Source organism: Vicugna pacos, unplaced genomic scaffold (assembly GCF_048564905.1).
Source record: "Vicugna pacos unplaced genomic scaffold, VicPac4 scaffold_104, whole genome shotgun sequence".
Classification (NCBI taxonomy): Eukaryota; Metazoa; Chordata; class Mammalia; order Artiodactyla; family Camelidae; genus Vicugna; species Vicugna pacos.
In genome coordinates, this window is record NW_027328784.1 from 7,382,915 (window position 1) to 7,525,964 (window position 143,050).

General features: G+C 43.5%; 3 protein-coding genes and 2 long non-coding RNA genes across 5 annotated transcripts in view; 4 read left to right on the forward strand and 1 right to left on the reverse strand.

Annotated features, from left to right (window-relative positions):
• Window positions 1-2,677, reverse strand: part of LOC140694815 (uncharacterized) — a 4,468-nt gene extending 1,791 nt beyond the window's left edge. The window contains exons 1-3 of the long non-coding RNA XR_012070455.1: window positions 2,451-2,677; window positions 810-1,060; window positions 455-662 (exon numbers count right to left, since the gene is read on the reverse strand). This is a non-coding gene — a long non-coding RNA (uncharacterized lncRNA). The remainder of the gene's footprint in view (window positions 1-454; window positions 663-809; window positions 1,061-2,450) is intronic.
• A 1,728-nt stretch (window positions 2,678-4,405) lies between these two features.
• LOC140694810 (uncharacterized) lies at window positions 4,406-19,842 on the forward strand. The gene is made up of 13 exons (XM_072957869.1): window positions 4,406-4,674; window positions 4,979-5,099; window positions 5,365-5,563; window positions 7,675-7,849; window positions 7,968-8,049; window positions 11,284-11,370; window positions 11,705-11,775; window positions 12,959-13,046; window positions 15,249-15,381; window positions 15,769-15,822; window positions 16,097-16,293; window positions 18,062-18,171; window positions 19,568-19,842. The coding sequence occupies exons 7-11, from the start codon at window positions 11,737-11,739 to the stop codon at window positions 16,152-16,154; spliced, it is 372 nt and encodes a 123-aa protein (XP_072813970.1). The 5' UTR covers window positions 4,406-4,674; window positions 4,979-5,099; window positions 5,365-5,563; window positions 7,675-7,849; window positions 7,968-8,049; window positions 11,284-11,370; window positions 11,705-11,736; the 3' UTR covers window positions 16,155-16,293; window positions 18,062-18,171; window positions 19,568-19,842.
• Window positions 19,843-19,845: 3 nt separating this feature from the next.
• LOC140694811 (uncharacterized) lies at window positions 19,846-60,646 on the forward strand. The gene is made up of 12 exons (XM_072957870.1): window positions 19,846-20,120; window positions 27,388-27,547; window positions 29,830-30,150; window positions 30,625-30,905; window positions 31,432-31,510; window positions 52,461-52,487; window positions 54,292-54,350; window positions 54,583-54,700; window positions 55,237-55,360; window positions 59,932-59,991; window positions 60,150-60,247; window positions 60,526-60,646. Exons 3-8 carry the CDS (start codon window positions 29,958-29,960, stop codon window positions 54,586-54,588), a joined length of 645 nt encoding a protein of 214 aa, XP_072813971.1. The 5' UTR covers window positions 19,846-20,120; window positions 27,388-27,547; window positions 29,830-29,957; the 3' UTR covers window positions 54,589-54,700; window positions 55,237-55,360; window positions 59,932-59,991; window positions 60,150-60,247; window positions 60,526-60,646.
• Window positions 60,647-65,672: 5,026 nt separating this feature from the next.
• On the forward strand, window positions 65,673-121,402 carry LOC140694808 (uncharacterized). Its single transcript, XM_072957867.1, has 9 exons — window positions 65,673-65,857; window positions 91,514-91,685; window positions 91,794-91,924; window positions 92,139-92,278; window positions 96,715-96,933; window positions 119,384-119,427; window positions 119,708-119,797; window positions 120,161-120,282; window positions 121,313-121,402. The coding sequence occupies exons 1-7, from the start codon at window positions 65,802-65,804 to the stop codon at window positions 119,771-119,773; spliced, it is 828 nt and encodes a 275-aa protein (XP_072813968.1). The 5' UTR covers window positions 65,673-65,801; the 3' UTR covers window positions 119,774-119,797; window positions 120,161-120,282; window positions 121,313-121,402.
• Window positions 77,523-88,836, forward strand: LOC140694816 (uncharacterized). Its single transcript, XR_012070456.1, has 3 exons — window positions 77,523-77,769; window positions 79,385-79,532; window positions 88,657-88,836. It is a non-coding gene; the product is annotated as an uncharacterized lncRNA (long non-coding RNA).
• Window positions 121,403-143,050: the final 21,648 nt, after the last annotated feature.

Consider the following 143,050-nt stretch of genomic DNA (forward strand, 5'->3'; position numbering starts at 1 on the left):
AACATATGATACCACTTATATGTGGAATTTTTAAAAAAGATACAAATAAACTTATTTACAAAACAAAAACAGACTCACAGACTTAGGAAACAAACTTAGGAGTTTGGGATTAACAATTACAAACTACTATATGTAAAACAGACAAACAGCAAGGATTCACTGTAGAACACAGGGGAAAATGTTCAGTATCTTGCAACCTATAATGGAAAAGAACCTGAAAAAGAATAGACTATGTATATGTACAACTGAATCACTATGCTGTATACCTGAAACTAACAAAACAGCTGTATATCTGAAACTAACTAAACATTGTAAATCAACCACATTTCAATTAAAAAAAAAGATAAGCTCTAAATAGCTGTATTCAAAGAAAATCTTCAAATCTTACCTCCTACAAAAAGTAAAATGGGAAGCTTCAGCAGGACCAAATTATACTGAATGAGAGGTTACATACCTTCTCCAGCACGTGGCCCATGGTACACATACATCGTGTTTTCCTTCAGGTAAGAATGGCCCTTACTGCCCAGGGAGCGAGTCCTGCTGGGACAAGGCCTCTGTGGCAGTGGCCTCCTTGTCACCGCTCCATCTCACCAGAAGGCCAGGGTTTTCAGAGGGGAGGGAACACAGAGCTCATACACTTCAGATATATTTCCTGAGAAAAACTGTGGAAAGGCCAAATTCACCTGCAGTGCAGGAAACATGAGCACGGCCCCTAAGCAGACTGACAAACCCGAAGCAAGACGGCCCGATGTTCACATCGGAACCAGAACAAAAACCGTCTGGCCCCAGTTAAACGATCACCATCTCACCTGCAATGAACTGTTCGTACTCATTGTCAGGGATGTTTCTGTTGAGACTTGAGAGATCAAAAAAGTCAGACCAGGGAATCCGGACCTGGTGGATGTCCAGGCTCTGCTAATGGTAGAGGCGGCCCCAAGGGGGTATCACCAGCACCGACTCTTCCATTTTCAGCAGGGTCTTCAGGAGGAAGGCGATGTGGATACAGACGCCCCTACGGAGGCTGAAGCCCTCCGGAGGGTTGACATAACACAGAAGGTACCTGGCAGGGAGCAAAGGAGAGCGGGTCTTCAGAGCCAGGTCTCTGCACAGGAATCCCGGCTTAGATAGAACAGATACAATGGGAATCTCTGCACAGCACATGGCCTAGACTCAAGACACGTTCAGCAGCTTCTGGTTTGTATAGTGGAGGCACTGCCCACCGATCTCTGTGTGGCCAATTATTTCGAGTCCGGGAGCACATGCAGAAGACATCTTGGCATCTGTCTATCAACGCTAAGCACCTGACTAGTACCTGAGCACCCGTTCTCCAGGGAATCTCAAACTTCTTGGCCTAAAGACCCCTGTACACTCTTAAATACTGAGGACTTCAAAAGGCTGCTGTTTATGTGGGTTAAATCTATCAATAGTTCCTGTGTTAGAAGTTAAATAAGAACTTTAAAAAATGCTTATGAGTTCACTTAAAAATAATAACAACCTACTACATGATACCATTAATACTCTTAAGCAAAAAATAAGTATATTTTTCTAAACAAAAATCATTAATGAGAGGAATAGCAGTGATTTTAATTTCTGAGAATCTCTTTTGGACTGGTGAGAGCTTAATTCTATCTGCCTCTACATTACCTGTTTTGTGATATCACAGACTAGGTTTTCCCTGGAAAACCCCACAGGAAACTCGGGAGTGCAAGAGTGTGCAAAAGGCAGGTGACTTCCCGGCGTTCCTACGAAAATAGTCTTGCATCTCAGGGGCCTCGGACTCACTTTGATAACTGCTGCCCTACCCTAGGCGAGACTCTCCTACACAAGAGCCAGGCAAGTGTCCTGGCTTCTTTAATGAGTTACCGCAGCAACACCCCTCCCTTCTCTGTGTTAATGTTTCCCACAACCTCCATTACTGCAGATGAGGATGTAATCCTCAACTGAGGCCTCTAATCCCAGAAGACTACCAACCTTGAAAGGGAGGACCCATCTACCATCTCTACACCCCGCACAGTCTATTTTGAGTCAAGCCCTAGATAACTGCTAATTGACACTGACCCTTGTCTTATTCCTGAGTTTTAGCGAAGGAGCCAACATCTGGATGGAACTGAAATTTCCCTGCTGATATACAAGGCTGATAAACCACCCTATTCCAACATCTGATTCTGGGGCTCTTCAAAACGCGGGTAAGGCCCCGCTTCATAAAAGACGGGTCCTCCACCTGCCCTTCCCAGGGGTTCTGGGAGGCCGCGGCCACGCAGGGCTACCCGGAGTCGCGGTCCAAGCCCCAGAGCCCGAGGGGGAGGAAAGCCGGAGGCTGTGCCCCAGCCCTGTCCCCCCCGCCCCAACCCGCTCCCCGGCACCACAGCCCTCCCCGGCCGCCACACCAACCCGGATCCCACCCCGGTCCATGTCCACTGGCCCCGCCAACGGCGCTGCCGTACGTTTACCGTCTGTGAGACGCCGCCCCAGAAAGGATGTCGGCCGCCGACTGACGCGGCCAGAACTAGTGGCCCGGCCAAGCAAGCCGCCATCCCCAGCAGCAAACACCGCCATGGTCCCGGGCAGCTGCACACTTCCGGAGCCCGCTGCCTGCCCCAGAAGCGCACGCCAGCCCGCGAGGAGCGCGGCGTCTTTATCCATGGCAACGCCGCGGGGCCCTCCCCTAGCGCTTGCGTCTGCGTCCTCCCGAGGTTAGACGTGCGAGAGCAGAACTTTCGGAGCCAATGGGAGCAAGGGCGCGGCCAGGACGGGGGTGGGGGGAGGCTTATGGGGCAGCTGGGTGGGGCCGGGGCGGGCGGGGCCGCGCGGAGGTCCTCAGCTGCAGGTGGCACCGGCCGGAGGCTGGGGCAATGCTGCCAACAGTGGGCGCGGCGGCGGGGCAGCGGGGCGGGGGCACCCTCACCTGTCTGTGTGCGGGGCTCAGCCTGGGCTCCGCGGCCTCCGCTTGCACCGGAAGTGGACCCAGGCTACCGGTGGGCAAGATAGAGGACTGAGCCCAGGCAGGCACGGCTGGCCAGGTAGGGCACCTGAAGTGCAGATCCGCCAGGCCGGCTGCCGGCCTTGAATACGCGCTGCTAGGCAGTTTCCAAGAAGACGGGATCTGTCCCAAGAGGGGAGGTAGGGCAGGGTGCCAGATGCCTGGTTGGGTGCGGTCTTACAGGAGAGCCACGTTGAGAGGGTGCAGAGCAGCCCCTGTGTTGGCGGGGCTAGGAATTTGGGGTATAGGGTGGGGATGATGTGTGCCATTCCCTGTGGTCTCCCAAAGAACTCGCACCCCCAAGCAAAGGACCCTGCTCCCTCCACCCTTCACTGCATCCCCTGCCTTCCCCATCACCACCGCCCCTGCCCCCGGAGGGTCCCATGACCTCTCCCCACACCAGGCACCGTCCCTGTTACAGGTACTTATCTCCTGGTGGTTCCAGCCCAAGGGTGGGGGCTGTATCTAACCAGTTAGGATGCCTGGAGCCTTTGTATGAAACCTCAGACTATAATGCAGGCGTGCACAGAGGCCCCTCAAACAGGATTCCCTGCATTCCCTCCCCACCACGCACCCACAGCGCAGCTGCCACACCAGGCCAAGCCTGCTGGAGGACCGCTGTTCCCTCTCCACCTGTCCCTGATCAAGAGTGCACCGCCCACACTGCTGGGTATTTAGTGGGCCTTAGAAGAGCAGCTGGTATTTTCATGGACAAATATTTGCTCTTTTGGGAAGAGTTGAGTGCAAAGGGATGTAGGGTATGCCTTTTCTGTTGTCCTGGAACTGGTGACTAGGATGCAAACTTAAGTCAAAGCAGTTTTTAGAGAGAGCCGCAATATATCTTACCCAAAGATCACTGTTCCCCTACAAAGGCAACACCACCTGGCGGGTGGGGTCCTGGTCCCTCTTTCTGGAGGTTGGGCTTTGCACCCTCCAGCTGGGACAGAGCCCGAAACAGCTCTGAACACGCTCCAACAGGCTTTCCCAGCACAAACTGCCTTTATTTTGAATCTGGCTGAAGGAAGCAGCTGAGAAATCTGGGTAAATCTTCCTGGGTGTAACCATGCCTTTTGTGCTGAATGAAAGAGCGGCTCTCCACATGCTAACAGCTTAGAACTGAATGTGTGTCGAAGCCTTCATGCATGTAGCATGTTGGGAACAGCGTTTCATGGTGAGGGGAACTCTATAACTTACATGTGTATGGGGAAGCCCTCACTCCAACAGGGTTTTCCTGCACAAACTGCCTTTATTTCGAAATTGGCTCTTGCTGAGAAATCTTGGTAAGTGTTCTTAAGTGTAGCCATGCCCATTATGCAGGATGAAAGAGCGGCTCTACACTTTTTCACATCTCAGAAATGAATGTGTGTTGAAGCCGTCATTCATGTAGCGTGTTGGGAACACAGAATTTAGTGGTGAGAACTATGTAAATTACATGTCTATGATGAAGCACTCTCTCGAGCCGGGTATTCCAGTGCATACTGCCTTTATTTCGAAACTGGCTTCTCAGAAGCCTGTGGTCTCCACTGCAGGTCTGTCTCCAAACCCAGGGCCAGCATGGTAACTCTGCTCCCCCTGTCTATTCTGGAAGTTCTAGGTGTCCTCCATGGCCCTTCCACCATTATGTTTTTGGAAAACCCCGCAGATGGAATGGGCCTGAGAACAGGAGAGCTGGATGCCAGAAGCCACTGCCCAGTGTGAGGCTCCTGGGAGGGGCATCTCCTCTCCGTGGGCTCTGATCTAACCTCCCCTCTCCCCCACCCCCACCCCTCTCCTCCTGCATTTCCTGATTGATCCCTGGATAATGGTCCATACCAGGAATGACCTGGGAGAGGTTTTATGAGTCTTTAAGTGGAAAAAAAAAAGAAATCTTTAGACAAGTTACTGAAAGTAACTTCCAGCTTTACCGGGAAAGACCTCATTCCAATGTTTAAGGCTAGTTGACAGGGTGTCAAATTGCTTAACCACTCACATCTGAGCAAGTGCTACCTCTCTCTCCAGCTCCCCGCAGCATCCACCTGTGGCAACTTGGCCAAAAGAAGGCAAGAAAGCTCTTTCCCCTCGCCAGCACCAGCGTGGCTTTGGAGTCAGTGGAGGCTGAGAGAAAGAGCCCCGCCCTGAGGTTTGAGGGGCCTCCAGCCACAGCCAGAGGAGCGGGGGTTTTCAGAGTGGCCCAGCAGGGAAACCAGGCAAGGCCACCTGGCCCAAGTCTTCCCTGCCCAGAGAGCCCCATGAACTGCTTTGGGCCACACTCCCCGTTTGGGCCCCCTGCAAAAAGATACCACGGGAGCCACACCTGAGAAGGCAGAAGGACAGCCCTTTAGCCTGGGGTCCCAGCAGGTGTGTCCTGTGAGACCTGTGGCCACATAAGTTCCTTGTCTCTCCAGGTCACTGAAGGGACTGTGCTGGGCATCTTGGTGGTCAGGGACATGGGAACACCTCTAAACTCTGAAGAAGGACAGAGAGACTCTTCCTGGAAGCAAGGATTCCAGGGAGACACCTTGCCCAGAACTGGGGGACTGTGTCCTGAGCAGACCCCTGGGAGGCAATGTGGGGCTGTGGGGTCCTCTTCTGAGAAGGGAGCAGGTGAGTTTTCCGGGGGTGGGGTCCTGCTTTGTCCAGATATGTCCTTGTGTAAGACTCATTTACAAACACCTCCAAGTCCACCTAGGGGTGGCCCCAGAGGTGGGGGTAGAGGAGGAGAGTGAAGGGTGCAGACTTAGGGCCCCCTGAGCCACCCAGGGAGCCAAGGGTCAGTGGGAACATCTTGGGAGTCTAGTGCAGGGGTGGAGGACGAGCACTAAGAACATGCCAAGTCATGCAATAAAGTGACCCGTGACCACGAGACACAGGTGGCCGTACACCAAAAGAGGCAGATAGAAATTTAGACCCAGGATCTGAGAACCTTGAGAGGGGCTGGAGGGTCCCAGGAACCCTCAGGAACAGCTCTTCTAGGGGCACAGACATCCCAATACACACATTTCTCATGGAAGCTTTTTGGGGTGCAGAGTGAGTTACCAGGATCCTGAACTTAGTATGGAATCACGGTTCCTGGCAATAAATTGCTGTCATTTGTCCCTGGACATGCACAGGGGAGCTGACTGCTGTGGGGGTCACTGCAGGACTAGAATCTTCTGGTGTCTGCTCTGTGACCACAGAAACCCAGGGGGATTTCTCAACAGGAGAACCTGGAGACCATGCCTGCAAGGACCACCCTCATGGGATGGCCAAGGAGCTCGTGGTACCCAGGTCACCAAGTGACGAAGTTGTGAGGTTGCCTGGGGAATCGTGGGGGCATGTAGATTTCTGAGGTCAGCACGTGGGCCCAGCACTGCTGGATGGTCTGCACAAAGAGGGGCCTGCCCTCCTGATGATGGCTCTTAACACCTGCAGGGAAACTGCTCCCAGGGCTCCTGGAGGTCCATATTGAGAGTGTCCTGCCAGCCTTGTGGGGTCACCTTCCCCTGATGCAGAAGCAGACCTCTCTCCCTTGAGGCCCAGGGGACACCTGGCTCAGGTGCCACCTGTGTGCCCTGGACACGCAGAGCCCCAGAGCTCTGGCACAGCCTGGGGTGTGGTGGTGTCCGGGCAAGAAAGGCCCTGGGAAGGGGGTCATTCAAGGGCAGAGGCCACTCTGCAGGGATGCTGGACCTGGCAGCAATGCACTGCTTCAGTACTCCCTTGGGTTGGGTCTCCAACCTGTGGGATGGAAGGGCCACTCCTTCCTGTGTTGCAGTCGGGGGAACTAGATCCATCGTCAAGGTCAGCCCTGAAAATGGAGGCTGCGCTACCTCCATTCCTGGAAAGAAAATCAGTCCCCTCCAGTCCAGGTGATTCAGAAAGTCATTCAGCAATGTTCGGGGCCCCCACTTTAGGCTTTGAATTAGAGCTGAGCGGCTTAGGAGGCCAGATCCCTGACCGTGGCTCCAGGAGCAGGTTTTCTGCTGGGGGACAGGATCCTCACAAACACCTGTGTCTTTGTGGGACACTCCCCTCTGACAAGCTGGGAGGCAGGGTGCAGTTGTGGGAAATCGTGTTTACATGAGCAGAGGGCCACCATGTGGTGGGGGCACAGGAGACTGTGAGAATGAGTCCCACAGCCTTTCTGGAATCAAAAAACTGGCAAATGTGAAAAAGTGCATAATTTGTTTTATTGAACAGGCTGCTTATGTACATTTGGAGGACCAGGTTCAATGACTCAGCATCCCTCCAGGACAATAGCCTCAAGAGAAGAACAGACAGAGCAGGAGGAGATCTGGGGTTTCTCCCAGGAATGAGGTGGAACAGGGATTTCTGCAGATTTGCAAGGAGTCCCCGACCACTGAGCATGGGGTTACAGCCCCACGAGACCCCTGTCATGTTTGGCTTGGGCTCTGGTTCTGGCCTGCTCATGTATTCTTCCAGCAGAGTTCCAGAAACTCAGAGGGTGGACTTAGAGGGGCTGCGTTTGGAACCTAGTGAGGAGTTGGAGGGTCCTTTATATTGAGTCCCTTCATCCTAATCACCGTAGCTGAAGCCCAACACCCCCCAGGCCCCCATGGTTGCCGTGGAGGGAGAACAAGCCTGGCAGGCGACCTAGGGGTCCCACTACTGTGTCCTTCCCTTGTCTTCGTTCCCTTTCACCCCGGAAGGTGTGATTGTCTCGTGTCATGGTGGCCTCCACAATGTCCCTCCCGGTAATCTCTCTTCTCCATCAGGTGGGGTTCCCAACCCCGCTCAGCCTTCTCTGCATGGATGCTGAAGGACCAGGCCCACCTGAAGTTCTGAGCTCGAGCAGTAAGGTGGAAACAAAGAAACCAATGGAAAAAAGAAGCAAGTGATTGTGGCAAAGCTCCCCACCACAGAGAAGCTGCCCTGAGTGGAAGGGAGAGTGTGGGCATGCCCGTTTGTTTCCTATCTCCCAGTGCTCTTAGCTTTCTTATTGCCTACCTGCATGGTTACAACAAAATGATCTGCAAAACTGAAAATATTTACTCTCTCGCTTTTACAGAAAAGGCTGGCCAGCCTCTGGTCCGGTACCAGGCAAGAGATTGGAGTTCCTTTCCAGTTTGGAAACATCTTGGCAGGCCCAGGTTTGCAAAGGTCTTTAAGAGTAGTTACGGAGTTTTGCTTTTAAACTTTTTTACGGCTGTATATACTTGTGAGATGTGGTTGTGATGTATAATTCTGAGCCGGGATTTTCTCAAACTGTTTCTCACTTCTTATACCAGACATTCCTAAATTCCAAGTGGAACTGCATATTAAGGAAGCCATGGAATTTAGCAAAAGGATACAGATCTCATTTCCTTTTAAGCATCGGTGTACCTCCATCATGGCAGTATTTGTTATGTGTTATTGATAGGGGAACTAAGTAGTAAACAGATTAATAGAAAATAGGGGATTTTAGGTACACAGGTTCATCTTTTCAACATTGTTTGTAATATTTGCAGTTTAAGATGACCATTCCTGAGAAACAGGCAGCCTCTTAGAATGAAATAGCATTTCCTCTGAACCATAATTAATTTTTATTTTGTAGACAGCAGGAAGGGTAATAACACGTCACACATTTGGGGACGTCAAAGAGAAAATGTAACTTTCTGGGAGCTCACTCCCCCGCCTCCCCCTGCCCTTTTTACTGTCCCATTCTCCCTGGAAGGCTCTTTCTTATCTTCTGCTCATGGCTCCAGTAACTCTTTCTTCCTCCTTGTTCCTCAGCTGGTAAGGTTAGTTTTCTACTTTGAACAAGCAAACAAGCCAACAGAAGAGAAATTTCACAAGCAACTCCCAGCACATCCGCTCGCCTTCTGATGTCTGTGACCTCACTCTCGGTGCCCCACCGCTTATTAAAAGTGGCATCGAAAGCCAGTTCCTCCAAAAGTCCCCGAGGCCCCATCCCTCCCATCTTCTCTGGGTTGTCACTCCCAAAACCATCCTCTCTTTCACTGCCTCATCTATTTTGTTCTCCTGCTAGTTGGCACCATCAGTATATAAACGTCCATCCTCTTAAACCAACAGCACTCCTTGACCCTAATTCACCCCCACCAATTGCCACCCTGTGTCTTTGCAGCAAATCTTTAAGGAGTTGTTTAAACTCACTGTCTGCATCTTCTCTTGAGCCATCCCCTTTTACACCCATTCTGGCTTTTCGCCTGATCCCTCGCTCTATGGAAACTGCCCTGTCAAGGCCATCAGTGACCCCATGTTGCTAAATATAGTGGTCAATTTTGACTCCTCATCATGCTTGGCCCCTCGGCAGCATTTGACCCAGCTCTTCCATCCCTCCTACCCCGTGTTCCTGCTTCACTCAACCCCCAGCCCATCTCTCTGTCTGTTTCTGCTTTTGGCCTGCTGGCTGGTCCTTTGCCAATGTCTCCTGTTTTTTCCAAACATATACTGTGGGTGTTCCCCAGGGTGGGTTCCTGGGCCTCTCCTCTCTCTCTCTGCTATTCCTTTGGTGGAAGCAACCCAGCCTTGGAAATTGGCATGCCATCAATTTCTCGATTTCTCCAAAATTCCCTGATTTCCCCTTTCCATCTGAGCCTTTATCCCTGAGACTCACATCACATTCTTTTCCTTTCATTCATCTTGCTTTCACATTCATACATATGTTCTACTATGAAATTACTTTTCCAAATTTTGAATCAGTACATATATATCATGTAAAATGCTCAAATATGTATTATTTCCACTAAGATGCTAATTCTACCTTAGAACATTTCTGCACTTCTGTATTTATGTGAATAAAGCGAATAGTATTTCTACAAGCCTCATAGTTAAACACTGTTAGTTTGGGGCTATTATGTAACATGAAATAATGGTACATCAACATAGTCGTTTTTCATTTATTTTTATGTAACACCGAGATGAGGTTTTTGCCCTGAAGACTGGTTTTATTGAAATTTTACCTACGTTACGGACAGTCAGTTTATGTGAAAGCCCTCATTTCTCCCCTTTTTGATATATGCTCCATTTGGCTATATATAACATATAACTTGGCATGAAACAAAATTCCCAAATCATTCACATAATACAATTAATATGTTTAATTATATTTTTTAAATGTTAAAAAGAAAAAGAAAACAGATTCCTCTACCTATTAGGCACTTCTGTGGCAATATGTAACACACCCCTTAACCATGACATTGAAGAACTGAGCTGATACCAGCCCCTTTCCACCTGCTCAGCCCCACCTTTTCCCATCCCCTTTCCCATCCGGAGAGGACATCCCTCCCATTGTCCAGGCCCAGATGTTGGAACCATGTCCTTTCTCTCTCTTTCTTTTACACTCACAGACAGCAAATCCAGCTTGTTAGAAAATTCTGGATATTCTGTCTTAATTAAATACCTGCTCTCTGCTCCCCGCCCTCCTAAGAGCCACCTTCAGCCTTTCCTGGATACCAATAGCCTTCTGTTTCCATCTTTGCTTTCCTACAATCTCTCATCCACACAGAGTCAGAGGGAGCCTGTAAAAACATACATTGGGGGTGGTGGGTGTTGCTCAGTGGTAGGGCGCATGCTTAGCATGCTTGAGATCCTGGGTTCAATCACCAGCACATTCATTAAAATAAATAAATTACTTCCCCCCAAAAAACACAAACACAAAAGCATAAGTTGGACTACATCACCCCTCCCCTCAAAACTCACTAAACGGGTCACCATGTCATTAGGAGCCAAAGTCGTCACAAAGGCCTCAGGACCCGGCGTGCTCTGCCTCTCTGCCCACACTCTCCCCCTCACTCTGGGGGCCTCTGGCTCCGGCTCTTCCTTCTTCCTCCGGATCTATTCTGCTTCAAGTTCATTACTCCGTGAGATCTGCCAGGATTGCCTTATTCTCTCCTGCCTGCCTCCCACCCCACCGCCATCACCCGAGTTTGCTCATATCACTCTTTTTTAAAAATTTATCCAAACTCTTGCTACCCCAACATGCTGCCTGTTTCCTCTGCTAAAATTCTGAGCCCCCAGTGATGGGGAGTCATGTCTATTTTGTTGACTGATAAAGCCCGAGAGCCTTGGGAACGGTCTAGTTAGGAGATTCCCGTATGTAGTAGGAGCTTATACACATTTGCTGAATGAATGTAGATGCCCTGGTCCAATCCGATGGAGCACTTCTGTGACGTGCTCAAAGAATAACTCTCCTTTCCACCTGAGAGGGGGTGACAACTTCCCTGCTGATTAAAGGCAAGAACTTTTTGCTTTATGCTGTTAACCTTAGGCGGGGAGACTGGGGGATCTTCATATATATTTTTAAATTTGGTTCACTCTGCAGTTGGTCTTTGGTCTCTGTATAATTTTGAGAAACTCTTTATAAGTGATCATTCTTTGATCAGATTGAACAGGTTCCAGGGGGAAGGACCAAGCCTGTCCCATCAGCCATCCTATGTGTCTTGTCCTGGGACCCAGTGGATGCTCAGCATGTAAGTGAACCGACAGGAGTGAGTGAAGAGATGGGAGCATCTCATTATTGTGGCGGATCTCTGTCCAATGCCTTGAGATTTGGGGAAGGGTTTACGAGTGCAGAAGGGAGAGGTCAGGTCCTCTGTGCTTTTCCTGAGTGCCCTGGCCTTACCCATTCCCCCAGCCCCCTCTGGGCAGCCAAGCCAAGGAGCTGGGCCACCAGGGGTTGTGCTGATCAATAATCCACCTTCACCCCAATTCCGGGGGTAGGTACACATGGTTGTAGACACTGGAGTCAGGTCCTTGGAGGAATTCCTCACCGAACTATGTTTTGGACCTTTTATTTTTCTCTAGAACCTCCAGCTGAAGAAGATTGTCTTAGACACATGAAAGTTGAGGACACCTTCTGTCCCCTCGCAACCCAGGTGGGCCTGGGAGTCTGCTTTTTCTATAGCCGATGGGCTCGTGTTGATTTGGGCATCCCTGTGCCTGAATTCCTGCAGTACACTCGGTGGTAAGGATGGGGGTGCCTGGCAGGGAGGGAAGCGGGTTGGGAGACTGTACAGCTGGGCTGATGTTAACCTGGGGTGAGCGGGAGCTTGCTGATGCATGGCATCTCGGGGCAGGGAACTCTCCACACTCAAGAGGGGTTCCCACTCCCGCAGGGTCCCTTTGATCAGGGTGCTGGGCTGTCAGGGGACCACAGGGGTCCCAGTGAGGATTAGGGTGCCTTCAGGCAATGGGAAGTGTGGGGTCCAGTGGCAATTGAATTAACTGTGCACCCAAACCCAGCCCCCACCTCTTTCAGCCTGTTTCCTAATCTGCAAAACTGGAATGTTATTAAACATCTCGCGGGGTCATTGATGGGCTGGGACAGACTACACAGTCAGGAGCTGGAATTCTTCTGTCCCCTGATTGTTTGCCTTCTTTCTGACTATTTGCTCTCACAAGCTCAGTCTCTCTGTCTCTCGCTCTTTCACTTCTAAGTTTCTCTCATGCTCTGGTTTCATTTGATTTCCAACCACCGCCCCTCCCCTCCGCCAAACTCCAGATGAGTGAACTTGATTTCTATGTGTCAGTTCCAAATTCCCAGGAAAGATGCTCTGTCACCCTCTGGATCTTCTGTCCAACCCATGAGTTGTGGCCAGATGAGCGAGTCCCTCTGGGACCAGCAGAGGGTCTCTGCCCAGCCCCCAGCCACCACTGTGGGAGCACATAGCTCTCCGTGGAGGAAGTACTGGCTGTGACCTTGTGTCACTAAGTGTGAATTTATGTCTTCTCTTGAACCACCTTCATCCTCCTAAACAAAGATGAAAATTAAACACTCCCGGGATTTGTGTCATGGAACACTCAGGGTGGGGGCTAATGGGGCTGGAATTTCTGCTGTATTTAAGGGGCTACAGTGAATCCCCAACGAGAGCCTGCAAAGGGAACAGCACCGGCCCCACCCGGCACTTAGGGCGCTGAGTCTGCGTGACGTTGAGCCAGGCTTCTGACCACAGCTCAGGGGTCTGGTCTGACCAGTTAGCCTTTGAAACCAACCAGCTTTGGATTCCTCAATCCCACCCTGAGGTTTTACCTGAACCATCAGCTTCTGTATCTCTGAAGACAGATGCTGAGGACCCTTCACGTAAGCCGTTCGCACAGCCCTGTTCAGGCCTTTGTGCTGCACGGTCTGCCCGGCGAGCTGACCGAGGTTGGTATTTTACTGATGTTAGAAGTAGTCTGGTTTCCCGATGTACTGTTTCACTGAACAAGCAACAGAAGCCACTTCTCGCTGATAAAAGCAGAAAAGGGACATAATGAAAAGATACTGGGAGGGTGTGTGGAGTGGCCAGGACCGGAGCCAACCCAGGAGCTGTAGGAGGTGTTAGGGAGCCCCAGGCACCAGGCTGGGAGGGGTGCTACCGGGCCCCCTGCCACCCCAGAAGGGACCCCCCTCCACCCGACCCTCCACCTCACTCACTGCAGGTTCATGTCCCGGCAGGGCCAGGTCACACTGAAGCCACCAGCACACACCTCAGTTGGGGAGCTGGCCCCGTCTGAGCTGCGGGCGTGCCTGGTGTGGGGAGAGGCCCAGTTAGAGGAAGGCAGTTCCCCTACTGTTCCGAGTTAAGGTGCAAGTCAGTGCCCATCACTCAGGAGAGCCAGGCTGGACGGACCTCATTGTGGTGACTAGGCTGTCTGAGTTCACTTATTACTTTCTACGTTTGAAGGCCCTGGAGGGAGAAAAAGTGAAGGTTCTAGTACTTATTTTGTGTTTCCCACGTACCAGGTGTGGTAAACAAGCCACTTCAGACAAGGCCCGGAGCAACCACGTAAATAGGCCACGGAGCAAGTCGTGCAGTCAGGCCTCTGTGGTCCCGAAACCCGTGTCCCCATCGGCTCCATAGTTACCAGTGGAAACTAGGGGGATTTATGGGACTGTGTGCTCCTGTGAGGGCTGGGATATGTGTGTTTAAGTCCACATCTTCAGAAACTCGGCTAGAACCACAGCCACTGATTGCACGGTGGCAGAGGAAGGGAGGATTCCAGCCTCTGGTCCAGCTCGTGTGGAGCTCAGAAGTTCTTCCTCCTGTCCTGAAAATAACACCAAATCTGAGGGAGCTGCAAACCCACTGCTCTTCTTAGATCCCAGAAGACTGAGGGGGAAAGCTGCTTCCAACCCAGAGAGGTTGCAAAGGGAACAGCGGGCAGGCTTGGAGAGTCACAGCTCCCAAGGCAGAACCTGCTTTTGTAAGAACCCTGGGGGCAGGCAGATTTAACAGGTCCCTGAGGCCAGCAGGAGGCTCAGTGTGGGGAAATCAGAGTGTGACAACTCCAGGGGGCCAGTCAGAGGGGCCCCATGCTCTTTTTCATGTATTTTACATCCAGGACCGTGTCCTGTTCTCAGAATGAAGGTCAGAGGATAACTCCTCATGCTTCCTGCCTGGAGAGGAGAAAATAACTGTATTGAAATACACCCAGAACATTCTGTTTCATTGGGGGAAGTTGTTTTTTGTTTGTTTTTTTAATGAGAAATTATTTTACCAGAGCCTAACCAACCTGGGAGAAGGGAAATCCCTTCTGTGTCACCCAAATTGGGGTGGGGGGAAAGAGACACACTTGTGGAGGTCACAGCTCAGGGCACAGGCTCAATGAGAACTAATCACAGGACTGCAGATGCCCTGCTCTGTCCCGCTCCCCCAACACCTTACCTCCATGTCAGTAGGGCCCGTGTGTAATAACAGGAATAATACTAACAGAAGTAAATGTCTCAGGAGTGTCTAGGGAAAACCCAAAGACAGCGGGGAGATGAAAACAAGGACACACAGGCTGTTTTAGCCTCTCACACCAATAGCTGTAGCAAACTACACACAGCCCAGCCCCAGTAGATAAACAGACAACCTCACAGAAGAAATTATTTATTTTGGTTCTCTTACCCAGTGCATTCCATGGTGCATCCTCGCCTAGAATTGAGTGGAAGCAAGTCCATCTCAGAAGGGACATAACTGAAGAGGGATGGCTTCCCAGACTCTGAGGGGCAGAGAGAGCACCAGCCTGGGTTAGAGAAAGGTGAGGGGTGGGGTAGGGTGTGGGCTGCCTTCTTCCCCATATAAGGAACCTTCCTGAGGCCAGCACAGTAGGAGGGAGGGCCATGGGGTGGAAGCAGCCAGACTTCATCCTGAGAACTGTTGGGATGCCTCAAAGGGACCATTCAGGTGCCCAAACTGGGCCCTGATTGAGGGAGCCAGTCGGTCTGACTCAGAGCCCAGGACTGAGGTGGGCTCACAGCAGGCCGGTATTACTTGGCCGGATCCATTTCACTTCTCCGAAGCCCTGTGTAAAACATGAAGCGTGGACGGCCTGGTGAGCACAGCTCTGCCCTCAAGACCGGTTTCAACTCCTCTCTTCCCAGAGAACAGCATCTCTGAACCCGTCCTGGGTGACCTCACAGAGATCACCCTAGTGGCCCAGGCTAGTGACCGGGAACATGTACCTTCCTGCAGGCAAACCCTGACGTCCACTGATGCATCATATACTGGCAAAGAGTGAGTCACTGTGCATTGGTCTAACAGCAGAGACTCTGCCAAAGGCCCAAGAGGTGGTGTGTGGGACATGCAGGGGTGCAGGAGTGTAAGCAGTGCAAAAGTGTAACTGGTGACAGGGGTGCAGGGGCTGTGGAGGGCGCAGGCATTTCAGGGGATGTGGGGGTGGAGGGGTGCAGAATTGCAGAGAGTAGCAGGGGTGCAGAGGTGCAGGGAGTGTAGGGATGCAGGGAGGTGCTCAGGGACCTGGCCAGGATAAGAAGGCAAGTGCACATCCTTGCAGTCAGCCTGACCCCGGTAGGCTATTGCAATGCTTTTGGGCTGCGGCGGCGGCGGTGGCGGTTGGGAGGCTGCCCGGGCAAGCCGATCGATTTCTTCTCTTCCCTGCAGCCTGGCCTGGGGTGGGGCTTGGCCGCCGGAGATTCGCCAGATGTTGCACTCCAGGTAAGCTTGCTCCTGGTAGGTGGGGAGGTTAGGTCAGAAGGCAGTGGCAGCGGCAGAGGGGCGGAGCGGGTCTACCCCTGGTGAACGGGTGGAATAGCTGCCTTGTCCCGGCTGCTGGGCCTGGGAGCGGCCTCTTCTTCCCCAGGTCGCCGGACACTCCTGTCCCACTCAGCTTGCTGAGTGCGGAGTGGGGGCGGGGCCGTTAAGGTGCGGGACCCACGGGGGGAGGGAGGCTGCCGCGGGGGAGCCGATCAATTCGCTCCGCTCTCCCCAGAGGCGGAGCCAGGGGCGGCTTCTGCTGCCCTAGAGGCGGGACGCGGGTCTCCAGATGAACTTGCTCCTGGGAGGCGGCGGCGGAGGCGGCAGGGGCAGGGGATGTGTTCCAGGGAGTTGCTCCATTTCTTCTCTCCCCCACGGCCTGGCTTGGGGGCGACGTCTGCCGCCGGAGATTTGCCTGAGGTCCGACTCCAGGTGAGCTTGCTCCTGGGAGATGGGTGCGGTGCGGTCAGGGGGCTGGTAAGGTGGTGGCTGCAGGCATAGGGAGGCTGCCCCGGAGGAGACTGTGGATTAGCTCCATGTCTGCACCGCGTGGCCTGAAGGCGGCCTCTGCTGCCCCAGGTCCCGGGACACCCCTGTCCCACTTTGCCTGCTGGGGGCGGGAGGCAGGGTAGTCAGGGTGCAGGGGTGGCGGTGGTCGGGGGCCTGCAGCGGGGGAGCGGACCATTTGCTCCCATCTTCCCCGCGTCTTGTCCTGGGGGCGGTCGCTGTTGCCCTGTGTTATGAGACGCGTGTATCCTAGTCGGCCTGACCCCGGGAGTTGGACTTGGTACTTTGGGGGTGGTGGCAGCAGCGGCAGGTTTTCCCATGGAACTTGTCCATTTGCTCCCACTTCCCCCCATGGTTTGCCCTGGGGGCGGTCCCTGTTGTCCCAAGTTCGTCGGACGTCCATCTCCAGGTCAGCCTGCTCCCTAGAGGAGGCCACTGTGAGGTCATGGGCAAGAGTGGTGGCTGCTGCGGGGGTAGGGGCTGCCTTGGGGAGCTGGTGGATTGGCTCCCGTCTCCCCGATGGCCTGGTGTGGGAGTGGCCTCTCCTGCCCCAGGTCACCAGACGCACCTGTCCCACTCAGCCTGCTGGGGGAGGGGCGCCCTGGGCGGTGCCTTTAAGGTGCGGGGGTGGCGATGGCGGGGGTAGAAGACCTGCAGCGCGGAGCCTGTCAATTTGCTCTCCTCTTCCCCGTGACCAATCCTGGGGGCGTCCTCTGCTGCCCAAGAAGCCGGATGCCCGTCTCCAGGTCAGCTTGCTCCTGGGAGACGGGCCCGATGCGGTCAAGGGGCAGAGGCAGTTGCGACGGCCGGCTGCCCCGCCTAATGGGGCCACTTCTTCTCCTCTCCCCTGACCTGGCCTGGGGACGTCCTCTCTGGCGCAAGATTCGCCTGACACCCCACACCTGGTCTGATTGCTCCTGGAAGGTGGGCGCGGTGAGATCAGGAGGTGGAGAGGACAGGGGCTGCCCCTGGAGAGCTGGAGGATAAGCTCCAATCTCTCTGCAGGCCTGACGTGGGGGCGGCCTCTGCTGCCCCTCGTTCCCAGGTCACACTTCTTCGGGTCATATTTCCCCGGGGTTGCGGTAGGGTGCGGGGGCGTCGGGGTGTTGGCGGGGGTATGGAGCCTGTCACTCGGGAGCTGGGGGTTTAGCGCCCATCTTTTCCGCAGATTGGCCTGTGGGCAGCCTCTGTTGCTCCAGATCGCAAAGCAATTTCCCTGACAGCTTAGCCACCAGAGGTGGGCAGGATGGGCTGAGAGGGCTGAGGCAGCCGCCAAGGCAGCGACGGAGGGGGCTGTCCCTGGCCAGCTGGTCAATTTGTTCCCATCTCAACCTTTGCTGCCCCAGTTTCGCAGAACGCCCTTCTCCAGTTTATTCTTCTCCAGGGAGGTGGGCGCAGTGCATGCAGCCCGAGGTCTGGGCTCTCCCTTGGGAGGGGCAGAACTCTCTTGTTCTCCTTTGTCTTTATTCTTCAGCGAAGTGGTTACTGGACGCAATTCTTAATTCTGAGAAAGTGTAGCCTGTGTTATGGAAGAGCTGCTGGACAGTGAGGTTTCTGGGTGGATTTTCACATCAGCTGATGCCCCAGGCAGGCAGGAAAGCTATTACTCAGAGCTTCTTAGTCTGGGGTTGGGGATGGCCCCGCCATCCTTGCCATGCTTTTTAAAAATGTGTTACTCCCCTCTTTTTCCTAGGTGACATTTTAGGTTATTGGGTCTCAGATTGCTGGCACACTCATCCCTGTTCTCAGACATCTTTTAAACTTGGGTGAAGTGATAAGTAGGGGAAGATGATTTACTGAAAGGTAAGAATACTTAAATTCGCATTAAAGCTACATTCTGTCAATCTTTCTAAAATGATTTTCCTCTGATTCTAAATCCACGACCTAGTGAATGTTGTACTCCTGTGTAAAATCATTGATCTTCACATCACATTTGTTGAGTGGTCAACGAGATTTGTTAATTAGATTATTCCTGAAAGGAAAAGTTCAGGCTTTTCAGAATTCCTTGTCTGATGTCACCCAGGCAGTCACAGTAGAAGACAGAGCTGATATAAAAATCCCTCAGCTGCCTGAACTGCAAAGCTTCTGGGATTACTGATCCCTGAAATGCAGGTGACTCTTGATGATAATCTGGGGGATGGTTTAAATGATCAGATTCTTCCAGTCCTATAAATGGGTTCTGTGGCCCCAGCCCCGGGAGAACTGGACATAAGGGCCATATCGTGTGTGGTGGGATGGGAAGGCAAGGTGTAAGAGCTGGAATCACTGAGATTCCACACTCGCTAAACACAGACTCCAGAGCCTAATTGTTGTCAGGTTCTGTTCTGGATTTGAGAGTGTGTTCATACATGATTCTTGCCCTTCTGGAGTCACTGCCTGGGTGGAAGTAACCTTTACATAGATCTGTGGAGGATGACATTTAAGTAGATGGGCTGTTATGGTTCTCAATGTGCCCAGGCTTGCTCTTCCAGGCACTCGTGGGACTAACGCGAGTCATGTTATTCACTCATTCACTGATTTATTACCCTTGAATTGATCACTCGTCCCACAGTAAGTGAAACAAGGTAACAGGAAGCTGAGTTTTGTCCCCTCTCCTATCACTGATTGTTTTTCAGTCGGGCGCCCTGCGTATGCATTGTGAAACGGTGGTATTTCGTGCCCAATGGGGCAGCACTGTCAGTTCTGAGAATCAGGGGAGACACATGGGTAGGACAGCACCCTGACACACATGGCACCCCCCATCCCGTGAGACAGAATTGTCGATGCTCAGGTGACCCGATGTAGACTGCGGTGCTAAACCTGAGCATGTTTAGTTATCCTGGTGGCTATGAAAATACAGACTACCAGTCGCTACCTCTGGAGACTCTGAGGGTGTGCACCCCAGGATTCTGCATTTTAAGAAGCACTTTAACGAATCCTGATGAAGAGATCTGAGTGTCCCACGGAGAAACACTGGTGTGCGAGGCACCAATATTGAGGATTCTCAGGGAACGATGTCTTTTTAGGATGGTCCATGGGCCCTCACTTTAGACTTTTGCCTTGAGTTTAATTTTATGTGTTCAGAAGTGATGTCTTTCAATTCCAGTGCATGTCAGCATGCTCTGTGCAGGGATTTACTCTCAGTAGATGGCAAAAACTATGATTCTTCAGGTCACCGAGCTACACTGTGAACGATATTTTATTTTGGTTTTCTTTGTAGCAATGCAGAGTCTCCCGAGAAGAGATTTAGACTCAACAGCTTTGTGTCAGACTTTGGAAGACCGCTGCTGCCCAAGGTGTTCTCTGGCAGTGCAATGACGAATCTAGGTCCCTCTTTCACTGCTACATCAATGAAGTGGACCACTTGGACAAGGCCAAAGCTGGTATCCCTACCATAGCCCTTTACAGTGTTATTCGGCTCCAGGAAGCCATCAGATGCAGCAGGTGGCCAGAGGAGGAGCCGAACAGACTCATGAAATGTGACATCCCCAACTTTATCAACACGGACCAGAACTCTGCCTTTGTGGAAGATGATTTCCTGATTTTGTAACTACCGATTGTTCTAGAAAATAAGCCAGTTGCCCAGAACTCACACAAAGACTTGAATTGAGAAACGTGCTTTCTCAGGTATCTTTCTGAAGATGTGAAGTCTGTCTTTGTATGGAAGGAAGTCCCCTTTCACAAAACTGAATGTGTTTGTGTCTGAGAGAGGGAAATGGAGACAGAAAGACGAAGAAGCAGAAGAGAGCCCCCTCAGAAGAGATCTAGTTAAGGTGAGTTTTTGTGCCTTTAAAAAACATTTGGGGTTTTAGGGGGAACAAAGTATTTACACTGTCTTATTCTCCTCATTGGAAACCTTGGCCCCGTCGTCAGAGTCAGCGGCCTTGAACGGGGGTTGCACGCTGCGTTTCATCTGGCACTGCCACTTCCACGCTCTGCCTTTAGCACGTTGCTTTGCCTGTCAGGGTTGCCACCCTTTTAACTGTAAGGTGAGGAGTCTGGAGTAGATGATCCACCCCAGCTCTGCTGTTTTGCAAATTTCTGATTTCGTATTCGGATGAGTCTGGGATACACCCAGAGCAGTATAAACCAGGCCCTACCTCCTGCCTATTGCTGGGGCATCCCTCAGGTCTGTGCCTTCTACTCAACCCTTTACTGAGCCCAGCTTTTGTCAGGAGCCCAAGTGCCTACCGGGATGGCAGGGGACTTGTCTTTCGTGGTCACGGTGGCCAAGAATTCTATTGGTGTGCTGAAACAACTCTTCTGAGATCCTCCACCCACCCCTGCTCAAACCTAATGACAGCACTACGGTTCCTTTCCTAGGAGGAGGATCAATCCATGGTGCATTTTATGACAATCCTGTCCCCAGGGATGCACGGAAGTTTATCAGCTGAGTGAGGGGAGGTGCCTCTGTGTCCCTGTATCTCTGTCTGCTGACAGTTCGCTGCCACCGGCTACTGAACAAGAAAAGTGCTATTCACCATGTTGTGTGTTTTCCAAATGTGTAGGTGATGGTCTTGTGGCTCGTGCGTGGGCTTTGATTTGGGATGGTGAAGGGCTTATAAATACCTCATCAACATGTATTCGAGGTGGCCTGGTGCCACACAGATTTGATTCATGAAGGCATCAAGCCTGCACACTGGTTTGGAAACAACTTGGTTTTGATCATTCACACTGCATGCATGACTCGCTGCTAATCTCTGGGTGGTTTTTTCATTTCAGATTTATTCACCCCATGTCTTGCTTAAGCTGAAAAATACATTTATTTCACCAGAATATTCCCTGATTCTTTGTTTACACACATCCAGTTTTTTTAATTCCTTTAAAAATGATTCTGTGTTTATAATGCCTCCTAATTTCTATCATCTCTATGTTGCCAGTGGCCTGAGACATGCACCAGATTTGATGCCGGAACAGTTCCACCAAAAGAAATCCCTTTGCCGTAATATCTTTTGAGGAAAATATTATTCTTTAAGGCTCTAACAGTAAATCGTAGAAGAAAGCATGGAACATTTCTTGTAGTTAATACATGTTCATGCGAAAAGAAATGATATTTTCATTAAACAATGTTGATTTTAATAACTTTTACAAATGTGAACATTATTATTCATAATTTAAGTAACCAGATAAAACCACAGTTATTTATTATGAAGATTGAAAACTATTTACATGGTCTCTTAATTAGAAGTAGCTTTATTAGAAGACTGAAGGGTATTTAAAAGATGGAAAAATACCCATGATGACACCATCATTTTTATTAACTAAATATCAAGAACTGTGCAGGGATAAGATTTAACCCTCTGCAAACTGCCAAGTTAGCATGAGGTAGTTTGTGGATGCTGCCAGAGGACAGGACACTCCCCCAGGATCAGAGACAAAGGACTCCCTGCCAGCACAGAAGGCAGCCTGTGGTTCAAGTTCATATTGGTTCCTGAGTTCCTTTCCTATTGCTGTTGTAACAAAGGACCACAGACTCAGTGGCTTAAAGCAATACACATTCATCTTCTCACTGTTCTAGGGTGCAGTAGTGCAAAGTCAATGTCAGTGGGCTAAAACCAAGGAGTGGCCAAGGCTAAGTTCCACACCTAGGCTCTTGGGAGGGATTCATCATCCTACCTTTCCCAGCTTGCAGAGGTGCTCACACTCCTTGGCCCAGGGCCCTGTGTCACTGTGACCTCTGCTGCCACTTTACATCTCTGTCTCTGACTATATAGATATAGAGGAAGAGTCTTCTACATCTGGTATGGACCCTTTTTCCTACATGGACATTGTATCCTTATTTATGTGCAGATGAAAACCCCTTCCCTCCAGGGTGCGGTGGCATCAGCTCACAAGATGACCACTCTGGGCTTTAAGTGTCCTCTTTGTATTGTCATCAGGGAACTTCTCTTTCCATAGTTAGCTCTGTGTTACTTTTTTGTTATATTTTACCCAGAATTACTGAAAGTTTTACTTAAAAGGGATCCTAATTAGCTCTGTTTACCTGTTTCCAGAGCTGAAAGCTTCAGTTCTAGAGTATCAGTTTGATTTTTCCTAAAAATACATTCCAGTATATTTCTCTGGTGAAAGTCTCTACCCTGTTATCTATTCTCCCATCATTTCCTTATTTTCTTGAATATATTAAAAGTATTTTATAGCCTTTATTGGTAACTCTGATGCCTACATCACCTGGGGTTTGCATCCTTTGTCTAATGCTCCTTATTCTCATGTTATCTGTCATATAGTCTGGACATGTTGCATGTCTAGAAATTCTTTATTACATGGCAGACATTGCAAATGAAAAATCCATGTTATCTTCTGTGAGAGCTTTTCTACCTTCCCGTTAGGCAGACAGTGTGAGGGACTGATCATGTCACTCCAATCAGGCGCTGAGGTGGATCAGGACTAAAGTGCCTTTTTTCTTAAAACAGCTTTGAGGTATACTTGGCAAAATAATTTTCACACGTTTAAAGTGTACAGCTTAATATGTTTTGACGTAAGAATATCCCCAAGGAACCATGACCACACTCAAGACAGTGAACATACCCATCACCCACAAAGCTTCTCTCCTGACTTTTTTTGTCCCTCCCTCCCTCCCCGTCTCTTCCCCTGGGAACCATTGATCTGCTTTCTATCACAACATATTGGTTTGCATTTTCAAGATCCTTATATGAATGGATTCATGCAGTATCTACTCTATGTTGTCTGACTTCTTTCATTCAGTGTAATTATTTTGAGAATCATCTGTGTTGCTGTATTAATAGCTTATTTGTCTTATAGTAGAGTATTGTTTAGTGCTGAGTTTTTACTGAAGAGTTTATTGTGAGCAGTGTTTGTATAGACCATCATTTCTTTCTGCATTTACTTCTTGATGGATGCATGGGTTATTTACAACTTGTGCTATTATAAATAAAATAGCAGTGAATATTTGGTTATAAGTCTTTGTATGGACATATGCTTTTCCTTTCTAAAGCACCAGATGAGGAATGTCTGGATTATATGGTACATAGGTGTTTACCTTTTTAAAAGAATCTGTTAAAGACTTTTCCAAAATGGTTGTACTATTGTAAATTCCTCGTGGTGTGTATCAGTTCTGGTTGCTCTACTTCCTTGCCAGCACCTTGTAAGGTCAGTCTTTCTAACTGTATTCATTCTAGTATGTATGTGAACTAGTATCTCACTGTGGTTTTTAAAAGTATTTCTCTAATCATTAATGACACCTTTAATCAGCATCTTTTCATATGCTTATTATCCATCTGGATATCTTTACTGAAGTGTGTTTTCTGGCCTCATTCATTCAGGTGTTTGAATTATTATTGAATTTTGAGACCTCTTTATTCTGGATCAGATACAAAGAGAGACCATTATCAGATATATGATCTGCAAATAGCTTCTGTCTATGGCTTGTCTTTTCATTTGCTTAGCAGTGTTTAGAAGAGCATTGAAGAGTCTTCATGTTCATAAAGTTCACTCTATCAGTTTCTTTTTAAAATAGATGATACTTTTGGTGTCATAGCAAAGAAAAATTTGCCAAACCCAAGGCCATAAAGCTTAAGCCTATGCTTGTTCTCCTAGCTGTTTTTTAGTTTTAGATTTCCTATTAAGATCTATGATCCATTTTGAGGTAAATTTTGTATATTTTGTGAGGTGTGAATCAAAGTTCATTTTTTTTTTTTGCGTATCACTATCTAATTGTTCCAGCACTACATGCTGAAAAGATCCTTTCTCCACAGCATCCTTTTTGAGAATCAATTGTCTGTATAAGTCTTGGTTTAGTTCTGAACATTCTATTGTGTTCCATTATTCTATTTTCCTGTTTTACACCAACACCCTAATTTCTGATTACTGTAGCTTTATAAAAAAAAAGTTTGAAAATCAGATAGTGCAAGTCTTCCAACATTGTTTTTCTTGTTCAAAGTTGTTTTGGATTTTTGGGATCCTTTGAATTTTTATATGAATTATAGAATAAGTTTTTAAATTCCTTACATCCTGTTCTGCCAAAATTCCACCCATGTCTTTGGCCGTCTCCAGAGCCACATTTTCTGAAGAAGTCTCTCTAGATCCCAGGTGAAAGGAATTTCCCTTTCGTCTGTGCTCAAATCACATTTGATATTATTTGATTCCATTTAATCATATTTGCCTGTATGTACTTGTCTGATCTTTCCAGCCATTTAGTAAATCTCAAAAGATTAGGAATCTTGACTTGGTTCCCTCTGTGTGCTGAGAAACTAGTTCTATGCTTTGCAGGAGTGAGCCCTGCAGTAAGAGGTATCTGCAGCACACATCTAGCTCATTGCTTGAATATTGTCAAGGAATTCTGCAGATTTAGAATTGTTTATTGATTGTTGTCTCCAAGACGGCTCAGTCTTTTTTATTTCTATTGCTACTGCTGCAGTTTCAAAGAACAATGGGCTAGTTATTTTGCAAATATCAAATCATACTCTAATTGTGTTGTCACGCAAATTATGTGCTGCTGTGTCTTAACAACCTGCTTAGTGTTCACAGGCTCCTTCACTCATGGAAAATTTGGGAGAATGTCATATCCTTAGAGATAGCAATGCTGTCTTTGGCGACCTGAGCAGCAGTATCTGAATTCACTCCTGCTATTTTTCCAGTGTCCCCTCTAGACCTCCTCCAGCCCTCCATGGGGGGCCCTGCAGTTCTGCCCTAGAAAAGCCTGTTGCTTCTCAGGAAGACTTCCCTATGAAACATAATCATGTCCTTCTTGTGGGGACATTCAGTCCAGAGACCTGAAAGCAGGGGAAAATGTTCAGCCTGCTTTTGGTAGAACCTAAATTCTTCCATACTTGTTAGAAGCAATTTCAATGAGGAAACTGTTTTGGCATCTAACAAATCAGCATAAATGACTGATGAGGAAGATCAGCTTCCCCATCCCACTCAGTCGTCATGTTGATGTGACACACACATTGGCAAACATTTTCCCCTGTGAGCAACGTAAAGTTCAAGACGTTATGAATGGCTTTTTATTTTTATTTCTTAGTCTTTCCACATTCACTGTGTCTCGTGAGATTATATGAATCCTGCTTATTTTCAGCCCAGCACTAAACTTTTTAAAAGGATCACGTGTTTAAAAGGCTAGTGGACACTTTTTTAGAAGACAGAAATCCTTAGATTTTGGTCCCAGAGTTGAATCTTGGTTAGTGGTGAATGAAAATTCCCGTTAAAATTTTAAATTCAGTGATATAAAGTCTTAAAAATAGTTAAATATTAGTCAATTTCATTAAACACTATAAGAGTTATTTACCTTTAAGCCTGTTTCTGGGGCAATTTTGCAATGATTCCCTCCCTTTATCGATTCCCTCTTTATCAGAATCCTTGAGAGGCCCCTGTCATCATTGTCAGTATCATCATTATCATCATGGAACTGATTCTTCTGGAAGATTCTAGGAAAATAAAGAGATGGACGGGATTATGTGTAGGTCAGTGTGTGCATGTACAATAAGAACAGCTGTCAGGCATTAGATGCAAGATACCCATTTCATTTAGGGGAGAATGTGGTCATGAAATCCTGATGTGGTGAATGAAGGAAGCGGTGGGAACAGGATAGTCAATGCAAAGGAGGAGGAAGTGAGTGAGTTGGAGAGCATAGATCCTTGGTTAGTTGATCAGCACATTGGTAAGAATGAGGGGAGTGTGATGGCAGAATCATGTCCCTCCCCGGCCACAGGGTAGCCACCTGTGACATGTTACTGTACATGGCAAAAGGGATGACAGATATTTTAGGATTAAAAATCTTAGAGGATTTCTGTCTCCTAAATTGTCTATTAGTTAGCCTTTAAACCCATGATACATTATTATAGATTAGTGCAGGGGCACAAATAAAAAGGATTCATATAATCTCACCAGACAAACTGAATGTAGAAAGGATAAGGAAGAAAAACAAAAAGTCACTTATAAGTGCCTTGAACCATAAATTGCTCATGAGGAAATGTTACACAAGGTGAATGTCACAGCCACATACATACTGCCTGAGTGGGATGGGACAAGGGGATCCTGAGATGAGACAATAGGGTGAGTAGTCTGGATTGTCCAGGTGGGCTGAATGTAATCACAGGGGTCCTTAAATTGGAGGATATTTCCCAGCTGAGTTTAAAATCAGAGGGAGGTGTAGCGATGGAGCAATGTTCAGAAAGGCTGCTGACCATGAAAATGGAGGAAGTTGAGGGGCACAAGCTAAGGAAGGTGGGTGACCTCTGTAAACTGGAAAAAAAAAAAGGAAACATTCTCTTCTAGACCCTCTAGAAGGAAGGAACCCTGCTGGTATCTTGAATTTACCCCAATGAGAACTGTGTTGGATCTCTGACATCCACAGCCATAAGCTGATAAGTCTGTGCTGGTTTAAGCTATTAAGCTTAATGGAATTTGTTACAGTGGTAATAGGAAAATAACATAGTGAGCGGTAGTGTAAGGGATTAAAGGTCTAGGATGGGGTGTGGAGAGAATTCTGACATTTACACCTAAAAAACAACCAGGTGAAGTGGGAAGGTGTTTTAAGGAAGTCCTACCTGGCAGGGCTGTCAAGCAGACTGGAGTGAGCGAATCCTTGGAGTTAGAGGAATCAATTAAACCTCTACAAGGAAAATAAGAAATAAAATGTAGCAGGGCTTCAGTGTTAGTAGATGTAGGAATGGAAATGGGCAGAGAGATATAAACATTATTTTGAAATTAGCTACAGGTTTGATGACTGCATGTTTGGGAGAGTTAGCCGATGTGTGGACTGAATGCATCCCCTCAAAATCCATATGTCGAAACCTCATCTCCCAGGTTGATGATATAAGGATGCGGGGCCTTTGGGAGGTGATTAGTAGGATAAAATGAGGTCATGAGAGTATTGCCCTCATGAATGGTATTAGTGTTCTTATACAGGGCCCCAAAGTGCTTGCTTCTCTCTCCTCTCTGGGCCATGAAGATAGTGGGAAGACAGCCATCTTCGAGCTGGCAATCCTCTCCCAGATACATTGACCTTGAAAGCCTCAGCCTCCAAACCATTAGGAATATGCTGGTTGTTTAAGCCACCCGACACACGGTAATTTGTTACAGAATCCCAGACTGACGAAGACAGTGGAGAATGCCACTGCGTTTGGCACTGATTGCCTGGAGAATGCTGAAACCCAGGGAAGTGGGCAGCACAGACGTTTACTCATTTAATCCTGCCAACACTGTAGGGGATAGAGTCTACATTTTCCTCGCTATTTAAAAGGTAAGGAAAAAGAGGCACAAATAATAACAATGACAATGACAACAACAACAACAACAGCAACAATAATTTGTCCAAGATTCACACAGAACTCCCTGGAGGGAGAGTGAGAATTAATACTTATGCAGGCTGGCCCCAGAGCCCCTGCTCATAACTACTAAGTCAGATCACCTTGCTTATTTAGATCAGTTTTTTTTCAACTGTGATATGAGTGTACTGTGTCCAGTAACTTATAATTTCAAAATACCTCACTGTAAGGGAAACATTAGTTGCAGGCATTACAACCCACAGAAAGCTAGACATACAAAAATAACTTGTTAGGGCAAGATAACCAATAATGTTTTTAAATATTATACCTGCTGACCCTTTGCAATAAAGTGTTTATTTATAATTCTGTCTGGCTACAGAATAACATCATTATCCTGCATGTGGCTGGTGGCTCCCGTGTTGGACAGCACGGGTCTAGAGAATTTAAATGACTTGCCCAGCCTTGCTCAGGAAGCTCGTGGTGGGATCAGAGCTATAGTCTGGGACTGTTCCTTCCTATCCAACAATTCCCTCATGGAAGTTTAGAAGCTTCTCCTTTGGTGCCCAGCTGTCTATCCGTACTTATGACATCTTGTCAGGTGCCCCGGCCTGCTCCTGAACATCAGCCAGAACCCACTTCTGCTCTTTTTTGGCCAGGTAATACCTTCTAGCAACTTCCATTGCCTTCTTGGCATCAGTTTTTACATGGAAGGGTAGTGGCTAGAGAAGGAAATGTGTCCACATGACAGGTTTTTCATAAATATAGTAGGAGTGGTCAAGAGAAGAAAACCTCAGGAATACGAGTGGAAGCAGGTCATTTAATATACCAAATGCGTACTTTCAATGTATGTTTGTGTTTCCGAGTCCACGCTTGTTCTACTCGTGCATTATAGGCCAACACATCAGGAGACAAGGATTTGGGGCAAGAAATAGCGGCTTTAATTTGTAAAGCCAGCGGAGAAGATGGTAGACCAATGTCCTGGAGAACCATCATCCCAAGTCAGAATTCAGGCTCTTCTTATATTAAAAAGGGGAAGCGGGAATGCTTGGTTGTTGCAAACTTGGTGTATGAATTCTTTGTTGTTAGAATCCTTTGTTCTTGCAGCTCTTCACCTGGGTCAGATCCGTGTAAACCTCCAACAAGCAAATGTTATTTTCTATTCTGTATCTTGTTATCTTTATACGAATGGAAAAGTGATAATATCCTTCAAAGTCAGAGCCTTGAGAATAGGGTCTCCTGTATATTTCAGGATCTAGGCAACATTGTTTCACAAAAGGTGCAGAAACAGCAAGACTAAGCCTAGGAAACAGGGCACAGGTTTAAAGTCAAAGGAACAGATCTAATATGGAGTCAGATTTGTTCTTTCCTATTTCAGTAGTGCCATGGAGAAGGCACTGTGGGCAGCTTTCTGTAGGGTCCTGGAGGCTTTCTCTCTCAGCCTCTGTGCGCCTCTATTGAAAACCCGTCATCGCTATCTGGCCTGCTGGAAAACCAGTCCGCCTGTTTTGCCCTGAAGTTGTGTTCTGTTTATAACTCATCTCTACTCCTTGGAAAACAACTCAATAAAAACTCAGTTGGTTTCCCACCAGCCCTGAGCAGGGGTGAGGGATAGCATGTTATTATTTTATTAAAAAAATATATAAAAGAGTTTTAAAACAGCACTGGGCACATAGGAGAGAGACAATCAATGCTTCCTGGCTTAAATCGAAAATGATGACTCAGTGAGTCTATGGCTGCTGTATTTGCTGAGCTAGTTACTCCTTTGCTCCATTACACATTTATTTTAACTGAAAAAGAAATATATGCATATGGTTAAAAAAATTCAAACAGAGCAAAAAATACTCAAGTGAAAGAAGTTTTCCCTCATCCTCTGTTCTTACATGCCTCCCTGGAGATGCCAATGTTTACAATCCTTTGTGTGCTTTTCCAGATATGCTATGCAAGTTCCCACCAATGTATGTAAATTCCTTTAAAGTTTTACTTATTTTTAACTTTAAGGGATTTAAATCCTCAAGTGGCTTCTGCCACAGTAATAGAAAAGAAGAAATCTGACTCCATATTAGATCTGTTCCTTTGACTTTAACCCTGTGCTCTGTCTCCTAGGCTTCTTCTTGCTTGTAAAACAATGTTGCCTAGAGCCTAAAATATACAGGAGAGCCTATTCTGAAGGCTCTGACCTTTAAGGGTATTTAACACTTTTCCAATCATATAAAGATAACACGTTGCAGAATAGAAAATAACGTTTGTTTTGTTGGAGGTTTACAGGGATCTGACCCAGGGAGATAGCTGCAAGAACAAAGGATTCTAACAAGAAGGAATTCCTACACCAAGAAGTTTGCAAAAACCAAGCACATAGGAAAGCAGCCTGAATTCTGACTTGGGGAGATGGTTTTCCAGGACATTAGTTTGCCATCTAGGTCTACAGAAACTTGCTATTCCATGCCCCAACACTTGGTCTCCCAACTTACTGGCCTGTCCTGCACTGAGGAGAATGAATTTGGACTCAATAACACTTCTACCTACCTAGCAAGTTGGACACTGGGACTGAGGGCAGCTCTCCCACACACAGGGGCCTACGGTGAGCCCTTGATTATTCCCCGAGGTTGGGGTGTGGTTTACCCAGGAGGGATGGGGACTCTACACCAACACTCAGGCAGTCTGCTCCTTCTGGGGCTCTGACATTTTACCTCCCGCTCCCTGCCAGCCCAACATTTGGGACAGTGGAGCTAAGGCAGAGATCGTGCCTGCCTGTTTCCCAGCGTGTAAAAGGGGAATATGTACTCTTCCCAAGGTAGTTCTGAGAAACAACACCTGCGGGTGCTTGGTTCCCTGAGCAACAGTAAACCTAGCTCCTTGTGGGGGCAACGGGTATGATACCCGTAGGGTTTCTGCAGAGACCTTAGCTGGAGGGCTGGGCCAGGGACGTAAAATATGAGCTGTGGGCAATGACGGGTAAGAGAAGGGTGTATAGGCAGGACTGCTGCCTCCTTCGGGGTGCCACAAGAGGTAAAACGCTTTCTCCCCATCTCTGTTACTCCCCTCCCAATTCCAGATAACTGCCTTCCCTCTGCTCCTCCTGTCCATGTGTCTCCCTCCACTTTTCCCCGCCTCCCCTCCTCCTCCCCTATTCTCCCTCCCTCGGTTCCCCTTCCCTCTCAGGACCCAGAGCGGATCGCTGGCCCTCCTGCGCATGCGCAGTTGCTGCCAGCTGGACCGCGGGTTGGAAGCTCCAGCTCCGAGCCGGGGATCGGCCCCAATGGCTTCTCAGCTCTGTCGCCCTGTAGGCCTTTGGCTACTGCCTGGGGCCGGGGCCTCTGGCTGTGGAAGTGCAAGGTGAGGGGATATCGGGAAAGGGGTGAGGCGGCTGCGGGAGGGCGGTCGGCGTGTCACAGCCCCCCAGGGCGCCAGTCAGCGTGTGTTCAGCTCGATTGCTCGGGCCAGACCCCTCTGCCCGCGCCACCTGCCCCGGCGCACCGGCCACAGCTGCCCAGGGCCAGGTGTGCCCCTGCCGCCTCTTGACCCAGCCGGGCTCCCCTCAGTCCGCGGCTGGCATCCGCTTCCCCTCTCCCGCCGGCGAGTCCTCCCCTCCCGGTCTTCCTCTCCTAGGCCGCCGACCCGTCCCCACCACTGGGCGGGCTGTGTCCCGGGCGGGCGGGGTCTGCACACCCGGACGGGGCGGGCGGCTTGGGCTGGGGCTGGGGCTGGCCTCCGAGCGGGGCTGCAGCCCGCGTCCCCCACCCCGCTCTCCCTGCCCCGCGACCCCGGGGCTGCCTTCCTCTCCCTTTCCCGATCCCTGAGGTCCAGATTAGCGGCGTGGGCGCTGCTCCCCAGGCTGAGAGCCCGCGGCTGTAACTCCCAGCTTCTCCTGGTGGAGTCGGGAAAAGGGAGCGGCAGTGCTGAGGGAGCTTCTGTCTCCTTGATCAGGATTTCTGCCCCAGGTAAGTACCTTGAACACTTTCAGGTGTTATGATGGCGGTGCTTGTTGATGTCACATGTTTTTATACTGAGAGGGATTACAGTGGTGAAAGCAGGGCTTGGTTCAGTTAAAAATGAGCTGAAGGCATGAGGCTGTCTCATCCTCCATCATTCACTCTCCCAGGGTGAAACGTGAGACCGTCGATCTTAAAAAGATACTTATAGTCCGTAACTAGTCCAGCCCAGCTACTGTGTGTTAACAGGAACAGCACAACCTGAGGCGTTGGAGACCCAGGGACATTGCACTCCTAAAGAGCTCCTGGCAAAATCTGGTTTGTTTTGTTTTTTTTTGTTTGTTTGTTTTACTTAAATTGTGGGACAGACTAGTAGTATAGAGGGAAAAATAATTGGCAAGAAGGATTTTTTCATATAACAGCTTTATTGTGATATTGTTCACACACCATGAAGTCCACCCACTTGAATGTTACAATTCAGCAGCTTTTAGCATATTCACATTTGTGCAACCATTATTATTCCAGAACGTTTTCATCACATCAGAAAGACCAGTTGAAATGCATGACCTATCCACCCCTTCCCAGTGGTGGTTCTAAAGAAGTTTCTTGGCTGTTCCTGACCATAAATTAACTTGTTACATTCCATGAAATATCTGGGAGGAATTCTAATCAGAATTGCAATGAATCTGTCTATCAAAGCAGGAAGAATTAATGTCTTTGTGGCATAAACTTCTTCTACACATGAATATATCTGGGACCCTATCTTTTCATCTGTCCAGAGCCAGGCCTATGGGAAATCCTCATTAATTCTTGGGTTTGTGAATGATGAGATTCAATACATCATTAGATGGAACTGTAGCCTTTCACTGAAGAGAAAAGTAACCTCGTAGAAGCCAAGTGATTCTCTGATGGTTAGAATGAGAGACCGCCAGTGCTGGAGTATTCGAGTGGACTTGGTGCTTGCAGAGTTCTCCACCACCTACAGCTAAGGGGATTACCGTGTTCTTTTACTTTTTTTTTTTATGGCGTTGCTTTTATTTTTACTTATTATATAAAATTATTTTTTATTGAAGTGTTGTAAATTTACCATGTTAGCTTCAGATGTACAGCAGAGATTCAGTTATAAGCTTATGCATATGTATATAAATGTTTTTCAGATTGTTTCTAGTACAACTCATTACAAGAAATTGAAAATAGTACCCTGTGCTATATAGTAGGTCCTTGTCATTTATTTTATATTTATTAATGTGTATCTGTTAATCCTCCCTTTCCTGCCTGCTAACAACAGTTTGCTTTCTATGTCCATGAGTCTATTTCTAGCAGCACCGTTTTTGCTAGCAATATATGCTGGTTGGCTCTTTTCTGTTTCAGTAGTTCCATCTTATGTGTGGGCATTTTTCTTCTGGTGGGCCTGTGTGTGGTTTGCACACGTGATAATAGAGATCTGTATTTGGGAGAACTCCAGGCCTCGTGTAGTCCCTCGTATGGAGCGCCCACTGAACTGATGCTTGAACTTGGAAAAAAACAGTAAATGTTGGAATTTCCACTATGGTTGAGACTTCCAGGTTTCTATAACCTCTTTAGCCCACCTAAATTTTGGCTGCACCCAATACTGGATAATTTGGTGGAACTTCATGGTATGGTGGTGTAGAGACAGGGCCTTGTATGCTTCTTCTCTTTCCTTTTTCTAACAATCATTTTCCTGGGCCTTCCAGGTACTCCCCCAGAAGGGCCCAGGGCTGGCTTGGTGCTGCACTGAGGCAATATTTGTTAATAAGTCCCTTTCCTCATCTCTTCTGAGCCTCCATTTCCTTCTCTACACAATGAGGGCTTAGACTAGATAAGTGCTTTTCAGTTTCTTTTAAAGCCATGTTTCCTTTGAGAAACAGAAAATTCAAATCTCTCCTCCCATCACAACCCTTTAGATTTTGACACGTCCTCCAAGGAGTCACATAGCTCTTTGTGGTAAATTGATGTGATTGTGATTCCACGTGGCACAGAAAAGACTCTTCAGAGATTTATTGCAGGGAGAGGGCAGGAAAGGGGCAGTATGTCACACTTTCTTGTGTGAGCACTGGAGCAAAGGCTTGGGTTTAAATACAGTGTCTGATGTGGCATCTCTCTAATCTTGCACAATGTGATAAACCTCTATCCCTAGTTTCTTAATGTGTCAAGTTGGGGTGGTAATGTTTTAAGGCTTTTGTGAAACATTATACACATAAGCCATTTGTGTCTCGGTAGATACAAGACCTGCTAGAGAGTCGGAATTTCTTTAAAAATACATATATATTGTCCACATCACTCTGTCTGTGTGTATTTTGAAGTTCCTGGAGGGTGAGGGTTGAGTGTAATGTCCATCGTGGGACAGGTGGCCCATGGGTCTGTGTGCCTCAGATTGCCCCCTCCTCCCCAGTCCTCTTCCTCTCAGTCCAGGATGAAGTTCCCTAGTAGATTTACACACAGGTCTTGTGGAAATGGCTTTTCATTTTATTGTTTCACCAAGGAGGGTTGCCATCATGATCTCTGTGGTCAGGTTTTGGTGACCTGAAGGCTATGCAATTGGGGATTTCTATTTTATAAAAAGAAAAAAAATTACAAATACAAAATTAGACCTAGGTTGGTGGCAGGGGCTTTTGAAAGTGGGGACCATTAGCTTTTTTAGCTTCAGGTGCAGTGGCCTCTGGCCACGAGGACACATCCTCATGCTCTGAATTTGGAGGGACCAGTGGGTTCAGTGGGAATATTTACTGAGTGCATCTCATGGGCTGCGCATTCTCTTATTTGTACTGTGTGTTCCTTATTTGAGATGGTGAGCTGATTTAAACTCAATAGCCTCTTTAAAATAATAGACTTTTTATTTTTAGATGTAATGTAGATTCCCATGTAGTTGTAAGAGATAATATGGAGAGGGCCTATGGACTCTTTGCCCAATTTTCTTTAATAGTTCCATCTTGCAAAGTTGGGGTACTATTCATTCGTGACTCACTAACCCTTTTAGGTTTGTGTTATTGCCCTCATTTCTATTTATGAATAAACTGGTGTTGAGAGAAGCACACAGGTCTGCCCAGGTCACCCACGTGGTTAGTGAAGATTTGGGTGGAACGTGGGCATGGCATTTCCAAGCAGTACCATTATGATGGTCTGTGACAGGGAGCAGCATTCACTTTGCTTGTTTATTCATTCATTCAACAAACATTTATTGAATAAACTCTGTGGGTCAGATGCTTTCATAGGGTTATCTGATTCTTCAGCAGTATGGAGAATCAGGTAATGTTTTCTTTTTCTTTTTTTTTTTTAATATGAGAAAAATATCTCTGAGAGGTTATAATCTCCCCAAAGGAAAAATAGCTCATAAATGAGGGATAGTACATTTGTACAGTTCCTTCTTCTTATGCAAATGGTACCCTAGGCATTTTACATTTGCAAACTTCCATAATCCAGATATATTCTTGTAAGGCAAGTAGTTTTTTTTTTAATTGAAGTATAGTCAAGTTTACAATGTTGTGTCAATTGCAAGGTGGTTTTTTTTTGAATTTTGAATGGAGAAAATATTTTTTGAGGGGGTTAATTAAGTTTATTTATTTGTTTCATTTTTCTAAAATGAGGTACTGAGGATTGAGCCTAGGTCCTTGAACATGCTAAGCACGTGCTCTACCACTGAACTGTACCCTCCTCCCCAAAGCAAGTTTTCTTACCCATTATTCTGCACCTTAGGAGTTCAAATAAATTGGCGTTGAAATCCAGATATTTTGATCTTACTATGGTTCTTTGCATTATATCCTGCTGAGGGGTGGGGAAGCAGTTCCTTTATTCATTCATTTATTCAGCAGTTTTGAGCACCGACTTTGCATCAGGGCCTGCCTAGGTGCTTGGAAACAGAAAACAAGAAATGATCCTTTTCTGCAGGGGATGGAAGCCTAGACCAAAAGCTGGGTAATGTGATCTGAGCTTCAGTAGCCATGTGCAGACGCTGAGGACAAACTTATCCCCGATTTGCTTGGACTTCCCTTGCCTTCTGGCTGGTGCACACCAGGTCGCCGCATCCCAGTGAGGCCCGCAGCCCACAGCACAGTATGTACATCGATTTACCCTCCCTTCTCGGCAGCGCCTGCAACATGAACGCCCCTGACTACATGCAGTGCGCTGAGGACCACCAGACTCTCCCGATTGTGGTCCAACCCGTGGGGATCATCTTAGAGAATTTCTTTTGCATCTATAATGGAATCTCCTTGGTGAGCCAGATCAGACCGTGCGGCTCCCAGTGGGCACTCTGTATCTACTATAGGTATCTCTATGCGCCCGAGAATGGATGGAGTGACTTCCAGACCCACCGCAATGTCATGGGCCTTGTCACCATTACTGACTGCCTCTTGGCCAAGACCTTCTAGAAGCTCCACGCACAGAGGAGCTGTATGGCACCACGCTCTACGACTCTCAGCTCTTTGTCTTTGTGCTGTATGGGGAGGTGGCCGAGCAGCCGCACACCGACGTGGCCTTCAATCTACGAGGACTGCAGGGTGGTGGAGAAGAGGATCGACGACTTCACTGAGTCACTCTTCATCTTGCCCAAGTCCAAGTGGCTGGATGGGGACCCCGAAAATTCTGGGGAGAAGACCCCCCTCCTCTACATCCTATTTGAGAAGGAGGACTTCGTGGGACTGGACACAGACAGCAGGCAAGTCAACCTGAAGTCCGGGCCACCCTGGCTGTGTGACAGATTGCTTCCCTACATCCAGAATGGGATCATCAAGGAGGAGGGCTTTCTTGTAGCCAAGGCGGGAAGGAGGTGTAGCCCGCCGGTTTTCAGACGTTTAAAACTAAATCCGCCTTTGTTTCAGAGAGATCCTTTTAGGGTTAGTGTGGACACTTACTCCCCTCTTTCAGCCAGGACACTTGGGGGGACCCCTGGAGTTGCTGTCCAATAGAGTAGCCACAGCTACTGTTGTTAGTAGTGCTGGGGAGGAGGCCGGTCTGAGCTGAGATGTGCTGTAGGTCAAATGCACATCAGACGCTGAAACTTGTCTAGTAAAAAGAATATAAACTATCTTGTTACTTTCTATATTGATTACACGTCAAAATGATAGTATTTTACATACAGTAGAATAAGTAAGGTCTGTTCTTAAAATCAGTTACTTGGTTTTTTTTTTTGTTGTTACATTTTAAACGTGGCAACTGAGAAACATTATTTACATGACTCTCATTTCATTCCTGTTGGACAGCCTGTCCTGGGACAGTTTCATCCCTTTGCTTATAAATGAGACTCTGAATCCCGAGACGCAGAACGAGGTGCTGGTTGAGCTCAGGGTGGAGCCGATGTCTCCTGCCTCCCAGGCCCAGCACCAGCACGGCTCAGGCCCTCTCCCCTGCCTGACAGCCACCATGCCAAGTTAGGGCATCAGAAACACTGCCAGGGGCTTCCGAATTAGCTCCTTAAGCAGGGAAAGGCATGTCACGGTGTATGGGACACAGCAGGGAAAAATTCGTCCTCACTTTGTCCCTGTGATTAGGTCAAAGACCCCACTCTGCCTTGGAAGTGCAGATGATCTCTTCTGGGCTGCCTAACCCCTCACCCTCTACTATGTTTCCCTGTGTATCTTTCAAGCTGTCCCTCGGGCAGAAGAGGGTGAGACGTCTTTGCCGAGAGGTGGTCCCCCTTTACTGGGGAGAGTGAGGTGAGCTGTGTCCCCCCGGCCTACGGCCTCGGGCCTTGAGTCTGGAGAGCGCTCATGGCGGTCCCACAGGTGACGGTCGGAGGACATGGCACGTGCTGCCGGGCCCGCTGTGCAGGAGGGGCTCTGTGATTCTCTGTGATTCTAAGGTCAGATTCTACTTTCTTGTTGTTGGTAAGATGGAGGAGAAGATGCCAGAGAATTGATAAAAAGAAAATCCACACCAGTCCTGTGAATGACAGACACAGGGGATCCGTGTCCCACCTGCGTGTGGTGCCTGGCAGGCTCTGGAATAATTTTCACTTCCTCCCCGGACATTCCTCTATGGCTTAAGGAAGGGGAGAGGCATGTCGTGGCCATGATCTGTACTTGTCCTCACAGGGCCCTGTGATCTACATGCCCACACTACACTTCTGCTCCTTGGAGATGAGGTGTCAGGTTTAGGAAACTGGGCACTGCTGAGGGCATAGCTGCCAGAACCGTGCTACACCAAGGCTGGCTCCGTTCACCTCACCTGTCACCTCCTGTTGAGTCCTAAGGCGTCATTCAAGGTAGGTGCATCGGTGCAATGAAAGCAGGGACCTCCTTCACCCCCTGGACAGACTGGTGGGTGATCAGTGGAAGCCTGGAGCCCTGCCCCAGCCCCACGCCAGTGCCTCCTATTTTGTCATAGGAGGCACTGGTGACATTTTTGCTCAGCAACTGCTTGGCTCTGATTCTGCAGAGCCAACAGAGAATGCCAGCTTGTTTTTGCCTTTTGAAGTCTGCCCTTGGGATTTGGCGGAGTAGCTGGATGTGTGCTTAGCCCATAGTGGTTGACACTGTCACCATTGTTTACCCAGAACCTCGTGTACCAGGCATGGCTGCCGGCATCAAAATACAGCAGCGCATTAAACCTCCCTCCTGGTGGGTCTGTCTGTTCTGGTACCATAAGGGCTCAGCCAGCATCTGAACGTCAGTGAGATAACGTGGCCAATGAGATCGGGTCAAGCACGTTCTCCGCCAGTGACTTTTACTCCATTGTTGCTTTTACTATTACACAGTCATTAATTTTTTAAACAATGCTTTGGTTCAGGAGCAGAACCTAATTCTCCCCTGTTCCTCTTGGTGGGAGTGAGTAAAGTTGTCCAGCTTGAAATGCGACCACATTTTGTAGCTCAAAAGCTGTCTACACGCATCTAGGTGAAGTTTTGGTTTGGGGCGCTGACCACGTTGGGGTCCCCCGGCAGCATCGCTCCCCTCAGGCCCCTGCCTTCCCTGGATCAGGAGGTGAGGGTGGGTCTCACCGTCCCTGCGTCCCTGTCCTCATCACACTGACGTAATTTCTTGTAAATGCTGTCAAAGTCATTTTTGTTCTCGTGTGTTTCTAATTTTGGCTGTTCCTCTATTCCTTTTTCTATTTTCCTTTTTCCCTTATACCACCCCTTGAGCATGTTGTTGGGTCTGAAAATGTGGGCTGTGCACACCCTGCATTGGAATAGCCAGATCGCCCTCTGTGCCGTCTCCATCGCTATAAAAAGCAAAAACTTAACAGTTGCCATGATTCGTATATTATCCTAGTCATCTTATTTTCTACTTTTTTGGAATTTTTGCTATGTTAGCACATCACCCACTGGAGTTTGATATATGTTAAAGTCCTTGCTTTGAGGAACCTGTTAGTTCGTCCTTATATTTGGTAACAAATGCTCTCTTACTAATTTTGTTTATTTGTTTTGAAGAAGTGAGATGCGAATTGATTTAGGCGGCTGCTGAGGGATTTTTTTCATGGAGTATTTAAACTTGGAAAGTCAAATTCTGCAGCACCTTGCTTGATTCTGGCTTTTACACAAACGTGCTCGGCACGAGGTTCCTGGCTGTCGCTGTGTGACGTGCGTGACGGCGCTTCCTGGCCGGCGGTCACTGGTGAGGAAGTGGCCGGCTCGGGGGTGAGCAGCTGCAGGGGACGCTGTTGGAGGAAGCAGTCACCGGTTTTTTGTTTTTTGGTTTTTTTTTTGCATTCACCTTCCCAGTGCCATTTACTTTACTTTGCATTCATAGAGGGGCAGGAGCGGGCCTAAAACCATGCCACTCTTTTGTTCCCTTTATGAGGCTGGTTTTTCTAAGTATCAGGAAAACATTGCCTTGTCCTAAGTAACTGGTTCACTTGGATCTGGTGGACACAGGGACCGCTAAAGGGGACCGTAGCTTCCTCTCTGCTTCAGCCAGTGGGCATTCAGAGCCAGGTCTGTGGTTTGCCTCAGCAGCCGTGCAGGCCTCCCTGCACCGGCCTTTACTTTTACCCCTTTTTGGCAGTAAATAGCTGACTCTGTGTCTGTTGCAGCTGATGTCCACCACTGACGGCCGTGTGGTTATTTTGCGGTAGTGAGTCTCCAACACCCCTGTCAGCCGTGAAGGGACCTTGCATTCTCACCCCGACCCTGGTTCATCTCACCCAGGGAAAGGGCTTGGCCACCACCGTCATGCTGGACATGAGGCCTTGTTTCTCCTTTCATGCTCTGGTCCAAATGTGGACACTTCATCCTTCACTGACTTGGTCTCGCTTGAGACAGTCCAGACTTTCTGAAAGAGTCCATCACATTCTGGGGGGGAACAGAACAGAAGTAAGAGTCGCAAGTAGGAGTCTAGGCTGTCTGGGTTGGCAAATGCAGGCTGGGATCTGTGATGGCCGGTCTGTGCCCTGGAAACTGGCCTTTCCCGTGGCTCCCGAGAGAAAAGGGGTCGGAGCGAGAACAGACTTGCCTGGGTTCCTACCATCCTCATCTGCTCACTGACAGGAGTGTCAGCTAACTAGGAGCTCCCCCAGACCTCGGGCCCTTCAAACCTCAGATCACGGGAGATCCTTGAGTCCTTTTTCTGGTCCTTCTTTGTGAGAATCCAGTGCCTTCTGAGGTGACTGGCAGCAGGAGATGCCTCCCCCTCCAGGGAACTCCCTTCGGAGGACTGTGACTCAGTGCACCTTGCTGTGAGCTTGTGGGTTTCCATCGTGCTCCCTGCAGAACCAGACTTGAGACTGGCTTAGCGACAGAAATAACAAGACTGATTCCAGGGCAGGGCCAGGTGGAGGGAACAGTGGAAATTGAATGTGACCTCAAACACCTAGGTGGGTGCTGGGCTGTTACTAAAATGGGGAGCCTGGGAGGTACCTGCCAGGAATCGAAGTCTAGAGTAAATGGTGGACATAAGGCCTTTTTTTTTTGACATATGGCATTTTTAAGATGCCATTTGTCATCCAAGTTAGGACTTCCAAGAGGCACTCGTGTCTATGAGCCTGGGGCTCAGGTGAAGGAGCCGGACTAGAGATACACATTGGGATTCGTCATTCTTAGCTGGTGTTCACAGCCGTGCAAGTGGATCAGCTCATCTCAAGAGGTGCAGACTGTCTGAGGGGGGGCAGGGCTGTGCCTGGTTTGGAGGAAAGCCCGGACCATGCAGCTTTGGTGTGTCAGTCAGCGGCGTTTGTGATTTTCAGAGCAATGGCATTTATCCTTAAGGTTCTGGGGGGTGGGCAGGGCCACACAGGAAGAAATCTGAAGAGAGGGTTTTGGCCACGTGTGCGCGTCTTGGGACGATCCAGAAGCTGCAGGGTCCAGAAGGGGAAACTCCTCAGAAGCTGGAGTCGGAGTGGGGAGTTGGGAGAATGTAGTCACACTCTCCTGTGATGAAGGGAGGGAGGCCTAGGGAGTCTGCACCCTAGCGGACTCTCTTTCCCACGAACAAAAGGCAATCAGACAGAAGATTTGAGGTAAGAAGGGATGGGCGTTGGGAGAGGAGCCAACCTGGAGAACGGTGGTTGAACAATTCTTGAATAGTCTCCCTGAAACATAGAGTTAAAAAAACCCAGACTCTTAAGAATATTGATAGTGACTGGGGAGGAGGCAGTTGTTTTTCTGACCTCCTAAGGGTAAGGTATGTATCCGGGGATATACAGAAGAATCGGGCAGTCTGTTCCTGGGGCTTCACCCTTACCAGGGGGAACAGTGCAAGTTTAAAGGGGGAGAAGGGCAGCGGAGGGAAACTAGCCAGGCCCCGTGTCACGTACCAGTCGGCCGCCCTACTTGCGTGTTGCATTCACATCCATGCCTCCCAAGTGGGCGGTGGCAGCCCCGTTTTGAAGATTGGGAAGCCTCCTCAGAGGTTTAAGGAATTGGTTCATTTAGCAGCTAGTAAATGCTGTAGCAGGATTCCAGCAGGGCCTTGTCAGACTTCAAGGGCATGTTCTCTCTACTAATTCCGGTTGTACCTGAAATGGTGAAGTGAGTCAGTTTCGGAGCCTTTCAGAGAAAGTACGCTTTAAGTGCCTCAGGACTGTTGCACAAAGCTCAGTGTTCTTTCATGGTTCAGAACCACCGCAGTGCTTTTTGCCCCACAGATGTAAGGTCTTACTCCTTTGACGATGGCGTGGTTGTAAATGACATACAGGTGCAAAACCACACTTAGCAGCTTCTGAAGGGAAACTCTCCTGTTCTCCCTTGATCGGCTTTCTTCCACGGGATGTAACTGTGCTGCAGCTAAGGCCTGAGCTTTCCGTATGGAGTGAGGGTTTGATATCCAAATTTAGCATAAAACAGTCAGATGGAGAAAATCGAAGATGACAATATATTTTGGGGTTTCATTAGACAAGACATACTATCTGTTAATGGCTCATAAAGCTAATGAAATTGAGTACAGAACATTGCATTTCTTACTTTCTACTGAGAGCTGTCTTCCAACATAAGGTTCTCTGCTTTGGAACTTCAGCTCAGCCACTAGGGCGCCTGTCATTGTGTTGGTGTGATTGCATTTACACAGTGCATGTAATCTGGGCTTCCTTAGCCCCAAACACTCCAGTGCAGAATCATAGGCTGTAGCCATCACTTAGTTATACAAATACTTCTAAAACTATATGATACCAAAAAAAATAAATAAATAAAAATAAAGAGAGAGAGGGAGATTGCCTTTATCAAAGTTCCTTTGGATTTTAACTGCAAAGTGTTGTTGAGCAGCTCTGGTTTCCTTTGGATATGAATATATACATTTCTTTGCATGTAACTTGGATTTCAGGCTTGAACACCAAGCTCTTGTTTTCCATGAGCCACAAAAATCATAGCCAAATGACACACGTATGAAACAGTTTATTCTTTTTATCTGAGACAGAATCCTTGAATTTGGGACTTGAGCTGCGACTTTCCTGTTTGCTCTTCCCACCCCTCTTGTCACCTCACTCCTTTTTCCCACGTGGCCTCCAAGAGGTCATGGTCTCATAAGAGCAGGTGGACAAATACCAGTTGGTCGCCAAGCAGTGCTGCTGTAGATGGAGCCCAGCCAAGAGCTAAAGGACATCATCAGGGAGGACTTCCTGGAAGAAATTGGCTCTACATTCAGTTCTGGGGACAGAGTAAGAGTCAGCCAGGGGAAGGAATCAAGAGGGTGACTCAGGTGGCAGGAGCAGCCCGGGTAGAGGCCTGGAGGCTTGTGGGGTGGGGACTCGGGGAGACTGCCCTGTGTGGTCCAGGGTGGTGGGTGACCCTGCTTTGAAGGACACTGGAGAGGGCCTAGGGGTGGAGGGCTTTGGAGGAGCTTGGTTTTTACTAGAACTGACACAGAAGAGGCAGTGAAGGGTGTCAGCAGGAAGTGACCCTTAGGAGAGCAGCTCTGCCTGTCCTTTTGAGTCCCACCCCTTCATTCTTTTATTCACAAAACACGCAATTCTGAGTGTCTAGGGGAGAGGGGGTGGACCCACAGTAGTAAGCAAAATGTACTTGCTTCTTGAGAGCTTAGCAGTGTCAGAAGTTGACTTAGATTAAAATGTTTTATTAACACAGCAGGGCACCTAATCCAAAGTGCGGAGGTTGGAGGGAAGGAAGACTTCCTTGACAAACAGTTAAAATGAGCCTGGAGGCTAGTGGGAAGTAGCAGCAGGTCACGGGGCCCCTGAGGTCACTGGGGACCTGGTACTGAGGTGAGGATGGACAAGCAGGGTCGGGGGTGGGGCTAGAACTCTACCAGGGAGCCTCTGATGGGTTTGAAGTGGGGGAGATGTAATCAAATTTGTGCTTTGGGAAGGCTGCCTTGGCTGTGTGTGTGTGTGTGTGTGTGTGTAGCGGGGAAGAGGGGGAGGGTGTGACCAACTGGGAGGGTCATTAGAAGACCATTCACAGGCTCGGAGGCCACCAGTGGGAGAGGGGCGTCGGGACTGCTTGGGGACCGCAGGGGCAGAGTGGATGCCGGGTTTCCTTGTGTGGAGGGCTTGTTAGCGGGGTCGCTCTAGCGACACCTTGTGGCTGGAAGTAAACAGATGGAGGCCGCCAGGTGGACTTACCTCTTCTCTCCTTCCCTGCCTTGTGTGATGATCTTAGCTCTGCCAACATATGGAACAGAAGAGCTAAGTTCCAGAGTAGCCCAGGACTTTGCTGGGCTCGTTCAAGTGAGAGCAGATAGGATTTAGGCTTGTGTTGAGATCTGTAAGTTAACTTAGCTAGAAACGTCCTGTCTTTTGGATTTTCATAGGGGTAGTAATTCTTGATAAAGATTGCTTTCTTGGTGAGAGGAAATTTAATACAACTGATGTCTTTCTCAAAAAATATCTTATCTTTAAGAAATTTAATATTCAAAATAATAGGAATATTTTAAAATGATAAACTAAGGCTTTCGTGTAGTTTCTTTGGTTTCTGAGTTGATGTGTAGGTAGACCCTTTGCATTACATAATAGCACATCTTTGACAGTATTTAAAGAGCTGTTAGTGAGCGCCCCCAATTTGAAAGCATCATTAAAGCTTGCTCTGAAATAGTGAAGTCATATAGGTCTTGTTTGCAGAAGCCAGATATTTGGTTTATAATCTGCAGCATAGCTCCCTTTATAAAATAATAATAGATTCAAAATTAACAAAGTGGAAAATAATTGATTTTTTTTAAAAAATGAAACATAAACTTTCTTGTGCTATTGTTGCAACTGGAAATTTTGAAAAGAAAAATCCTATTGTAATATCATCTAAGTGAAATACATATATGTCTGTCACATTTGAATAGTAACTGCACAGTGGTTTTTGAAGTCAGGATCATTCCAGCTCAGATACTGGCAGTGATGGTTGCTGGTTTTCAATGGAAGAGCCTAAATTTGCTTTCTTAGCTTTATTCTTTTCTTTTCTTTTCTTTTCTTTTCTTTTCTTTTCTTTTCTTCTCTTTTCTTTTCTTTTCTCTCTCTCTCTCTTTTTTTTTTTTTTGGGGGGTAGTGCGAGGGTTGAGTAGTGCTGTGCCAGCATGATTTGGGGGCAATTTGTGGGCAGATGTCGTGCAGCAGCAGTGAGATATTTCCATGCATTTTACTTTCCGGACATCACCAGGGAACATGTGTGGTTTGTGCCTGCAGGATGGGATGCTGCAGGACTCCCTGGTCCATCAATGTTATGTCTTGGAGCTGCTCCGGTCAGTGAATGATTTTCTGTGGCTTGGAGCTAATGTGGTCTGATGCAGATGATCAGATGTGTAACTAAAGTACTGTTACTTGAAATAAGAGAAAAGCTAGCAAAAATGTCTCTAAAATACAGGATGAGGGAGGAGAATTGGCTGAGCTGCTTGCAGTGGGGAATATTCTCAGGTGACTCCCTCACTGTGTCTCCTGTCACTATCCCCCACAGCCCTGCATGGCAGTCCTACTGAAGCAACCATGCACTTTCTCAGAAACGCGCTGAATTTCCTTGTGCCTCTGATTGTTCACTTTTTTTTTTGAAAGCACATCTTGCCCTTTGCTTAAATGCCATCCCTGCTAGCCACCACTTACACTCATTCTTCTGGACCTCGTCCATATATAGCTGCTGAATGAAAGAACAAAATGTAGTATCTCCATTTAGTGGAATATTATTCAGACATAAGAGTGAATAAAAAAGAAAAAATAAATAAAGGGGAATATGAAAAAAGCCATCTGCTCTGGGTAGTCCACCCTGACTGCTCAACCCGGCCTTTTCCCTTTGAAACCCCATCCCTTATACCCCACTCTACTATTTTTTTATAGTATTTACCACCTTCTAATAAAGTTTAACATTTTCAAAAAAAAAGAGACATGCTGATACCACTTCAACATGGGAAAGCCTTGATAACAGCACGTTAACTGAAAGGAACCAGACACAAACAGCCACATATTGTTGATTTCAGTGATCTTAGAAATGCCCAGAATTGGCTCATGCAGTGGCAGAGAGCAGATGATGGTTGCAAGGGGCTGGGTGGAGGGGGGTTGTGGAGTGACTGCTAGTGACAGGGGTGTTCTATTGGGGTGATGAAGTGTTCTGGAAATAGATGGTGGTGAGGGCTGCACAACCGTGAGTGTGCAGAAGACTGCTGAGCGCTGTCTCTGGGAGTGCTTGTTGTTGGGGCGGCTTTATTTTGTTCTCATCCTGTAATGTGAAGGGTCATCTTGTGCTGAGACCATTCAACTCCTGTGAGTGGTAAGGCTAAGAGACTTTGCAGAGTCATGTTTCTTTTTTCCCCCTTGCTGAGTGTAGGCAAAAATGGTTTAAGCCTGAGAAAGTGCTCCATATGCAGAAATGTCTTTCAGTTTTGGCTGGTGTAAAAATCTTGTGAGCTTTTTAATCATTTAGGACAGTCTGTAGGGGGAAACAGCCTGTGAAGCCTGGGTGAGACTTGGAAGAGCCGCGCTACCCTCCCAGACACGGGTGGGGATTTCACCCCCATTCAGGCAGTGAAGGGCCAAGACCCGTGAGAGGAGTTGACAGTCATGAATATTTATGTGTATCCGCTGCTTCATCTTGGATATTAATTTCTAGCTGAGTCATTTTGTGGCAGCAGCCTCATCCTACAGCAGGAATTTATAGTATCTGCTCTTTGAGGTGAAGAGCTGACAGACTTGATTATTTAACAGTCTATCTTGTATTGATATCTCAGATTCCTTTGTCAACCGCAAAACAGCAGAAATACAGACGTCCTTTAATGCCGATGTGACCTGGAGCAGGTTTAGTTTCTGTACCTCAGTGACCTTATCTGCGTGTGGGGAAGATGATAACAGTGCTTCCCTCAGAGGGGCTGGTGAGAGGAGACTGAGAAGCACAAGTGGAAGACTTACACGAGATGCTCATGAATGACAAAATTTAGTGCTCTCAGCCTGGTGAGGCCTCAGGGGCAGAGATGTCAGAACAGAGCAGTCCTAGCCGGAGTTCGATCCGCATTGTCAGGTTTTATGATCACTATCACCACTGTGGGTTATCAGGTAGTTTTAAGACTTGGTAATATGAATTCATGAATAATGTTAAAGACTAGACAACTCAGATCCGGTTTACATAGTTCTCAAGATTTCCTGTGAGAAATGGATATTTTTTCCCCATCTTAAATCTGAGTGGATTCTCTAAAAAAATTCTGTAGTCCTCCATCTTTTTCCTTTAATTCTCCTTTTTTTTAAATAAAAGTTTTTAAATGGAGTTACTGGGGACTGAACTGAGGGCCTCATGCGTGCTGAGCACATACTCTCTCAACTGAGGTATACTCTCCCCCATAATTTTTTTAAACTTTACTTTCTTAGTATTCAGAGGTTAGAGGCCTCTAATTCTTTTTTTGGAGACTTGTCCATAAACCGGTAAATCTAAAATTAATGGACAAAATTTGGTTTATTAAAAAAATCATTAGAACTTTTATCAATCCATTCAAAAGGAAATGCTTATTGAGTTAAAATGTTTCTCCTTTATGGTGATTTCTAATTTTTGGTCTAGCTTAACTTATTAAAAGTAATCCTCATCATCATAATGACCAAGCTTGCTGTGAGTGGACACCTACCAAAGGCTAAACTGTTTTTCTCATGTTTTACTTCAAAGCAGGTGTTTGACGGTAGGTATCAATGTCTCCTTTTTGCAGCTGAGGGATTGAGAGGTGGGCAGCTTGTCCCAAATCAAACGCAGCTGGCGGTGCCTAGCTCGGTGCTGGAATCCAGGCTGCACAGGATGCATTCTCAATTTCTCCTCTGATCAGCCTCCCGTTGAGTGGTTTCCCGAACTCCTGTGAGTCCATAAATGACCGATTTTGGCGATCTCAGCCTGATGAGGCCTTCAAAGGAGAGACACCAGTGAGAATGTGAGACAGAGCGGCATAAATTAAAATTGTACATTTTCACAAATGTTGCATTCTCAGGTAATGACTTAAATAGTTTATGTTTTCTTTATATTAGTGCTATGTAAGCACTAAAAACAAAACATTAAAAATGATTATAGTGCAAAATAGGAGTGGGCTTTGAAAGTCCAATCATTGCTAATGATGTTGCTTGTTTTTCTCTAGTGGTGCTTATTGACAGAATAATTTACAATGACTGAGTTTGTTTTATGTATGTAGTCTTAGTATGGAGGAAAAGTTTGTCAGTGCATATTGAAAGTAAAATCTTTACTCTTTTCTTTCCTGATGATAAATATGTACGTTGTTTCCATGGCTTAAGTATATTTCCTCATTTGTGAAATTTGAGTGATGCCGTTTACCATGTCTGACTGTGAGAGGTAGACGCCTTGTATACAAAGCATCCAAGAGCTGCTTAGTAAAAATGTGCTGTCACAATGACAGATAGTTTAGAAGGATCAACTGTGAATACTAAAGAGGGTGGCTTGTTTCTGATGCATATTCAATATGGATATATATGAATATGGCTTAAAGTAACAAGGATTCAGGGTTTTGTGTGTGTGTGTGCGTGCAGTATGAAGTTTTAATGAAATCTGTATCATTCTATTGAGACAGGGACTAGTTAAATTGACTTAAGCAGACGACCTTGAAGATTATTTACACAGAATGTGTATTGTTACAACTCAGTGTTCATGCTGCCGTGTAACTATACACTCAGACATTTAAATTCGTAGGACTCTGACCAGAAGCATTAAGTTTAGAAAAATCCACATTGATCATTTTCAGGGAATAAGCTTCTCTCTTTTGTGATTAAAGAAAATTTTGATTTATTTTTCTGCACTCTTAATAGGTTTTAAAATATCAAAACATTGATTTGACATGTCAGCTTTTTTAATAGAAAAAAGCTCATGCTGTTTTAATATGTAAATAAATGTTTTTGTATTTCAATACACTTCTATGATTTCCTGGCTCTTTGAGAAGTATTTTGCAAGATACTTAGATTACCTCCTGTTGGAAAAATACAGACATGACTTTTATGAATATAGGCCTAGTACAGGTCTGTTGGTTTTTGCTACAGTGCAAGACATGAGGACTAGGAGAGCAGTATGTGCTACATAAGCTTTTAGTTATCTGATTCTTGTTTCTGATCCACAGGCAATTTTTGTGTTGCACCTTTCCAGGCAACCAGGAAGGCCTTTTAAGCCATAGGTGGCGCTGTTGCACCTTCTTACAGTCTTAACTTTCCTGTTTGTAAAGGAAGTCTTAAACGTTTTTTTTTTTTTTTGATTCCTTTGCTTAGTGCTTCAGGGTAGCACAATGTCCATTATGTCTGACTACCTGGAACTATTATTCTGCTTATGTCTTAGTTTTATTCTATCATCTCGCTGTGAACATTTCAGACTTCCTGTGCAAACAGTTGCAACATCGGACTTTCCTTGCAGTGTTAGAAACCAGTGAGCCGGGATTTTATAAAAGAGCTAGAAGCGGCCTCTGGAGCACCTTAAAGCTGAAAAGTGTACTGAGTTCCCTAAGTATTATCCCCACCGCTGTGTGTCAATGGGTGGTAGGAGATTTGGTACATATACAAAGGGGTGTGGTGTTTTGACTTGGGTTTGCGTGCACGCGCTGCCACTGAGCTACGTGATCCTGAGTCAGTTCTTTCTGAGTTTTTCCCTCGTCTGTGAGATGGGGACACTCATTTCTGCTTTGTAGAATTGTGAGAATTAGAAATTATGTAAAGTGTTTAGCACAGTGTGTGTGACAAGAGGGCTCATAATCTTAACTGCTGTTTGGTGTGAAGCCATCATTTGATAGTCTTTGGCAATTACTGAGAAACAGGAAAATAAGAAAAGCTGGTTTTATGATGAAAGATATTTGAGGAGGTTCCATAGTTCCTATACACATAATTTAGCATCAGCAGAGTCAGGACATTTACACAGTCGCCCTGAACCAATGTTAAGCCACAGAATTTTTGTTACTTCATATATGTTGGGGCTTAAGGGGACCCAATACTTATACACATGTTGTGTCCAGCAGCCAACTGAGAGATGACAAAGAAGAACAGGCAGGCGATAAATGTCTCCTTTATTACTGATGAAGCCACGTTCTCCATGAAATTCAGGGCTGTGGGAGAGTGAGTGTCATGACACTATGTCCCAGAATTAGAGACTTACGCAGTCCCAGGTAACTCTGGTCCACAGCGAGCATTCCCTTGAGAGATTCTGACCCATAATGCACAGGACTGTCTTGCCATGGAACTGAGCATCCCGGCTGCTTCCTAAGGGTGGCCAACACTGGAGGGGAAGGAAAGCTTTCATATGCCCTGCTTGTCTCCCCGGACTCACACCTCAATCTGTTAGTGTGAGGAGGGCTAGCCGTGGGCCAGTGGTCAGGGGTGTGAAGGGAGAAGCAGTCTCCCATGGACCAGAGGAGTGGGGAGGAGGGAATTCCCCCTCAGATTAAACAGGTGGTGGCTTGAAACAGAAGGGTGCTCCTCAAGAGTTTATAAGAGGGGAAATAAGGATTTCCTTTGGGACTCAGAATAGTCATGAAACACAGAAGATGATTAGATGGGAGACTTGCAAATCACTTTCTTATTAAATTGAAATTTGTTGGGCACCAAAAATGTGCTACATTCTTTTCTGAGAGTTTTACAGAAATGAATCCTCCAATTTTCACAACAAGCGAGTAAGAAAGATTTGATTGTTATCCCAGGTTTACAGTGTGGAAATTGAGGCACACAGAGGGTAAGTAATTTGGCCAAGGTAACAGAGCTAGTAAGTGGCAGAGCTGGGATTTAAATCCTGGCTATCTGGTTTCCAGGCTCCCAGGGATGGGCTTTGGGTGTTTACAGGTATCTGCATCCCTGGATCTCTGTACCTCTGCACCAGTTAGACCAGAAAGGACAGGGAAAGTGGAGTTATACAGGTACTCACAGTCGTGTTTCAGCCACTGTCCATGGAGTGTGCCCCGTGATTGGCATTAATTGTTTTCCAGGCAGTAGATCTGTTCTTATAACAGAAATTTAGTCCATTGAGTTAATCTAGAAACCCTTCCTGCTCTGCTTCTGTCCACGCTTGCCATGTGACTGCCTGCCCGAGATTGGGCCGTGGAGGAGAATCTGTACTCATGGTTGAACTCTGATATTTCAATCTGGTTTGTAGTTTCACATCTCCTGTTACATTAATAAATTAAATTTCTGGTTTTCTTGCATCAGTGTGTCATAAGTTTGCTTAATGTGAAACCAGTCCATGGGAGCCCAGGGGTGCTGACGGTATAATTTCTGAGCATGTGGCATTTCTACCCGTGCAGAAATGGCTGGAGGATGTCCACCTTCCTCACTGATTTCTCCCAGCAGCAGGGTCCTCTCCCACCCCCGGATGTAAGGATGGGATCTCTCTGAGTAGGCCATTCAGAGGCCGAGTCCACCAATCAGATGAAGTACCTGGAAGTGGGTTTAATAGAAGAAAAGGGCTTCCAGGTAGTCCGATGGGCTGTTTGAGTCCGTTTGGTGAAAAGATGTCCACTGTGGTTGAGCTGCTTCTTTGCTGTTTAAAAGTCTGTATTACATGAAGGGATTTTAAAAAGCAGAAAGGTGTGATTTCAGGTGGTACATCCGCACCGGTGAGTAGTGCTGGATGACCGCCTGTGTGAGGAATAGACAGAGTCTTACAAACTTCATAAAACAGCTTTTAAAGCTCTTCCATCTGAGTGCACTTCGTATGGGGTCCAGTTCATGACTGGTCGTGCTGAGAGGGCACGTAACTGATGATGGCAGAAAGGACACGGAGGCATCAAAAAGGTCCCAGACATGTTCTGTGTTTAGAGGATGGGGCACAGAGTAACATATTTGAGCTGGTTTTTCATTGAACACTTTTGAGTATTTTCTAGGACTCCCCAATCCCCCATGGTTCCATGCAGCTGGGTGTCCCCTCAGTGCAGCTCTGTCAGCGCTTGCCCTGGGCTGACGCGGTGTCACGGGGAGCAGGACGGACAGTGTCCCCGGCTCCTCCGAGCTCCGTCTCCTCATCCGCAGAGCCGGGTTTCTCATCCGTGTCTACTTAGTAGGATTGCTGAGAATCACACGTGATGGTTGTCAGGTGTGACTTTTGGTTGTCTCTGTGATTGGCGTATAGTCAATATTTGATAGAAACACTTGTTTTTTATTATAATTGTGGCTCCTAGATTGCAGTGGTTTTTAGTCTGCATTTATTTTTTTATATAAATTTATTCTTATTTTTAAGTAAGCACTTGTATTTATTTATTTTCATGAAGGTACAGGGGATTGAAGCCAGGAACATGTGCGTGCACAAAAGGTGCTCTACAATGGAGTAATACCCACCCTCCTTGTCTGCACTTAAAAATAAATATTTCAATACACAAAATATTTCTTAAACACCATCATGGGTCCTATTTTCTGCATAGACAATTGAATACATATGCCATCTCAATAAGAATAAATGTCATGGGGACATACCTTTCTAAATCTGTTTACGTGTTTTAAAACGATCATAGCTAGTGAAAAACACGAGTCTTGGATCCACTACTTCTTAGGGTCTGCTTTGCCATCATGGGGAATTACATTCTACAGAGAAGGCTAATTGGATCTCATTGATATTTGGATGATTTTGCAATGTTCAAGGCTTTCAAAAGCTGACCGTTTTGTATTTTAAACTAACTACAAAGTTATCTTCTAGAAGTTGTAAGTCCTTAGCTTGTGAAGTGCCCAGTAATTCAGTTTGTATATGTCTGTGTCTCTGTGAACGTGTATGTGTGTGATTTCAGGAATATAGCAATAAGTTCCATATAGCCTTCTGAAATCTTTCTCCTCCAGTTCAAGGTGTAGGTATATATTTACACAAATAAATTGATACTCTTTTGTGATTTGGCATATTGGTGGGAATAAGAGGTTCTCATAATTGTTTCAGAAGGGTTGGGGAGCATGAGCTTAGAAAATGGGAGGAGATAGAGGCAGGGAGGTTCTTTAAACTTTGTGCAAGATGAGAAACAGTAGCTTTTCTTTTTTCTTCTAAAGCAAACTGGCACTGAATTGTAACATACTAATACTCAGAATTGCTTTTCTGATCAGAGACAAGTGCCTCAGATTTTTCAAGGCAACATGAATGATGAAATGTGTTTTAGCAGTTATCTTTAAAAGTAGTTTTATTTTTCAAGTATAAGTCTATAGACTGTTCTTTTTTTCCCAGCTGTACAAGAATTTCTCATTGATCCAGGTACGTGATCAATGTGTTTAGTTTCTTTGGGTTATTTATTTTTTTTAAGTGCTTGATTCATTCTGGTGTGAATGAATGTTTAAAATTTCTGGATTTTGATCTTTAAAACTTGCTGATTTATCAGAACTGCAAAAAACCTGAGGTTTGTTCCTTGTTTGGTGGGGCAACCTATTGATTTATGTTGTCTGTTATAGAGGGAAATTCTTCCTCTAGCCTGTAGATAATTAAGTGAATGGTTTGCAGTGTGCCTTAAAAATTATTTGAATGCATTGAGCATGTTTGTCCAGTGAATTTTGGATTGAGTCATAATAATGACTTTGCTTTGATTCTGTGGCTTTTGTCCTCTCCACAAGAATTTGAATTCTCTGTTGCATTTTGTATTCGTGTTCTTAACAGGGGAAGGAATTTTGCATTTTTTACAGAGGTGGGTTTTCCTATCCCCTCTGAATTCCTTCTGTAATTGATACAGCGAAAATCTGTTATTGCAGTGCTTAATTATTTCATAAAAAATTTTTTGGCTTAATCAGAAACAATGACAAAGAATGATAATAAAAAATACGAAAACCTTCCTTCCTTTGAAGAATAGAAATGAGGTGGTCAGGCTCACGCATGCTTTGTACCTGACACACTTACTCTCATGTCATTGTGTATCATGAGTCGGAGATGGAGTTGCTTCAGGTTTATAGATTTTTGTTTTAACATTTGTGTTGAATTCATTCTCTAGGCATGATGATTCCTGTTGCCTTTGTGGAAAGTGTAGATGAAGGGAAACAAATGCTTTGTTTTGTTTTCAGGAGGCCTGAGATGCTGATGAGAAAAGAGTAGAGGGTGGGCTGAGGAAAATAGTGATAGACCCTCACCTCCAGGCTGAAATTGATGAACAAAGAAATCAATTAAGTGTATCGGTATTTGACTAATAGAAGTCAGACAGCCCAGACTGTCTAGTTATGCCTAAAGGAAAGTACTGAATTCACCTGCAGAATTAGGTGCTTTACCATGTAGAAGCAGCTTAGAGCAATCAGAAAAATCAGTGATGAGATATAAAAAGAATATAATATCTTTTATTTCTGAAACTTTTCTACATTAAGTTGTGTAGAGCTAAAATTAAGTTTCAAGCACCAGGAGTTAAGAGTTTAGGTGGTTCTGTGGGATCATTATTCAGGGATGTGTCTAGACCCTGCTGGAGTGGCCGAAGCTGGCAGGAAAAGATCCAGAGCCAGGATTTGTCATCCTAGGATGTCCTCCATAATGGTTCCATGCGGGAGCCCATGATTGAGTTAACAAGTTGTAACACATCGCAGCCGCCTGTCAACTTTAAGAAAAAAAATGTGCTTATTAACTGCTTTAAAGCAAACACCTGTGCATCCTCACTCCTGTCTCCTTGCCATAAAAAGCAGAGACAATGCCTTGCTTGCATATTTGAGGTTATAGATAGCACACTGCTTATTGCACAGCAATGACCCAGGCCCTCAGCTATAAACGCCAGGCCTGCGTGGTGTTAGATAGTCTATTATCCCCAAAACAGGGACCAGGCTGGTCTGGTGGTCTGCTTTGTAATGAACATGTCTAAAAAATGTATCTTGTTCCCCTCAGCCCATGACTTCCCTAAAGGTAAACTAAGCCTTAGTACTCATGGTGGAGTCTACAATCTCTGTCTCATCCCTTCTTTCCCCAAGTTCCTGCCTACTATCTCACAACTGTTATTGACTTTTTACTTTGATTATACACAATAAATATGGGAGCATTTGAGAGACTCGTGGATTTGGCTCCCTAATCCCTCTCGCTTTCTTTCCTTTTTCCACAGTCTTGAGAAATTCATTCCGTGTCGGTAAGACTTCCGCCAGCCAGAACCCACAGTTCCAGGTGAGAAGGATGCAGGCTTTATCCCTCCTACCCGAGGGAGAGAGAGGAGATAATTGAGATATGCTCCCCTGTGGTCCCTTCCTGCCCCAGGGCCACTCCAGTTCACCTGCAGCCTTCTGGCCTCTGCTCACAGGGCCTCTGTCCCAGGATTGACCGCAGCCTTTTATTCCCTTGTCAACATTCCCTGTGCCTTTTAGAGGTTGCTCTCTTCTCTGCAATTCAACCCTGGCAGATGTGATGGTGGTCAGCGTGCTGATGGGCAGTTACTTGGGGACTCCCAGGAGCCATGCTGATTCTCCTGAGTCATTCGGGGTTACAGAACTGTCAAGCACTGCAGGAAGCCCATTCACGTGAGTTCAACACAGCATTACATCACTTTCATTTTATTTTTGAATTTTCAGTGGAGAAATTATTTGTAGCACACTGTTCCAGATTTTAGGCCGCCTGCTTTCCTCACCACCATTTCCTTGTTGGCTCTGGTGCTTGTTTTAAGAACCAGGTTTCTTCTCTGGTCATTTGTAGCAGCTGGGCTTGCCGAATCCTTGATTTGCATTTGAAGCAGAATGCTTCTTCGTGATGTCAAACTGATTTTCCTTGTCATGTCTGAATATTTCTTGTACACTCAGCAACAGTTTCAAGTGAAATGCTCTTGTCCAATTTCGGTTAACTAATATTTGCTGATCTCCTGCTTTCATGCTGAGGGCAGTTTCTTCTTCCTGTAATAAATGTTAGCAATTTGCATTTACTATGGAAGGTACTAATCCGAGGTGCTTTTGTTCTTAACAGTTTTAATACAAATCACCCATTAAAATGTACAGCGGATTTTACTCTATGCCCAGAAATGTGCATCCCAGTCAATCTTAGAATATTTTCTTCCCCCCAACAGGAAACCCAGTACGCATAAGCAGACATTATCAACTTCCCCATCCTCCCCAAGCCCCAGGGAGCCACTCTTCTGTCTCTGTGGATTTGCCTGTGCTGAACATTTCATGCAAATCGAGTCACTTCATGTAAGTGGAACCGTCTATTTTGACTGACTTCTTTCACACTGAGTAACGTTTTCAATGTTTGTCCACGTTGTGGCCTGGGTCAGTACTCTATGCTTTGCTATTGCTGAATAATATTTCACTGTATGGCTGGGCCCCTTTATTTACCCATTCATCACGTGATAGACATTTGGGTTGTTTCTGTTTTTTGGCTCTGAAAATTAATGGCGAAAAGTAATGGTGAATATTCCTGTAGGAGTTTTTATGTTAACATTTGTTTTCAGTTCTCTTACTTGTGTGCCCAGGAAGCAGAATTGCTGGATCATTCAGAAGCCAAATGTTCAACTCTCTGAGGACGTGCCAGGATGTTTTCCAAAGTGGTCACGCTGTGTTACATCCTCACCAGCAATGGCTGCGGGCTCCGCTTCCTCTGTGTCCTCATTAGTGCTTGTTAATCTTTTTTTGATTTTAACCTATTGTAGTGAATGTGAAGTGGTTTCTCCTAGTTGTTTTGACTTGATTTCCTTTAGAGCTAATGTTATTGAACACCGTTTCATTGTGCTTATTGGCCATTTGTATATTTTCCTTGAAAAATATCTTTTCAGATTCTTTTTTCATTTTTTAATTGAGTTGCCTTTTTATTGTTGAGCTGTGGAATTTTTTTTTTTGATACACAAATTCCTTATCAGATAAATGATTTGAAAAAATTTTCTCCTGAGTGTTGTTTTTTCACTTTCTGGATGGTGTCTTTTGAAGCAAAGTTTTAAAGTTTAATGAACTCCAATTTATCTCTGTTTTCATTTTTCCTTGTGCTTTTGGGGTAATATTTAATATCTGATGTATTTTATTAAAACTTGTATATATAAAATAACTTAATTCTTAGGACGGTTCTAGGAGATGGGTGCGGTTGTTGTCCCCAGTCTATGCATCGGAGACTGAGGTGCAGAGAATTTGACTGACATATTAGTGTCAAAGCTACCCAGTGCTGTGGGAATTCAGACCCTCATGTTTTTCCCTAGCATCTGAGCTCAACACCACCATGCTCCAATCTTTCCAGGAAACGTTAATGAAAAAATCTTTACTTTTTTGATTTCTTGTTAGATTTTTTTCTTATTGGGGACCTCAAATTCTCATTTTCTTTTCGGATATCAGTGTCGATTTATTTTAGGTCTCATGTAGGGAGAAGCATTGCTATCAGTTAACTTCTTTATTACTCACTCTCCAGTGATGATTGTTGCTAGTTGATCTAATCAAGTCATGCTTAAGTCTTTCCTGCTCATGACACTAACAGCAGAGTCATGACTTATAGAATGCTCAAAGAAGAAAGTACTTGATTGATTTTATTTTGCCAACCAATCAAACCAATCAAATAAAACCCTGGTGTTGACACAGACTATAAGCCCTCCAAAATAGGGTCACTGTCTTCATTGTGTTTCATTTGTTGGGTCACAGTGTCTGGATAGTGCCTTGCTGTCCAGCAGTTTTGTGAGGATACGGTGCTCGTGAATCATTGTAAGGACAGAATTTTGACAACAGACTGTGTTGTTCATTTCACGACGGAAAAGGTAATATAGAATTACTGTTCAGATCTGTTTTAAAATTAAGCTTTGAATTTTGAGAATAGTTCAAGAAGCCATACAAAGCTCTTTTTCACTAATTTTAGATCTATCTTAGACACATTATGTTTACATAGCAGAGTAACTTATCAAGTAGATTTGACAAAGGAGTGTTATATTGATTATTTGTTTTAGTTGAAATATTCTACCAGGGATAAAGTCATAAGTGCCCATAAATGAACAAATATATTTGTATTTAAATGCAACATGGGAGCAGACTACATATGTTTCTATATAATATATATGACTGTGTGTTTTAATCTTTCTGTCAGTGTTTTAATAGTTTTTCAGCAATTTTGTAACTTTAGAATTCTTCTAAAAAATTCACCCCCAATTCTAGTGCAGTTTGTACTGTGTATCCTGTCTTATGCATGGGATTCCACTGTCCCCTCAGTGAGGAATTTCCTCTCCTATTGTGTTAGGAGCAGAGTTAAAGGAACTGTGATTTCTAGGCCTTTGCTCTCCATGTGTTTGCAGTTGGCTCTCAGTCACGATTTTCCCTTTCCAGAGTTTTCATTGTTAAATTAGAATTTCTGAAAATAACTATTAATATGTTGCATTGGTCTCCCTAGAAACTTGACGTCTTTGTGCTTTTCAGTTTTCAATTTATGAAAAGTGCAAATGCACTCTTGTTTTTAAGTTGTCCTTTTTCAATAGATATTTATCTCTTAATTGATAGAATAATTTTTTCCCAATGAATGAATCGGTGTGCATGTTTTAAAGGATAACTTACTTTTTATTTTTCTTATTGTAACAGTAATATTCATTGTAGAGAATTTAGTAAATAAGGATTAACACAGTAATAACTTCACAATGGCCTCTAATCTCACCTGGAGATACAGTTGTAAGGTTTGAAATTGAGAATTATAAGTCCTCTCAAATTTTTCTTTTTCAAGTACGTATAGGTTACTGAGATCCTCGAATTCCCATATGAATTGTAGCAGCAGATAGTCAGTTTCTGCAGAGGAGCCCGCTGGGATTGTGATCGAGACCACGTTGAATATACGGATCGCTCTGGGGAGCACTGCCATTCCAAGAGCACTTTCTTTTGATAGGGGAATGTGTGTGGAGTGTCTGTCCTGGTATTTAGGTCTTCTTTAACTTTTTTTTTCAACAATGCTTTGAGTTTACAGAGTATTATTTTACTTTAATTATCTTTGCCTTTATATTGAGGACAAGTGTGCAAGGTACTGGGATCAGAAGTGTATTTGAGCCCCGCAACTTGCTGCCACCATGGACGCTGCACTCTTGCTTCACCCGCTGTACAATCTTGCACAGAATACGACCTCAGTAACTCTCTCTTGAATGAATGATTATATGATTGTTGGATGATGCTTGAGAGTCCTTGTGATGATTTTTTTCCCCAGCCTTTCCCCAGTTCTTAACTATGCCCTTTCTCTTCCTAAACTCCAGCCTGGGTTTCAGCCTGCCTGTGGCATTGATTTTCCTTGTCTGTGGACTCTTCCTTTCACTGGTTCCCGATAATGTTACATGTGGGCTGTGGAAACTTGCTAGATGTCAAGAAAGAGCTAATCCATTGTAGGCCAGTATTTTTAGAGTTTGTTATTGTTTTATTGATTGAAATTAAATGAGGCTGCCCCCTGAGCCCTCCCATGAGCACTTTTGACCTTCCTACAGCTGATACTGCTCTAGTTGCTGCATGTGCCCTTTCCCCAGCCTTGATTTTGTAATTGAATAAGTCACCATCACTGGAGCCCTCTCTTTAAAAGATAAAGAGAACATTTGCTCCTTTTCCCTGTTTGGGGACTTCAATGAGATGAGATCCCAGATAAAGAATGGAGCCCCACCTCTTTCTGACCCCCGCTGTTTCCGTTCCTTTCTTCAGGGGAAAAGAGTACAATTCAACAGTATAAAGATTGATTGTGAGCTAATGAGATAGACAAGACAACCGATCATTTATTAAATAACCTTTCATGATAGAAACAAATGTATTATACACACAAACAGCACACAAAGCAGTGTAGTACCATGGTTACAATCGTGGGTCCGAGTTCGTGTCCTGCTCTGGAGAGACCAGTCCTGTGAGATGGAGAACTGGTAAGTCGGCTTAGCCTCTCCAGAACTGGTTTTCTGTCCTGCAGAGACGGGGCTCGCTAGGCGTCCCCCCCGTAGAGGTGCTGCGGGGTGTAAATGACGCGCGTGGGCAGCCTGAGCACAGCTGCTCATTCCTCGTAAGTGCAGGGTAGCATAGCTTTTGCGGTGATGGCTTTATGACCGCCCCATGTAGACTGTCAGTGCTCTGAAGGGATGCCTTGTGGTTTGGAGATGGGATTCTCACTTCTGTAAATACCCAAGTATAGTGTTATTGGGTCCTGCTGATTTCAGTCTATTCTTTAGAAAGTACATATTGTAGATATATTTTTCAAGCATGCGTGCTTTTTTTCTTTTACTATTAAAGTTCTACCCTCTCATCTCTTGGTGTTACTTTTCATGGAATCCAGGAAACAGTCCTAAGCTACCTGCCTCTTCACACTTTTCCGTGGTGGTTTCCTTCCCTGATTAGAAGAGGGTTTTGCATAGGAAATTTTATTTGTTCCCCTTTTCTTGGAGTCTCTCTCTCTGTCTGCCCATCTCTCACCTCTCAATCTGTCCATTTCTCAACCCACTGCTTCTTCTGACATGTTCCAAAACGCATTTCAGGTAGCTTACAGAAGAACAGATACCAAATAAACAGGTGAGAAAATGGGGCCCAGTTCAGACAGTGAGGCTAGGAGGCGAGCCTGTGTGAGGGTTGCAGGCGTGAGACACATGCCTCTGCCATGTGACTTATAAGATCGACAGCAGCAGTGTGTTTCAAGCTCCCAGCAGACACAGGGAAGCAGGATTTGAGGGAGATGCTTACTGGCTGTGAAATAAATAAGTGACTTAGGAGAAGCCCAGCCTTTCCAGCTACTAAGGCTTAGGAGAATATTTTGAGTGTCTTCCAAAATCAGAGTATGGCATCTTTTCTTTTTTCAGAGTTCTATGTATAGTTGGTTACATTCTATACCTGGAAATTTCTCCAAAACTGCTTCCCACGTGAGTCCCATGGCTCGGGGATTGGGTGGTTCTGCTCATTGATGGGGGTTGGCCAGAAACAGAAAATGAGAGCCTCAAAGGGGCCTGGGATTTGTCCGTTATGTTTTGTCAGTGCTGTAGGGTTCAAGAAATGCTTTCACCGTTTCACTCCATCTGAGGCGGCAGCGTAATCTCTTACCAGCATCAGGAGCTCAGGGCCACGGGATGGTGGGGGCTGACTGCACTGCCGTCAAGACAGCTGAGCTAGTCACTGCAGGTGTGGTTCTTTTACATACTGCAGTTCATGCTCTTTACTAGAATGTTTCAACAGGGAGTTAATTAACTGAGTTAATTAACATTTAATAAATATGATCTTTGTTGAAAAGACAGTTATAGGCAGAATATAAGCTGTGAAGTCTTTAAAAACGGTTTCATTACTGAAATTTCATTTGGGGAGATACACGGTTTATCTTATATATGGCTCTCTTTTAAAGTAACAAAGAAACAAGACAGAAAAGGCAGAGGATGATTTCTGTTCTTCCTCTCGGCTTGCAGGTGCCCTCACCCCCAGTAGCATCAATCAAGACACCAGCACTGACACTGGCCGTGCTCAGAACTGCCTCAGCCCTGAAGACACTGCTGACAAATAGAAGGGGGCCACGCCCTGTTACAGCAGGTGCTCTCACTTTGTGGGTCCTTATGTAACTGCGTGGTGTTAATCAGGATCGCCCGTCCTATATTGTGTGATGCTGCTGCTTTGTCTCCTAGTTACTTGTTTCTCTAAGTATTCTTGTATTATTCTCCAATGCATAGTACTACACACCTAAAAATGCTTTTTTTCAGATGAAAAAGAATGTGCATTTAAAATAATAACTCTGAAAAAGGGGGCAAAAAAGGCTATCCTTGTCCCGCTATTCAAAGATAATAATTAACACGTTAACGTATATTTTCATCAGTGTGGATCACCTCTGTCATAAAAAACCAGAGAGCACTCTGTGACTGTTTACTGTGTGGACACCTCCATTTTCCATTCGGCTTTTTATATGTTTTTCTACAATATTCTATCTCCTCTGGCATGATTTTTGATGACCAGTATAGCATTCTGTCTTGTGGAGGCATTGTCCATTTTACTTCGGACTTAAATAAACTTTTAAATTCCAAGTATACTTAACTGAAATACTGAAAAGAGAACTGTGGTGGTAGAGGAAGGCCCTACCTCCCTTCCCCTTATTTCCGAAGAGTAAAAACTGTTGAAAATTTGATATATATGTTTCATGACCTTTATGCCTATGACATACATATATACACACATATGAGAATTCCATGTATACGTGTGTGTATATATGCTTTATTTAAAAATGAGACCATACTATATGTTTTTCTGCAGCTCGCTTTAATCACTCAGGTGTATATCATAGACGTCCTCCCACTCCAGACTCACACGGTCCTTTCAGATAGAGTGGAGGGGTCTCCTGATTTGCGGGTGTGGTCTCTTTCCCACGCACACCTTTGGTGAGAGAATGCTGTGGACAAGGCCCTGGACCACGGCGAAATGCCGGCTCCCTCATTGCTCGCAGCTCGTCGTGATTTAACGCATCATTGTCTTGATGGTGGACAGTTAAGTTTTCTCCATTTTCCACTGTCAGAAAGGATATTTGACTGGCATCCTTCTTGTACAGACATTCCTGTGATCTTTTATGAGTATTCCTTTAGTTAAGGCTTCTGGAAATTTAGTCCCTGGATGTGACATTTACATTCATCACAGACTCCATTCAAGTAACTCTAGAAATTCCTTCCATAGGGGAATGAAAAGATGCACAATTACTTATGTAACCAATTCTCTATTGCTGGATATGATTTCACTTCAGTTTTTCTTCCCACCATTGTAAACAGTGCTGTGTAAATGCCCTGATGGGTACATCTTTTTGGACTAAATTTGTTTTTTCCTAGAGGAAACGATTCGTAGAAGTGGTGTTGAGTCAGTGTGTACGTACGTTTTTCAGAGTTTACATATCCATTGACATGTCGTCCTCTGAAAATGTCGCTCATGGTTTCTTCTCCCACAGATGGACACTAGATAGAATATCTTTTAAAAATATTTGCCAATATGATGAGCAAAAGTGCTTTTTCATTGTTTTAGTTTGCATTTGATGACCAGTGAGGTATTGAGCATTTTTCACTCATTAGCCATTTGACTTTTTTAAAATGAATGATTCCTTTTATCCTTTGCACACATTTAAGTGGGGGAGCTTCTTGTTGGTTTGTGACAGCTCTTTGTATGTTATGAACATTAACTTCTTGTCTTCAACAACATGTATCACAGAGCTTTTTCTTGTCATTTCTTGCCTTTCATTTTGTTTAGGAGGATTTTAATTTTGGTAGTGTCTCAAAATATTCTTATGATAATAAATGTATTCCTTATGTGTTTTATCTTTGAAATTATTCTTAAAAATAATTTCTTATACTGGAATAAATCTCCTCTGTAGGTTTTTTTTAATCTCTAAGATGGAGATGATAATAGTACTTGTTAATGTAAGGGTAAGTTGAGTTAATAAGAACAAAGTGTTGTATTTGCTGTTATTAGTCCTTTTTTATATTTACATCACTGTCTGTAAATTATCTTGTGGTCCTTATGAGAGGAATAGTATTTATTCTTTCTAGGTGATTGTCTGATTGTCTCAGGACAATTACTGAAGTCATACTTTTCTCTTTGATTTGAAATCCCACCTTTACAAAATACTTATGTACACTAGAGTCTCTTTTTGAGCTCATGGTTCCCTTCTGTCAATCTGCCTTTCTTACTCCAGCACCATAACTTACATATTGTAAAAATTTATTTAATAATTGGCAGTCTGAATTTTTTTTCATTCTTTTCTTCCATCCCAAATTTTCTTGTCTAGTATTATGATTTTATTATTCCTGAAGAATTCCAAAATATTTTGTTCAAGTTAAAAAAAAATCAGATTGGAGTTGTCATGGGAGTTTTCAGTAAGTTTTGAATTATTCTGATGAGAACTTACATCTTTACAAAACTGCTTTCCTCCATGCAATTTGTTGATGTCTCTACATTCTCACCTCTTACTTTACCCCTCAGTACAGCCCTGAAGTTTCTCCATTTAGAACATGGGCATTATTTTTTAACTTATTCCAGATTATTGTTTATGTTTTTGTCAATTTTGTAAGTGAAAATTTTTTGCTATTATATTTTTAAACGCTTAAAACTGAAATTTAGAAAGGAAGATTCGGTTTGTAAATACTCACTTTGTAATTTGTCATTTAAAATTGTAAGTATTAAGTAGTTGTTCCAGAATCCTTTCTTTTTTGTTTTTAAAAATTTGTGTCGAAGATTCTCAAAATGTTCATAGCTAAGTAATATAGGTGGGGAGACAGATGGAGAGAGGTAGTGTGGCTCATGTACAAACTGTGAGCAGTTTCATGGCTGCCTTTAGGCTGGAGAAACCACAGAAGAGCCCAGGTTAGACAAGGAATGGCTTTGTATGCACTTGAAAGCCAGCTTTCCTGCCTGTATGGTGAAGCCTGGTGGGCGTGGCAGGTAGATGATCAAGGTCTGATCAAGGTCATTTGCTGCACAGAGCGCTGTGTCTATGAGAAATGGTGACCATTGCCATGGCAAATGCTTGGTGCCAGGAACAATGCAGGGGAGCTGGGGAGCCTGTGTTAAGGATTTTCCAGTCCTGGGAGTGGGAAGATAAGACTCTGCATTCAGATCTGAGTTTGAATTAATCCTCTTTAGTTTACTGGACCTCTGACTTTTGTCAAGTTATGCATCCTGTTTGAACTCCTGCTTTGTTGTCTCTCAAAACAGAAGAATTACAGCCTGCTGCTAGAGTGTTTGATCAGGGTAAATGATTTGTGTCTATAAGATGCCACGTACAGTCACAAGCTCAGTGAGCAATGAGCTGTCCCCTCTTCTCCTGCAACTCAGTGCTCGATAAGTCATCAGCAGAAAGCGAGTCCCTAATTTGTATGTGGTGCAAGGAAGAACAAAACTAACGTCTTGCCTTTCCCTGGCAGTATTCTTACTTCTTTGCTTCATGTACCTCTTTCCTCCTTCACTCTCCCCTTTCACCTCCTCCACCAAGAGCCCGAGACTCTCTCAGAACACTAGATTCAAATTATTTAAATGTTGGCTCATTCCCATGAAATGACAGTGACTTAAAAAAACTGTACACATCCCAGAATTCATTGTATTTGATTTACACACACACACACGTGCACACACACACACACACACATCAGGCTACCTCCCATTTACTGAGGGAGAAGGGCCACTTTTTCTGAGTTTTCATTTACTCAGCGTGAGAGCAGTCTCTTAAGCAGAATTTCACCTGGCTTCGTGCATGGTTTTCTAAATTGGATTTCTGCTTTTTGTCCATAAAAATATTCTCCTATTAGAAGACAGGAAGTGGAGACATAGATATTCTGCTGAGATATTGGTGTTATCATATTTGAGTTTTAATGGACATAAGGCGGCATAGAGTCATACATTATTATGGATGAGAATCCTTGATGATGTAACTTGGACAAGAATCTGGGTCTCCTGCCATCGTGTCCATGCGGGTGAAGAGGCAACTGGGTGGGGGATGGCAGGGAACCTTCTTGCTTGAGTTCCAGGTTCTTGTTAGTTTTCATTGCTCAGCTGCCTTTAGTTTATGTCCATGAGGCCTCTCATGGGAAGGTCACTATGTCCTGAGAGACTGAGTTACTAATCAGCAGAAAGCTCTGGACCCACTCATATTTTCCAGAGTTTTTCTGCTGACCTGCTGACACTTTATATAAATGAGACCTAACAAACTACTGGATATAAAATCCTTATTGTTATCATTTGCCCTCAAGTTCCATAGGAATGGGGTGCTGTCTCAGGCTGTCTAAGGCTAGATCTGAACAAAGATAGGGTGATAGGCTCCGCTGCTGGACCCTCCCCAGTCGAATGGGATTTCCACCTTAGTTTTTAGAATCAGGCAGATGAGTTCAAATCTTGTCTTTACCAGTTATTAGCTTTGTGACCTTGGGGAAATAACTACTTTTTTGGTTCCAATTTTCTTTATCTGTAAATAAGTTCAGTATTTATTTTAGGGTTTTTGTTTTAGAATTGAATGTGCTAATTCCCTAATTTATTCCTAAAATACTGATCACATGGTTCTATGCTGGTGCCTTAGTAGTTGATTGCTAAGGGACTCAACAGTGAGAATGGGGATGGGGCCCCCTGGATCATACAGCTTATATTCCAGGATATGCTTGTAAAAGACAAGATTGCAGTGGATTTTTAGTAAATGTCCATTCCTTTCCTAATCCCCATTGATTGTGTATATATCTTTATACTAATATATGAACAATTTTTTTTGCAGTTTAAATCTCTTTGTAGTATTTAAAGAATGTAACTATAACAAAAATACGTGAAATAAAATGACTTGACTTTTATTTTCCTTTCAATAAGCAAAACAAAATAAAATAGAAAAGAAAAGAAAAAGTATTGAAGGAGTAGAAATAATTTTATTTCCGTGGAATCAACTCCCTATGTTAGGTTTTTCCATTGTGTTGTTCAACATCATATAAAATTGACAGGTTGTGACTTCAGTGTTGATAGCTAGGTGAGTATAGTTTCTTTTTGTGGTTGTCTTTGATGAATTATTTGCACTAGATCATAAATGATGTGCATGTTACATATTGGAAACGAGGAAACATTGGAGACATACTACCTCCAATGCAGTCATTTTGTTACCGAGTCCAAACTCGTTCTGCTCGCCGCATGACAGGCCAATAAACTGGGAGATGAGGTGTTGGAGCAAGGAATAGTGACTTCACTTGCAATGCTGGCAGACCCAGAAGACGGCAGACTGATGTCCTGGAGAACTATCTTCCCCAAGTAAGAATTCAGTCTCCTTTTATACTAAAAAGGGGGGGGTTGTGGTTGGTTGTTGCATACTTCTTGCTTTATGAATTGTTTGTCCTTTGAATCCGCTGTTCTTGCAGCTGTCCATGTGGATCAAATCATGGTACCCCTGTAAAACCTCCAAAAAAACAAAGGCTATTCTCTATTATGCAACTTGCCATCTCTACAGAAGTGCAGATGAGCTAACATTTTTAAAGATCAGGGCCAGGAGAATAGGCTTTCCTGCAGATTTCAGGCTAAAGGCAACTTTCTTTTTCAAATGGTGCAGAGCTACCAAGTCTGAGCCTAGGAAACAGGGCACAGGTTTAAACTCAAAGGAACAGATTTAACATAGGGTAAAAACTGTTACATTTTATTACAATTCCGTTTCCAGCTTCATAGATAATATTAGTAAGAAATACGAGCAATTTTGTATTTTTGCTTCTTAATAACCGATAAGTGTACCAACTATATTTTGTGAGCAGGGATGCTGTGCAGGCATTGGGGTGACAGCAAACTCTTGTAGGGGGTGGCCGACCCTGCAACATCTCTGATGCCCCGTGAGTGTTGGTGAGGGTCCCCGTAGCCAGGGGCTCTCTTCAGGAACCAGCATATGGGCATTGACCTCTGGAGACCTCTTTTTCGGCTGCAGGAATTTTTTCAGATATTGAGATTGAAAAATCACTCCAGCTGGGAATAATTAGGGAAAAAAAAAAGAAAAGGAAAAGGGTTTGGAGTAGAGTAGAAGAGTAGGACTTAAGATCACGGAGCCTGAGTGCTTGGCAGCGGGGACTCGGGAGAGAGGGGAGCAGAGGTGGGGAGGGGCCTGGCTCCGGAACCAGCTCCTGTAATTGTCCCTGCACGCAAGCCACATAGCTTTAAATTGGCCTGGGCCACCTCTCTGGGCTGGTTATCACCCTGGGCAGAACCGTGGTATCTGTAAAGTAAAATGACTTCACAACTATTGCACAGAGCTGCAGGTGTAAGAGAGCCTAAGCCTGTCTCAGAGTGCAGGGGACAAGCGGAAAGGAATGGCAAAATTTCCACTGACAATTGAAATTTTGTTAAATAGCCTGCTACAGTTGTTTGCATCACTTGAATGAATGCAGGCATATTTCTGTGGGCATTTATAGGTTCACTGAACCCCACCAGCCCCTCTTGCCCCCATCGGAGATGGGCTTTCTCAAGCACAGTGCCCCTCCTGCTTGGGTGGAAAACGCTGCTGGTCCTTGCCTGGGGCCGGGCTGCTGCAGGGCACTGAATCCCCAAGGCACGTCCTGTGAGACACGACAGGAACATCTCTGCTCTTGACTGGGTGCCTCCGTTTCCCCTGCAGTGTAAAAATGCCGATGACTGAGTTAGAAGCATGCTTCCAAGCTGTCCATGTCCTTGGCATCCAGAAGCGGAGCCTGGAAGCTTTCGAATTTATCCAGAATGCGGTTTACATTCACCTTCAGCAGGTGAGTGTATGTCCTTACACAAGTGGAGGAATTACTGCAGTTTTCCTGGAACTTTCTCACTACAAGTCCATTTGATTTTTCTGTGCTAGGATTCAGTATGGCCTGCTAAAAACTCTGGAGTGAGATCTTGAAACCCTGATGAAGAGCATTATTTATTTCACTTCTCTATATGATACTCTTTTACTTTTAAAATTCAGAATTTTTGGTTGTTTCAAAAATTTTTTGGGGGGGTTGGAGAATCATGTTTACTCTAACCATCTTTGCAACCTGTTGCTTTGTGCCTCTCACCTGTCTTCTGTCACTTGTGAGGCGGTTCCATTTGTGACCCTGTCCGGGTTGTTCATGTTATAAAACATAAAGCCTGTAAAAGTACAGTCCCTTTTCCTCCGAAGACATTCCACAAATACTCCTTTAACCTGGGTGTGGTTTTAAGAAGACAGAATCTTTAGAACATGTCCTTGCAGGTTGCTAGTGCAAAATCCCAAAATCAATAGTCTAGCTCAACATCTAAAATCTTTCTAATTTACCTTGGAATTGTATGGATAAGTGAAGCAGTTTGCTAAGAACTCAGACCAGGTTTAGAATACAGGTTGGTGTAGCTCAGCAGGTCCTCCCAAGCTGATGCTCTGCCAGAGGGCGGGGCCGAGGGGAGAGGGCGGGTCCTGCCCTCCCTGAGGTGACAATTTCATGGCAAAGACTTTCACCTGGTGAAGAACTTGGAGTTTCTTCTAAGAAGAGTGGGTCTTAAAAGAGTCCAAAAAGCGCGGGAGTGGCACAGTCCCATTTGTCTCAAGTAGGGGAGAGCGGCTGTGGGGCCACTTAGGAGACTCGTGAGTCCAGGTGGGCAGTGTTGGTGGCTTCCACTTGAGCGGTGGGACGGTCAGTGTTTAAAAGCGAACATATTGAAGGCATGTTTAGATGGTAAAAAGGAAAGGATGAAGGCTGGCTGTGAATGCAGGATGGAGTAAGGCCCAGGTTTCTGGGTGGATTAATGAGGTAAATGATGGTCCTTCTGTGCTCTGAGGAGGGAAAGCTGCAGAGGGAGTTCTGCGGAAAACTGATGAGTTCAGCTGTGGGTAAAGTGAAAGGTTGTTAGATGTGTGGTCTGGGAGCTCAGGTGAGAGCCAGTAGTGAGTAGGGGGAGGTGAGAGGGACTTTCAAATAATTTTGTATTGTGAACATACAAATAAGTATGAGTAATGACACATTTAACACCTCTATATTCTGGATTTAAAGCCCAGTAACATTTTGCTATACTGACTGCAGAGGTTCTTAATATTTTTTAATAGAAATAAGTAGAAACAAAATAGTGGAGTTAGTGAGCATCTTAGAGTAGATGTGTGTCCTTGTATGTATTTTTATACCTCATCTGTTTATAACCATAATCTACAAAAAGTTATCTTGCTTAGCATAAGAGTTAAACACAGGGACGTGACACACATTGTTGGGGGTTGAAGCTGATCTTCTCGGGCAAATTATGGACCCTCTCTTTGCCTTAGTTGCATCGTCTGTGACTGCCCCAGGGCCCCTCATCACAGCTGATTTCCTAGAGTAGATGTTGGGAGGGAGGCTGCTGAAGGGAGTAAGAGGTGGCAACTGCTAGGGATATTGAAGAGAGACAAAAACAGATTAAAGCCGATAAACTGAGTACAAATACCCTCTAAATAGAAGGAATCCCGCAGTGTTTTGAGCCGCTTATCATAAGGGAAAGAAAATCACTTGGATCCAAAGCTCTTGAGCATATGAGTATTGTGGGTGGGAGGGTGTCATTATAAAAGTGTTGAGAAAAGGCCTCTTTGTTTTCCTTGACATTACCAGTAAGGATGGGGAGCAGAAGCGAAACCCTCTGCTTCACAGTTGAAGGTGCTGTTTTGTGCGAAACTGACCAAAGTTTGGAAACCAGTCATCAGCGATGCTGGCAAATGAAGAGGCTTCTGGTTTGGGTGGGGCACTTGCTGTGACTTCCAGGTGACCTGCTGGCTGGGGGCTGTGTGGCGGGCAGTAGTTTTGCAGGGTAGCCCGGGCATAATCCCTAGCTCTGATGCTGCTGGTCTGATTAACAGACCAGGGCGCACACTGTCCTAATGGGGCAGCTCGGGATGTGGCCCTGCCGTGCTGAGAGCGAGAAGAGGGCTCCCCTGAGGAGGTGTTCCTGCAGAGACTGGAAACGTCCTCCTGCAGGGGAGGAAGAGCCTCTGAGCAGCGGGCCGGATGCACAGGCAAGACCAGCATGAGCACTGATGTTTCCGGGAGCCGGAAGTCATACAGTGGCCCAAACGGCCTTGTTCCTGAGAGACTGGAGGGAATAGATGCTGAAAAGGCAGGCTAGGGTCAGACCCTGTGGTGGGTTATGAGTGACAGGAGAGGATTGTTCAGGCAGGCATGAGACAACCCTGTGGGCGTCCCAGCTGGGGCGTCACGCCGAAGGGAAGAGCAGAGTTATAGACTTTGCCACTTATTAGCTGTGTGACTTTAAGCAATATCACCCCACCTCTCTCTATATATATCTTCATCTGTAAAGTGACACAGTGACAAGGTCGTGTCATCAGAAGTATTAGCTTAGCTCTGATCCTCTTTGTCGACTCCTGTCAGTGCTTCCCTGCAAGGTTCTGCAACGGCTGCTTTTACCCTGAGACGGGAGGGCATAGAGGGACAGTGTAATACCCGAGGGAAGGAAGGGGTTGCTTTAAAAGCAGACATGTAACAGCCTGCAGCTGCAGACCTGCAGGCAGTTTGGTTGACGGTCCTTGAGAGGACTTTGGAGGCCTTAGGGTCGTCTTAAGTCTTGTTTCCCCTTGGGGACCGGATTTGCCTTTGGGGATTGATGTTGAAGATTTGAGCTTCTGCAAAATTGTTTTCAGAGATGTGTATATACGTAAAATATCATATAAAATAAAATGATTTATTTAACGTGTGCGAATTTGTAGCTGTTAGGAACAGCTCTGTTGGCCTGGTCTCCACGGAGGACACCAAGGGTCAGCAGAGCGTGCAGGAGGGCAGGCAGCCTGCAGTGCTTCTGCGGGGTGTTCTCCCCAGCAGGGTGCTCTGCTGAGTTGAGTCTTCTACGAGTTTTGTTGCCAGAGGAGCAGACAGCAAATTAATGAGTTCTAGAGGGATTGTATAATGACAGGAAGAAATAGGAACCCGGAGATTTTCCGGACTAAAACACGCTTTGGTTCCTGATTCAGTGTGTTCCATTACAGAATTGATGAGTTGTGTCTATTCTGGAACGTCATTGAAATAAACGTTCAGCCTATATGTTAAGGGCTTTGTTTTATTTGGCTGGAGGACTCGAGCCGGGATGACAGCCTCTCAGATCACTCTGAGGGACTGCTCCCAAGAGGTAGGGGAGGAGCTAGGATATATAGAAGCTTACAACAAAGACCAGGTAATTGGAACAATAAAATATTGCTTGTTATCTAAAGAAAACCAGATATCTCAAGTTCAAGTATTTACTGCTTTTCTATGTATGGTGAGAAGCAAACATTTGAGTCATTGAATTCATTCCTTTGGCAAGCCCCTGGCTATCTAGGGCCAGTATCCTGTCCTTTCTTACTCTGAGTCTGCTCAGAGGGCACCACTGTGAGTGGCTGAGAGGCCGGGCTGTAGGCATGTACTCGCTGGGGGTTGGCAGCAGCCGCTGATGACTCGGATTCAGCATTCTTTGTTTACTGTCATGGTTGCAGTATTTTCATGCACATTGTAGTGTTTTCATTCACAGTGCTCCCACTTGGTCCTAAATTTGACCAATATTTTGAGAGAAATTTCATGACCAATTTTGTCCCACGGTGCTAGGATGGCTCATTCCTAGTTCAGGTGAAGAATCTTCTAAGTTGCCATTCAAGGTGTAAGTTTTTTTTTGTCAGGCCCTGTTGATACTAAAAGTTCTCTGGATCACCTGTCTTACTAGTCTATTATGATACAGAAAGTGTTTACCCATCTTTGCTCATTCCCATAAATAGAATCACACTATTATATTTATTTTATTCAGGGTTATAAATTTTATCTGTTTCTTCAAGATGTTTAGCCATCATCCATCTTGTGGGCCTAGTTACACATTGGGAAATGTAACAGACAACAATTTTATAAAATAGACAGGATATAAGTAATACAGCTAGTAACGTTAATAAAGTCACGAGTAAGAATTTAATAGTCGAGAAGTTGTATTTTTGGGTTAAAATTTTGCTTGTGTTTCTGAGTTTGATCCTATGAGAAAGTTCATATTTATGGTCAGGGTCAGAGCAGGTATTAATTGGCCAGTTGAAATCTCCCACCTTGTAAGATCAACAGTGGCCTAAACAGAACTATAAATTCTTTTTAGAATAACGTTTCTGAGGGCTATCTAATTAGAGCCTTGGAGTAGGGAAACCCACCAAGGTAACACAGAAGTACTAGACATAGGTAATTTATCATAAACTTAACAAGTGGAGTAGATCATAATCAAAGGTTGGAGAAATTATCAAAGTAATTGGTATACAGTCCTGGTCCGGTGTCTTGGGTCAGCTGTCTAGCTCAGATGTCGTCTTCTTCTCATCCTGGTCTGGTAGCTTTTTCTCCATTTGGGCATTGTTTTAAGGTGAGCAGCACTCGATAGGCCAGTGCACTGCAGGGGATGTTTCAGATAGGAAATGAATCGGAGACTCCGTTTCCTTCAGCTTTGGTGTGTATGGTCTGGTAAAGAGTACCTGAAAAAGGGTCCTTCCATTCAGGTTGGAGACAGTTCTTTAAGTCATGCCTGTTGCAGTATGTATAATCCCCTGGCTGCAGGTCATGGGGCATTGGAACTTTACCCAAGGATAGATTTCTGAGCTTCAGAAACAAACCTAGAGTATCCTTTTCATAATTCAATTAAACCGTACAGTAATGTGACATAACAGCAAGGAATAATCTGGGAAGTGTCTTAGTAAATATGGACCTCAATTAACAAAACTAGAATTTAATATCCACTAAAATATAATTTATTTTCTCTCTTAAGTTACCCTCAGTTTTCTCAAATATAGCCAAATCAAGATTAATTTTTTACAAGTTAAGTCTGATTATTTGATCATATAGGCTTTTTTAAATTGGCTGTGTTGGAAGTTTTAATACGGAGTCTCAGGGTAGAATGTTAAGGTTTGCTAAGGCCAAGAAAGACACGTCAAGGCTTTTCATGGGTTTCTGCCTTACAGATTTAGGTAAATTCTTTTCTCTTTAAAATCCTTAAAATATCTTTATACTCCTATATCTGTTAGGAGATGATCTCCCTAATTTGTTTGATAGAGCCACTGGGAACCTAAGTGTTTTTAGTCTCTTGAGGGATCAGATAGAGGGAAAAGATAAGTGTTCCAAGTGTGATTACATAGGTATAATTTATCAAATTGCTGTGAACCATAACTAGCTTAAGGAGAAGAGATTCTTTACGTCTGGGAAACAGGTTAAAAGCCAGTAGTGTTTCAAACAATATCAAAAATTATAACCATATTCAGCAGGTTAATCAGTCCCTTGTAACTAATTCTTTTAATGAGAGTTTTCATTAGAACTTTAAAATGTCTTACCCAGTTTAGTTCAGTGCTATAGTGTGAAATTTATTAGGAATCAGTAAATCTCCTTGAAGAGAAAGCATTTTGCAAAACCATCAGAAGAAAACAATTAACTGTCTATAAATGACAAAAATTTAAAAGCATGGTTAAACACCGTTACACTATAATCAATAAAGAAATCTGTTCACTATACCCATAATTATCACTGGTAACATTTCAGATATACCAGAATTTTAGGGAGTCCATATAATTTCTACAATATCTATATTAATAATATTGTCTCACTCAATATAACCTTAGAAGTTTTATGATTCATTTGACAATTCCATGTTATTTAAAATGCCAAATGAAACTTTATAGTTAAAAATCTCTCTTTGGGATGTTTCAGGGTCCTTCTGTAGCATCCCAAACTTAACTGGAGATTAAAAGAATTTTAATTAATTAAATTAATTTTTATTTAATTAATTAGAATTTTATATTTGGGGAGCTTTTTGAAAGATTTCAGAACACTTGATCAGATAAACATATAGATCACTGTAAAGTAGTACTAATTCATTAACAAGAAAATACGTCAAAAGTAAAGGCAGAACAGATCAGCTAAGTGGTATAAGAAGTTTTGCAATCTGTTACTGAAGGAGGATTAACATTTTAAGAAAATTTTTTCCTCTTAACAGAGAGAAAAACAATTCTAATCTTGTACCAGCTTACTTCTAAGATTCATTTACGTTGCCCAATTTGTTTCTAAACTTAGCCAATTCTGACCATGTACAAAACTCTTCCCTCAGGGTTCCTTTTCCACAAGCCTTCCACAGCTTTCTATACTTATATTAGTGTGTCCCTTATTTTTCTTCTATTCAGAAGTAACCAGGTTCAGGAGAAAGTCACTATTTTTCATTAACAAAATATAATTCCATTCTTATATCTTCCTTTACGCATTTATATTACTTTCCTAGGATACTGAGATCATTCCCTTACTAATAGAGACTATTTCAGTGTGGCACCAACCATTTATTAATATTTCTATATACCTTTAGTTTCACTGTAAGAGGAAGTTAAATGTTAAGTAATTCGTATTTCAATGTTATTTTATCTGAAAATGGCATAGCTATTTAATAAAATCTTGTCATTTAACTTAATTTAGCACAACACTAGAATTTAAAGATACCAAACACTTAGAGATTATCTTAAACATACATTTTAAAAATATATTTTAAATATTTACCCAAAGCTCTCATCTCATTTGCATTTAATTTAATTAAAATTTTACCACAGCACATTACTTTTATTTTTTTTTGACAAATCTGCAACAGATATAACAGGATCTTATTTGACTTTCATTAAACCTAGGTACAGTAAAGGTATTATACATAATATTGATGACTTTAAAGATGTCTATATTAATTAGAACATACTTAAACTAAACAATATCAAATATTATCTTAATATTGAATATTTTCCATTTCACATGACGCTGAAAGTCAATTTGTTCAGTTGTTATTTTAAAAATACTTAATGTTTAAGCTCTTATATTTTTACGTCAATTAAGCAGAGCTCTATGACTTTGAATTTTTTTTCTTTAGCAGTAGAAATATCTCACTTCTATAATGTGTACACAGGCTTATAATCAGAAAAAAGCTAGAGATCTCATAGCTTCACTTTAAAACTTACTTATAAGATAGGTATAATAATAGTTGGAGTAAGCTGAATTTGCTTACTCAAATCATTAAGGCTTACTATTTATGAAACAGACAGTTAAAATTTCTTCACAATGTCTGAAGGACCCTTCAGAGTTCTGAGTTCTAATATGCCAAAAATTTCTTGGCCTTAAGGTTTATTTCGTTGAGCTAATTAGACTCAGTCCTAGGTCACTGTTTGTTGTATTTATATTTCTGATGTGCAAGACAAAGACACTGTCTTCCAGGTCCCCAGAAAACTGCTCTCTCACCCAGGCCGTATTTTATCTCCTTAAATGGCATTTTTGTATCAGTGAGAAGAGCTGTAAACAAAGAATTCCATGTTTTAAAACTTTAAGGCTTACTTAAATATGTCTTCCAAAACTTGCATAAGGCATTTAGTAAGATCTCTTTTCCTTGTGTTATAAGTTAAACCCAGGGTAAACCTGTATTTTTTTATTAGCCACTCAAATTAGTTTTTAGTTTTACATTATATTGGACGGCTTATGTAACTATATTGGTTTATTTTAATTTGTTCAATTAATATTTTCAGAGGGACAGATATGTGCCTAGCCTTATAATACCAAGAAGGGGAAGTGTTTTTCCTCTTAAACATATGTATCCCACAACACAAGCAAAAGTTTTGTATAAAGACCACTTAAATATACCAATTTCACAAACTTTTATCTCAATTTTATTAAATCTTATACCTTTAATTTTTATATTTATGAAGTTTAATCAATAATTCTTATTTCTAGAAGGAGTGCCAGAAACCTTTTTTTGTGTGTGTGTGCATTGTATATAATTTTATAGAAGTCTCTAGGATGCCCAAGATTCAGCCAAAGAGCTTAGGCACTTCTCAGTTTTTAATTTCATTAATTGGTCTGTTATCCCAATTATTGATCAAGTATTTCAGTCTATATATACATATATTTCAAACTGTGGTAAGTAAAATGGGCTTGTTTGAACTTTAATCTTGGGGGGGAGTAGGTGAACTCTTTGGCCCTTTTTTTTTTAACTTTACGTTGTGTAGTATCAAAACCCTGTATGTAAATCCAAAAATGTCCATTTTATTTATTTGATTCAAAATAACCATATAAAAATATTTATCCTTTTGGGATAAGCCACTTATTTTTTTTTCGACATTTTTACAATCATTTTTCCAGTTATTCAACCTAATTAACATTAATTATTCTAAGTTTTTATTAGCATATCTAGAAACATTTATCAGAAAGGAAAACACAAACGTAGCTTTTCAAACCAGTTTTATTTTTTTAACTAAGTTCTTAGGTTAACCATTAGATATATTTTTCTACATTTAAACTTGATTTTAATAGAAACCATAAAACAACTGTTTATAATGAGATCTCTTTAAACTTTCACCAATTAAAAAGTTTTTCCAAATTAAAAAATCCATCATATGGCCGTCAATTTATATACAAATATAATATATATATAGTGATTTTAAACCAATAATATGAAGAGGCCCTTCCACATGAGAGTCGGGGTGTTGCCTAAATAAAATTCAAAGGTTTACTCTCCAAAAGCTAAAAGCCTTTGTGGTCCAGGCTGATGCAGCAAAGTTTAAGATGGCAAAATATCTGAAAATTGGTACAATCAAAGAATTGCTTAGAATCCCAATTTATTTGCGTGGCCACCATATGTACACAATACTTGAAACTTTTGTATGGTGGAGTCCAAGGTTTCCTTTAAAAAATAAACTAAACATACATATACATACATACACACACTTAAAACACCCAGAGAAAGATAAAACATTTACATTTCAAGGACACAGGAAGAGAAATCCAAGTTACCCCTAAAGGGGATTTTGTTTTTATAAGTTCAGAATTACAAAAAATGTTTTTATCAGGCCTGGTTAGTTATTTTCAGAGTGAGTTTTTTTTTTTCTTATTCCCAATTAATGTTGTAAATTTTGTATGTACATAAACCTGGCTGGGGTAATAGTTGGAGACTGGCAATCTGTCATTTCTTTTTCTTTTCTTTTCTGTTCTTTATTTTTTTTTTTTTGAAAGTTCTATTCCCCATTGTAAGGTTGGGTTCTCAGAATAAATTTGCTAGTAAGATTTCCCACAGGGACAACTCTGTGGCATGAAGTCTTTGTGTCTACCACTCCTGGAAGATTCTCTGTCACCCGAGAAAGCTGTTACCAGCCAGGAGGATGGTCCGAATTTTGGAGTTGAAAGTTTCCTCATAAGAGTTTTACTTTTATCCTGAAAAATTCAATGGAGGTAACCAAATTGAGGAAAATGTTAGACCATAGTCTTACCTAACCACTCAGTCCTGAACCCAGTGTCTTTCAACTTGGACTCACTCAGGATGTCTCCACTGGGTGAGTATTTTCCTCATATGTTTCCACCAGCCCCACTTTGGACATATCCTCAAGGTGGATATTTCCTGTTATCTTTCAACCAGGCCCCACTCAATATGTCTCCACTGGGTGGGTAATTCACCTCAGTTTCTTTCAACTGTAGGGCCACGTACCTGGATACACCGCCAGATAAAACTTAGGATCATCAACCAATATGTGAGGTCCGAGAACCTAGAGAGACTCACCCAAATTCATCTGGACTCCCCGAGGAGGTGGATGGGCACAAAGGGCCACTGCTGGTACCAAGGCTCCGGTTACTTGGAGAGTTCAGGTGGAGAGAAATCTGCTGTGGTGCTTCATGTTGTCCAAAACTGTTGACTGAAATACATGTGCAGCCTAAAAGTTAAGAGTTATGTTTCATTTGGCGGGAGGACTCGAGCCAGGATGACAGCCTGTCAGAACTCTCTGAGGGACTGCTCCCAAGAGGTTGAGGCAGAGCTAGGATATATAGGAGCTTTACAACAAAGACCAGGTTGTTGGAACAATAAAAGATTGCTTGTTATCTAAAGAAAGCCAGGTATCTCAAGTTCAAGAATTTAGTACTTTTGTATGTGTGAGAGGAAGCAAATATTTGGACTCACTGAATTCATTTTTTAGACAAGCACCTAGCTATCTCGGGCCAGTAGCCTGTCCTTTCTTATTCTGAGTCTGCTCAGATGACACCATTGTGAGTTGCTGTAGCAGCTGAGCTGCAGGCCTGTCCTAGCTGGGGGGTGGCGGCAGCCTTTAATGACTTGGTTTCAGTATTCTTTGTTTACTGTCATGGTTGCAGTATTCTCATTCACATTGTAGTATTTTCGTTCACAGACTGATTATGGATAATCTGCAACCTTGGAAAGCAACCGAGATGGAATTACTGCAGGTACCTTCTGCTTTAATAAGCCGTGTGCAAACATAAACAGGGAGGAAGCATACACTTGGATTTGGAGGTGTAGGAAAGGGATCCTGCACATTGCAGGAGAACGCAATGCAGAATTCCTTAAGTCCACCTTTCTTTACTGTAGTGGTTTCTGAGAACAGTTTATGGTAATTAACCAACATTGACAAACTGCACAAATTGCATTTAAGAGCTGGCCGGCTGAAACTTGTGTATTGGAGAGGTGGAATTCAAAGGCAAGTGGTCAGGTGGATTGGAGAGAGATGGAGCCAAGGCCTGGGCCCAGATTCCGGTTTAAATTGCCATTTCTTCACCATAGGGCCTTGGAATAGAATTCAAAATCTCTTAACCTGTTGGTGAATCTGTGAAATGAGCATAATATTCGTTTCACCCTGGGATTGTTGTAAGATCTAAAGAGTATTATAGCACACATGAAGCACTTAACCCACTGGCACTTAGCAGTGTTCACTGTGTGGGGCCGCCCCGCTTAGCATGTGTCAGAGCCGTAAAGGCAGCATTTGTCTGTTGAGGATGCACTTGCAGCCCCTTGGCTAGGTTATGAATTTGGTGATTTCCTATAATCCTTGTAATTCTATGTGCCATGGACAGTTATTTTCATGGACAGATGAGGAATCTCATGGTAAAAAGACTGTATAATTTGCCCAAAATCAGACCATAATTTTGGGTGCAGAGGCCTCGGTTCAGCATGGGCCCCTGGGCCTTCTGCCCTCTCTGTTCAGCACCAGAGCCAGATATGGAGTCGGCTGTTTCCCTGCCCAGAATATCCGGCAGGCCGCAAGACACATCTGGCCCTGTGCTGCTTGAGCAAAAACTCCGAAGGAGAGACAGTTACAAAAGGGATAAACATAAAAACAGACGACAGCAAATTGTGATCAGCTCTGAGAAGGAAAGGAACATGTCTCGCCGTGCAGAGCTGGGAGCTTTCCCGTCTGGGCTGCTCTGGGGGTGTTCATCTCAGCTAAACAAGTTCTGCTGCTGCATCAAGGCAGGAAGGCAGGGCGCGTGTGGCCAGGTAGACAGGGCCTCGTTGATCTTACTCATTCCCCATTAAGCGACAGTTGTCTCGGGCACTTAACTAATAAACAGATGTTGGCCATAATCATCACGCACTTTGCTTGGTAGTTTTATTGGCCCCAGCATTGAGATGAGGTCATTGAAGCTGGGGAGTTTGCTGCATGCCCGTGATTACCTTGCAAATACCCCAACTGTTCTTTCAATCTAGACTGGTGTGGCTGTCATGTCCCAGCCCTGTGAATGGCATCGTGTAGCTTCTCCCAAGTGGCCCAAATGACTGACATTGATATGCTTAATTCGTTGGAAATAGTATGTGACAATAATAGAAAAAGGTAGTAAGAAATTGTTTGGAAAACTGGAAAAAACCTTTTCTTCCCCAGCTGGGGGAGCGTAACCTGTATCACTCACCCTACTCACTGCCTGTCACCTCCTCCCCGCCGACTCCGTGTTCATAAGCCACACTGAGTCTTGGGAGAACATTTTGCCTCATGACACTTTTGACTAGGACCTGCAACTTCTTTGTCCCTGGTTAACTCTCTCTTCAAAGCCATTCAACTTTTTGCAGGCTCCTCCACTCAGATGTAAGAATAGCCTCTTTAAACTTCTTGATGCAGCTCCTTAATGAAGATCTTGTGATGGAAACCTAGCCAAAACTGGGATGTATGCATATAGTGACTGCAAACTCAGCACTTTGTTAGTTCAGAATCAGAGGGGTGAGTGACTCAGGAAATGCTTTTTTAAGGTAACAAGGGGAAAGTGAAAGGACGCTTGCTGTGTGAGAAAGAAACATCTCAATCACAGCCAGTAAGGCACCTGTGTTCAGGATGGGGTGTGGCGAGTGCAGAGTTCTCACAATGAAAATAGTGGTGTGATGGGAGCGAGGACAGTTGGGTACTTTATTGGGGAGGAAAAAAAGTGGGCTGAACATTTCCTTGTTGAACAAGAGGATTGTGACATGATGTGCTTGTATTTTGGAGAGAAGGGTTTTGTGGGGAGAAGCCTAGGAGTACGCTGTATGTCTGGGGAGTCAGCACAACAGAGAAACACAGAGAACCGGGCAGACCCCAAGACCCATGCTGGGGGAGAGACTGCCCACCAATTGGAGCCCTGGAGGATGCTTCTGTCCCTTAGCTGTGGCCTCAGACCTCCCTTCACAGCCCAGTCCTGTTGATACAAGAATAAAAAACGTTGGGCATGAGAAGGGCTGTGTCCCAGGCTTTCATTGAGCCCCTGGGATGTGCCCCACCAGATTTTGTTCCTTAACTTCATGCAGTAAAGAATTCAAGAGCAAGCCAGTGTTGAGTAAAGGTAGATTTATTCAGAGAGATACATTGATAGGCAAGAGAAACTTCACGAGGTGTGGGGGTTTGATGCTCATATTAGAAGTAGGTACACACTCCACACATTGTGGGCCTTCCCCAAAGAGGGAGAGAGAGTGGTGACCGCGAGGTGGCGCTGTGTTGCTTGTTTTCTTGGGCTTGGTGGTTTCATATGCTAATAAGTAGAAGGACCAGCCTTAGGGCAAGGGGCTAGGATTCCCAGGGAGTTGGCCATTTCCCACCCTTTGACCTTTTGTGGCTAGCATTGGGACTGCCATGTTGCCTGGGGCATGTTATTCACCAAGTTACTATTACAATGGATGTTTACTGAAGCTCAAGATCTGCTAGAAGTTAAATCTCTTCATCCTGAGCCTCAAGGCCTATTGGGGTTTGAATCCTTTAACATTTTGATGTTAATTGCTGTGGCCTTCCTTGAATGGCTGTGCTCTTCCCCCTTCCATCCTGTCTCACTGTGATGACACAGAGACAGCAAAGGTCGGGCCCTACCTGTGCTCCTGCATTTAAAGGTGGGAGGTGTGAGGTGGGCTTATGATGACCCTGAATGGTAAGAAAAATGTTTCAGATTTTCCTACGTGAGACATGGGGACCTGACAGCAACCTCCGCAGATTTATCTCACGGGCATTATCGCTTGTGTTGTTATAGAAACAACAGGCAAGCCAAGAAACAAGTATAACTCACAAGGTTGTAGTACTGAGATTTATTTCGCTGGCACGCTCAGAGGGGCTTCATTTCCAAAGCTCTGAGCACCTCCAAGACGTGCACATGAGGTTTTATAGGGTTAATTACAAGTATGGGGCTATTAGCCAAAAAGGCTCAAACAACAAAAAGCAAGGAATCAGTACACTGAAGCTTATCAATGTGGAACAGATCACGTTACTGACAATTGTTGTCCTTGGATTTACGTGTTAGCTTATTAGCCCATTAAACTGACACTAAACTTCAGGTTTACCAGGTAGCTCAGCAAAACTTAGATCAGTAAACCGACACTTATCACACTTAGATTTGTGACTTGGCTTGTTAGCCCAGCTGGGGTTTTCCTTCACAGTGTCACTTATATTTTTTATTTTTCTTTTTATCTTTTTTTAAGTATTTAACCCAAATTTAATATCAGGGTTCTTTGGGAAAGAAATTTCTCTTTATCTTTTCTTTGGGGTTCTTTTGGGGGGGAGGTAATTAGATGTATTTATCTGTTAGTGGAGGCCCTGGGGCTTGAACCCAGGACCCCGTGCACGCTAAGCACATGCTCTACCACCCGCCCCTTCATCATTTTCTTTTTGCTTTAGCTGCCAAGAATCTTACAGCTGAATTTGTAGTCGGCCTTTAACACTTGCCCTGACTTCATGGAATCCATTTTTATGAGTTTATCTCCCCCTGGTTTCATTTAAGTATTGAATCTCCATTTTCTCTTCACTCTCCGTTTTGCATTTTTGTTGTTATGGTTGTTAAGCTGTGTTTAACAGAATTGTTTAAATTCTCTTTTAGCAAGAGGCTGAATGTAAATAAATATGTAAGCAAACAGCACAATTAAATGCTTTTATACATTCTGAGCTGTTTAGTAGTAACTTAAAAACCGAATTGAATATTAAAGTGATAGCATTTTAAAAATATTTTTTAATTTTTCATAAAAATATAGCTGATTTAAAATATGATATTAGTTTCAGGTGTACAATAGATGCTCCATTTATAGTTACTGTAAAACATTGTCTGTATTCCCTGTGTTGTAAGATACATCCCTCTAGCGTGTTTACATTACATGTTGCAGTTTGTATAAGAAAGTTGGGTAACGCAGAGTCTGGAACGTGGCTGTGTATGACTCAGGTTCACGCTCACCCTGCCTGTCAGAGCTCAGGCCTTCACTCCTTTCTGCAGGGGAGCGAGTGGAGGCAGCTCTCATCAGCGCTGTCACCACCCTCTGAGTGGCAGTGACAGCAGTGACTGTGTGTGGACGTGCAAATTGTTTTTCCAAGAGCTTTATATGCGTTTCTGCATTTAATAATTAAAGCCCTCCTGTGAGGAAGCGTTTTAAGTTTTTAATGCATAATACATTTTATTTTGATATTGATAGATTTCAAACCTCTGGAAAATTTACAGTAGTACAATAAACTCTTAGATACAGTTCACCTTATAGGGCACTATTTGGCTTTCTGTGTCTGGCTTATTTTAGCATAAAATTTCAAGGTTCTTCCATATTGTAGCCTGAATCAGTACTTTATTCTTTTTGTTTGATAATATCCTTTTCCATTTTTTTTGGTTTTAGTTTATTTAAAAATATTTTCATTGAAGTCTAGTCAGTTTATAATGTTGTGTCAGTTTCTTGTCTACAGCACAAGACTTCAGTTAAAAAGGAACATACCTGCATTCATTTTCATACTGTTTTTAAACATAAGTTACTATAAGATATTAAATATATTCTCCTGTGCTATACAGTATAAACTTGCTGTTTATTCTTTACATACTCAGTAACTGCAAATCTTGAACTCCCAATTTATTCCTTCCCCCACCCTCCCCCCTCTGGTAACCACAGTTTGTTTTCTGTGACTCTGTGTCTGTTTCTGTTCTGTAGATAAGTTTATTTTTTTGTTCCTTTCTTTTTTTTTTTTTAGATTCCACATGTCAGCAATCTCATGTGGTATTTTCCTTTCTCTTTCTGGCTTACTTCACTTAGAATGACATTCTCCAGCTCCATTGATGTTGCTGCAAATGGCATTATTTTATTATTATTTTATGGCTGAATAGTAGTCTATTGGACAAATATGCTACAACCTCTTTATCCAGTCATCTCTCAGTGGACATTTCGGTTGTTTCCATGTCTTGCTATTGTAAATAGTGCTGCTGTGAACATTGGGGTGTAGTTGTCTTTTTTAATTAGGGTTCCTTCTGGATATATGCCCAGGAGTGGGATTGCTGGGTCATCTGGGAGGTCAAGGTTTTGTCTTTTGATGAACCTCTATACATTTTTCCACAATGGCTCCACCAAACTGCATTCCCACCACAGTGTAGGAGGGTTCCCAATTGTCCGCAGCCTCTCCAGTATTTATTGTCTGTGAACTTCTCAATGATGGCTATTCTGACTGGTGAGAGGTGATATTTGATTGCAGTTTTGATTTGCATTTCTCTGATAATGATATTGAACATTTTTTCATGTGCCTACTGGCCATTTGTGCGTCTTCATTGGAGAAATGTTTCTTTAGGACTTCTGCCATTTTTTGAATTGAATTGTTTGTTTTTCTTTCTATTAAGTGTAAAAGCTGTTTACATATTCTGGGAATTAAGCCCCTAGCAGTTTCATTTATTGCAAATATTTTCTCCCATTCCATAGGTTGGTTGTCTTTTTGTTTTGCTTACTGTTTCCTTAGCTGTGCAAAAGTTTGTAAGTTTAATTAGATCCCTCTTGTATATTTTTGGTTGTTTTTCTATTGCTTGAGTAGACTGCTCTAGGAAAACATTGCTGAGATGTATGTCACATGTTTTGCCTATGGTTGCTTCTAAGAGGTTTATAGTGTCTTGTCTATATGTTTAATTCTTTAACACATTTTGAATTCATTTTTGTGTATGCTGTGAGGGAGTAGTCTAACTTCATTGATTTACATGCAGCTGTGCAGTTTTCCCTGCACCATTTGCTGAAGAGGCTGTCTTTACTCCATTGTATGTTCTCACCTCCTTTGTCAAAGTTTCAATGACCAAAAGTTTGTGGGCCTATTCTTGGTAAATGTGTTTATCCGTTCATTGATGGATGGATATTGTTAGTAACTTTTGGCTACTCTGAATGATACTGCTATGAATATTGATGTGAAATTTTTATGAGAATATGTTTTCATTCTGTTGGCTGTACAGTTGGCCCTCCATATCTGTAGTTTCCACTACATGGATCCAGATGGCTGATTGTAAAGGGACTCGAACATCCTTGGATTATGGTATCCAGGGTGTGGGGTTCCTGAAACCAACCCCCCAAGGGTATTGAGGGATGACTCTACATATAGGAGTGGAATTGCTGAGCCATATAACTCTAAGCTTTTGAGGAAATACCAGGCTTCTCCAAAGAAGTTGCACAATTGTCCCTTTCCCCTGGCCGCATATGAGGTTTCTCTGCCTCCTGAACGACATTTGTTATTGTCCGTGATTTGGTAATAACCATCCTAGTGGGTGCAAAATGAGATCTCATTTTGATTTTGGTTTGTCTAGTGATGTTGAGCATCTTTTCATATGCTTATTGGCCATTTGTATATGTATCTAAATTCGTGGTAAATTTAAAAATTGGGTCTGTTTTATTGTATTGTTCAGTTGTAAGAATTCGTTATATATCCTGGATGCTACTCTCTTATTAGATACATGTTTTGCAAAATTGTTCTTCTATTCTGCACATTGTCTTTCACTATATTTTTTTAAACATTAAAACAATTTCTTTACAGGGGAGGTAGTTAGATGTACTGATTTATTTTATTTTTCTTGCTAAGCAAGCACTCTCTGACTTGAGATACCCATTTCCCCTGTCATTTCACTTTCTTGATGATGTCCTTTGTAAGAAAAGGGTTTTAATTTTGATGAAGTCCAGTTTATCTGCTTCTTTCTTCTATCACTTGTGCTCTTTGTATTGTATCCAGGAAACCAAAGCCTATCCTAGGACCACAAAGATTTATACTGTGTCTTCTTTTAGAAAGTTTATAGGTTTAATTTTTACATTTCTGTCTGTGATCTACTTTGTTTTAATTTTTATTTGTTATATAAAATATGGGTGTTCAGATTCCAGATTGATTCTTTTGCCTGCAGACACCCAGCTGTCCCTGCACAATTTGTTGAATAGACTATTCTTTCAATGGGGTGTTTTTGGCCCCCTAGTGGAAAACTGTCTGTAAATGTAAGTTTTTCCCCGTGGGTTTTTATTGTGTCTCATAGATTTATTTATCCAAACTTATGCCAGCAACATACTGACTTATTACTATAGCATTTTAGTACCTTTTAAAGTGAGTCCTCCAACTTTACTCTTCTTTTGCAAGGTTGTTTTGGCTATCCTGGGCCCCTTGCACGTCCATATTAATTTTGGGATCAGTTTTTCAATTTTTGCAAAGAAGTCAGCTGGAATTTTGGTAGGGATTCCACTGTATATGTAGATCATTTTGAGGAGTCTTAATATTTTTAATAATACTGTCTATCATTCCATGGAAATGGGATGTCTTCCATATATGTAGATCTTTTAAAATTTATTTTGGTGATACTTCAAAAAGTTCAATGTACAAATCTTGTAAATTTTTGTTAAATGTATCTCTCATTTTATTTTTAATGCTGCTGTAATTGGAAATGCTGAGTTTCTTATGGGTGGGACTATATATCAATCTTCTTATTTCTAGAATTCCTTAACAGCAATTACCCTAGTTATATATTTGCTACTTAAATCTATCCACAACAATTCCCCACCCCGTGTTATAAGAAACCAAGACCCAAGTTAAGCTACCTGAACACCTATGTGGAAATGTGAAATGAGACCCTTGGGTGGGGCTTTGTGCAGATGATACTGGAGCTTATTCAGGATGGCTTCATCGTAATTTCTTTTAAACAACCCTTTCGGTGTATTTAGTCAGATACATTAAGAACATGCCCTTTTGATGTGCGGAGTAGCTAAGACTATGATTTTCAAATAATTTCTAATGAGAGTGTTGTTCTTGAAACCTAATTTGCATCAATCTTTGAAGATTTATGTTTCAGGGGCTTTGACTAAAGAACACCTGTCTTTAATCAATAACGACAACTAAATGCTCAAGCAACATGTAAGAGCTTGAGCAAACTGCCCCTACCCCATAGTGCTGGGTGCCTGCAGCTGCAACTGGAGTCAGCGCTTACCTATCCCAGTACGCTTGTGTTGATCTGCTCAAAGTGGTTCGTCCAACAGTTTGTCAGTAGTCTGTTGGACAAAGTCATTAAAAATTGATTGAAGGTTGCTGGAATGCAATATAATCTTATTAATATTAATTAAGCACATATTGAGTGCTTATTGTATGATGGAATTGTCCCTCAGCCTCACATGAATATTATTTCTCATAAAACCTCACATATTTCCTTGTTAATCTCACTTTACAGATAAGGAGACAGACAATTAGGTCTTCTCACTTTTGGGGGAGCTCATTATCAATGATGGGAAGTTATAAGGAAAAAGATATTGATTCATCATGAGAAAACATTTTTCTGAGGGTCAGCAAAGAAGAAGATGAACACTGAAGAAGGTGATCATTGTTCAAGTGAGACAAGCCCTGGGTTGTGCGGAGTCAGCATCCCTGTCCTAGAGAAGGCACGTGTAGAGCTGCGTACTGGGTGAGGCGGCGCGGCCGTGCAGGGAACGCGGATGCTGGGCCGTTGGGCTGTGCTCAGGCCCGGTGGGGCTTTCTCCTAAGGGCAGTGGACCATCATTGACAGATTTTATGTTGGAGAGTGGGGTGCTCTCGTAGTTCACTTTTGTCTTGTAGAATGCTTGGAAACATTTAGAAGGCTTGGCAGGAGGTGATGTGATGAGTCAGAGTAGGGTGGCTGCGAGGTGTAGCAGTGTTCAATTTTCAAGTTGTTTTCAGGCCCAGGCTTGTGGCTCAGTAGCCGTGTCAGTTTGAATGACGCACTCAAGGAAGTGAAACAATTTATCTAATCAATTGAAGCAGTGATGTACCCAATTCCCAGGACTGTTGTGGAGATCCAGTGAGATAACGTTTGCAGTGTGCAGCATGGTCCCAGCACAGAGTCAGTGCTGAGTGAGTGACAGTGAGTATCTGGTAGGTCAGGTGTGGGTGGTGGGACTCGGTGTCTGAGGATATCTGGGCCCTGAAGGAGGGGTCCATTCACATCTGTGAGTGATGGGTCTGAGTTGGGAGAGGCACGGAGAACTTAGCCCCGGACCAGAGGCCCTGGGCAGGACGGCTATTGGAGGAGCACCGTGAAGTCAGCTCTTTGCAGGTGGAGTTGGAGGTGCCCTTGTGACATCTAAGTGCAGTGTCACGAGCTGAAAGAGGAGGTCTGGGCCAAGGCTGTGCATTTTCGAATAATGTCAACTCCTGAGGACACCGAAGTATTGATCACTGAACGGAAGTCATACTTTATAGGACAAATGAATAGTAGTATCACCTCTGTCATCAAAGCTCACGTCTATTTATTCATCACTCAGTTTGCTAATTGGGTACTTACAGAGCTCACTTCACCGTCCTCCCGTGGGCTCAGGCTCCACAGAAAAGAGCTGGTGTGTCTTCCTCTTTTCCAGAAGAAGACACATTTAGCTTGTAGCCTTCTGTACCTCGCCAGACTTAGGATATTAGTTTGTTGGTTTAATTGTATTTTCTGTTGGCCATGTCCTGACAGGAGAGAAATTTTACCTCATGGTCATGTTTCAATTAGCTGTTACTGAGAATTGCTGATCTGATACATAGTGTATGTATTATATTAACTTTGTAGAGTAGTTATCATTTTTCTGTCTTTGCCCTTTAATTTTGATTGCCCCTTCAGTGTTCTATCCTTTTTGGGGCCTTATTTTTTTTTAATTAAAAAATGTCTGTTAACAGTTAAGAAAACAAAAACAAAGAAAAAATGCACATGGGAGCTAAATTTAGAAAATGTCTAGTGTGTTTTCTATCTCGGCAATGGAGGGTTCTAGAAACTCGTGAAAACTTTCATTACACAAGTTCCTTAAAATGCTGATTAAGAAATAAAACCTTCCTTCCTCATCTTTCAAGCTGCACAACAAATTGTCAAGAAAGTGAGGGGAAATTCTCAGAAGCCAAGACAAATTAGAAAGCAGGGTTTCTGGGAGATATGCGAGCCTTAGAATCCCTGGGGTGCTGGTTCGATCCTGAACTGATTTTCAGTTGCCTTGACAGGAGGGCAGGATGTGAGCCCCAGGCCTCTGACACTAGGAGTTGGATGGGGGATCATATTATGGGCCAAGCCCATCCTGAGGATCTTGGTTTACTAAAGGGTGAAATAGGAAAAAAAAAATTCCTCAAGGCAAGAAAATAAGGAAAGTCAATTTTGTTGGAAGAGGGGAAAAATAACAAATCCAAAGTAAGGATATAGTTTAAAGTTGTTCTGGCATGAGAGTGACCACAAACACCTGGCAGAAAAGCACAGCTACTCCTTGATTGATAAGTTGTGTTTTGAATGAATCAGTGAACAGCCATTCTGAAAAAGGCCTCCAGAGTCTTGTGGATCAAGATACTGGACAGCAAACACCTCCCTTCCAAGGTCTCATTCAAATAACCAGAAAGGTTTTAAAGGAAAGAAGCCATGATCATAGTTCTATTTATTAACATTTCTATATGCTACGAATTCAGAGGTGACTATGTAGTTGTCTCCTCTATTATGGACCTTACTTTCTCTTTGGGGAGACAAAATGACATAGTTGGTAATCTTGGTGGAGGGAGGTGTTAGTCTGTTGCACTTAGCCAGGAGAGGAGATTAAGAAAACAGTGAAGGGTGGGTGAAATTTTTAGCTGAGGACAGTCTTGTTCACTTGGCTTTTAATTGCAGGCTCAATGAGCTGTCACTGGAGGGACTAGATCTTACAGAGGATGGACTTAGCTCAGGCCTCATTGGAATGGACAAATGAACCTGGAGAAAGACAGTCAAATCTGTGCAGACATTAAAGTTCACTTGAACGTGCTGCATCCCTGAGCCAAAGATAGGACAAATATGCAGCAATTCTTGAGGACAGAAGAGTGGTTTTTAAGGTTCTCCAAGAATGAATCCCATGGAACCGAGAAGGCCAGTTGTCAAACTGAGACTTTGTTCTTTGGACGGTGTACCCAGCAAGGGTATTGGCCTTTTATATGTTTCCATTTGTCTTTAATACTTGTCTGTTGATGAGGACATGGGCACAAATGTTTGACACCTTGTCGAGGCGATTTTGGATACCTGCCTAGAAGCACGGGCACAGTTGCGGCTGCTTCATACATCTTGCAGCCCGTCCCTTTCCCCGGCTCCGTGATCACGGCAGAGTGGTTCCTTGTTGACCTGTCCGTTTCCTCTGTGACATCATAACCCATGAAAAGACCGGAGCATATTAACTTGGCTTTGTTAAAGTCAAAGAAACAGATCAAATATGGAGTCAGATTTGTTCTTTCCTATTTCAGTAGTACCATGGAGATGGCAGTTTGGGCAGCTTTTTGTAGTGTCCTGGAGGCTTTCTCTCTCAGCTTCTGGGCGCCTCTATTGAAAACCCTTCATTGCTGTCTGGCCGGCTGGTAATGCACACTGCCTGTTTTGCCCTGAAGATGTGTTCTGTTTATAAACTCATCTCTACTCCTTGGAAAACAACTCAAGAAAAACTCAGTTGGTTTTCCACCAGCCATGGGCAGGGGTGAGGTATACCATGTTATTATTTCATAAAATAATAGTAATAATAGTAATACTAATAGTACTAGAAATAATAATAGTATTATAATAATAATAATAATATAAAAGAAGTCTTAAAACAGGACTGAGCACACTGGAGAGAGTCAATAAATGCTTTCTGGCTTAAATCAAAAGTGATGACTTAGTGATTCCATGGCTGCTGTATTTGCTAAGCTAGTTACTCCTTTGCTCCATTACACATTATTTTAACTGAAAAAGAAATGCAAGCAAATGGTTAAAAAAAAAAACTCAGACAGAGCACAAAAATACACAAGTGAAAGAAGTTTTCCCTCATCCTCTGTTCTTTCAGCCCTGTCTGGAGATGCCACTGTTTACTATCTTTTGGGTGCTTTTCCAGATATGCTTTGCACATTCCCACCTATGTATGTAAATTCCTTTTAAATTTTAGTTATTTTTAACTTAAAGAGATTTAAATCCTCAAGTGGCTTCTGCCCGGGTAATAGAACAGAACAAATCTGACTCCATATTAGATCTGTTCCTTTGAATTTAACCCTATGCTCTGTCTCCTAGGCTTCATCTTGCTTGTAAAAAATTGTTGCCTAGAGCCTGAAATACACAGGAGAGCTTATTCTGAAGCTCTGACCTTTAAGGATATTTAACACTTTTTCATTCATTAAAAGATAGCAAATTGCAGAATAGAAAATAACGTTTGTTTTGTTGGAGATTTACAGGGATCTGACCCACGCAGATAGCTGTAAGAACAAATGATTCTAACAAGAAGGAATTCCTACACTAAGAAGTTTGCAACAACCAAGCGCGTAGGAAAGGAGCCTGAATTGTGACTTGGGGAGATGGTTTTCCAGAACATTAGTTTGCCAACTAGGTCTACAGAAACTTGCTATTCCAAGCCCCAACATCTGGTTTCCAAACTTATTGGCCTGTCCTGCACTGAGGAGAATGAATTTGGACTTGGTAACACTCCTATCTACCTAGAAAGCTGGGCACTGGAGCTGAGTGTTATGGAAACAGGCCAGCCAAGAAACAAGCACCAATCGGAGTGCTGGAGTACTCAGAATTATTATGCCGGCGGGCTCAGAGGGGCTTCTGCTCCGAAGTTCTGAGCACCTCCAAGACGTGCACATGAGGTTTTAAATACTTCAATACAAGTAAGGGGATATTAGCCAATAAGACTTAAAGAACAAAAAGCAAGGAATCAGTACACTGGAGCTTATCAATTTGTAATAGATCACGTTACTGACACTTGTTGAGCTTGGAATTACGAGTTAGGTTGTTAGGCCAATAAACTGACACTAAACTTCAGATTTACGAGATAGCCCAGCAGAACTTAGATCAGTAAACCGACACTTATCACACTTAGATTTGTGACTTAGCTTGTTAGCCCAGCTGGACTTTTCCTTCACATGAGGACAGCTCTCCCACCCCCAGGAAACCACTGTGAGCCCTTGATGTTTCCACTAGGGTGGGGTATGGTTTACCCAGGAGGGATGGGGACTATGCACCAACACTCAGGCAGTCTGCTCTGTCTGGGGCTCTGATCTTGTACCACACCACTCCCCCCAGCCCAACACCTGGGACAGTGGAGCTAAGGCAGTGATCCTTCCTGCCTGTTTCCCAGCGTGTAAAAGGGGAATATGTGCTCTTCCCAAGGAAGTTCTGAGCGACAACACCTGCGGGTGCTTGGTTCTCAGAGCAACAGAAAACCCAGCTCCGCATGGGGGCAACGGGTGTGATCCCCGTAGTGTTTCTGCAGAAGCATCTGATGGAGGGCTGGATCAGGGAGGTAAAACATGAGCTGCGAGACTTGAACGGTTACAGAAGGGTACAGAGGTAGGTCTGCCATCTCAGGGTGCCCTAGAGGTAAAGCTTTTTCTCTCCAACTCCGCTACGACACTCCCCTATCCAGACCCATCCCTTCTCTGCTCTTCCTGTCCATCTGTATCCCTCCACTTTTCCCCTCTTCTCCACCCGCTCCCATCTTCTCCCTCCCTCGCTGTCCCACCTTCTCTCGCAGAATCCAGAGGATCCATGTCCCTCCTGCGCATGCGCTGTCGGTGCCTGGTGGTCCGCTGGTTCGAAGCTCCATGTCCAAGCCGGGGATTGGCCCCAAATGCTTCTCAACTCTGTCGCCCGTTAGGCCTTTGGTTCCTGCCTGGGGCCGGGGCTTCTGGCTGTGGAAGTGCAAGGTGGGGGGCTCCCGGGAAAGGGTTCAGGCGGCTTCGGGAGGGTGATCCGCCTTTCACAGCCCCCAAGGGCGCCAGTCAGCCCCTGTTCAGCTGAATTTCTCTGGCCAGACCCTTCTGACAGCACCACCTGCCCCGGCGCCCCGGCCACAGCTGTCCAGGTCCAGGTGTGCGCCTGCCACCTCTCACGCAGCCGGGATCCCCTCAGTCCACGGCTGGCGTCCCCTTCCCCTCTCCCGCCCGCGAGTCCTCTCCTCCCGGGCTTCCTCTCCTCGGCCGCCTGCCCGTCCCCACCAATGGGCGGGCTGTTTCCCGGGTGGGCGTGGTCTGCGGACCTGGACGGGAGCGGGCGGCTTATGCTGGTGCTGGGGCTGGCCTCCGAGCGGGGCTGCAGCCCGCACACCCCCTTTCCCTCCCCCCTAGGGCTGCCCTCCTTTCCCTTTCACCCTCCCTCAGGACCAGCTCAGTGGCGTGTGTGCTGCTCCCCGGACTGAGAGCCTCTGGCTGTAGCGCCCAGCTTCACCTGGTGGAGTCGGGAAAAGGGAGCATCAGTGCTGAGCAAGCTTCTGTCTCCTCCCTCAGTGTTTCTGCCGCAGGTAAGTACCTTGAACACTTTCAGGTATTATGATGGCGGTGCTTGTTGATGTCACGTGTTTTTATAGTGAGAGGGATTAACAGTGGTGAAAGCAGGGCTTGGTTCTGTTAAAAATGAGCTGAAGGCATGAAGCTGTGATATCCTCCTTCCTTCCCTCTCCAAGGGTGAAACGTGTGACCGTCGATTTTAAAAAGACAGTTACAGTCCCTAACTAGCCCAGCCCAGCTAGTGTGTGTTAACAGGAACAGCATCACCAGAGGCCTTGGAGACCCAGGGATATTGCAGTCCTAAAGAACTCCTGGCACAGTTTGGTTTGTATTGGTTTTTTGTTTTTCTTAAATTGTGGGACAGACTAGTGGTATAAAAAGAAAAATATTTGTCAAGAAATATTTTTTCATATAACAGCGTTATTGTGATATAGTTCACACACCATGAATTCCATCCATTTAAATGGTAAAATTCAGCAGCTTTTAGCATATTCACAGTTGTGCAACCATTATTATTCCAGAACGTTTTTATCACTTCAGAAAGAGCAGTGGAAATTAATGGCCTATCCACCCCTCCCCAGTGGTGGTTCTAAAGAAACTTCTTGGCTAATCTTGACCATAAATTCACTTGTTACATTCCAAGAAAAATCTGGTAGGAATTCTAATCAGAATTGCAATGAATCTGTCTATCAAAACAGGAAGAATTAACGTCTTTATGGCACAAACTTCTTCTACCCATGAATATATTTCGGACCCTATATTTTCCTCTGTCCAGAGCCTGGCCCATGGGAAGTCCTCACTACTTGTTGGGCTTGTGAATGATGAGATTCTATACATCGTTAGTTGCAGCTGTAGCCTTTCACAGAAGAGAAAAGAAACCTCAGTGAAACAAGTGACTCACTGATGGTCAGAAAGAGTGACAGCCATTGCTGGAGTGATCCAGTGGACTTGGTGTTTGCAACCAGAATTCTCCACCACCTACAGCTAAGGGGATTAGAGTGTTCTTTTATTTTTTCTTAATGGCATTGCTTTTATTTTTACTTATTTTTTAAATTATTTTTTATTTAAGTGTAGTCAATTTACAATGTTAGTTTCAGGTGTACATCAGAGATTCAGTTATAAACATATGCATATGTATATATATATGTTTTAGATTGTTTTTAGTATAACTCATTACAAGAAATTGAATATAGTTCCCTGTGTTATATAGCAGGTCCTTGTCATTTATTTTATATTTACTAATTTGTATCTGTTAATCCCTCCTTTCCTGCCTGCTAAATACAGTTTGCTTTCTATGTCCATGAGTCCATTTATAGGAGCACCATTTTTCCTAGTAATATATGCTCTTTGGCTGCTTTCAGTTTCAGTAATTCCATCTTATCTGTGGGCGCTTTTCTTCTGGTTGCCTTTATGTGGTTTGCACACGTGGTAATAGAGATCTTTATTTGGGAGAACTCCAGGTCTCGTGTAGTCCCTGGTACAGAATGCCCACTGAATTGATGATTGAACTGGGAAAAAAGCACAGTAAATGCTGGAATTTCCACTATGGTTGAGAATTCCAGGTTTCAATAACCTGTTTAGACAACCTTACTATTGGCTGCACCCATACTGGGTAATTTGGTGGAAATTCATGGTATGGTGGTGTAGAGAAGGGGCCTTATATTCTTCTTCTCTTTCTATTTTCTAACACTCATTCTCCTGGGCCTTCCAGATCCTCCCCCAGAAGTGCCCAGGGCTGGCTTGGTGCTGCACTGAGGCAATATTTGTTAATAACGCCCTTTCCTCTTCTCCTCTGAGCCTCCGTTTCTTTCTGTGCACAATGAGCGCTTAGACTAGATAAATACTTTTCAGTTTCTTTTAAAGCCATGTTTCCTTTGAGAAACAGAAAATGCAAATATCTCCTCTCAACCCAACCCTTTAGATTTTGGTATGTCCTCCAAGGAGTGACATAGCTCTTTGTGAAAAATTGATGTGATTTTGATTGCAGGTGACACAGAAAAGACTCTTCAGAGATTTATTGCAGGGAGAGGGCAGGAAAGAGGCAGTATGTGACACTTTCTAGTGTGAGCAACGGAGCAGGGACTTGGATTTAAATACGGTGTCTGACGTGGCCTCTCTCTAATCTTGTAGAATGTGATAAAATTCTCTACCTCAGTTTCTTGATGTGTCAAGTTGGGGTGATAATATTTTAAGGCTTCTGTGAAACATTATACAAATAAGACATTTGTGTCTCGGTAGAAACAAGATCTGCTAGGGATTCAGGGATTTGTTTAAAAAAAATTCTTGTCCATAGCACTCTGTCTGTGTGTATTTAGACGATCCTGGAGGGTGAGGGTGAGTCTAAAGTCCATTGTGGGACAGGTGGCCCATATTTCTCCGTGTCCCAGTTTACCCCCTACTCCCCAGTCCTCTTCCTCAGTCCAGGATGAAGTTCCCTAGTAGATTTACACAGAGGTCTTGTGGAAATGGCTTTTCATTTTATTGTTTCACCAAGAAGGGCTGCCATCATGATCTCTGTGGTCAGGTTTTGAAGGGCTGCCATCATGATATCTGGTAAGAATTCTATGCAATTTGGAGTTCCAATTTAATGAAAAGAAAAAAATTACAAATAGAAAATTAGAACAAGGGTGGTGACAGGGGCTCTTTTAAGTGGACACCATTAGCTTTGTTAGCTTCAGGTGCTGTGGCCTGTTGCCACGAGGACCCATCCTCTTGTTCTGAAGTTGGAGGGACTAGTGGGCTCAGTGGGAATGTTAACTGAGTGTATCTCATGGGCTGGGCATTGTCCTATTTGTACTGTGTGTTCCTTATTTGAGACAGTGAGCTCACCTAACCTCGATAACCTCTTTAAAATATTAGACTTTTAATTTTGAGATGTAATGTAGATTCCCATGTGGTAGTAAGAGATTATATGGAGAGGGCCTATGGGCCCTTTGCCCAGTTTTCTTAATGGTTCCATCTTGCAGTGTTGGGGTACAATTCATTACTGACTCACTAACAATTTGAGGTTTGTGTTATTGCCCTTATTTCTATTCACGATTAAACTGGGGCTTCGAGAAGCACGCAGGCCTGTCCAGGTCACCCACATTGTTAATGCAGAGTCGGGTGAACGTGGGCTTGGGATTTCCAGGCAGTACCATTATGATGGTTTGTGGCAGGGAGCAGCATTCACTTTGCTTGTTTATTCATTCATTCAACAAACATTTATTGAGTAAACTCTGTGGGTCAGATGCTTTCATAGAGTTATCTGATTCTTCAGCAGTACTGAGAATCAGGTAATGTTTATATTTTTTAATCTGAGAAAATTAGCTCTGAGAGGTTATAACCCCCCCAAAGGAAGTATAACTCATAAAGGAGGGATAGAACATGTGTACAGTCACCTCCTTTTATGCAGGTGGTACCCTATGCATTTTACATTTTCAAACATCCGTAATCCAGATATATTCTTGTAAGGCAAGGCTTTTTTTTTTAATTGAAGTATAGTCAAGTTTACAATGTTGTGTCAATTGCAAGGTGTTTTTTGACTTTTGGATTAAAAAATACTTTTTCAGCTGGGTAATTAGGTGTATTTACTTGTTTCATTTTTAAAATGAGGTACTGGGGTTTGAACCCAGGACCTCGTACATGCTAAGCATATGCTCTACCAATGAACAATACCCTCTACCCCAAGGCCAGTTTTCTTATCCATTATTATGAAGCTTAGGAGTTCAAATAAATTGAATAGGAATCCAGATCTTTTGATCCTACTGTGGTCCTTTTCTTTATATTCTGCTGAAGGGGGTTGGGGAAGCATTTCCTTTGTTCATTTCTTTATTCAGCATTTTTGAGCAGTGACTTTGCATCAGGGCCTTGCTAGGTGCTTGGAAATAGAAAATAAGAAATGACCTTTCTCTGCAGAGGCAGGAAGCCTAGACCAAAAGCTGGGTAATGTGATCGAGCTACAGTAGCCATATGCAGACTCTGAGGACAAACTGTACCCTTGGATTTGCTTTGGCTTCCCTTGTCTTCTGGCTGGTACACACCAGGTCACCGCAACCCAGATGGGCCCGTAGCACACAGCAGAGAATGTACCTCGATCTCCTCCCCCTCTCGGCAGGGCCTGCAACATGAGCATCCCTGACTACGTGCAGTGTGCTGAGGACCACCAGACTCGTCCCGTTGTGGTCCAATCCATAGAGATCATCTCAGAGGAGAATTTCTTTTGCATCTATCAGCTACTCACCTCGGTTAGCCATATCAGCCCTTGTGGCTCCCAGTGGACACTCTGTATCCACTACAGGCACCGCTATGTGCCCGAGAATCGGTGGAGCGTCTTCCAGAAACACCCCAAGGTCGTGGGCCTTGTCACCATTACCGAATGTCTCTCTGCCAAGGCCTTCGAGAAGCTCCACATGCAGAGGAGCTGTATGGCACATCGCTTAATGACTCTCAGCTTTTTGTCTTTGTGCAGCATGGGGAGGTAGCCGAGCAGACGCGCACCGACGTTGCCTTCAATCTAAGAGTACTGCAGGGTGGTGGAGAAGAGGATCGAGGACTTCACTGAGTCACTCTTCGTCTTGCTCAAGTCCAAGTGGCTGGATGGTGGCCCCAAGAATTCTGGGGACAAGATCCCCCTCCCCTACATCCCGTTTGAGAAGGAGGACTTCATGGGACTGGACACAGACAGCAGGTAAATTTACCTGGAAGCCAGTCCACCTTGGCTGTGTGCTGGATTGCTTCCCTACATCCAGAAAGGGATCAGCAAGGAAGAAGTCAATCTTGTAGCCAAGGGGGGAGGGAGGTGCAGCCCGCCGGTTTCCAGACATTTCAAAGTGAATCCGCCTTTATTTCAGAGAGATCCTTTTAGGGTTATTGTGGACACTTACTCCCGCTTTACAGCCAGGAACATGGTGGGACCCCTGGAGTTGCTGTCCAATAAAGTAGCCAAAGCCACTGATGCTAGGAGCACTGGGGAGGAGGCTGGACTCAGCTGAGATGTGCTGTAGGTCAAATGCACATCAGACGCTGAGGCTTGTCTAGTAAAAGTACATAAACTATCTCTTTACTTCCTATATTGATTACATGTCAAAATAATAGTATTTTACATACAGTAGATTAAGTAAGATCTGTTCTTAAAATCACATTCTAGTATTTGTTTTTTGTTTGTTGGTTTGTTTCTTTGTTTCAAATTTTAAACGTGGCAACTGGGAAACTTTCTTTACATGGCTCTCATTTCATTTCTGTTGGGCAGCCTGTCCTGGTACATGCTCATCCCTTTGCTTATAGATGAGATGCTGAGCCCCGAGAGGCAGAACGAGGCGCTGGTTGAGCTGCGGCTGGAGCCGCTGTCACCTGCCTCCCAGGCCCAGCACCTTTTCAGCTCAGGCCGTCTCTTCCTGCCCGACAGCCACCATGCCAAGTTAGGACATCAGAAACACCGCCAGGGACTTCCTAATGAACTCCTTATGCAGGGAAAGGCGTATCACGGTGTATGGGACAGAGCAGGGAAATGTTCATTCCCACTTTGTCCCTGTGATTAAGTCAATGGCCCCACTTTGCCTCGGAAGTACAGATGAGCTCTTCTGGGCTGCCTACCCCCCACCTTCTGCTCTGTTTCCCCGTATATCTATCATGTTTTCCCTCGGGCTGAAGAGGGTGAGATGCCTTTGCCGAGACGTGGTCCCCCTTTGCTGGGGTGAGTGAGGGAAGCTGTGTCCCCCCGGCCTACGGCCTCGGTCCTTGAGTCTGGAGAGGGCTCATGGTGGTCCCACAGGTGGCGGTCAGAAGACCTGGCATGTGCTACCGGGCCCGCTTTGGAGGTGGTGCTCTGTGATTCTTGAACTTACCTAAGATCAGATCCTACTTTCTGGTTGTTGGTAAGTTGGAGGAGAAGATGCTAGGGAATTAATAAAAAGAATGTCTAGACCAGCCCTGTGAGTGAGAAGCACAGGGGACACTAGTCCCACCTGCGAGAGCCCACCTAGCAGGCTCTGGATGAATTTTCTGTTCCTCCCCAGAAATACCTCTATGGCTTAAGGAAGAGGAGAGGCATGTCGTGGCCATGATCTGTACTTGTCCTCACAGGGCCCTGTGATCTACATGCCCGCACTCCCCATCTGCTTCTTGGAGATGAGCTGGCATGTTTAGGAGCCTGGGCACTGCTGAGGGCATAGCTCCCAGCACCGTGCTACACAGAGTCTCGCTCCGTTCACCTCATCTGTCAACTCCTGCTGAGGCCCCAGACATTAGTCAAGTAGGTGCATCAGCGAAACCTAAGCAGGGACCACCTTCTCCCCCTGGACAGACTGGTGAGTGAGCAGTGGAAGCCTGGAGCCCTGCCCCAGCCCCCACGCCAGTGCCACTTCTTTTGTCATAGGAGGCACTGGTGACATTTTTGCTCAACAAATGCTTGTCTCTGAGTCTGCAGACCCACCAGAGAATGCCAGCTTGTTTTTGCCTTTTGAAGTCTGCCCTTGGGACTTGGCGGAGTAGCCGGATGTGTACTTAGCCCACAGTGGTTCAGCGCATTAAACCTGCCTCCTTGTGGGTCTGTCTATTCTGGTACCATAAGGGCTCAGCCAGCATCTGAACGTCATTGAGATAACGCGGCCAGTGAGCTCGGGTCAAGCACATTCTCCTCCAGTCACTTTTACTCCATTGTTTCTTTTACTATTCCACAGTCATTAATTTTTTAAACAATGCTTTGGTGCAGGAGCAGAGCCTCATTCTCTCCTGCTACTCTTGGTGGAAGTGAGTAAAACGGTTCAGACTGAAATGCGACAATAATTTGTAGCTCAAAAGCTGCCTAGTCGCTTGTAGGTCGAATTTTGGTTAGGGGAGCTGAACACGTTGTGGTCCCCCGGCAGCGCCGCTCCCCTCAGGCCCCTGCTTTCCCTTGAGCAGGAGGTGAGGTTGGGCCTCACCATCCCCGCGTCCCTGGCCTCACACACTCACATAAATTCTTGTACATGCAGTCAAAATTATTTTTGTTCTTGTGTGATTCTAATTTTCTCTTGTTCCTCTTTTCCTTTTTCTTTACTCCTTTTTCACTTGTACTGCCCAGTGAGCATGTTGTTGCTTCTGAAAATGTGGGCTGTGCACACCCTGCATTGGAAATAGCCAGATTGCCCTCCGTACAGTCTCCATCGCTTTAAAAAGCAACAACTTAACAGCTGTTTTGATCCATCTATTATCTTAGTCATTTTTTATTTTCTAATTTTTTGGAATATTTGCTTTGTTAGCTCATCACCCACTGGTGTTTGATACCTGTTGAAATCCTTGCTTTTGAGGAACATGTTTGGTCCTCCTTTTATTTGATGACAAATGCGCCCTTATTAAATTTGTTTCATTGTTTTGAAGAAGTAAGATGTGAATTGATTTAGTCGGCTGCTCAGGGATTCTTTTCATGGAGTATTTAAACTTGTAAGGTCAAACTCTGCAGCATTTTGCTCGATTCCTGCTTTTACACAAACGTGCTCAGCACGCGGTTCCTGGCTGTCGCTGTGTGACGTGCGTGACGTCGCTTCCTGGCCGGCGGTCACTGGTGAGGATGTGGCCGCCACGGAGGTGACAGCTGCAGGGGACGCTGTTGGAGGAAGAGGTCACCGTTTGGTTCTTTAATTTTTTTTTTTTTGCATTCAACTTCCCCGTGCCATTTACTTTACTTTGCCTTCATAAATGGGCAGAATTGGGTCTAAAATCCATGCCACTATTTTTTCCCTTTACGAGGCTGGTTTTTCTGAGTATCAGGACAACATGGCCTTCTCCTAAGTAGCTGGCTTACCTGGATCTGTTGGGCAAAGGGACTGCTAAAAGGGCCGTAGCTTCCTCTCTGCTCCAGCCAGTGGGCATTCAGAGCTGGGTCTGTGGTTTGCCTCAGCAGCCGTGCAGACCTTCCTGCCTCGGCCTTTACTTTTAACCCATGTTGGCAGTAAAGAGCTGAATCCGTTTCTGTTGCAGCTGACGCCCACCACGTGGGCCCCCTAACGTGTCGTTAGTTTGTGGTAGTCAGTCCCCAACACCCCAGTCAACAATGAAGGAAGATGATTTGTCCAACCCAGGACCTTGGATTCTCAACCCTACCCTGGTTCATCTCACCTGGTGGAATTGTTTGGCCACCACCATCATGCTGACCATGAGGCCTTGTTTCTCCTTTCATGCTCTGGTCCAAATGTGGACACTTCATTTTTCACTGAATTTGTCTCGCTTGAGACAGGCCAGAATATCTGAATGAGTCCATCACATTCTGGGTGGGGAACAGAACAGAAGTAAGTGTCGCAAGTAGATGGAGTCTAGGCTGTCCGGGTTGGCAAATGCAGGCTGGGATCTGTGATGGCTGGGCTGTACACTGGACACAGGCCTTTCCCATGGCTCCTGAGAGCCCATGAGTTGAAGTGATAACAGCCTTGCGTGGGTTCCCCCATCCTCATCTGCTCATTGGCAAGTGTGTCTGCTAATTAGGAGCTCCCCCAGACCTCGGGCCCTTCAAAGCTCAGACCATGGGAGAACCTTGAGTCCCTTCTCCTGGGCCTCCTGTGTGAGAATCCACTGCCTTCTGAGGTGACCAGCGGCAGGAGATGCCTCCCCATCCAGGGAGCACCCTACGGAGGACTGTTAGTGCACCATGCTGTGAGCTTGTGTGTTTCCGGCCATGGTCCCTACAGAACTACACTTGAGATGGGCTTATTGATGGAGATAACAGGACTGATTCCAGGGCAGGGCCTGGGGGAGGGAACAGTGGAAATTGAATGTGACCTCAGACACCTCGGTGGGTGCTGGGGCTGTTACTAAAATGGGGAGTCTGGGAGATACCTGACAGGAATGGAATTCCAGAGTAAATGGTGGACATGAGGCATTTTTAAGATGCCATTTGTCATCCAAATTAGGACTTCAAAGAGGCACTCGGGTCGATGAGCCTGGGGCTCAGGTGAAGGAGCCGGACTAGAGATACACGTTGGGAGTCGTCATTCTTAGCTGGTGTTCACAGCCTTGCATGTGAATTAGATCATCTCGAGAGCTGCAGACTGAGACTGAGGGGGGCAGGGCTGTGTCTTGGTTGGAGGAAAGCCCAGACCATACAGCTCTGGTGTGTCAGTCAGTGGCGTTTGCCATTTTCAAAGCAATGCCAGTTATCCTTAAGGGGCCAGGGGCTGGGCAGGGCCAGCCAGGAAGAAATCTGAAGGGAGGGTCGTGGCCACGTGTGCGTCTTGGGAAGGTGCAGAGGCTGCAGGGTACGGGAGGGTAGACTCCTCAGAAGCTAGAGTTGCAGTGAGGAGTGGGGAGAAGTTAGTCACAATCACCTGTGAGGGAGGGAGGGAGGCCTAGGGAGCCCCACCTTACCGGACTCGCTTTCCCATGAACAGAAGGCAGTCAGACAGAGGATCTGAGGTGAGAAGGGATGGGCACTGGGAGGGGAGCCAACCTGGAGAATGGTGCTTGCAAAATTCTGGAATAGTCTCCCTGAAAAATAGAGTTAAAAATACCCAGACTCTTAAGAACATTGTTAGTGACTTGGGAGGAGGCAGTTGTTTTTCTGGCCTCCTAAGGGTAAGGCATGTATCCAGGGATACACAGAAGATACGGGCAGTCTGTTCCGGGGGCTTGATCGTTACCGGGGGAACAGTGCAAGTTTAAAAGGGGAGAAGGGCAGCGGAGGGAAACTAGCCAGGCCCCGTGTCAGGTACCAGTCGGCCGCCCTACTTGCGTGTTTCATTCACATCCATGCCTCCCAGGTGGGCGGCGGCAGCCCCCTTTTGGGGATTGGGAAGCCTTCTCAGAGGGGTTAAAGAATTGGTCCATTTAGCGACTAGTAAATGCTGTAGCAGGATTCAAGCAGGGCCTTGTCAGAATTCAAGGGCATGTTCTCTCTACTGTTTCCAGTACTTCCCTGTTATACCTGGAATGGTGAAGTGGGTCAGTTTTGGAGCCTTTCAGAAAAAGTATGATTTAAGCGCCTCTGGACTGTTTCACAAAGCTCAGCATTCTTTGATGGTTCTGAAGCACGCAGTTATTTTCGCCCCAGAGAGGTAACGTCTAACTCCTTTGATGATGACGTGGTTGCAAATGGTGTACAGGTGCAAAACCAGACTTTGCAGCTTCTGAAGGGAAACTCTCCAGTTCTCCCTTGGTCGGCTTTCTTCCTCGGGATGTATCTGTGCTGCAGCATAGGCCTGAGCTTTCCATATGGAGTGAGAGTTTAATATCCGATGTTAGCATAAAACGGTCAGATGAAGAAAATCGACGTTGACAATTTATTTTTGGGTTTCATTAGTCAAAATATACTATCAGTTAATGGCCCATATAGCAAATGAAATTGAGTACAGGACATTGCATTTCTTACTTTCTATTTAGAGTTCTCTTACAGAATAATGTTGCCTGCTTTGGAACATCAGCTCCACCACTCACGGCACCTATCAGTGTGTTGGTGTGATTGCATTTACAGAGTGAATGTAATCTGGGCTTCCTCAGCCCCAAACACTTCAGTGCAGAATCACGGGCTGTAGACGTCTGTTAGTCACGCAAATACTTCTAAAATTATATGATTCCAGAAAAGAAAGAAGAGAGAGAGAGAGATTGCCTTTATCAAATTTCCTTTCAGTTCTAAATGAAAACTGTTGTTGAGCAGCTCTGGTTTCCTTTGGATAAGAATATATACATTTCTTTGCATGTAACCTGGGTTTTGGGCTAGAACACCAAGTTCTTGCTGTCCACAAGCCACAAAAATAGTAGCCAAATGGCACACGTGTGAAATAGTTTATACCTTTTTCTGAGAAAGTATCCTTGAATTTGGGACTTGGGCTGTGATTTCTGCTTTTTGCTTCCCCCACCTGTCTTGTAATCTCTCACTCCTTCCCACGTGGTTCCCAAGTGTTCGTGGTCTCAAAGGAGCGGGCAAACACCCAGTTGGTCACCATGTACTGCTGCTATAGATAGAGCCCAGACAAGACCTAAAGGACATTATCAGAGAGGACTTCCTGGAAGAAATGGGCTGTACATTCAGTTGTGAGGACAGAGTAAGAGTCAGCCAGGAGAAGGAGTCAAGAATGTGTCTCAGATCGCAGGGGCAGCCCGGGCAGAGGCCTGGAGGCTTTTGGCGTGGGGACCCGGGGAGAGTGCCCTGTGCGGTCCAGGGTGGAGGGAGCCCCTGCTGGGGAGGACACTGGAGAGAGTCCGGGGTGTAGGGCTTTGGAAGAAGTTGAGTTTTACTAGAACTGACACAGTAGGCAGTGAAGGGTGTCAACAGAAGTGACCCTCAGGAAAGGTACTTCTGGTTTTGCTTCTGATATACTACAGACAAAAGGGTCGGGACGGGCGAGAGCAGGTATGTCTGTCCCTTTGAGATCCAACCCGTCATTCATTTATTCATAACACGTGCACTTCAGTGAGTCTAGGGGAGAGAGAGTGTAGCCACATAAATAAGCAAAATGTATTTGCTTCTTGAGAGCTTAGCGTTGTCAGTTAGCCTAGAATGTTCTAGGAAGAGAGGAACAAATTGTGGAGGTTGGAGGGAGGGAAGGCTTCCTTGGGAAACAGTCAAAATGAACCTGGAGGCAAGTGGGAAGTAGGAGCAGGTCAGGGGGCTCCTGAGGTCACTGGGGACCTATGTACTGAGATGAGGCTGGGCGAGCAGGGTCTGGGGTGGGGCTAGAACTCTACCAGGGAGCCTCTGAACTGTTTGAAGTGGGGTTGATGTAATCAAATTTGTGCTTTGGGAAGGCTGTCGTGGCTTTGTGTGTGTGTGTAGCGGGGAAGAGGTGGAGGGTGCCACCAACTGGGGGATCATTTGAAGACCATTCACAGGCTGGGATATGGGCTTCGGGGCTACTTGGGGACGGCAGGGGCAGTGTGGATGCCGGCTTTTCTTATGGGGGACTTGTTAGCGGGGCTGCCCTAGAGGCACCTTGTGGCTGGAAGAAAACTGATGGAGGCTGCCAGGGGGACATTCCTCTTCTCTCTTTCCATGCCTAGTGTGATTATCTTAGCTCAGCCAACATTTGGAACAAAAGAGCTAATCTCCAGGGATGCCCAGGCCTTTGTAGAGCTCCTTCGAGTGAGATCTGATAGGATTTAGGTTTGTGTTCAGATCTGGATGTTCACTTAGCTAGAAACGTCCTGTCATTTCGATTTCCATAGGGGTTTTTATTCCTGATAAAGATTGCTTTCTTGGTGAGAGGAAAATTATTACAGCTGTTGTCTTTTTCAAAAAAAATCATATGTTTTAAGAGCTTTAATATTCAAAAGAATAGGAATATATAAAATATTTAAGGAAGTCTTTGGTGTGGTTTCTTTGCTTTCTGAGCTAATGTGGACTTAGAGCCTTTGTATTACTTAATAGCACATCCTTGTCAGTATTTAAAGAGCTGTTAGTGAGCACCCCAGGCCCCACCTCTCAAAGAATCGTTAAAGTTTGCTCTGAAATAGTGAGGTCATAAACGTCTTGTTTTCAGAAATCAAAAGGTTTTAAATACGCACCATAGCTCCATTTATAAAATAATAATAAGTTCAAAATTAAGAAAATGGAGGATAATTGATTTTTTTTTAAAGCCTAAACATAAACTTTCTTGTGCTAATTTTGCAACTGGAAATTTTGAAAAGAAAAATCCTACTGCAATATCATCTACGTGGTATATATATATGAGTTTCACGTTTGAAAAGTAACTGCGCAGTGGTTCTCAAAGTCAGGAGCATTCCAGCTCAAATACTGGCAGTGGTGGCTGCTGGTTTTCAATGGAAGAGCCTAAATTTGCCTTCTTAGCTTTTTTTTTTTTTTGTACTGAGAAGGTTGAGTAGTGCTTTGCCAGCATGATTTTCGGGCAATTTGAGGGCAGCTGTCGTGTTCCAGCAGTGAGATATTTCCATGCATTTTATTTTCTGGACATCACCAGGGCACATGTGGGGTTTGTGCCTGCAGGCTGGAATGCTGCAGGACTCCCTAATCCATCACCATTATGTCCTGGTGCTGCTCCGGTCAGTGAATGATTTTCTGTGACTTGGAGGTAATGTGGTCTGATGGTGATGATCAGACGTGCAGTTAAATGCTATTAATTGAAATAAGAGTAACCTAGAAACATTGCTCTAACAATACAGGATGAGGGAGGAGGATTGGCTGAGCTGCTTGCAGTGGGATGTCTTCTCAGGTGACTCCCTCACCGTGATTCCTGCCAATATCCGCCCCAGCCCTGCACGGTAGTCCTGCCGAAGCAAGCAAGCACTTTGCTCAGAAACGCACTGAATTTCCTTGCGCCTCTGTTTGTTGGCTTTTTTTTGAAAACACATTTTGCCCTTTGCTTAAATGCCATCCATGCTAGTCACCCCTTACACTCATTCTTCTGGACCTCGTCCATACATAGCTGCTGAATGGATGAACAGAATGTAGTATCTCCATGTAGTGGAACATTATTCACACGTAAGAGTGAATAAAAAAGAAAAAAAAAGAGGAAAATGAAAAATGCCACCTGTTTTGGGAAGTCCACCCTGACTGTTCAACCCACACTTTTCCCTTTGAAACACAATCACTTATGCTCCACTCTACTCTTTTTGATAGTACTTACCACCTTCTAATAATCTTTAACGTTTCCAAAAAAAATAAAAAATAAAGAGATGCTGATGCCACTTCAAAATATACAAGCCTTGCTAACAGCATGTTAATTGAAAGGAAGCAGACACAAACGGCCAGATATTGTTGATTTCAGTGATCTGAAAAGCCCAGAAAAGGCACATGCAGAGGCAGAGAGCAGGTGATGGTTGGAAGGGGCTGGGTGGAGGGGGATTACGGAGTGAATGCTAGTGATAGGGGGATTCTTTTGGGCTGATGAAGTGTTCTGGAAATAGAAGGTGTTGAGGGCTGCACAACTGTGATTGTGCAGAAGACTGCTGAACGCTGTGTCTGGGAGTGCCTGTTGTTGGGGCATCTTTATTTTGTTCACATCCTGCAATGTGAAGGGCCATCTTCTGCTGTGGTCATTCTACTCCTGTGAGTGGTGAGGGTCAGGACTTTGTAGAGTCCTGTTTCTTTTCTCCCTCTGGCTGAGTGTAGGCAAAAAAATTTAAGCCTGAGAAAGTGCTCCATCTACAGAAATGTCTTTCAGTTTTGCCTGGTGTAAAAATCTTGAGAGCTTTTAACCGTTGAGGCTAGTCTGTGGGGGTAAATAGCCTATGAAGCCTGGGTGAGCCCGGGAAGAGCCGCACTTCCCTCCCAGACACGGGTGGGGATTTCACCCCCTTTCAGGCAGTGAAGGGCCCAGACCCGTGGGCAGACTTGACAATCGTGAATATTTACGTGTATCCGCTGCTTCATCTTGGATATTAATTTCAAGCTGAGTCAGTTTGTGACGGCAGCCTCATCCTACAGCAGGAATTTATAGTATCTGCTCTTTGAGGTGAAGACCTGACAGACTTGATTATTTAACAGTCTGCTTTGAATTGATATCTCAGATTCCTTTGTCAAAAGCAAAACAGCAGAAATACAGACGTCCTTTAATTCCAATGTGGCCTGGAACGGGTTTAGTGTCTGTGCCTCAGTGGCCTTATCTGCGGGTGGGGAAGATGATAACAGTGCTTCCCTCAGAGGAGCTGGTGAGGGGAGAGTGAGAAGCACAAATGGAGGACTTACACGAGATGCTCATAAATGACCGAATTTAGTGCTCTCCGCCTGGTGAGGCCTTAGGGGTAGAGATGTCAGAACAGAGCAGTCCTAGCCGGAGCTCGATACGTGATGGTAGCTGTTATGATCAGTATCACCACTGTGGGTTATCAGGTAGTTTTAAGACTTGGTAATATGATTTCATGAATAATGTTAAAAGACTAGACATCTCAGATCCAGTTTACATAGTCCTCAAGATTTCTTCTGAGAATTGGATGGTTTCTTCCCTATCTTAAATCTGAGATGAGTCTCTAAAAATTTCCGTATTCCTCCATCCTTTTGCTTTAATTCTCTATTTCTTAAAAAACAAAGTTTTTAGATGGAGTTACTGGGGACTGAATTGAGGGCCTCATGCATGCTAAGCACATACTCTCCCAAATGAGGTATAATCTCTTCCCTGATTTTTTTTTTAAATTTACATCTTAATTTTCAGAGGTTAGAGGCCTCTAATTATTTTTCTGGAGACTTGTCCATGAACCTGTAAATCTACAATTAATGGACAAAATTTGGTTTATTAAAAAAAAATCTATAGAATATTCTACAGTCCACCCAAAAGGAAATACTCATGGACTTAAAATGTTTCTCCTTTAAGGTGATTTCTCCTGTTTGGTCGAGCTTAATTTGTTAACAGCCATCCTCATCATCATAATGACCAAACTCGCTGTGAGTGGACGCCTAACTGAGGCTAAAATGCTTTGCTCATATTTTACTTCATAGCAAGTGTTTGATTGTAGGTATCAGTGTCTCCTTTTTTGTAGCTGAGGGATTGAGAGATGGGTCAGCTTGCCCCAAATGACACGCAGCTGGCGGTGGCTAGCTCGATGCTGGAATCCAGGCTGCACAGGATGAATTCTCAATTGCTCCTCTAATCAGCTTCCCGTTGAGTGTTTTCCCGAACTCCTGTGAGCCCATAAATGACCGATTTTAGCTATCTCAGCCTGATGAGGTCTTCAAAGGAGAGACACCAGTGAGAATGAGAGGCAGAGTGGCATAAATTAAAATTGTACATTTTCACAAATGTTTTATTCTCAGGTAATGACTGTAAAGGAAATAGTTTTTTAATTTAGTGCTTTGTGAGAACTAAAAACAAAACATTTAAAATAACTATTGTGCAAGAGAGAAGTGGTCTTTGAAAGTCCAACTGTTGCTAATGATGTTACTTGTTTTTTCTAGTGGTGCTTATTTACTGAAAAATTTCCAAACACTGAATTTGTTTTATGTAGTCTTAGTATGAAAGAAAACTTTGTCAGTGAGTATTGTAAGTAAAATCCTTACTCTTTTCTTTCCTGATGATGAATATCTTAGTTGTTTACATGGCTTAAGTATATTTCGTCATTTGTGAAATTTGAGTAATATGGTTTACCTTGTCTGACTGTGAGAGCTGGACGCCTTGTATACAAAGCACCGTAGAGGTGCTTAATAAAAATGTGCTTTCACAGTGACTGATAGTTTAGAAGTATCAACTCTGAATACTAAAAAGGGTAGCTTATTTCTGATGCATATTCAATATGTGTATATATGATATACATTAATATGGCTTAAAGTAACTAGGATTGTTTTTTTTTAAGTGCAGTATGAAGCTTTAATGAAATCTGTGTCATTCTAGTGAGACAGGGACTACTTAAATTGCCTTAAGCAGACGACCTTGAAGATTATTTACACAGAATGTAAGCTCAGAATTCATGTTGCCGTGTAACCATCCATCAGACATTTAATTTCTCGGGATCCTGACCAGAACCATTAAGTTTAGAAAAATCCACATTGATTATTATCAGGGAATAAGCTTCTCTCTTTTGTGACTAAAGAAAATTTTGATTTTTTTCTGCACTCTTTTCAGGTTTTAAAATTTCAAAATTTTGATTTGACATGTCACTTTTTTAATAGAGAGAATAAAGCTCATGCTGTTTTAATATGTAAATAAATGTTTTTGTATTTCAATACCCTTCTATGATTTCCTGGCTCTTTGAGAAGTATTTTGCAAGATACTTAGATTACCTACTGTTGGAAAAATACAGACGTGACTTTTATGAATATAGGCCTAGTACAGTTCTGTTGGTTTTTACTACAGTGCAAGACATGAGACCTAGGAGAGCTTTGCTGCTGATTGCCAGGAGGACAGATCTCAGGTCTCAGTCTCCCCTCGTGTAAAATGAAGTGGCTGGACTGGATTCTTTCCTCTTCTAAGATGAGCTTCCATGAGCCTATGTCTTTTGTTTATATTTAGGAGTATTAGCAATATCAGATTAAATACTGAATACCCCTCCATCCCCCCGAAGCAAAGTGCAGTATATGCTACATAAGCTTCTAGTTATCTGATTCTCGTTTCTCATCTTACAGTCAATTTTTGTGTTGCATGTTTCCCGGCAACCTGGAAGGTCTTTTTAGCCATAGGTGGCGCTGTTGCAACTTTTTACAGTCTTAATTTTTCTGTTTGTAAAATAAGGCTTAAACAATGTGATTTTATTTTGATTCCTTTGCTTAATGCTTCAGAATAGCACAACGTCCATTATGTCTTTCTACCTGGAAAATTTTTTCTGCTTATATCATAGTTTTATTCTTTTATCTCGCTGTGAACATTTCAGACTTGCTGTGCAAACAATGGCAAAATCGGGCTTTTCTTCTAGTGTTAGAAACCAGTGAGCCGGGATATTATAAAACAGCTAGAAGCTGCCTCTGGAGCACCATAAAGCTGAAAGGTGTGTTGAGTTCCCTGAGTATTGACCCCGCCGCTGTGTGTTAATTGGTGGGAGTTGATTTGGTACATATATGATGGGGTGTAGTTTCTTGACTTGGGTTTGCCTGCACGTGCTGACACTGAACCATGTGATCCTGAGTCAGCTCGTTCTGAGTTTTCCCCTCGTCTGTGAGAAGGGGACACTCATATCTGCTTTGTAGAATTGTGAGAATTAGTAATTATGTAACATGTTTACCACAGTGGGTATGTCAAGAGAGCTCATAAACTTTAGCTGCTGTTTTGTGTGCAGCCATCATTTTATAGTCTTTGGTAATTACAAAGAAACAAGAAAATAAGAAAAGCTGATTTTATGATGAAAGATATTTGAGGACGTTCCATAATTCCTACACCCATAATTTAGCATCAGCAGAGTCAGAACTGTTACACAGTCGCCCTGGACCAACGTTAAGCCACAGAAATTTTTGTTACTTCATATATGTTGGGGCCTAAGGGGAACCAATACTTATACACATGTTGTCTCCAGCAGCCAACTGAGAGATGACACAAAAGAGTAGGCAGGCGATAAATGTCTTCTTTGTTACTGATGAAGCCACGTTCTCCATGAACTTCAGGGCTGTGGATAAATGAGTGTCATGATACTGTGTCCCAGAAGTAGAGACTCACCCTGTCCCAGGTATCTCTGGGCCACAGCAAGCCTTCCCTTGAGAGAATGAGCCCCATCATGCACAGGGCTGTTCTGCAATGGAGCTGAGCATCCAGGGTGCTTCCCTAGGGTAGTCAACACTGGAGGGAAAGGAAGGGTTTCACATGCCCTGCTTGTCTCCCCGGAATCACAACTCAATCTGTTAATGTGAGGAGGGCTAGCTGTGGGCCAGGGGTCAGGGCTGTGAAGGGAGTAGCACTCTGCATGGCCCAGAGGAGTGGGGAGGAGGTATCCCTTCCATCAGTTTAAACAGGTGGTGGGATGGAACAGAAGGGTTCATCCCATGAGTTTATAAAAGGAGAAATAAGAATTTCCTTTGGGTATTAGTCTAGCCAGGAAACACAGAAGATGATTAGGAAGGAGACTTGTAAACCACTGTAATATTAATTTGACATTTGTTGAGCACCCAAAATGTGCTACATTCTTTTCTGAGCGTTTTACAGAAATGAATCCTTCAATCTTCTCAACAAGCGAGTAAGGAAGGTTTGATTGTTATCCCAGTTTCACAGTGTGGAAATTGAGGCACACAGAGGGTAAGTTGACCAAGGTCACAGAACTAGTAAGTGGCAGAGCATGTATTTTAACCCTGGCTGTATGGTATTGTGGCTCCCAGAATGGGCTTTGGGTGTTTAGATGTATCTGCATCCCTCGATTTCTGTACGTCTGTGCATCAATTAGCCCAGAAAGGACAGGGAAAGGAGAGTTACACAGGTGCTCACAGTCGTGTCTCGGCAACTGTCCACGAAGAGTGCACCGTGATTAGAATTAATTGTTTTCCAGGCAGCAGATCTGTTGGTATAACAGAAATTTAGTCCATTGAATTCATCTAGAAATCCTTCCTGCTCTGCTTCTGTCCACACTTGCCATGTGACTGCCTGCCCGTGTTTGGGCCGTGGAGGAGAACATATACTCATGGTTGAACTCTGATATTGCAGTCTGGTTCATAGTTTCACATCTTCTGTTACATTAATAAGTTAAATTTCTGGTTTTCTTGCATCAGTGTCTCATGAGTTTGGTTAATGTGAAACCAGTCCATGGGAGCCCAGGGGTTATGATGGTATAAATTTTTAGCACGTTGTGGCACTTCTAGCCATGCAGACATGACTGGGGGATGTACGCCTTTCTCACTGATTTCTCCCAACAGCAGGGTCCTCTCACGGATGTGAGGCTGGGAGCTCTCTGAGTAGCTCAGTCAGAGGCCAAGTCCACCAATCCGAAAATGATGAAGTACCTGGAAGTGGGTTTAATAAAAGTAAAGGGCTTCCAGGTAGTCCGATGGGCTGTTCAAGAAATTTGGTGAAAAGCTGTCCACTGTCTGTGGTTTAGCTGCTGCTTTGCTATTGAAAAGTCTGGAGTAGATGAAGGGATTTTAAAAAGCAGAAAGGAGTGATTTCAGGTGGTACATCCACACCGGTGAGAAGTGATGGATGACCGCCTGTGTGAGGCACAGACAGAGTCTTACAAACTTCATAAACCAGCTTCAAATGCTCTGCCATCTGAGTGCGCTTCATATGGGGTCCAGTTCATCACTGGTCACGCTGTGAGGGCAAGTAACTGACGATGGCAGAAAGGACACGGAGGCATCAAAAAGGTCTCACTCATGTTCCCTGTTTAAAGAATGTGGCACAGTGTATTATATTTGAGCTGGTTTTTCACTGAACAGTTTTTAGTGTTTTCTGGGACTCCCCAGTGCCCCAAGGTTCCATGCAGCTGGGTGTCCCCTCATTGCAGCTCCGTCAGCGCTTGCCCTGGGCTGATGTGGTGTCACGGGAAGCAGGACGGTCAGCGTCCCCGGCTCCTCTGAGCTCCGTCTCCTCATCTGCAGAGCCTGGTTTCCCATCCGTGTCTACTTAGTAGGGTTGCTGAGAATCACACGTGATGGTTATCAGGTGTGATTTCTGGTTGTCTCTGCGATTGGCAAATAGCCAATAATTGATAGAAACTCTTGTTTTTTTTATTGTAATTGTGTCTCCTAGATTGCAGTGGTTTTTAGTCTGCATTTTTTTATAACTTTACTCATTTTTAAATATGCCCTTATTTTATTTATTTTTTTTTGAGGTACTGGGGACTGAAGCCAGGACATTGTGCATGCTATGCAGGTGCTCTACAACTGAGTAATACCCACCCTCCTTTTCTGCACTTAAAAATAAATATTGCAATACACAAAATAGCTCTTAAACTCCATCATGGGACCTGGTCTCTGTATAGGCAAATGAACACGTATACTATTTCAATAAGAATAAATGCTGTTGAGACATAAGTTTCTGAATCTGTTAATGTGCTTAAAAACGATCATAGCTAGTGATAAACACGAGACTTAGATCAAGGACTTTTTAGGGTATGTTTTGCCATCATGGGAAATTACATTCTACCGAGAAGGCTAATTGGGTCTCTTTGATATTTGGATGGTTTAGCAGGTGATCAAGGCTTTCCAAAGCTGACAGTTTTGTATTTTAAACTAACTACAAAGTTATCTTCTAGAAGATGGAAATCCTAAGCTTGTGAATTTCCCAGTAATCCAGGGGGTATGTGTCTGTGTCTGTGTCTGTGTGAACGTTTGTGTGTGTGATTTCAGGAATGTAGAAATAAGTTCCATATAGACTTCTGATATCTTTCTCTTCCAGTTCAAGGTTTAAGCATATACTTACACAAATAAATTGATTTTCTTTTGTCATTTGGCATATTGGCGGGAATAAGAGGTTCTCATACTTGTTTCAGAAGGGTTGGGAAGCATGAGCTTAGAAAACGGGAGGAGAAAGAGGCAGGGAGACACTTCACACTTTGTGCAGTATATGAGAAACGGTAGCTTTTCTTTTCTCTTTTCTTCTAAAGCAAACTGGCTCTGAATTGTAACACACTATTACTCAGAATTGCTTTTCTAATCAGATACAAGTGCCTCAGATTTTTCAAGGCAACATGAATGATGAAATGTGTTTTAGCATTTATCTTTAAAAGTAGTTTTATTTCTCAAGTAAAAGACTATAGCCTGTTTCTTCCAGCGTCTCAAGAAATTCTCATTGATCTATGTACATGTTCTATGTGCTTATTTTCTTTTCTTTTTTTTTAAGTGCTTGTTTCATTGTGGTGTGAATCAATGTTTAAAATTTCTGGATTTTGATCTTTAGAAAATGCTGATATATCAGAACTGTTAAAAACCTGATTGTTCTTTGGTCCTTGTTTGGTGGGGCACCCTATTGATTACTCTTGTCTGTTAAAGAGAGAAATTCTTCCTCTAGCCTGCAGATCATTAAGTGTATGGTTTGCAGCATGCCTTTAAATTTCATTGAATGCATTGAACATGATTGTCCAGTGAATTTTGAGTTGACTCATAGTAATGACTTTGCTTTGATTCTGTGGCTTTTGCTCCTCTCCACAAGAGCTTGAATTCTCTGTTGCATTTTGTATACGTGTTCTTCACAGTGGAAGAAATTTTGCATTTTTTACAGAGGTGGTTTTTCCTAACACCTCTGAATGCCTTCTGTAATTGATACAACAAAAATCTGTTATTTCAATGCTTAATTATTTCATAAACTAGTTTTTGGCTTAATCAGAAACAATGACAGAGTGATAATAAAAAATAGGAAAACTTTCCTTCCTTTGAAGAATAGAAATCAGGTGGTCAGGCTCACCCATGCTTTGGGCCTGACACACTTAATCTCATGTCATTGTGTATCATGATTCGGAGATGGAGTTGCTTCAGGTTTATTGATTTTTGTTTTAACATTTGTGTTGAATTCTTTCTCCAGGCTTATGTATCCTGTTGGGTTTGTTGAAACTGTAGAAGGGAAACAAAAGCTTTTTTTGGTTTCCGGAGGCCTGAGTTGCTGATGATAAGGGTTGAGGGTGGGCTGAGGAACAGAGTGACACTCCCTCTGCTCCCAGCTGAAATTGATGAACAATGAAATCAATTAAGTGTATCGGTATTTGACCAATAGAAGTTAGCGAGCCCAAACTGGCTAGTTATGCCCAAAGAAAGTACTGAATTCACCTGCAGAATTAGGTGCTTTACCAAGAAGAAGCAGCTTAGAGCAATCAGAAAAATCAGTCCTATGATGAGATATAAAGTAAATATAATATCTTTTATTTCTGAAACTTTTCTACGTTAAGTTGTGTAGAGCTAAAATTAAGTTTCAAGCACCAGGAGTTAACAGTGTGGGTGGTTCTGTATGATCATTATTCAGGAATGTGCCTAGACTCTGCTAGAGTGGCTGAAGCTGGCAGGAAAAGACCCAGAGCCAGGATTTGTCACCTTAGGGTGTCCTCCATAATGGTTCCATGTGGGAGCCCATGATTGGGTTAACAAATTGTAACAGATCCCAGCCGCCTGTCAAATTTAAGAAGAAAACGTATGCTTAGTAACTGCTTTGCAAGCAAGTGCCTGTGCATCCTCACTCCTGTCTCCTTGCCTTAAAAAGCAGAGATAATGCTTTGCTTGCGTAGATGATGTTTTAGATAGCACTCTGCTCATCGCAAAGCAATGACCCAGGCCCACAGCTATAAAGGCTGGGCTTGTGTGCAGTTAGATACTCTATTATCCCCCAAGCAAGGACCTAGCTGGTCTGGTGGTCTGCTTTGTAATTCACATGTCTAAAGGATGTATCTTATTCCCCTCACCCCATGACTTACCTAAAGATACACTAAGCCTTTGTACTCATGGTGGATTCTACAATCTCTGTCTCATCCTTCTTTCCCCAAGTTCCTGCTTACTATCACACAACTGTTAATGACGTTTTCCTTTGATTATACACAATAAATATGGGATCATTTGAGAGGCTCGTGGAGTTGGGTCCCTACGCCCTCTCTCTTTCGTGACTTTTTCCACAGAGTCTTGAGTATTCATTCCCTGTACGTAAGACTTCTGCCAGCCAGAACCCACAGTTCCAGGTGAGAAGGATGCAGGCTTTATCTCTCCTACCCGAGGGAGAGAGAGTAGAAAATTGAGATCTGCTCTTCCGTGGTCCCTTCCTGCCCCAGGTCTGCTCCAGTTCACCTGCAGCCTTCTGGCCTCTGCTCACACTGCCTCTGTCCCAGGACTGACAGCAGCCTTTTCTTCCCTGGTAAACATTTCCTGTGCCTTTTAGAAGTTGGTCTCTTCTCTGCAATACAACCCTGGCAGATGTGATGGTGGTAAACGTGCTGGAGGGCAGTCACTTGGGGACTGCCAGGAGCCATGCTGATTCTCCTGAGTCTCTCATTCGGGGTTACAGAACTGTCGAGCAGCAGAGGAAGCCCTTTAACGTGAGGCCAGCTCAGCATTGCATCACTTTCATTTTATTTTTGAATTTTCAGTGGAGAAATTATTTGTAGCAAACTGTTCCAGATTTTTGGCTGCCTGCTTTCCTCACCACCATTTCCTTGTTGGCTCTGGTGCTTGTTGTAAGAACCAGGTTTCTTCTCTGGTTATTTCTAGCAGCTGGGCTTGCCGAATCCTTGATCTGCATTTGAAGCAGAATGCTTCTTCGTGATGTCAAGCTGATTTTCCTATTTCTGAATATTTCGTGTACACTCAGCAACTCTTTCAAGTGAAATGCTCTTGTCCAATTCTGTTAACCCATATTTGCCGATCTCCTGCTTTCATGCTGAGGGCAGTTTCTTCTTCCTGTAATAAAAGTTAGCAATTTGCATTTACTATTTGAAGGTTCTGGCCCTAGGTGCTTTTGTCCTTAACAGTTTTAATACAATTCACCCATTAAAATGTGCAGCGGTTTTTACTCAAAGCCCAGAATTGTGCATCGCAGTCAATCTTAGAATATTTTCATCCCCCAACAGGAAGCCCTGTATGCACAAGCAGTCATTCCCATCTTCCTCATCCTCCCCCAGCCCCAGGCAGCCATTGTTCTCTCTCTATGGATTTGCCTGTGCTGGACATTTCATGTAAAACAAGTTATTTCATGTAAATGGAACTGTCTATTGTGACTGACTTCTTTCACACTGAGTAACTTTTTCAATGTATTTCCAGGTTGTGGCCTGGGTCAGTACTCTATGCTTTGCTATTGCTGAATTATATTCTACTGTATATCTGGGCCCTACTGTTTACCCATTCATCAGGTGATAGTCGTTTGTGTTGTGTCTGCTTTTTGTTTGTGAAGAGTAATGGCGCCGTGAATACTCCTGTAGGAATTTTTATGTGGACATTTGTTTTCAGTTCTCTTACTTGTGTGACCAGAGAGCAGAAATGCTGGGTCATTCATAAACCAAATGTTCAACTCTCTGAGGACCTGCCAGGCTGTTTTCTAAAGTGGCCACCCTGTGTTACATCCTCAAAAGCAAGGGCTGCGCGCTCCGCTTCCTCTGTGTCTTCATTAGTGCTTGTTACACATTTTTTTTTATTATAACCTATTGTAGTAAGTGTGAAGCGGTTTCTCCTAGTGGTTTTGACTTGATTTCTTTTACAGCTAATGATATTGAACATCGTTTGATTGTGCTTATTGGCCATTTGTATATTTTCTTTGAAAAATACATTTTCAGATACTTTATACACATTTTAATTGAGTTCTCTTTTTCTTGTTGAGTTGTAGGAGTTTTTTCTTTTATTTGAAGATACAAATACTTAATCAGATAAATAATTTGAAAAAATTTTCTCCTCTCAGATGTTTTTTCACCTTCTGGATGGTGTCCTTTGAAGCAAATTTTTAACATTTGATGAACTCCAATTTATCACTGTTTTCTTTGTTCCTTGAGCTTTTGGGGTAATATTTAAAATCTGAGGTATTTTATTTAAACTTTTATATAAAAAATAACTTAATTCTTAAGACTGTTCTAGGAGATGGGTGCTGTGGCTGTCCCCAGTCTATGGATAGGAGACTGAGGTGCAGAAAATTTCACTGAAATATCAGTGTCACAGCTACCCAGTGCTGTGGGATTTCAGACCCTCATGTTTGTCCCCAGCATTTGTGATCTTCACCACCATGCTCCACTACTGCCTGGAATCATTAATGAAAAAGTTTTCCTTTTTTGATTTCTTGATTGTTTGTTTTCTCATTGGGGAACTCACCTCTTCATTTTCCTTGCAGAGATCTGTGTAGGTTTATTTTAGATCTCATGTACTTATTTATTACACAGGCTCCAGCGATGATTGTGCCTAGTTGATCTAATCAATTCATACTCAAGTCTTTCCTGCTCATGACACTAAAAAGAGAGTCATGATTTACATAATGCTCAAAGAAGAATGTACTTGAGTGATTTTATTTTTCTAACCAATCAAACAAATCAAATAAAAACCCGGTGTTGGAACAGATTATAAGCCCTGCAGAATAGGGTCACTGTCTTCCTTGTGTTTCATTTGATTTGTCACAGTGTCTGGATAGTGCCTTGCTGTCCAGCAGTTTTGTGAGTATACGGTGCTCGTGAATCATTGTAAGGAAAGAATTTTGACAACAGACTGTGTTGTTCATTTCACAAGGGAAAAGATCATATAGAAATACTGCTCAGATTTATTTTAAAATTAAGCTTGGTGTCTTGAGAAGGGTTCAAGAAACCATACAATAATCTTTTTCACTAATTTTAAATCTATCTTAGACACATTATGCATACATAGCAGAGTAACTTATCAACTAGTTTTGACAAGAGGAGTGTATTATTGATTATCTATTTTAGTTGAAATATTCTACCTGGGATAAAGTAATCAGTGCCCATAAATGAACAAATATGTTTGTATTTCTATGCAACATGGGGGCAGACTTCATATGTTTTTATATAATATATATGACTGTGTGTTTTAATCTGTCTGTCAGTGTTTTTATAGTTTTTCATCAATGTTGTAACTTTAGAATTCTTCTATGGAAATCACCCCCAATTCTAGTGCAGTTTGTACTGTGTATCCTGTCTTATGCATGGGATTCCACTGTCCCCTCACTGAGGAATTTCCTCTCCTATTGAGTTAGTAGCAGAGTTAAAGGAACTGTGATTTCTAGGCCTTTGCTCTCCATGTGTTTGCAGTTGGCTGTCAATCAAGATTTTCTCTTTCTTGAGTTTTCATTGTTCAATTAGAATTTTGGAAATAACAATTAATATGTTGCAACACTCTCCCTAGAAACTTGATGTGTTTGTGCTTTTCAGTTTCCAATTTACAAAAAATGTAAATGCACTCTTGTTTTTAAATAGTCCTTTTTCACTAGATATTTGTTTACTTCTTTATAGTCAAAATATTTTTTTCCCAATGAATGAATAGGTTTGCATGTTTTAAAAGATACCTTACTTTTTAAATTTCTTATTCTAACAGGTATATTCGTTGTACAGAATTTAGAAAATAAGGATAAACACAATTATAACTTAAAAATGGCCTCTAATCTCACCTGGAGATACAGTTGTAAGGTTTGAAATTGAGAATTACAAGTCCTCTCAAACTGTTCTTCTATTTCAAGTACGGTTTGGTTACTGAGATCCTCGAATTCCCATATGAATTGTAGCAGCAGATAGTCAGTTTCTGCAGAGGAACCCACTGGGATTGTGATCGAGTCCACGTTGAATATATGGATCGCTCTGGGGAGCACTGCCATCCCAAGAATGCTGTCATTTGATTCAGGAATGTGCGTGGTGTGTCTGTCCAGGTATTTAGGTATTCTTTAATTTTTTTCAGCATTGCATAGAGTTTACATTGGATTATTTTACTATATATTTTGCCTTTATACTGAGGACAAGTGTGCAAGGTACCGGGATCAGAAGTGTATTGGAGCTCCGCAGCTTGCTGCCACCATGGACGCTGTGCTCTTGCTTCGCCCACTGTACAATGTTGCACAAAATAGGACCTAAGTAACTCTCTCTTGAAAGAATGATTATATGATTGCTGGATGATGCTTGAGAGTCCTTGTGATGATGTCTTTTTCCCAGAATTTCCCCTCTTCTTTACTATGCCCTTTCCCTTCCTTTCCTCCAGCCTGTGTTTCAGCCTGCCTGTGGCATTGATTTTCCTTGTCTGTGGACTCTTCCTTTCACTAGTTCGTGATAATGTTACATGTGAGATGTGGAAACTTGCTAGATGTCAAGAAAGAGGAAATCCATTGCATTCTAGTTTTTTTAGAGTGTGCTATTGTATTATCGATTGAAATGAAATCAGGCTGACCCATTGAGCCATCCCCTGAGCTCTTTTTGCCTTCCTACAGGTGATACTGCTCTCGTTGCTGCATGTGCCCTTCCCCCAGACTTGGTTTTGGGGTTGAGTAAGTCACCGTCACTGGAGCCCTCTCTTTAAATGATGAAGAGAACATTTGCTCTTTCTCCCTGTTTGGGGACTTGGATGAGATGAGGCAACAGATAAAGAATGGAGCCCCACCTCATTCTGACCCCCGCTCTTTCCGTTCCTTTCTCCAGGGGAAGAGTACAATTCAAAAATATAAAGATTGTGAACTAATGAGATAGACAAGACAACCGATCATTTATTAAATACCCTTTCATGCCAGAAACAAATGTATTATACACACAAAAAGCACATAAAATACGGTAGTACTGTGGTTACAAACGTGGGTCCGAGTTCGAGTCCTGGTCTGGAGTGACAAGTCCTGTGAGATGGAGAATTGGTAGGTCGGCTTAGCCTCTCTTGGACTTGTCTTCTGTCCTGCAGAGATGGGGCTCGCTAGGCGTCCCTCCCCCGTAGAGGTGCTGAGGGGTGTAAAAGACACGTGTAGGCAGACCGAGCACAGCTGCTCTTTCCTCGTAAGTGCAGGATAGCATCGCTTTTGCGGTGATGGCTTTATGACTGCACCGTGTAGACTCTCAGTGCTCCAAAGGGATGCCTTGCAGATTGGAGATGGGATTCTCACTTCTGTATATACCCAAGGATTGTGTTATTGGGCCTTGCTAATTTGACTCTATTCTTTAGAAAGTACATAATGTAGATATATTTTTCAAACATGCATGATTTTTTCTTTTATTATTTATAGTTCTACCCTCTCATCTCTTGGTGTGACTTTTCATGGAATCCAGGAAACAGTCCTAAGCAACCTGCCTCTTCACACTTCTCCGTGGTGGTTTCCTTCCCTGACTAGAAGAGGGTTTTGCATAGGTAATTTTGATTGCTCCCCTTCTCTTGGAGACTCTCTGTTTTTCTGCCCATCTCTCACCTGTCCATCTGTCCATTTCTCTACCCACTCATTCTTCTGACTTGTTTCAATAAGCATTTCAGGCAGCTTACAGAAGAACAGGTACCAAATAAACAGGTGAGAAAATGGGGCCAAGTTCATACAGTGAGGCTAGGAGTTGAGCCTGTGTGAGAGTTGCCAGCGTGAGACACACGCCTCTGCCTTGTGACTTATAAGATAGACAACATCAATGTGCCTGAAGCTCCCAGCAGACACAGGGAAACAGGGTTTGTGGGAGATGCTCATTGGCTGTGAAATAAATAAGTGGCTTAGTAGAAGCCCAGCCTTTCCAAGTACTAAGGCTTAGGAGAATATTTTAGTGTCTTCCAAAATCAGATTATTGCATCTTTTCTTTTTCAGAGTTTTATGTATAGTTGGTTTACATTCTATACCTGGAAATTTCTCCAAAACTTCTGCCCACGTGAGTCCCATGACTCGGGAATGGGGTGGTTCTGCTCATTGACGGGTGTTGGCCAGAAACGGAAAATGACAGCCTCAAAGGAGCCTGGGATTTATCAGTTATGTTTTGTCAGTGCTGTAGATTTCAGAAAATGCTTTCACCTTTTCTTTCCATCTGAGGCAGCAGCGCGCTCTCTTACCAGCATCAGGAGCTCAGGGCCACGGGATGGTGGGGGCTGACTGCACTGCCGTCAAGACAGCTGAGCTAGTCACTGCAGGTGTGGTTCTTTTACATACTGCAGTTCATGCTCTTTACTAGAATGTTTCAACAGGGAGTTAATTAACTGAGTTAATTAACATTTTATAAATATGATGCTTTGTTGAAAAGACAGTCATAGGCAGAATATAAGTTGTGATCACTTTAAAAATGGTTTCATTACTGAAATTTCAGTAGGAAAGATCCAGTTTATCTTATTTCCGCCTCTCTTTAAAAGTAACAAAGAAACAAGACAGAAAAAGCAGAGGATGATTTCTGTTCTTCCTCTCGGCTTGCAGGTGCCCTCACCTCCAGTGGCATCCATCCAGACACCAGCACTGACACTGGCCGTGCTCAGAACTGCCTCAGCCCTGAAGACACATCTGACAAATGGAAGGGGGCCGCGCCCTGTTACAGCAGGTGCTCTCACTTTGTGGGTCCTTATGTAACTGCGCGGTGTTATTCAGGATCGCCCTTTCTACACTTTGTGACGCTGCTGCGGTGTCTCCTAGTTATTTGTTTCTGTAAGTACTCGTGTAATTTTCCAATGTGTGGTACTAGACATCTAAAAATGCATTTTTCAGATGAAAAATAGTGTGTATTTAATATAAATGTATGAAAAAAGGGTCAAATGGATCTATCCTGGTGCCAGTACTCAGAGATAATAATTAACACATTAACATCTATTTTCTGTTCTTTTCATCAGTGTGTATTACCTCTGTCATAAAAACCAGCGAGCAATGTGTGCCTGTATACTGTGTGGAGACCTCCATTTTCCATTCGGCTTATTACACATTTTTCTACAATATTCTATCTCCCCTGGCATGATTTTTAATGACTAGTATAGCATTCTGTCTTGTGGAGTCCTCGTCCATTTTACTTTGGACTTAAATAAACTTTTAAATTCCAAGTATACTTAACTGAAATTCTGAAAAGAGATCTGTTGTGGTACCGAAAGTCCCCTACATCCCTTCCCCTTTTTTCCTGAGAGTAAAAACTGCTGACAATGTGGAGTATATATTTCATGACCTTTATGCCTATGTCATATAAATAAACTCATACATACACGTATATGAGAAATCTATGTCTATGTGTGTGTATATATGCTTTATTGAAAAATAAGGCCATACTATATGTTTTCTGCAGCTCGGTTTATTCACTCAGGTATATATCACAGACGTCCTCTCTCTCCAGACTCACCCGGTCCTTTCAGATAGAGTAGAGGGTTTTCCTGATATGCAGGTTTGGTCTCTTGTGTAAGGACACCTTTCGTGGGAGCGTACTGTGGACAAGGCCTTGGACCACGCCGAAACACCGGAACTTTAGTGCCCACAGCTCACCGTGATTTACCGCATCATTGTCTTGATGGTGGACACTTAAGTTTTCTCCATTTTCCACTGTCAGAAAGGGTGTTTGACTGGCATACTTCTTATACAAACATTCCTGTGATCTTGTATGAGTATTATTTTCGTTAAGGTTTCTGGAAATTTAGTCCTTGGATGTGACAACTACATAAATCACAGGCTCCTTTCAAGTGAATCAAGAAATTCCTTCTCCTGTGGGGCATGAAAAGATGTAGAATAACTTATGTAACCAATTCTCTATCGCTGGATATGATTTCACTTCAGCTTTTCTTCTCACCATTGTAAACAGTGCTGTGTAAATGCTCTGATAAGTACATCTTTTTGAACTGAATTTTTCTAAATGAAACGATTCCAAAATGTGGAGTTCAGCCTGTGTGTACACACGTTTTTCAGAGTTTACATATCCATTGACATGTCATCCTCCAAAAGATCGCTCACAGTTTGTTCTCTCAAAGATGGACACTAGCTAGAATATCTTTTAAAAATATGTGCCAATATGATGAGCAAAAGTACTTTTTCATTGTTTTAATTTGCACTTGATGACCAGTGAGGTATTGAGCATTTTTCACTCATTAGCCATCTGACTTTTAAAAAGTGAATGATCTCTTTTGTCCTTTGCACACATTTAAGTGAGGCAGCTTCTTGTTGCTTTGTGACAGCTCTATGTATATTATGAACATTAACCCCTTGTCTTCATCAACATGTATCAGAGAGCTTTTCCTTGTCATATTTTGCCTTTCATTTTGTTCAGTAGGTTCATTTTTGTTGTGGCCCAAAATAATCTTAAGATTGTAAATGTCTTCTTTTTGGGTTTTATTCCTGATATTATTCTTAGAAATACTTTCTTATAATGGTATAAATTTCTTCTGTAGGTTTTTTTAATCTCTAAGATGGAAATGATGATGGTACTTGTTATAGTGAAGAGAAGTTGAATTAATATGAGCAAAGAATTATATTCGCTGTTATTAGTACTTTCTAATATTCACATCACATTCTGTAATTTTTCTTGCGGTCATTATGACTGGAATAGAATTTGTTTTTTCCAGGGGATTCTCTGATTGTCCCAAGACAATTATTGAATTCCTACTTTGCTTTTTAACTTGAAATCCCACCTGTAAAGAATACTTATGTACACTAGAGTCTCTTTTTGAGCTCATGGTTTATTTTTATCAATCTTACTTTCTTACACTAGCACTATATCTTACATATTGTAAACATTTATTTAATATCTGACAGTGCGATTTTTTGATTCTCTTTTCGATCCCAAATTTTCTTGGTTAGTATTATGACTTTATTATTCCTGAAGAATTCTAATATAATTTTTCAAGTTAAAAAAAAAAAGAAGTGCTCTCGTGGGATTTTTTAGTACTTTTGAATTATCTTTAGGAGAACGTACATTTTTACAAAACTGCTTTCCTGCATACAAAATGTTGATGTCTCTACTTTCACACCTCTTACTTTACCCCACAGTACAGTCCTGTACTTCCTCCATGTACAACATGGGCATTGTTTTTGAGTTTATTCCAGATTATTGTTGATGTTTTTGTTAATTATTTAAGTCAGAATTTTTTGCTATTGTATATTTTAACTGTTAAAACTGACACCTAGGAAGGCAGATTCGGTTTGTAAATACTCACTTTGTAACTTCTCATTTAAAATTGTAAGTATTAAGTACTTGTTACAGAATCCTTTCTTTTCTGTTTTTAAAAATTTGTTTCCAAGATTCTCAAAATGGTCATAGCAAAATAGTATAGGTGGGGACAGAGATGGAGAGAGGTAGTGTGGCTCATGTACAAACTGTGAGCACTTTCATGGCTGTGTTTACGCTGGAAAAGCCGCTGAAGAGTCCAGGATAAAACAGGGGTGGCTTTGTATGCAGTTGAAAGCCAGCTTTCTTGCCTGGTGAAGCCTGGTGGGCGTGACAGGTAGATGATCAAGGTCGAATGGAGGTTATTGGCTGCACAGAGCGCTGTGTCTGAGAACTGGAGAATATCGCCATGGGAAATGCTTGGTGCCAGGAACAAAGCAGAGGAGCTGGGGACCCTGTGTGTTAAGGAATTTCCAGCCCTCGGAGTGGGAAGATCAGACTCTGCATTCAGATCTGAGTTTGAATTCATCCTCTTTAGTTTACTTGTCCTCTGACTTTGGTCAAGCTATATACCCTATTTCACTTCCTGTTTTCTTATCTCTCAAAATAGGAGAATTACAGCCTGCTGCCAGATTGTTTGATCAGGTTAAATAATTAGTGTCTATAAGATGCCACGTACAGTCACAAGCTCAGTGAGAAATGGGCTGTCACCTGTTCTTCTGCAACTCAGTGCTTGACAAGACATGTGGGAAAGCCAGTCCCTAATTTGTGTGTGATGCAAGTAGGAACAAAATTAATGTCTTGCCTTTCCCTAGCAGTATACTTACAGCTTTGCTTCATTTACTTCTTTCCTCCTTTCCTTTCCCCTTTCCCATCCTCCACCAAAAGATCCTGAGACTCTCTCAGAATAGTAGATTCAAATTACTTTAAAGGTTGGCTCATCCTCATGAAATGATAGTAACATAAAAAAAATCTGTGCACTTCCCACAATACATTGTATTTGATTTACACACACACGTGTGCACACATACACACACACAATCAGGCTACCTTCCACTTGCAGAGGGATAAGGACCACTTTTTCTGAGTTTTCACTCACTGAGCTTGAGAACAATGTCTCTTACACAGACTTTCACCAGGCTTCGTGCATGGTGTTTTTAATTGAATTTCGGCTTTGTGGCCATAGATATAGTCTCCTAATAGAAGAGAGAAAGTGGAGACATAGACATTCCGCTGAGATATTGGTGTCATCATATTTTAGTTGGAAAGGACTTAAGACAGCATAGAGTCGTAATATTATATGGGTGAGAATCCATGATGTTGTAACTTGGACAAGAACATGGACCTTCTGCCGTCTTGTCCACAAAGGTGAAGAGGCAACTGGGCAGGGGATGGTAGGGATCCTTCTTGCTTGAGTTCCATGTTCTTGCTAGTTTTCATTGCTCAGTTGCCTTTAGTTTATGTCCATGAGGCCTCTCATGGGAAGGTCACTCTGTCCTGATAGATTGAGTTTCTTATCAGCAAAAAGCTCTGGACCCACTCATATTTCCCAGAGTTTTCTGCTGACCTGCTGACACTTTATATAATTGAGACCTAAGAAACTACAGAATATAAAATCCTTATTGTTATTGTTTGCCCTCGAGTTCCATAGGAAGGGGTGCTGTCTCAGGCTGTCTAAAGCCAGATCTGAACAAAGATAGGGTGACAGGCTGTGCTGCTGGTCCTCCACAGTTGAAGGGGATTTCCAACTTAGCTTTATATTCAAGGCAGATGAGTTCAAATCTTGCCTTTACCAGTTATTATCTTTGTGAATTTGGGGAGAAACTGTACTTTTTTGTGTCCAAATTTGTTTATCTGTAAGTAAGTTCAGTATTTATTTTAAGGTTTCTGTTTTAGAATTGAATGAGCTAATACTCTCATTTATACCTAAACTAGTGATCTCATGGTTCTATGCTGGTGCCTTGGTAGTTGATTACTAAGGGACTCCGCAGTGAGATTGGGGGTGGGGGACCCTGGATAATAGAGCTTATATTCCAGGATATGCTTGTAAAAGACTGGATGTGCAGTGGATTTTTAGTAAATATCTACTCCTTTCCTAATCTGCATTGATTGTGTATATATCTTTATACTAATATATGAACAATTTTTATTGCAATTTAAATATCTTTGTAGTATTTACAATATCTAGTTATAAAAATACGTGAAATAAAAAGATTTGAATTTATTTTCTTTTCAATAAGCAAAACAAAATAAAATAGAAAAGAAAAAAGTTTTGAAGGAGTAGAAATAATTTTATTTCTGTGGAATCAATTCCTTGTAATAGGTTTTTTGTTCATGTTGTTAAAAAGCATATAAAATTGATAGGTGGTGAAATACTGGAAATGAGGAAACAGTGGAGACATACTACCTCTAAGGCAGTCAATTTGTTACCAAGCCCAAACTCGTTCTGCTTGCTGCATGACAGGCCGATTAATCGGGAGATGAGATGTTGGAGTAAGGAAAAGAGACTTTATTTGTAAAGCTGGCAGACCCAGAAAATGGCATATTGTTATCCAGTAGAACTCTCTTCCCCAGGGCAGAATTCAGTCTCCTTTTATACTAAAAAGCGGCAGGGATGTGGCTGGTTGTTGCAAACTTCTTGCTGTATGAATTGTTTGTCCTTGAAATCCTTTGTTCCTGCAGCTGTCCATGTGGGTCAAATTATGGTGCCCCTGTAAAACCTCCAAAAAAAAAGAAAGGTTATTCACTATTTTACAACTTGCCATCTATACATAAGTGTAGAAGAGCAAATATCCTTAAAGGTCAGAGCCCGGAGAATAGGCCCTCCTGGATATTTCAGGCTAAAGGCAACTTTCTTTTACAAAAGGTGCAGAGATAGCAAGTCTGAGCCTAGAAAACAAGGTACAGGATTAAAGCCAAATGAACACATCTAACATGGAGTGAAATTTGTTCTTTCTATTACAATTTCTTTTTCTCCCTCATAAATAATTTTAGTAAGAAACATGAGCAATTTTTTTATTTTTGCTTCTTAATAAAGGACTACAACTACAATTTAGTGAGCAGGGATGCTGTGCGTGCCTTGGTGTCACAGCAAACTCTTGTTGGTGGTGGTCGACCCTGCAACATGCCTGATGCCCCGTGAGTGTTGGTGAGGGTCCCCCTAACCAGGGGCTCTATTCAGGAACCACCATATGCGCGTTGACCTCTGGCACCTCTTTTTCAGCTGCAGGAAATTTTTTCAGATTCTATGATAGAAAAATCACTCCAGCTAGGGATAATCAGGTAGTAAAGGAAGAGGAAAAGGGCTTGAAGTAGAGTAGAAGAGAAAGACAGAAGCTCAGGGAGCCTGGGGGCTTGGCAGCGCTGCCTCGGGAGAGAGAGGAGCAGAGGTGTGGATGGGACCGGCTACAGAACCAGCTCCTGCAGCTTTCCCTGCACCCAAGCCACACAGCTTTTAATAGGGCCCAGGACTCTCTCCTGGCTGGATGTCACCCTGGGCAGAACCTTGAGAATCGAAGGTAAGGGGTGGGCAGCACTCACCTAGGGGGTCACTGAGGACTTTGGTCAAGTCCACATTGACTTTTCCAGTCATGTGCCTTCACCTGTTCTTTATCTCAGGATCTGAGAAGCAGGAGCAAGGAACTCAGGGAGAGATGCAGGAAGATATCTGACTGTGTTAAGAGACGACAGTCACAGTGACACTGGGAGCGAAGACACTTGCAGCAAAGTAAAATAACTTCACAACCATTGCATCAGAGCTGCATGTGTGAGAGAGCCTAAGCCTGTCTCAGAGTGCAGGGGACAAGCGGAATGGAATGGTAAAATTAACACTGACAATTGAAATTTTGTTAAATAGCCTGCTACTTTTAATTTTATCACTTCAATGTATGCAGGTGTATTTCTATGAGCATTTATAGGTTCACACAACCCCACCAGCCCCTCTTGCCCCCATGGGGGATGGGATTTCTCAAGCACAGTGCCCCTCCTGCTTGCTTGGGCCACGCTGCGGGTCCTCACCTGGGGCCGGACTGCTACAGTACACTGAGTCCCCGAGGCACGGCCTGGGATACATGACAGGAACAACTGTGCTCTTGGCTGAGGGCCTCCATTTCCCCCTGCAGTGTAAGAATGCCGGTGACTCAGTTAGAAGCATGCATCCAAGCCGTCCTTCCGTGTCATCACCATCTAGAAGCGGTGCCTGAATCTTCTGAATTTCTGCAGAATGTGGTTTACAATCACCTTGAACAAGTGAGTGTGTGTTCTCTTTCAAGTGGAGGAGTTACTGCCATTTTCCTGGAACTTACTCACCACTAGTCCATCTGATTTTTCTGTGCTAGGATTCAGTATGGCCTGCTAATAACTCTGCAGTCAGGTCTAGAAACCCTGATGAAGAGGATTATTTATTTTCTTTCTTTATATGATAGTATTTTACTTTCAAATTTCTGAGTTTTCAGTTCTTGGAGGAATGTTTTGGGGGTTGGAGAAACAATTTTGCTCTTACCATCTTTGTGACCTGTTGCTATATGCGTCTCACCTGTCTTCTGTCACTTGTGAGGCGGTTCTATTTTTGACCCTGTCCGGGTTGTTCATATTTTAAAACATAAAATCTGTAAAAGTACAGTCCCTTTTACTCTGAAGACATTCCACAAATACTCCTTTAATCTGGGTATGGTTTTAAGAAGACACAATAATTGGAATATATACTTGCAGGTTGCCAGTGCAAAATCCCCAAATTAATAGTCGAGCTCAACATCTAAAATCTTTCTAATCTACCATGGATTTGTATGGATAAGTGAAGTAGTTTGCTAAGAACTCAATCCTCCCAAGCTGATGCTCTGCCAGATGGTGGAGCCGAGGGACGAGGGTGTGTCCTGCCCTTACTGAGCTGACAGTTTCATGGCAAGGACCTTCACCAGGTGAAGAAATTGAAGTTTCTTCTAAGAACAGTGGGTCTGAAATGAGTCCAAAAGCGTGGGAGAGACACAATCACATTTGTCTCAAGTAGGGGAGAGTGGCTGTGGGGCCACCTGGGAGACTCATGAGTCCAGGTGGGCAGTGTTGTTGGCTTCCAATTGAGCGGTGGGACGGTCAGTGGGTAAAAGCGAACAGATTGAAGGCATGTTTAGATGGTAAAGAGGAAAGGATCAATGCTGTCTGTGAAGGTAGGATGGAGTAAGGCCCAGGTTTCTGGGTGGATTAATGAGTTAAATAATGGTCCTGCTGTGTTCTGAGGAGGGAAAGCAGCAGAGGGAGTTCTGGGGGAAAACTGATGAGTTCAGCTGTGGGTAAAGTGAAAGGCTGTTAGATGTGTGGTCTGGGAGCTCTGGTGAGAGCCAGTAGTGAGTAGGGGGCGGGGAGAGAGACTTTCAAATCATTTTGTCTTGTGAAAATACATACAAGAATGAGTAATGACACAACCCCTGTATATTCTGGATTTAAAACCCAGTAACATTTTGCTATATTGACTGCAGGGGTTCTTAATTTTTTAATAGAAATAAAATAAATAGAAACAAAATAGTGGAGTTAATGAATATCTTAGAGTTGATGTGTGTCCTTGTATGTATTTTCATACCTCATCTGTTTATAAACATAATCTACAAAAAGTTAACTTGCTTAGCATTAGAGTTAAACAGAGGGACGTGACACACTCTGTTGGTGGTTCAAGGTGATTTCTTGGGCAAATTATGTAGCCTCTCTGTGCCTTAGTTGCATCTTCTGTGACTGCCCCCATGCCCCTCATCACAGCTGATTTCCTAGACTTGAAGTTGGGAGGGAGGCTGCTGAAGGGAGTAAGAGGTGGCAACTGCTAGGGTCACTGAAGAGAGAGACAAAAACAGATTAAAGCCGAGAAACTGAGTGCTAATACCCTCAAAGGAGAAAGAATCCCTTAGTTTTTTGAGCCACTTAGCCTAAGAGAACGAAAATCATGTGGATCCAAAGCTCTTGAGCATATGAGTATTGTGGGTGGGAGGGTTTCATCAGAAAAGGGTTGAGAAAAGGCCTTTTGGTTTCCTTTTACGTTTCCAGTAAGGATGAGGCGCAGAAGAAAAACCACCCGTTTCACAGTAGAAGGTGCTGTTTTGTGCGAAACTGTCCGAAGGTTGGAAACCATTCATCAGTGGTGCTGGCAAAAGAAGAGACTTCTGGATTGGGTGGGGCACTTGCTGTGACTTCCAGGTGACCTGCTGGCTGGGGGCTGTGAGGCGGGCAGTAGGTTTGCAGTGTGACCTGGGTATAATCCCTGGCATTGAGGCTGCTGATCTGACTAGCAGAGCTGGGCAGACACCGTCCTAACGGGGCTGCTCGGGATGAGGCCTGGGACACCTGCCATGCTGAGGGCGAGAGGAGAGCTCCCCTGAGGTTGTGTCCCTGTGAAGATTAGAAACGTCGTCCTGCAGGGGAGGAAGAGCCTCTGAGCAGCGGGCCGGATGCACAGGCAAGACCAGCCTGAGCACGGAGATTTCAGGAAGCCGGAATTCATACAGGCCCGAACAGCCTTGTTCCTGAGAAACTGGAGGGAAAAGATGCTGCAAATGCAGGCTAAGTTCAGACACTATTGTGTGTCATGAGTGATAGGAAAAGACTGTTCAGGCAGCCACGAGAGAACCCTGTGGTTGTCCCAGTTGGGCGTCACACAGGAGGGAGGAGCAGAGTTATATACTTTGCCACTTATTAGCTGTGTGACTTTGAGCAATATCACCCCACTTCTCTCTATATATATCTACATCTGTAAAGAGACACAGTGACAAGCTCGTGTCATCAGAATGCTTTGTTTAGCTCTGATCCTCTTTGTCCAGTCCTGTCAGTGCTGCCCTGCAAGGTTCTGCAGCGGCTGCTCTTGCCCTGTGATGGGAGGGCATAAAAGGGCATTGTAGCACCCGAGGGCAGAAAGGGGTTGCTTTAAAAGCAGACATGTAGCGTCCTGCAGCTGCAGACCTGCAGGCAGTTTGGTTCATGGTCGTGGAGAGGACTTTGGAGGCCTTAGCGTCGTCTTAAGACTTGTTTTCCCTTGGGGACCTGATTTGCCTTTGCAGATTAATGTTGAAGATTTGGGCTTCTGGCAAAGCTGTTTTCAGAGATGGGTATATACATAAAATATCATATAAAATAAAATGATTTATTTAACGTGAGCGACTTTGCAGCTGTTGGGAAGAGCTGTGTTGGCCTGGTCTCCACGGAGGACACCAAGGGTCAGCAGAGCGTGCGGGAGGGAAGGCAGCCTGCAGTGCTTCTGCGGGGGGTTCTCCCCAGCATGGTGCTCTGCTGAGTTGACTCTTCTCTGAGTTTGGTTGCCAGAGGAGCAGACAGCAAAGTAATGAGTTCTGGAGGGATTGTATAATGACAGGAAGAAATAGGAACCTGGAGATTTTCTGGACTAAAACACGCTTTTGGTTCCTGATTCAGTGTGTTCCATTACAGAATTGATGAGTTGTGTCTATTCTGGGACTTCATTGAAATAAACGTTCAGCCTAAATGTTAAGGGCTTTGGTTTATTTGGCTGGAGGACTCGAGCCGGGATGACAGCCTCTCAGATCACTCTGAGGGACTGCTCCCAAGAGGTAGTGGAGGAGCTAGGATAAATAGAATCTTTACAACAAAGATCAGGTAATTGGAACAATAAAATATTGCTTGTTATCTAAAGAAAACCAGATATCTCAAGTTCAAGTATTTAGTGGCTTTCTATGTATGGTGGGAAGCAAACATTTGGGTCATTGAATTCATTCCTTTGGCAAGCACCTGGCTATCTAGGGCCAGTATCCTGTCCTTTCTTGCACTGAGTCTGCTCAGAGGGCACCACTGTGAGTGGCTGAGAGGCCGGGCTGTAGGCATGAACTCGCTGGGGGTTGGCAGCAGCCGCTGATGATTTGGATTCAGCATTCTTTGTTTACTGACATGGTTGCAGTATTTTCATGCACATTGTAGTATTTTCATTCACAGTGTTCCCCCTTGGTCCTAAATTCGACCAATATTTTGAGAGACATTTCATGACCAATTTTGTCCCACGGTGCTAGGATGGCTCATTCCTAGTTCAGGTGAAGAATCTTCTGAGTTGCCATTCAAGGTGTTAGTTTTTTTTATCAGGCCCTGTTGATACTAAAAGTTCTCTGGATCACCTGTCTTACTACTCTATTATGATCCAGGAAGTGTTTACCCATCTTTGCTCATTCCCATACCTAGAATCACACTATTATATTTATTTTATTCAGGGTTATAAATTTTATCTGTTTCTTCAAGATGTTTAGCCATCATCCATCTTGTGGGCCTAGTTACACATTGGGAAATGTAACAGACAACAATTTTATAAAATAGACAGGATATAAGTAATACAGCTAGTAACGTTAATAAAGTCACGAGTAAGAATTTAATAGTCGAGAAGTTGTATTTTTGGGTTAAAATTTTGCTTGTGTTTCTGAGTTTGATCCTATGAGAAAGTTCATATTTATGGTCAGGGTCAGAGCAGGTATTAATTGGCCAGTTGAAATCTCCCACCTTGTAAGATCAACAGTGGCCTAAACAGAACTATAAATTCTTTTTAGAATAACGTTTCTGAGGGCTATCTAGTTAGAGCCTTGTATTAGGGAAACCCACCAAGGTAACACAGAAGTACTAGACATAGGTAATTTATCATAAACTTAACAATTGGAGTAGTTCATAATCAAAGGTTGGAGAAATTATCAAAGTAATTGGTATACAGTCCTGGTCCGGTGTCTTGGGTCAGCAGTCTAGCTCAGATGTCGTCTTCTTCTCATCCTGGTATGGAAGCTTTTTCTCCATTTGGGCATTGTTTTAAGGTGAGCAGCGCTCTATAGGCCAGTGCACTGCAGGGGCTGTTTCAGATAGGAAATGAATCCGAGACTCCGTTTCCTTCAGCTTTGGTGTGTATGGTCTAGTTAAGAGTATCTGAAAAAGGGTCTTTCCATTCAGGTTGGAGACAGTTCTTTAAGTCATGCCTGTTGCAGTATGTATAATCCCCTGGCTGCAGGTCATGGGGCATTGGAATTTTACCCAAGGATAGATTACTGAGCTTCAGAATCAAACCTAGAGTATTCTTTTCATAATTCAATTAAACTGTACAGCAGTGTGACATAACAGCAAGGAATGATCTGGGAAGTGTCTTAGTAAATATGGACCTCAATTAACAAAACTAGAATTTAATATCGACTAAAATATAATTTTTTTCTCTCTAAAGTTACCCTCAGTTTTCTCAAATATAGCCAAATCAAGATTAATTTCTTTACAAATTAAATCTGATTATTTGATCATATAGGCTTTTTAAATTGACTGTGTTGGAAGTTTTAATACGGAGTCTCAGGGTAGAATGTTAATAAGGTTTTCTAAGGCCAAGAAAGCCACGTCAAGGCTTTTCATGGATTTTTGCCTTACAGATTTAGGTAAATTCTTTTCTCTTTAAAATCCTTAAAATACCTTTATACTCCTATATCTCTTAGGAGATGATCTCCCTAATTTGTCTGATAGAGCCACTGGGGACCTAAGTATTTTTAGTCTTTTGAGGGATCAGATAGAGAGAAAAGATAACTGTTCCAAGTCTGTATACATAGTTATAATTTATCAAATTGCTGTGAACCATAACTAGCTTAAGGAGAAGAGATTCTTTATGTCTGGGAAACAGGTTAAAAGGCAGTAGTATTTCAAACAATATCAAAAATTATAACCATATTCAGCTGGTTAATCAGTCCCATGTAACTAATTCTTTTAATGAGAGTTTTCATTAGAACTTTAAAATGTCTTACCCAGTTTAGTTCAGTGCTGTAGTTTGAAATTTATTAGAAATCAGTAAATCTCCTTGAAGAGAAAGCATTTTGCAAAACCATCAGAAGAAAACAATTAACTGTCTATAAATGACAAAAGATTTAAAAGCATGGTTAAACACCGTTACACTATAATCAATAAAGAAACCTGTTCACTATACCCATAATTATCACTGGTAACATTTCAGATAAACCAGAATTTTAGGGAGTCCATATAATTTCTACAATACCTATATTAATAATATTTCTCATTCAATATAACCTTAGAAGTTTTATGATTCATTTGACAATTCCATGTTATTTAAAATGCCAAATGAAACTTTATAGTTAAAAATCTCTCTTTGGGATGTTTCAGGGGCCTTCTGTAGCATCCCAAACTTAACTGGAGATTAAAAGAATTTTAATTAATTAAATTAATTTTTATTTAATTAATTAGAATTTTATATTTGGGGAGCTTTGTGAAAGATTTCAGAACACTTGATCAGATAAACATATAGATCACTGTAAAGTAGTACTAATTCATTAACAAGAAAATACGTCAAAAGTAAAGGCAGAACAGATCAGCTAAGTGGTATAAGAAGTTTTACAATCTGTTACTGAAGGTGGATTAATATTTTAAGAAAATTTTTTCCTCTTAACAGAGAGAAAACCAAATCTAATCTTGTTCCAGCTAACTTCTAAGATTCATTTACGTTGCCCAATTTGATTCTAAACTTAGCCAATTCTGACCACGTACAAAACTTTCCTCAGGGTTCCTTTTCCACAAGCCTTCCACAGCTTTCTATACTTATATTAGTGTGTCCCTTATTTTGTCTTCCATTCAGAGGTAACCAGCTTCAGGAGAAAGTCACTATTTTTCATTAACAAAGTATTATTCCATTCTTACATCTTCCTTTACGCATTTATATTACTTTCCTAGGATACTGAGATCATTCCCTTACTAATAGAGACTATTTCTGTGTGACACCAACCATTTATTAATATTTCTAAACACCTTTAGTTTCACTGTAAGAGGAAGTTAAATGTTAAGTAATTCATATTTCAATCTTATTTTATCTGAAAATGGCATAGATATTTAATAAAATCTTGTCATTTAACTTAATTTAGCACAACTCTAGAATTTAAAGATATCAAACATTTAGAGATTATTTTAAGCATACATTTTAAAAATATATTTTAAATATTTACCCAAAGCTCTCATCTCATTTGCATTTAATTTACTTAAAATTTTACCACAGCACATTACTGTTATTTTTTTTTGACAAATCTGCAACAGATATAACAGGATCTTATTTGACTTTCATTAAACCTAGGTACAGTAAAGGTATTATAGTTAAGATGGATGATTTTAAAGATGTCTACATTTATTAGAACATACTTAAACTAAACAATATCAAATATTACCTTAATATTGAATATTTTCCAATTCACATGACACTGAAAGTCAATTTGTTAAGTTTTTATTTTAAAAATACTTAATTTTTAAGCTCTTATATTTTTACATCAATTAAGCAGAGCTCTTTGACTTCGAAATTTTTTTTTTTAGCAGTAGAAATATCTCACTTCTATAATCTGTATGCAGGCTTATAAACAGACAAAAGCTAGAGATCTCATAGCTTCACTTTAAAACTTACTTATATTTATAATAATAGTTGGAGTAAGCTGAATTTGCTTGCTCAAATCACTAAGGCTTACTATTTATGAAACAGATAATTAAGATTTCCTCACAAAGTCTGAAGGACCCGTCAGAGTTCTGAGTTCTAAAATGCCAAAAATTTCATGGCCTCAAGTTTTATTTCGTTGAGCTAATTAGGCTCAGTCCTAGGTCACTGTTTGTTGTATTTATATTTCTGATCTGCAAGACAAAGACACTCTCTTCCAGGTCCCCAGATAAATGCTCTGTCACCCAGACCCAATTTTATCTCCTTAATTGGCATTTTTGTATCAGTGAGAAGAGCTGTAAACAAAGAATTCCATGTTTTAAAACTAAGGTTTTCTTTATTTTGTCTTCCAAAGCTTGCATAAGACATTTATTAAGGTCTCTTTTCCTTGAGTTATAAGTTAAACCCAGGGTAAACCTATTTTTTTTTTTTAGCTACTCAAATTACTTTTTAGATTTACGTTATATTGGACGTCTCAAGTAACTATATTGGTTTCCTTTAATTTGTTCAATTAATATTTTCAGAGGGATAGACATGTGCCCAGCCTTATAATACCAAGAAGGGGAAGCGTTTTTCCACTGAAACATATCTATCCCACAACATAAGCAAAAGGTTTATATAAAGACCATCTAAATATACCAATTTCACAAACTTTTATCTCAATTTTATTAAATCTTATACCTTTAATTTTTATATTTATTAAGTTTAATCAATAATTCTTATTTCTAGAAGGAGTGACAGAAACCTTTTTTTTTGTGGGTGTACATTGTATATAATTTTATAGAAGTCTCTAGGATGCCCAAGTTTCAGCCAAAGAGCTTAGGCCCTTCTCGATTTTTAATTTCATTAATTGGTCTGTTGTCCCAATCCTTGATCAAGTATTTCAGTCTACATATAAATATATGTTAAACTGTGGTAAATAAAACGGACTTGTTTGAACTTTAATGTTGGGGGGGAGTAGGTGAACTCTTTGGCCCTTTTTTTTTAACTTTACGTAGTGTAGTATCAAAACCCTGTATGTAAATCCAAAAATGTCCATTTTATTTATCTCATTCAAAATAACCATATAAAAATATTTATCCTTTTGGGATAAGCCACTTATCTGTTTTTTTGACATTTTTACAATCCTTTTTCCAGTTATTCAACCTAATTAACATTAATTATACTAAGTTTTTATTAGCATCTCTAGAAACATTTATCAGAAAGGAAAAACAAAAATGTAGCTTTTCAAACCAGTTATATTTTTATATCTGAGTTCTTAGGTTAACCATTAGATATATTTTTCTGCATTTAAACTTTATTTTAATAGGTACCAATAAAACAGCCGTTTATAATGAGATCTCTTTAAACTTTCACCAATTAAAAAGTTTTTCCAAATTAAAAAATCCATCATATGGCCATCAATTTATATATATATAAATATATATATATATATATATATATATATATAGTGATTTTAAACCAATAAGATGAAGAGGCCCTTCCACATGAGAGTCGGGGTGTTGCCTAAATAAAATTCAAAGGTTTACTCTCCAAAAGCTTAAAGCCTTCGTGGTCCAGGCTGATGCAACAAAGTTTAAGATGGCAAAATATCTGAAAATTGGTACAATCAAAGAATTGCTTAGAATCCCAATTTATTTGCGTGGCCACCGTATGTACACAATACTTGAACTTTTGTATGGCAGAGTCCAAGGTTTCCTTTAAAAACTAAACTAAACATATATATACTTACATGCACACACTTAAAACATCCAGAGAAAGATAAAACGTTTACATTTCAAGGACACAGGAAGAGAAATCCAAGTTCCCACTAAAGGGGATTTTGTTTTTACAAGTTCAGAATGCCAAAAAATGTTTTTATCAGGCCTGGTTATTTCCAGAGTGAGTTTTTTTTTTTCTTATTCCCGATTAATGTTGTAAGTTTTGTATGTACATAAATCTGGCTGGGGTTTTACTTGGAGACTGGCAATCTGTCATTTCTTTTTCTTTTCTTTTCTGTTCTTTATTTTTTTTTTGAAAGTTCTATTCCCCATTGTAAGGTCGGGTTCTCAGAATAAATTTGCTAGTAAGATTTCCCACAGGGACAACTCTGTGGCATGAAGTCTTTGTGTCTACCACTCCTGGAAGATTCCCTGTCACCCGAGAATGCTGTTACCAGCCAGGAGGATGGTCCAAAATTTGGAGTTGAAAGTTTCCTCATAAGAGTTTTACTTTTATCCTGAAAAATTCAATGGAGGTAACCAAATTGAGGAAAACATTAGACCAGCCTCTTACCTAACCACTCAGTCCTGAACCCAGTGTCTTTCAACTTGGACCCACTCGGGATGTCTCCACTGGGTGGGTAATTCACCTCAGTTTCTTTCAACTGGAGGGCCACGTACCTGGATACACCGCCAGATAAAACTTAGGATCATCAACCAATATGTGAGATCTGAGAACCAGGAGAGACTCAGCCAAATTCATCTGGACCCCCCGAGGAGGCGGATGAGCACAAAGGGCCACTGCTGGTACCAAGGCTCTGGTTACTTGGAGAGTTCAGGTGGAGAGAAATCTGCTGTGGTGCTTCATGGTGTCCAAAACTGTTGACTGAAATAAACGTGCAGCCTAAAAGTTAAGAGTTATGTTTCATTTGGCGGGAGGACTCGAGCCAGGATGACCGTCTCTCAGAACTCTCTGAGGGACTGCTCCCAAGAGGTTGAGGAAGAGCTAGGATATATAGGAGCTTTACAACAAAGACCAGGTTGTTGGAACAATAAAAGATTACTTGTTATCTAAAGAAAGCCAGGTATCTCAAGTTCAAGAATTTAGTGATTTTGTATGAATGGGAGGAAGCAAATATTAGGACTCACTGAATTCATTTTTTAGACAAGCACCTAGCTATCTCGGGCCAGTAGCCCGTCCTTTCTTATTCTGAGTCTGCTCAGAGGGCACCATTGTGAGTTGCTGCAGTGGCTGGGCTGCAGGCCTGTCCTCGCCGGGGAGTGGCGGAAGCCTTTAATGACTTGGTATCAGTATTCTTTGTTTACTGACATGGTTGCAGTATTCTCATTCACATTGTAGTTTTTCGTTCACAGACCGAATATGGATCATCTGCAAACTTGGAAAGCAACCGAGATGGAATTACTGCAGATACCTTCTGCTTTAATAAGCCGTGTGCAAACATAAACACGGAGGAAGCATACACTTGGATTTGGAGGTGTAGGAAAGGGATCCTGCACATTGCAGGAGAACGCAATGCAGAATTCCTTAAGTCCAACTTTCTTTACTGTAGTGGTTTCTGAGAACAGTTTATGGTAATTAAACAACATTGACAAACGGTGGCACACATTGCTTTTAAGGGATGGCCGGCTGCAAACTTTTATATTGGACAGGTGGAATTCATAGGCAAGTGGTCAGGTGGATGGGAGAGAGATGGAGCCAAGGCCTGGGCCCAGATTCCGGTTTAAATTGCCATTTCTTCACCATAGGGCCTTGGAATAGAATGCATACTCTCAACCTGTTGGTGAATCTGTGAAATGGGCATGATAATATTCATTTCTTCCTGGGATTGTTGTAAGATCTAAAGAGTATTATAGCACACATGAAGCATTTAACACCCTGGCACTTAGCAGTGTTCACTGTGTGGGGCCGCCCCGCTTAGCGTGCGTCAGAGCCGTAAAGGCAGCATTTGTCTGTTGAGGATGCACTTGTAGCCCCTTGGCTAGGTTGTGAATTTGTTGATTTCCTTTAATACTTGTAACTCTGTGTGACATGGGCAGTTATTTTCATGGACAGATGAGGAATCTCAGGGTAAAGAAGACTGTGTAATTTGCCCAAGGTCAGACCATAATTTTGGGTGCAGGGGCCTCAGTTCAGCATGGGCCCCTGGGCCTTCTGCTCTCTCCGTTCAGCACCAGAGCCAGATATGGAGTTGGCTGTTTCCCTGCCCAGAATATCCGGCAGGACCCAAGACACACCTGGCCCTGTGCTGCTTGAGCAAAAACTCCGGAGGAGAGGGAGTTACAAAAGGGATAAACATAAAAACAGACGACAGCAAACTGTGATCAGCTCTGAGAAGGAAAGGAACACGTCTCGCCGTGCAGAGCTGGGAGCTTTCCCGTCTGGGCTGCTCTGGGGGTGTTCATCTCAGCTAAACAAGTTCTGCTGTTGCAGCAAGGCAGGAAGGCAGGGCGCATGTGGGCAGGTAGACAGGGCCTCATTGATCGTACTCATTCCCCATTAAGCGGCAGCTTTCACGGGCACTTACCTAGTAAACATTGGCCATAATCTTCACGCAATTTGCTTGGTAGTTTTATTGACCCCAGCTTTGAGATGAGGTCATTGAAGCTGGGGAGTTTGTTGCATGCCCGTGATTACCTTGCAAATACCCCCACTGGTCTTTCAACCTAGACTGGTGTGGCTGTCATGCCCCATCCCTGTGAATGGCATCGTGTAGCTTCTCCCAAGTGGCCCAAGTGACTGACATTGATATGCTTAATTCGTAGGAAATGGTATGTGGCAATAAGAGAAAAAGATAGTAAGAAATTATTTGGAAAACAAGAAAAAAACCTATTCTTCCCCAGCTGGGGGAGCGTAACCTGTATCACCCACCCTAATCACTGCCTGTCACCTCCTCCCTGAGGATTCTGTGTTCAGAAGCCACTCTGAGCCTTGGGAGAACATTTTTCCTCATGACACTTTTGACTAGGACCCGCGACATCTCTGTCCCTGGTTAACACTCTCTTCAAAGCCGTTTAAATTTTTTGCAGGTTCCTCCACTCTGATGTAAGAATACCCTGTATAACTTCTTGATGCAGCTCCTTAATGAAGATCTTGTGATGGAAACCTAGCCAAAACTGGGATGTATGCACATAGTGACTGCAACTTCAGCACATTGTGAGTTCATAATCAGAGGGGTGGGTGACTCAGGAAAGGCTTTTTTAAGGTAACAAGGGGAAAGTGAAAGGACGCTTGCTGTGTGAGACAGAAACATCTCGGTCACAGCCAGCAAGACACCTGTGTTCATGATGGGGTGTGGCGAGTGCAGAGTTCTCACAAAGAAAGAAGTGATGTGATGGGAGGGAGGAGAGTTGGGTAATTTATTGGGGAGGAAAAAAGTGGGCTGAACATTTCCTGGTTGAACAAGAGGATTGTGACATGACGTGCTTGTATTTTGGAGAGAAGGGTTTTGTGGGGACAGGCCTAGGAGTACGCTGTATGGCTGGGGAGTCAGCACAACAGAGAAACACAGAGAACCGGGCAGACCCCAAGGCCCAAGCTGGGGGAGAGGCTGCCCGCAAATTGGAACCCTGGAAGCTGGTTCTGTCCCTTAGCTGGGGCCTCAGACGTCACTTCACAGCCCAGTCCTGTTGATACAAGAATAAAAAACGTTGGGCATGAGAAGGGCTGTGTCCCAGGCTTTCGTTGAGCCCCTGGGATGTGCCCCACCAGATTTTGTTCTTTGACTTCATGCAGTAAAGAATTCAAGAGCAAGCCAGTGTTGAGTAAAGGTATATATATTCAGACAGATACATTGAAATGCAAGAGAAACGTCACGAGGTGTGGGGGTTTCATGCACAGATTAGAAGTAGGTACACACCCCACAGACAGAAGGTCTGTCTTCTCCAAAGAGGGACAGAGAGTGGTGACCGCGAGGTGGCGCTGTGTTGCTTGTTTTCTTGGGCTTGGTGGTTTCATATGCTAATAAGTAGAAGGACCAGCCTTAGGGCAAGGGGCAAGGATTCCCAGGGAGTTGGCCATTTCCCACCCTTTGACCTTTTGTGGCTATCATTGGGACTGCCATGGTGCCTGGGGCATGTTATTCACCAGGTTACTATTACAATGGATGTTTATTGAATCTCAAGATCTGCTAGAAGTTAAATCTCTTCATCCTGAGCCTCAAGGCCTATTGGGGGTTGAATCCTTCACCATTTTGATGTCAATTGCTGCGGCCTTCCTTGAATGGCTGTGCTCTTCCCCCTTCCATCCTGTATCACTGTGATGACACAAAGACAGCAAAGGCCGGGCCCTAACCGTGCTCCTGCATTTAACGGCAGGAGGTGTGGTGTGGGCTTATGATGACTCTGAGTGGTGAGAAGGATGTTTCAGATTTTCCCACGTGAGACATGGCGACTTACCAGCAGCCTCCCCAGATTTATCTCACGGGCATTATCGCTTGTGTTGTTATGGAAACAAAAGGCCAGCCAAGAAATAAGAATCACACAGAGGGTTGGAGTACTGAGATTTATTACGCTGGCGGGCTCAGAGGGGTTTCTTTTCCAAAGCTCTGAGCACCTCCAAGACGTGCACATGAGGTTTTATAGGGTTAATTACAAGTATGGGGCTAATACCCAATAAGGCTCAAACAACAAAAAGCAAGGAATCAGTACACTGAAGCTTATCAATTTGGAACAGATCACGTTACTGACAACTGTTGACCTTGGATTTTCGGGTTAGCTTATTAGCCCAGTAAACTGACACTAAACTTCAGATTTACCAGGTAGCCCAGCAAAACTTAGATCAGGAAACCGACACTTATCACACTTTGATTTGTGACTTAGCTTGTTAGGCCAGCTGTGGTTTTCCTTCAGTGTCACTTATCTTTTGAATTTTTCTTTTTTTCTTTTTTTTAATATTTAATCCAAATTTAATATCAGGGTTCTTTGGGAAAGAAATTTCTCTTTTTCTTTTCTTTGGTGATCTTTTAGGGGGGCAGTTAATTAGATGTATTTACCTGTTAGTGGAAGCCCTGGGGCTTCAACCCAGGACCCCGTGCACGCTAAGCACATGCTCTACCACCCGCCCCATCATCTTTTCTTTTTGGTTTCGCTGCCAAGAATCCTACAGCTGAATTTCTAGTCAGCCTTAACACTTGCCCTGACTTCATGGAATCCATTTTTATGAGTTTACTTCCCCCTGGTTTCATTTAAGTATTGAATCTCCATTTTCTCTTCACTCTCCGTTTTGCCTTTTGTTGTTATGGTTGTTAAGCTGTGTTTAACAGAATTGTTTAAATTCTCTTTTAGCAAGAGGCTGAATGTAAATAAATATGTAAGCAAACAGCACAATTAAATGCTTTTATACATTCTGAGCTGTTTAGTAGTAACTTAAAAACCGAATTGAATATTAAAGTGATAGCATTTTAAAAATATTTTTTAATTTTTCATAAAAATATAGCTGATTTAAAATATGATATTAGTTTCAGGTGTACAATAGATGCTCCATTTATAGTTACTGTAAAACATTGTCTGTATTCCCTGTGTTGTAAGATACATCCCTCTAGCGTGTTTACATTACATGTTGCAGTTTGTATAAGAAAGTTGGGTAACGCAGAGTCTGGAACGTGGCTGTGTATGACTCAGGTTCACGCTCACCCTGCCTGTCAGAGCTCAGGCCTTCACTCCTTTCTGCAGGGGAGCGAGTGGAGGCAGCTCTCATCAGCGCTGTCACCACCCTCTGAGTGGCAGTGACAGCAGTGACTGTGTGTGGACGTGCAAATTGTTTTTCCAAGAGCTTTATATGCGTTTCTGCATTTAATAATTAAAGCCCTCCTGTGAGGAAGCGTTTTAAGTTTTTAATGCATAATACATTTTATTTTGATATTGATAGATTTCAAACCTCTGGAAAATTTACAGGAGTAGTACAATAAACGCTTAGATACAGTTCACTTTAAAGG

Bases quoted from the DNA above. Each gene is read 5' to 3' on its own strand.
- LOC140694810 (XM_072957869.1), top strand. From the start codon at position 11,737: ATGAAAGTTGAGGACACCTTCTGTCCCCTCGCAACCCAG. The intron at 11,776-12,958 runs GTGGGCCTGGGA...GTATCTCTGAAG, and splicing joins TCTGTCCCCTCGCAACCCAG to ACAGATGCTGAGGACCCTTC. The intron at 15,823-16,096 runs GTAAGCTTGCTC...CGCTCTCCCCAG, and splicing joins CGCCAGATGTTGCACTCCAG to AGGCGGAGCCAGGGGCGGCT.
- LOC140694811 (XM_072957870.1), top strand. From the start codon at position 29,958: ATGGTTTTCCAGGACATTAGTTTGCCATCTAGGTCTACAGAAACTTGC. The intron at 30,906-31,431 runs GTGAGGGGATAT...TGTAACTCCCAG, and splicing joins TCTGGCTGTGGAAGTGCAAG to CTTCTCCTGGTGGAGTCGGG. The intron at 52,488-54,291 runs GTACGTGATCAA...CTTTTTCCACAG, and splicing joins AGAATTTCTCATTGATCCAG to TCTTGAGAAATTCATTCCGT.
- LOC140694808 (XM_072957867.1), top strand. From the start codon at position 65,802: ATGCTGGCAGACCCAGAAGACGGCAGACTGATGTCCTGGAGAACTATC. The intron at 65,858-91,513 runs GTAAGAATTCAG...CTTCTCTCGCAG, and splicing joins TGGAGAACTATCTTCCCCAA to AATCCAGAGGATCCATGTCC. The intron at 96,934-119,383 runs GTAAATTTACCT...GCCTTCCTACAG, and splicing joins GGACTGGACACAGACAGCAG to GTGATACTGCTCTCGTTGCT.